This window comes from Engystomops pustulosus, chromosome 1 (assembly GCF_040894005.1).
Source record: "Engystomops pustulosus chromosome 1, aEngPut4.maternal, whole genome shotgun sequence".
Classification (NCBI taxonomy): domain Eukaryota; kingdom Metazoa; phylum Chordata; class Amphibia; order Anura; family Leptodactylidae; genus Engystomops; species Engystomops pustulosus.
The window spans coordinates 81,466,496-81,590,956 of NC_092411.1; the positions used below are offsets into that span (position 1 = coordinate 81,466,496).

General features: G+C 42.2%; 2 protein-coding genes across 7 annotated transcripts; both read left to right on the plus strand.

The window, feature by feature from the left end:
* The first annotated feature begins 12,592 nt into the window (after window positions 1–12,592).
* Window positions 12,593–15,838, plus strand: LOC140126103 (D-dopachrome decarboxylase-B-like). The gene is made up of 3 exons (XM_072145216.1): window positions 12,593–12,798; window positions 13,475–13,650; window positions 15,061–15,838. Exons 1-3 carry the CDS (start codon window positions 12,691–12,693, stop codon window positions 15,131–15,133), a joined length of 357 nt encoding a protein of 118 aa, XP_072001317.1. The 5' UTR covers window positions 12,593–12,690; the 3' UTR covers window positions 15,134–15,838.
* A 2,376-nt stretch (window positions 15,839–18,214) lies between these two features.
* Window positions 18,215–115,155, plus strand: CABIN1 (calcineurin binding protein 1). Of its 6 annotated transcripts, none has more exons than XM_072145256.1 (37): window positions 18,215–18,358; window positions 20,707–20,756; window positions 20,837–20,929; window positions 21,019–21,132; window positions 21,235–21,369; window positions 21,763–21,943; window positions 22,581–22,710; window positions 24,924–25,073; window positions 26,318–26,604; window positions 26,858–27,023; window positions 37,907–38,040; window positions 38,974–39,191; window positions 41,970–42,048; window positions 42,186–42,373; window positions 43,991–44,143; window positions 45,633–45,827; window positions 46,650–46,886; window positions 48,219–48,363; window positions 50,002–50,117; window positions 51,194–51,355; window positions 55,028–55,234; window positions 56,170–56,315; window positions 61,392–61,653; window positions 64,513–64,773; window positions 65,583–65,734; window positions 66,733–66,911; window positions 73,131–73,307; window positions 73,452–73,771; window positions 85,567–85,680; window positions 95,290–95,453; window positions 97,323–97,419; window positions 97,853–98,458; window positions 105,846–105,920; window positions 111,254–111,503; window positions 111,623–111,781; window positions 113,259–113,482; window positions 114,488–115,155. In XM_072145256.1, the coding sequence occupies exons 2-37, from the start codon at window positions 20,754–20,756 to the stop codon at window positions 114,608–114,610; spliced, it is 6,402 nt and encodes a 2,133-aa protein (XP_072001357.1). In that variant the 5' UTR covers window positions 18,215–18,358; window positions 20,707–20,753; the 3' UTR covers window positions 114,611–115,155. The 6 variants fall into 6 exon arrangements, with proteins under 6 accessions (XP_072001357.1, XP_072001350.1, XP_072001342.1 ...); XM_072145249.1 differs by having other exon boundaries at window positions 111,626–111,781; window positions 114,467–115,155; XM_072145241.1 differs by having other exon boundaries at window positions 50,005–50,117; window positions 114,467–115,155.
* Window positions 115,156–124,461: the final 9,306 nt, after the last annotated feature.

Below are 124,461 nucleotides of genomic sequence, written 5' to 3' on the forward strand. Positions count from 1 at the left end.
AAATAAAGAATTATTATTATTATTTATTTACTCCCCTTGGGGATAGGCTATCTAGCCTGAAGATCCACTTTGCTTCTTCCATCTCCCAGGCCACTGGCACACTGTAACAGATCTACTGTAATTAGACAGCCTCAGGTTTTATAAAGACAACCGATCATCGCTCCTTGATGACGTCATCACGGGGAGTGACAATTGGGAACAAGATGACTAGCACCAATCACGGATGTTACCGGTGTTTGTTTACTACAATAGGCAGCAAACACCCAACCTGTATGCAGAGGGCTCAGCCAGTGAGCCATCTCCATTAACTCGCAGCCAGCGTGTGATGCACAGATACATTACATCTCAGTAAGGGGTTAAAAGAAATAAACCACTTTAAAAAAGTGTTTTTCAGCTTAGGTCAGTGGGAATCATGGATCTTATTTTTATTAGTACTGGGAGGGAACGATTCTAGTGATAAATCCAAAGGCTGATAACGCTCCTCATTACATAATAATGCATGCCTCTTGCTGTGCATGCCAGCACTCATATGAGGGAATGGGATGGAAGAGAAGGGAAGAAGCAAGCACAAAGAAGATCTGTGATCAGCTTGTTTAAAACAGCGTTTATCATTGGAAGGGGGCCCTCCCAGGACTAATAATAGATAAGATCTTTGATCCCCACTGATCCTATGATCGGGAAGTAACCTGAGCCAAAAACATATGCGCTCTGTAAATTGCACCAGGTGTCTTGCATTGTTTAACCCCTTAACAACCTGGCCCTTTTTTGTTTTTTCATTTCCATTTTTCACTCCCCACCTTCAAAAATCTGTAACTTTTTTATTTTTACACGTAAAGAGCTCTGTGACTGCTTGTTTTCTGTGTAACAAATTGCACTTCATAGTGATGATATGTAATATTCCATGCAGTGTACCGGGAAGTGGGAAAAAAAATGCAGTGAAAATGGTGAAAAAACTCATTTGCAACGTTTTCTTGTGGGTTTGGAGTTTATGGCTTTCACTGTTCGCCCCATGTCTACTATATTCTTTGGGTCGGTGCGATCACAGGAATAACAAATTTGTATAGGTTTTAATGTTTTCATACATTTACAAAAATTAATACCTTCTGTGCAAAAGTTTTTTTTTAATTTTGCCATCTTCTGGCGCCAATAACTTTTAATACTTCAGTGTACGGAGCTGTGGGTTGTGTCATTTTGAGCGACTTTTGATGATGTTTTCAATGCTACCATTTTTAGATTGTACAACCTTTTGATCACTGAATTTTTTATATTTTTCAAAATGGCAAAAAGGTGCCATTTTCGACTTTGGGCCATATTTTTAGTTAAACACAGTGGTTACGGGGTTAAACGCAGTGAAAAACGATATTATATTTTGATAGATCGGGCATTTTTGGACGCGGCAATACCTAATGTGTTTATGATTTTTACTGTTTATTTATATCTATATCAGTTCTAGGGAAAGAGGGGTGATTTGATATTTTAGGTTTTTTTATTACCGTATATACTCAAGTATAAGCCGACCGAGTATAAGCTGAGGCCCCTAATTTTACCACCAAACACTGGGAAAACCTATTGACTCGAGTATAAGCCGAGGGTGGGAAATGCATTGGTCACAGACCCCCCCCAGTATACAGCCAACCAGCCCCCTATAGTATACAGTCTGCCCCCAGTAGTATACAGCCAGCCCAGCCTGCCCCCAGTAGTATACAGCCAGCCCAGCTTGCCCCCAGTAGTATACAGCCAGCCCCATCTAGTATACAGCTAGCCCTATGTAGTATACAGCTAGCCCCATGTAGTATACAGCTAGCCCCCCAGTAGTATACAGCTTGCCCCCAGTAGTATACAGCTTGCCCCCAGAAGTATACAGCCTGCCCCCAGTAGTATACAGCCTGCCACCAGTAGTATACAGCACCCCAGCCTGCCCCGTGTAGTATACAGCCCAGACCAGCCTGCCCCCAGTAGTATACAGCCTGCCCTGTGTAGTATACAGCCACCCCAGCATAAAAGCCGCCCAGGAGAAAAACAATGGCGGCGCCGAGCAGAAGAAAGAAGACGGGCACAGAAGCCTGAAGACGAGCCTCGAGGACATCTGGGGAGCAGTGCTGCGCATCGGGGCCACCGGAGGGTGAGTATATAATTTTTTTTTTTTTAAAGTAATTTTTACTGACTGACTGCTGTATTGACTCGTGTATAAGCCGCGGGGACGTTTTTCAGCACATTTTTTGTGCTGAAAAACTCGGCTTATACACGAGTATATACGGTATATATTTTTTTGCTACTATTTTATTTTTACTATTTTTCATACCCCCTAGGGTACTTTAACCCTACGTTGTCTGATCGATTCTACCATATACTGTCATACAACACTATGGCAATATATGGGGATTTTCCACCTCATTCGTTAAATGCGTAAACCGCACATTGTAATGAATGGGTTAAAACAAGACAGCCTCGGGTCTTCGGGAGACGTCACGGGGAGTGACGATCATCCCCAAGATGGTGGCGTTGCGAAGCTGCCGGTGGCGATCGACGGGAAAACACCCTGCAATATGCAGCAAAGACTTACCGGCTATGGAGAGGGCTCAGCCCGTTAGCCCTTTCTATGCACCTGCACCCGACGCACACTGTGCTATTACAGCGTGCGTTGGGAGGGGGTTAACCAATGGTTACTGATCAAATGCATTTCTATGGAAACACATATGTGATTGGGCCGAGGCCTGCCCCACTTTGCGCTTTCATTGTGTTTCTAAAAGCATTGCAAGCGTTGTGTGTGACAGCACCATGAAAGGAAGCAATCATTGTAAAATTTTTTATTTGCAAAAAGTGGGTAAGCCTAGAGCGTGTGACCAGAGGCGTCGTTTATTTCCTTCTTTCTTTTCGTGAAAAGTTGGGAGGTATGGTGTGCAACACCCCTGCCAACGTATGGGCAGAGTGTTTGTTGCGAATAGGGCCCTTTCCCTGTCAGGATCCATCTGGTGAGACTGCGCAACTCATCTAGAGGATAATGCCGGGGTTACTTGCAGCTATAGCCTCTGCATGGAAAGGCAATAGTTAAATTGTTGTAAGAAGTTGTCCAATTATGTGGCTGTATTGTAAACTGGAGTGTGATTGGAGAGGTGCTACCACATGACCGGGGGGGGGGGGGGTGTATAAAACCCCTGTGCAGTGGAAACACATGGTCTGTGTTCTTACGCAGGCTTAGGGCTTAGCACATGGTCTGAGTGAAGAGAGAGACAGTGGGCCACATTTACTTACCCGTCCCGTTGCGTCCGCTGACCCGGAATGTCCGACGAGGATTCAGAGCTGCAGCGATTCATCGTGCGCTCCATTTCTTGAGTGTGTCGCATCAGTGCTCAGGTCCGTCGGAGTTAATCATCTTCTCTCTGGTGCATGTGAGTGCTGATCTTGTGACACAATTTGAATTGTAAATTCCACGGTTTGTCTGAATAAGTCGGGTTGTCCGACGGCCACGCCCCCCATTTGTGTCGCATGAAACCCAGCGCCGATGCACCAAAATCAGATCGCGTGCGTTAAAAACCCGTGTGCAATTCAGGGCAAATCAGAAGTATTCGGGAAACCCAACGGAATTGCGTCTGATGGACCCTTAGTAAATGTGCCCCAGTGTGTGCAGCACACCTCAGTGCTGTCAGGAACTGAGTGAGGAGACTCTAACCCAGAGCTGCAGTTTCCGCAGTTTGAACACAGCTTCACCTCAATTCTCCCAGCCTACATCTACTATCAGGCTGGTGCCCTATTCCTGCGGACCACTCTCCATGACCACTCCAGTAACCAGAATCAGAATCTGCTGTTTGAACTTTCTGGCCCGTTGCCTGCTATCTGCTGTTCAATAAAGAATGGTAAGTTGATTGTCTGCAATGGTTTTCTGTGTGGTTATTTATATTTGGACTATGTGGTATTAAAGGGGCCAATCCTGTTCCGGGTTAATAAGTGTTTATTATTTGAGCAGTCTCATTAATGTGTCTGTATATAGAGAATGTGTGAGTAATGTGTGTATGTATGTAGAGTGTGTGTGAGTCATGTGTATGTATGTGAGGGAGCGGGTCAGTTGTCATGGCGATAGTAAACAGCAAGTCTGAAGGGATTTACTGTATGGATGAAGGCTCAGACTGCTCAGGTGTGAATAGGGGAGACAGTGGGTCACCTGAAGCCACATATTATTACAGGGGGTCATGCGGTGACCTTTGGACCCACATATCAGTACAGGGGGATCATACGGTGATCTTTGCACCCACATATCAGTACAGGGGGTTATACGGTGACCTTTGCACCTACATATTAGTACACTGTTTTATTAGTCTAACCATGGGACATGAATAAGCAATCATCCGATTGCATCTTCATTATAATTGCCTGTAGTATTGATGTATTTCAGGGTATTATCACTGTCACCCCATGCATAGGCTGCACAGAGACTGTAAGAACTTTGATCTGACCTCAGGATTGCCATAGCAACAATCGGCAAACCCTCCTTCCCCCCCAAGAGTAACGTGACGGATATATCCTTCTCTGAGCATCAATAGGTTAATAAAGTGTTTTGTTTTCATATTCTAAGTTTGTTGTGGAAACTACTTTTACTGTAATCAATTGGCAACCAATCACAGAGCAGCTTTCATTTTAATAGGGAACTTTCAGGATCTAAAGCTGTGCTGTGATTGGTTGCTATGGGTAATCGGGACATTTATGGCATATGTTATGCCTTGTTACTCTGTAAATGTGTGTACACGTGATAGCAGTGCAGTACGTAAGGGGCAACAACTTGGGCAGATACATCCTTAAGAGCAGTTACTGGACTATGTTCCCTTATGACCCAAAGAGGACCCAATAAATACACAAAACACAAATAATTGGGAACTAAATAGCCAAATATTTATTTATAATCCCAATCCCATGGCAGACCCTCGACTCACGAAGAGTCATCCTTCAGCACTCAGGAGAGGAAAAACCCCCTGTGGAGGAAACCTCTAGGGAACCCATGGCTGAAGGATCGCCCTTCCTCTGGGCTTAGAGGGTTACTGCCAATAAATATCTGTCACCCATGGGTGTCCAGGGATCCCGAGGTCCAGCGGTCCATGCGTCCAGGGCTCCATAGGTCCAGGGTTCCATAAATCCACGGTTCTTCACGTCTCGACGTCTCATCACTCATTGCCTGCCCCTTCTGATTGGTCAGGTTTCAGGGGTCAATTTATCATAAGTGGGAATTATGATATGAGCACATCTGTGAGGTCACTCAGAGGATTCTGAAGGATTAACCCTTGCATAGCTGACAATATTTCTGACTACAAGAGGAATTAAAATGTCCTTTTCTCTTGTACTGGTAGTGAATGCATGAAATGCCCTAATATATACATATTTATAAGTGACGGCTTTACAGCTCTTTAAATTTTGGAACATATAATAATTCAAAGTTTTGGGGGAAACAATATTAAATATGTGAATATTATATAAAGATGCAGATTTATCTGGGACCTTATAGGAGTTTTTTCTTGACATTGTGGGGTTTATTTTGGGGTACATGGTATTAGCACATCGACATGACATGGGGCGTGTGCTAGATGAAGTTTCAGCAGTTATCACAAATCCCAATTTATTTCTATGGATTCCACAGAGCCGACTACCCGAGCAGCAAAAGAGTGAGCTGTCAGCTCCCTGCATCACCACTATGCCTCTGCTGCTGCTGTGTCCAGAGGAGGTTGGCAAGTGCATTGATATGACATCATCCCACTGCCCTACTTCAGAACAATACACAGTAGCAGGGGAGGGTCAGTTTTAGACAAAGTGGGGCCCTGGGCAAAACTAAAAGTGGGGCCCCAAAATAAAAATATTTTATAAACAGTCACAGTCAGTAAGAGACTCCTTTACCCCTGCACAATAATAACACTTTGTAGTTACACACAGTAGTAGGTAAGTATCTGTAATATGGGGCTGTAGGAGAATGTTATAGGAAAAAGATTGATTACATAAGATAAATATAAAAAAGATGATATAGATAACTCTATGGGGCTCATTTACTTACAGGGTGACCGGAGTTCACTGAAGGTGCATTGTCTAACTATAATGCCGCGTGTGGCAATTCACTAAGATTGAGCGCCTGAAATCATGAATGTATCGCTTCCCCGCTCAAGTCCGACAGAGTTTACCATGAATTTTGTGGTGCATTTTAAACATAGGGCATGCGACACAATTTAAAAGTTAAATCCCGTGCTCAGTCCAAATCAATCGGACCATCCAACAGCACGCCCCCTAATTTGTGTCTCATGGAATCCAGCGCAGTCAGCTACGCCACAAAAAGGGTCGCGTGCGCCACAATCCCACTGCACACACGTCTTCAGTACTTGTGCAAGCCGTTTTAGCCCCAAAAAAGGTGCACAGTGCAACTAAAGTGCGCACCGCGACCCTTATATTTCTACAATTGCAGCATATAGAGTTATAATAAAAGAAGTCCTGATGAACAATGTTTCTCAGGAACTTCTTATTAGGACACATCTACCGTCAGTAGACTGATGAAGAAAAGGGAAAAATTCCAGCTTCAAACGGAACCCACGTGGGTGTTAAAAAATACAATTTATTTGAAAACTTCTTAAAATATGAAATCAGCATACAAAACCGCTCAATGGAGGTATGCACAGGGTAGTGGGGAGACCAACAATCGCCTACGCGTTTCAGAGAAACATCTCCTTAATCATGGCTAGTATGGAAATGCACTCGGGAAGATTATATTCCCGTTATCCATGGTCACGTGATAGAAACCCCTATGATGTCACATATCACGTGCGGATTTCCATTTGATTGACAACCCTTTTAAATCCAAACGATACATAAAAGCATATTGCAATATAATTAAAAACAAACAATCAAGGCAAACACTATATATACAATAGGGAACAGATTTCATGATATGATATAATTTGAGAAAGTACACTAATATTGATAGATTACGTCTTGCCTCTTATTCAGACCCCCGGGGACTCGTGTCTGCAATGTAAAAATCCAGAAGGTTTCTCTATTGAGAAGTTTCCTTCTGTGATTGCCACCCCTAAAAGGACGTGTAACCTTCTCTATGGCAATAACGGATAACCCTGTACAGTCACCCTTGTGTATGTTTTGGAAATGCCGGGATACCATTGAAACATTGACAGAATCCTTCTTCCCTGCATCAGAAATGTGGCGACGTATTCTGGTTTTAAGTGAACATGTTGTGCAGCCAACGTATTGGAGATCGCAAATGGTGCAGGTAATAAGATAAACGACAAACCCTACACTAAATCCGTAGCTCTCAATTCCACCTTAAATGCGAAATCGTGCCACCCCAAGCATGTCATTAAAAATATTCCGGTGGGCGAAATGATTCGCACAAAACGGAACTGTACTGACATCAATATCTTAAATAATAAAATTGAAAAAAAGACAGAGGATTTGATACAAAGGGATTACCCCAATTGGATGTTGAAAAGGGCACATAAAATAGTGAAAGACATCCCTAGGGAAAAGCTTTTGTAAGAGAAAAACGAGAGAAGTAGAAATAAAACACAACTCGACAAGGATTGTAGGTCACAAATCATATTTTCTACTACATATAGCCTACAATTTCGTGAAATCACACAAATAATTAACAAGCATCTTCCGATACTTCATTGGATGATTTGGGATTTTTAATTCCCAAGAAAATCAATTGTGTGGCCAGAAGGGCCCCAACTCTTGGCATGCGCTTATCCCCTAGTCTCTTCCTCTCTAAACATGGTTCTCAGGATGGGTGGCTAAGGACTACAGGCTTTTTCAAATGTGGCCATAGAAAATGTATTTGCTGTAACTACTCTGCACCAAAGGAATATTTTAAATCAGTGTACACACAACAAGAGTACAGAATACACAAATATATTAATTGTAATACGACTTTTGTCGTTTATCTTATTACCTGCACCATTTGCGATCTCCAATACGTTGGCTGCACAACATGTTCACTTAAAACCAGAATACGTCGCCACATTTCTGATGCAGGGAAGAAGGATTCTGTCAATGTTTCAATGGTATCCCGGCATTTCCAAAACATACACAAGGGTGACTGTACAGGGTTATCCGTTATTGCCATAGAGAAGGTTACACGTCCTTTTAGGGGTGGCAATCACAGAAGGAAACTTCTCAATAGAGAAACCTTCTGGATTTTTACATTGCAGACACGAGTCCCCGGGGGTCTGAATAAGAGGCAAGACGTAATCTATCAATATTAGTGTACTTTCTCAAATTATATTATATCATGAAATCTGTTCCCTATTGTATATATAGTGTTTGCCTTGATTGTTTGTTTTTAATTATATTGCAATATGCTTTTATGTATCGTTTGGATTTAAAAGGGTTGTCAATCAAATGGAAATCCGCACGTGATATGTGACATCATAGGGGTTTCTATCACGTGACCATGGATAACGGGAATATAATCTTCCCGAGTGCATTTCCATACTAGCCATGATTAAGGAGATGTTTCTCTGAAACGCGTAGGCGATTGTTGGTCTCCCCACTACCCTGTGCATACCTCCATTGAGCGGTTTTGTATGCTGATTTCATATTTTAAGAAGTTTTCAAATAAATTGTATTTTTTAACACCCACGTGGGTTCCGTTTGAAGCTGGAATTTTTCCCTTTTCTTCGTACGTTTTCATACGACTTCAGAGCCATAGTCTCCGTGCTCGCGGATCTGCACGCTGTTACCGCATGTTCCATTGCTTCCAGGTGAGCTGATCATTTTTCTTTGCTATTTTCTTGTCAGTAGACTGATGGTAGATGTCCTTTAAACACTTTCCATATTCTCTGGTAGATTTTTTATGTGACCTCAGATTCAGAGCTTTTGACGTTTTCTTTCAGTTTGCATTCCTTTAGATTTAGTGATTGTTGGTTCAGATGGAAGACCCTAACATAGTAGATCCGTAAATTGGGGAACAGTGTAATAATCCCCCCATGATCTTTTCATCAGGAAAGGGGTTCTGAAAATAATATATCCAGCTGACTGTTGAAGTGCAAAGGAGCAAAAGGCATAAAGTAACCCTTGGGTCTGTCTGTGTTAATGCATGCATGATCTGTAAGATGGAGGTACTAAAAATGTTCTTCTTGTTTGTTTTTTCTGGTTGCGAAAAAGGCCTGAGATCTCTACCAGGATGGCAAAGATCCATGGATCCAGTCTCCATTCTCCTTATTTTGGCTGGACTCTGTTCAGGAAGTCAAATTTCAGATTTATTTCCTCTTTCTACTCGTTTCTACCCACCTGAAAATCTGATCCGCCACCTTTGTCAGATTGATGCTCTTTGTGACCCCTTGTTTGTTCAAATTAGCCACTGAGGTAGCATTGTCTGTCAAAATTTTCACATTATGTCCTATTATGATTTGTGGGAGAAAAAAAAAAGTTCACTGTATGAATATGAGAAAGTAAATAGGAGGGAATTGTTAATTTGTAGATTAAACGATAACTTTTATTAATAAAAAACCTATGTTTTACTGTACAAATCACTCCATACTATTTGCCTGGTTTTATTTATGTGTAGGTTGAAGCCTAGAAGTGACCCTGTTACTTGTATCATACTCCATTTGCAGTCACACTTGCATCCTTTATAGTGGAAAATAAAGAAACAGACTGCCGTGCTATTTTTTCAGCTAATATCGGAACGTGTAACAGAACCTGACAAACACAGGTGTGAATATAGCCACTACATCTACTATGCCTGCTGTAAAAATAATAAAATACAGGCAGTCCCCAGGTTACGTACAGGATAGGTTCTGTAGGTTTGTTCTTAAGTTGAATTTGTATGTAAGTTGGAACTGTATATTTTATTATTGCAACCCCAGACAAATAAGAACAGAAGATTAGCAATGAAGCTTCATTACAGACACCTTTGATAACTGTTACAGCTGATCATTGTAGCCTGTGACTAAAGTATAGTAAATTACCAATTACCAGAGGTCCGTTTGTAACTAGGGGTCATCTGCAAGTCGAGTGTTCTTAAGTAGGGGACCGCCTTTATTTCCCTCACTACAGGGAGTAGCCTATTGGTTATGGCCTGTAGCTATGCAGCTGCCATTCTTGTTGCATACCTCCCAACCGCCCTGATTTTGACGGGACAGTCTCGGTTTTTGGGCTCTGTCCCGTCGCCAGTGACGGCTGGTGGAATGTCACGGCTTCCCCCCTTCTCCCCCGGTTTGTCCCGCCACCTCTTGGTCCCATAGATAAGAGCTGAAGAGCAGCTGAGACATCGGAGCCCCTGCTACCTCCTCACATGATGTCTGCTGCTCGAGTCACGTGAGGAGGTAGCTCCGCCCCGGACGGCCCCACCCTGCTGGAGGACACAGGAAGAGGCTGCTGGAGGACACATGAGGAGGCTGCTGGGGGACAGAAGGAGGCTGCTGGGGGACAGGAGGAGGCGGCTGGGGCACAGGAGGAGGCTGCTTGAGGACAGGAGAAGGCTGCTGGGGCACAGGAGGAGGCTGCTGAAGGACATAGGAGGAGGCTGATGGAGGACACAGGAGGAGGCTGTTGGAGGAACCAGGAGGAGGCTGCTGGGGGACAGGAGAGGCTGCGGCAGGACACAGGAGAGCCTGCGGCAGGACACAGGAGGAGGCTGCTGCGGGACAGGAGGAGGCTGCTGGGGGACAGGAGGAGGCTGCTGGCGGACAGGAGGAGGCGGCTGGGGGACAGGAGGAGGAGGCTGGGGGACAGGAGGAGGCTGCTGGAGGACACAGGAGGAGGCTTCTGGGGGACAGGAGGAGGACGCTGGTGGGGGACAGGAGGAGGAGGCTGCTAGGGGACAAGAGGCGGAGACTGCTGGGGGACAGGAGGAGGCTGCTGGGGGTCAGTAGGAGGAGGCTTCTGGGGGACAGGAGGAGAAGGCTGCTAGGGGACAAGAGGCGGAGACTGTTGGAGGACACAGGAGGTGGCTGCTGGAGGACAGGAGGAGGCTGCTGGGGCACAGGAGGAGGCTGCTGGAGGACACAGGAGGAGGCTGCTGGGAAACACAGGAGGAGGCTGCTGGAGAACACAGGAGGAGGCTGCTGGAGGACACAGGAGGAGGCTGCTGGGGGACATAGGAGGAGGCTGCTGGGAGACTCAGGAGGAGGCTGCTGGAGGAGGCTAGATGACAGGGGGAGCTGGGAACAGGAAGAGGAGGCTGGAGGACACAGGAGGAGGCTGGAGGACAGGAATAGGAGGCTGGAGGACAGGAGGAGTGTAGAGGCTGGAGGACAGGAGGAGTATAAAGGCTGGAGGACAGGAAGAGTGTAGAGGCTGGAGGACAGGAGGAGTGTAGAGGCTGAAGGAATGGAGGAGTATAGAGGCTGGAGGACAGGAGGATCATAGAGGCTGGATGACAGGAGAATCATAGAGGCTGGAGGACAGGAGGAATATAGAGGCTGGAGGACAGGAGGAGGCTGGAGGACAGGGGCCACAGGAGGAGGCTGTTGGAGGACACAGGAGGAGGCTGCTGGGGGACAGGAGAGGCTGCGGCAGGACACAGGAGAGGCTGCGGCAGAACACAAGAGGAGGCTGATGGGGGACAGGAGGAGGCTGCTGGAGGACACAGGAGGAGGCTTCTGGGGGACAGGAGGAGGCTGCTAGGGGACAAGAGGCGGAGACTGCTGGGGGACAGGAGGAGGCTGCTGGGGGACAGTAGGAGGAGGTTGCCGGGGGACAGGATGAGGCTGCTGGGGGATAGGAGGAGGGGCTGCTAGGGGACAAGAGGCGGAGACTGCTGGAGGACACATGAGGAGGCTGCTGGGGGACAGGAGGAGGCTGCTGGGGGACAGGAGAAGGCTGCTGGGGGACAGGAAGAGGCTGCTGGGGCACAGGAGGAGGCTGCTGGGAAACACAGGAGGAGGCTGCTAGAGGACACAGGAGGAGGCTGCTGGAGGACACAGTAGGAGGCTGCTGGAGGACACAGTAGGAGGCTGCTGGGGGACAGGTGGAGGCTGCTGGGGACAGGAGAACAGGGACCACACCATGTGAGTAGTGGTAGCGGAAGGATTAAAGGGAGGATAAAATTAAACAGGGTTTTATATGTTTTATATGTTGCAGAGTTTCATTAGGTGTAGTCATATAGGTTAATGGGGGGAGGTTGGCCAAAGAAAGGGGCATTGGGGACCATCAAGGTCAATATTACACTATGCTTGTGGGTGGGATGATGGGCGTGGTTTAGAAAAGGGGTGGGGCTTTTGTCCCTCTTTCTCTCGGCCAAAAGTTGGGAGGTATGTTGTTGTGTTCCTGAACAATCATTACACAGAAATACAGCTAAGCAAAAGCAGGAGATTTATTTATGATCTCATTATTAAAAAGTCAAAAGATCAGTCTTGTTGTAGTCACACAAGCAAACAACAGTCTACATTCACTACAATTTCTCTCTTGTCTGCTATTCATGGGCAATTTGATTCCCTGGTCTGCGTCTTGAAAGCATTGAATCTTGCGAAAAGCTGGTCATGATAGAACTGGTAAACTTTGATGAATTTTGACTAATTTTGACTACATTAAACTGCTTACTAATGTTCTCCTTTTCATGTGTGTGTATCTCTTTAAGAGGAAGCCTGCAGCAGGCGAGAGGCGTATCAGGAATGGACCAATCCGTAGCTTCCAGTCTTTTGTCTGTCCTTTGCTTCATACAAGATCAGCATTCCTTCATCTTGCTGTGTGCAGCCACATCTCAATATGCCTTTCTTGGATTTTGATACTAACCTTTCCCAGGAAGATATAGCAGAAGACTTTGCTGAAAAGCTGTGTTCAGCTGCTGCGTCAATTCTGGGAAAAGATAAGGAAGTAAGTAAAAGGTTGAGCAATGTGACCTGGTATAAACTCACTGGTGTTGTACTTACAACAAACTACAACTTAGATCCCTATGCTTTTGTATTTGAGATTAAAACACTGATTTAGGCCTTGTTCCTAAAATGACTTCTAATCTTCAAAGAAACACTCCAGCAAAAGCAAGTAAGCAAAATGTGGAGAATGTTTTAATAGCGATGCAGCAGTATCTCCCTGCAGAGCACACCAGATCTGCATGTTACTTTTACTGGAGGACATGGTCAAAAGTTAGCATAGCTGAGTAGTGTCAGGTTTCGTCTATGTGCTATTGCCAACATGAAAAACTTGCTCTAGCTCCCTGCAACTTTTCTGTTGAAATGAATTCTAAGCATATGATTACATTATATATAGCTAGCTAGTGTCTGTCATAAAATATGGCTTTTGACACAATTTACCTAATCAGAATTTAATGTATTAGTGTTTTTCTTTTTCTGCAAATATATTGCAGAGTTGCAGTTTTTCTTAGCCTCATGGACACTGAATGGATCTTTCTTATTGTGATCTGTTCGCATGCTATAGACTGCCATTAAAAGCTCTAATAAATTTGTGCTGACCATTAACCTGTCAATTTGTAACATAAACTGTACTGCACCATCAGTTTTATGATGTGACCTGCTTTTATTCATCTCTTCAGAGAGTCAATGCAACTGTGAGATGTGGATTGTCAATGGTGGTAGGTGGCTCATCAGCCCCTTGCGCTCAACTGATCATCTCTTCCATCGGAGTTGTGGGCACTGCAGAACAGAACAAGGAGCACAGTGCTAAGTTCTTTGAGTTTCTAACAAAAGAACTAAATTTGGGAGAAGACAGGTATGAAAAATACTGGGCAAACATACTGGCTGAATTATGTAGTTCATTTATTCTATAGTTATAAGAAGGTCTATGGAGATTATTCAGTTATACACCACAAAAGGAAGCTTATCACTATTTTGAGTAGCATGAAAGGGAACCTGTCACCACACTATCCCACCTCCCATCCCTAAGCCCACAAATATCCACTCCACGATTTGGTACAAGAAGTGGGACTGCTCAACCAAGCAGTGAGGCAACCTCCCCTCCTGACCACTATTTGCCCACTCCATGCATCTGGCTTCCCAGCCCTGCCTCTTAACTGCAACATCATTTTCCGGATATCCAGAGATTTCACGGATGCGCTTGTGATCTCAGAGCTGGCACTGCACGCACTTTGCTAGCTCCACAGGTGCACCGTGCAGGTGCTGCTTTGCATGACATGCTACAAGTTGCGCAAGAACGCCGGATACATAAAGTGGGCAGAGCAAACAGCAGTAAGGAGGCGGTTGTGTCTGGTCGAGGAGCTCCACCTCCTTGACTTCATCTTACAAAAGAATAAAAGAGTATTTTTTTCATTCATGCTAGAAATATGCTAGGAAGACTTCCAGGGGACATACATTTTACATATTAGGGCACATTTACTTACCAGGTCTCCAGAGTTCACCCAAAGTGCCTTTGTCCAGCGATAATACACTGTGTCGCGATTCACTAAGATCGCAAGCCCAATATCGTGCATGTGTTGCTTCCCCGTTCAGGTCTGAAGGAGTTCACCTTCTTCTTCCTGGTGCATGTAAGTGCATTGTCTTGCGACATAATTTGAAAGCTAAATCCCAGACTCAGTCCGAATTAGTCGGATCGTCTGACGGCACCCCCCCCCCCAATATGTGTAGCATGGAAGCCAGCGCAGTTGCGCAACAAAATCATTGCGCGGGACACAATCCCAGCACAGACACCTGTTAAACACCTGTCAAAGCCGTACAATCTCCGAAAATGGTGCAAATTCCACGGAAGTGTGATTCGCAACCCTTAGTAAATAAGCCCCATTTTTTTGGGGCTTAGGGGGAGGGGTTTGGTTATTGTGGTGACAGGTTCCCTTTAAGTGTCCTATACAGTTTAGAGAGTAATCCACAAGACTGTGGGGTGATTATATCCATTTACCAGTTCCAGTTAGGTGGATGGATAAGTGAGAGAAACCAGATAAAATGTATTAGCTGCCACTCTCTCCGCAACTGCACATGCAGGGGTTTAATAAAATATTTTTTAAAAATATGGGTAGCATGGAGTAGAAAGTCATTAAATCGAACACATTTTAGTGTAACATTTTGGCATTAGGTTATGGAGTTCCATATATAGCAATGAGTGTTATTCTGGGATTGTTACTACTATAATGTTATTTTATGTAAATTCTTAATATTCTTGTTTTTAAAGGGTTCTTCTCCGCTTTCACCCTCTGGAGCCTTGGCAGATCGGAAAAAAACGAACAGTTATGACCTTTTTGTGACATCTCACAGTGGAGTCATTTCTTAGAATACATTCCTGCCTCTTCTTTTAATCCAATACAACATCTATCATAAGGAAAATGTGTCCAGAGGATGAATACAGATGATAATAATATCATGTCAAACGAAGTGATAGAACCATCTGCGCTCCACTTATTTCGTGTGCTACGGTCTAGGGATCCAACCCCTCATCAATGTGCTTCAAAATAAACAGTGCAAAACTCTATAATTTCGTTCGTCCTTCATGAACTCTTTGTGCACCAGTATGAGAAGGCAGGTATGAGGGTATTGCGTGGTATGGTGCTGCTGCACTGGTGTATGGATCCATACACCAGTGCAGCAGCACCATACTGCCTGACATTGTTTCACTTTGAATCAATAAAATTCTTGCAACAAATAATACAGTTGTGTACAGTGTATTTTGATAATCGCAGTCACAGGCAACACTTGAGCTGGCCTTGCAGATAAGATATGCATCAGCCATGTGCCACAATCATCTAATGTGTATAACCTGCTGGTGTAGGTGACTGTCAGAGGCTTCATTTTCTGCCATCATTCAGGACGCATTGACTGCTCACCCGAGCTATGAATACGAGTGTATGGGGGAGTGCGGGAGACAGCTGCCAGCTCTATAATTTAATCACTACTGTTTTAAGAATCTAGATGTTGTATAATGGTCCAATAAAAAAAATATAGTTTTGTCTGGATTTCATTTCATCAAGTATAATAATTTGAGAGGAAATTTATGAGAACCATTGTTAAAGATTTATTAACAATTATTTTAAACATTGAAAATGTATAAATCTTTCCATTATGAGTGCATCTATGTGCCCAGTTAAAAAGCGCTTTAAAGCTGGGTTCACATTCTATTTTTAATACCAATAAAGATATATAGGACCACAGTATACTCTAACCAGTAATACTCATAACCACTTCAAATTTTAATATATAATGCAGACTTTATTAATCAATATGGCCATCCAAAAAACATTAAAAACATAGAATAAAATCCACAGGAACAAGAGCGTGGCGATAGTCAGCAATATCCAAATACATAACGAGCATTTACCAAATGCACATAAATAGGTAAAGATACAGTGTACTCAATTTTGGTTGTAATCCAGCACATTACCCACCCGGGTGTTGCATAGTACCAAAATTGCCAGCCTGTAGGTAATGACCACCGCCACAGCACCCCGACGCACGTTTCGCCGGCGCTTCCTCCAGGGGGTGTCTATTTTTGCCATAGGTGGTAAGGATATGTCGGGAGGATTCATGGGGAGAAGTGAACATCGGCAGCTTCCTTTAACTGGATGCTTATGATGTCCATGTTGTTTTCTAAATGATGGCATATTCAGTCATTTGAAGCCAGGGACACACAGCATAGTGCATAATATTTTAAAAATATTAAGGCCCGGGGACACATGGATTTACAATCTAATGTGTTTACACCAAAATCAGTTTCAACTGCAGGTACAGCACAGTAAAATTAATTATTGAGGAGGAATTGCAACACAAATAGGGGCATAACTACAGGGGTTTAATTCATAGCATCTTCTACAGGGGCCCAGTCACCTAAATTGCCTCACTAAAGAATAGAGGATTTGCATTGTTATATGTATAATATGTTATAACAGTGTACATGTCCCACAGTACACAGCTAAGTAGGCAGCTATGAGGAGACATCATGGACAAATGTCTGGGAGGAGGTAGGACTAGGAATCTATCATCTCTTCTTCCCACCTCTACTATCCCGAAGTGGTTTTCAGCTAATAGGCTACATGAAATTATATCTGTGACCTCTAACACCACCTAGGATAAAAAGACTTCCCGGTCAGAGAATATATACAGGTGTGTATATATGGTGAGTATATGCTGTTATGACCGCAATGCTAGCGGCCAAAGTGTGTGTATATGAATCTTTCTATAGTAGAGTGTATGAATGTGATTGTATTAACGTGTATGTACAAATATGTACAGTATATATTTTAAGGGCATCTCCTAGTTATGCTCCAGAACACAAAGGATATGGTCTACTTCTCTGGCCACAGAGTAATTGTTGCACACAGCTTATTTACTAAGGGTCCCGCGGCCGCATTTTCGTCGGATCGTGCCGAGGATTGTGTCACAAATGCATGCAGAGCATGTTGAGCACACCTACTTCTCCAGCTGGCTTGCAGCTCATGGCACATGTCCTAATTTGGTACAACTTCATTTACTCTGAGAAAGAGACCTAAGGACATAGTAAAGGGGGTTTATATTTGTTTTTTTCTAATAGCTTTGCGTTAAAAAAAATTCAAACAAACTTTATAAGCCCCAGTGCCTGCTCATTGCCTCAAAATAGGCCTTAGTCAGGTTTGTGTGGCATTTGAGGGCACATCGGTCACAGCGGCTCACCTCCAAACTGTACGTCACTGATAGGCTGTGTTCACACGAGGTGTTTACGTTGCGTTTTGCTGAGGAGATGAGCAGGGCCTATTCCTGCTTGTTTTTGCATCCCGGACAGTAATTTTCAGCAAAGCTCACTAAGGGATGTCCCTCAGGGCGCATTCACACGTTCCGCTAGTGTTTTGTTCATTATGAACGCGACGCTAGCGGAACGTGTGAACACGCCCTCAGGATGCAATGGTTACCAGGACCAGTGAGTGTGTCCCGTATACCTGCACACATTCCTCATGTGCTCATGTACAGGTAGCCTGACATAGCAGTTTGACCAGGAGGCAAGCGGTAAAATGCAGTTATTGCTTATGTCTTCGAAAATTATGTTTAACCCTTCGAAAATTATGTTTAACCCATTGCAACATTTTTAGTAACTTTTACTGATGTGTGACACTAGCTGCCAGAAATTGTAAAACATTTCCTAAAACATTTTATTTTATTCAAAGGACAAGAAGACAGTAGAACCCTGTGCTCCCCCCTGGCCGCATACTGGAGCACACAGCTGAGCACTGCAGCGCCACTAACGTCATTTTGCAGCAGACATGCGCTGTTGTCAGCAGCATGCCACTAGAGGGCGCTGTCGCTGTCTACTATGACACACTATAGGCATTTCCGGGTGTTAGCCAGTGACTTCCCGGACGCCTCACAATTTGATTGGTTGGCTGAAAGGAGTGTTTTGATTGGTTATTTTGTGACTGGGTGCGCAGCCTACAGGTCGCTGCGATACTACAGGGTGCAGATGGTCCTGCACGGATGAGTGCGGGAGGCGGTTGCCGTGGTGACCAGAGGTGAGTTTTCCGGTTTTCTACCGGTGATTGTGTCTGCTGTTATTGTGAAAGGATAGCGGGCGGCTGTAAGGAGCACAGGGGGGATTGAGGGCGGGCGCATCCATTCATTCTCTGCGGGGGAGGGAGTCTCACATGTTGAAGAACATAGCTTTATTGCGAGCTGGTAACATGCAGGACAAGCATGGAGCGGATCTATTGTATGTCTGCACTGTGGTGAGGGCTTCATCCCCAGCACTGAATCACGTGACCGGCTCCCTAGAATGGAGGGGACTACAGTAAAGTCTCCAGGATTTGTCATCTCCTCCTGTGCTGCGCTGTCATATAATCCCTCATGAGCTGCGGAGGATCTTGTGCTCATCATTCTTCAGCAGGTGAGCAGCTAATTACAGGAGAGAGATTACCCGCAGTGCCTGGGGGAGGTCAGGACACAGATGTGAGCTGTCACCTCCTGCGCCATCTATTTCTAGATAGCGCTGCTCCCATCATGGCTCTGCACACAGATGACTTGTAGTAGAAGCTGCTGCTTGATCTGTCCCAAAGTACAAAATGCCTCATGTTCTCAAGAAATGTGCACCCCCTGGGCAAGGAAGAGGTAATTTACATATAAGATTCTATAAACACCACATTGATGGTCTACATTTATTAAAGTGGGTTTCCATATGAGGTATACTTTTGTAATACATGTCTGGATTTAAAAGAATACACCATTTACACTCCCCTGACTAGTGAATGTAGAGCACAGGTGGGCTACACATCTAAGCACATGCAAATACCTGGAAATATACATCTAATCCTATGTCTAGGATCTAGGTGGGCTTAAATCAGAGGTCTGGGGACCAATCAAAAGCTAGCATTGTGGTCATGTGATCTGAGTCCATCTAGAAATTTAACAGGAAACTTTTAAAAGAGTTATTTATCATATACAAGTGTAAAAAAATGATATTGAGTCTGATGACAGTTTAGTAGTCAATTTACTAGTAGTCTAGTAGTAGTACAGTTTAGTAGTCTATTTACCATACATTGATGGTTGCATTAATTGTCTATACATTCATCTGTCTGTTATTTAACTCTCGGGTAAAATGAAATGTGACAAAGACACAAATATCTCACACCATGTTCTGATTTTTACTGTACTGAATACAGGCAGTCCCCTACTTAAGAACACCTGACTTACATACGACCCCTAGTTACAAACTGACCTGTGGATGTTGGTAATTTACTGTACTTTAGCCTTAGACTACAATAAACAGCTATAGCAGTTATCACTGGTGTCTACAATGAAGCTTTATTGTTAATCCTGGTTCTAATGACAATCCAACATTTTTAAAATCCAATTGTCACAGAGACCAAAACAAATTTGGCTGGGGGTTACAATGATAAAGTATACAGTTCCGACTTGCATACAAATTCAACTTAAGAACAAACCTACAGACCCTATCTTGTATGTAACCCGGGGACTGCCTGTATTCACATTTTAAAGGGCACCTATCACCACAAATCTACCTATAAAGGTAGATTGGGTGGTAGGTGGATCAATGGGACGTGAGGATAGCCCTTTTAAGGGCTAATCCTCACGTCCCCACACTTTTTTGATAACTTTTTTTTCCCCAAAATTCAAATTTACTTATGCGGCTACTGGGGCGTGGAGTAGCCGCATCTGAGGTTACATGAGGCGGCTACTCCACGCCCCGGTAGCCACTTTACCCCTCCTACTCACCCATCTTCGGCGCGCAGCTCCGCGTAGCTGCGTGCCCTCGTCCGGCGATCCTGCCGTCTGCGCATGCGCAGAAGAGCAGGCCCGCGCCTGTTTCGGAGCAGTGACCGCGCAGGCGCGGGCCTGCTCTTCTGCGCATGCGCAGACAGCAGGATTGCCGGACGAGGGCGCGCAGCTACGTGGAGCTGCGCGCCGAAGATGGGTGAGTAGGAGGGGTAAAGTGGCTACCGGGGCGTGGAGTAGCCGCCTCGTGTAACCTCAGATGCGGCTACTCCACGCCCCAGTAGCCGCATAAGTAAATTTGAATATATGTGTAATAAAAGTTATCAAAAAAGTGTGGGGACATGAGGATTAGCCCTTAAAAGGGCTGTCCTCACGTCCCATTGATCCACCTACCACCCAATCTACCTTTATAGGTAGATTTGTGGTGGTAGGTTTCCTTTAAGCTAGGATGTCAGTCACTTTTACCACTGAAAAAAAAATCTAACAAATCAGTAGAGCACCACCTATTAAAATACGCAAAGAGGAGGTGGAACTGGCGAAAGCCCCAGAATATTATTAGTAAAAATGAAACGTGGATAAAAACTTATTAGAGGAGAAAACAAATTTTTCTAAATCTGTTACTTTCTTTCAGAATGCATCCCTGTCCGTAGCTGGAACAAATCAGACTAATCATTCACAATGGTAATCTATGTTTTTGTCAAGTATTGGGACCAACACTGTTTTTTTTGGCTTGCTGCTTATCTGTGTTACTTTGTTACTAGATTCGTATAGCAGCTCTTAACGCTGCCTCGACTATAGAAGGAGAACATGAAGAAGCCTTTAAAAGTCACAAAACACAGACCAAAGAGGCCCAGGTCTGTGGAGCAATGATATCTGTAACATTATTACTGTGCGTTTAAATTTGGTTTGTACATTTAGTATTGGTTTGTCCCTTTCTTTGTAGGAAGCTCAGGCATTTGCACTTTATCACAAGGCCTTGGACTTACAGAAACTTGACCGCTACGATGAGTCCTCCCAGGCCTATCACCAGCTGCTAGATACCCGCCTTCTGCAGGAAGTGAGTATGAAGCCATCTGTCTCTAGTGATATTGGATTTGTGTTCTATAATTTCAATGTTTCCTCATATGTGAAATATGCATAAAAATCTTTGGTGTTTCAGGCTGTCCCTTTAAGCGATGAAAGAGAAGGCCTAAAGCATCCTGGATTAATGCTGAAGTATTCAACTTATAAAAACTTGGCCCAGCTTGCAGCAAAACGTGATGACTTGGAGACTGCAATGGAGTATAACTTGGAAGTATGTTTCTATTGATAAACCCCCCCATTATCATTTGAAATATTCTTTTAGCATATTCTCTGTACAGTTCCTCTGCTAACATGATAAAATGCAGAAGACTGAAAAACACCCTCATTAAAATGACTGAAGCGATCTATCTAGTGATTGTAATCGTCCCAGTGGTCATGCCTCCACATCAAGTAGTGATGGCATATATGATGGTTTATACACCATGTCTTCCTATTACTGGGTTTTATGATCGGAACACAAACTGTGTTAATATTATTTATAGAAAACCTACAACACCCATGAAAAACTTTGACATTGCATATGCAGCATGCATTAAGCATCATGTTAAATCAGTACATATCCAAATAAGCTTGTACTGTTAATTTTTTTTTTCTTTTATCACAGGCTGTCATGTTAGACTCCACTGATGTCAATCTGTGGTATAAAATTGGTCGTTTGGCTCTCCGCCTAGTGCGTATTCCTCTAGCACGACATGCATTTGAAGAGGGACTTCAGTGTAATCCTGATCATTGGCCATGTCTGGATAACCTGGTTACTGTCCTATATACTATTTACGATTATAGCAGTAAGTACTTATCAAGGGGCACTTAAATCTGCCTTGAGCTGTTGTGTCAGAGGGTTATTGAGGTATTTTGGTAGAGTAAATGAGTAATAAGGGCATGTCTTGGGGTGCTAAGAAAGTAGCATTCATTATTATAAAGATCAAAAAAAAAAGCAGAAGGAACAGAAAAACAAACTGTTCCAACAGAGGTTGGCACTACCTCTACTATCAAATGATCTTTGGCAAGGACATGAATGGAAACACAGACGGATAACGAAGGAAAGAGGTTGTGCTCAGCGGAAAGGAACAGTAGAGATCCAAAATGCAGCAAAAAAGACAAAAAGAAATCTGCGGCACCCACCGATAAAATCTTTAATTTCATGTCAGCCTTAGGACAGGGAGGTGTTCAGCAGGTGCACAATTACAGCGACGGTCTGTTTTTTGCACTCTCCTGAGCTTCGCCTAGCCGTTTGTCTTTTTTGCTGCATTATTGTAAAGATTTATTTATTTCAGAAAAAGGCAGTTGCCTTATTGGGACAAGCAAAAACACTTTTAGAGTATATGGTTGCTATAGAAAGGGTCTTACTATTTAAGTCAAAGTTAGTGATGTCTCTTGCTCTAGAGGACTTCTCACGGTCTTACCTGTTGTATTTGTTTACAGCCTGTTTGTACTTCATCTGCAAGGCGTTAGAGAGAGACTGTCGCTACAGCAAAGGTTTAGTACTCAAAGAGAAAATTTTTGAAGAACAGCCATGCCTAAGGAAGGACTCTTTCCGCATGTTTCTCAAATGGTGAGTAGCTTGGTAAATGCAAGCTCTTTCTACAGTGCCTGGCAATGGGTAAATACATTGCTGCTGTTGTCAGGCTTGAAGACTAGAGTATTTGACTCGATAGATAGAGAGAGTATTACCCCATACAGTGAGGAATATTACCCCCATAGAGTAAATTTTCTGCCATATAGTAACTATTACCCCCATACCGTTCAAATATGGACCAAAAATTGGCAGTATCAGGGGCAATATGAAGGTATACTAAATTGTGTGAACGGAGCTCTATAAGTTCTTAGTCCTTCATCCTTATTTCAGATTCATGTGAGTTCTTATTCCACACATAGGATCCCTTAGTACATTTACAGACCAATCCGACCAAAAAAACTTTGATGAGAATAAGACTCCATTCAGACACGGAACTGCTATAATGTTCTCTTAGTCCTTCAAATTCTCCTGGTGGTAAATTCCTCTATGCAGAGAAAATATACAAGGACATAGTGTAGACAATTCCAAAGAATTAAATGTTTTAATGTCAAATCTACTCACATAAAATAAAGTAAAAATGGGTTTCGCTTTGCAGCTTCTTCTGGGGCATAACCAGGGCAAAACCCATGGTCGGGCAGTGACTTGGCGTCCTCGTGGAAATTATATGCGCATTTTTACTTGATTTTATGTGAGTAGATTTCATATTAACACATTTAATTCTTTAGAACTGTCTATACTATGTCCTTGTATATTTTCTCTGCATAACGGAATGTACCACCAGGAGAATTTGAAGGACTAGGAGAACATTATAGGAGTTCCGTGTCTGAATGGTGTCTTATTCTCATCTGAAGCGTTTTTGGTCAGATTGGTCTGTAAGGGATCCTATGTGTGGAATAACTTGCATTAATCTGAAATAAGGATGAAGGACTGAGAATTTATAGAGCTCCGATCACACAATATAGTATACTTTTAACTCTTCGGATGATACTTGGATCCATCCGGACCGTTGATGTAGCACTTTTTTAGAGATAAGGTGCTGCATTTCAATAATATTTTTTTAGTTTTACGGCAATGTGAAGGATTGGGGAATCCAATTTGGCAGGGTGTGTGTAGGGTAAAGTGTGGGTTGGAGGGTGGGCGCACTGAACAGCAAAGTTACAAGGAACCAGGCAGCTGAATTATGGATCGAAAATATATATATATATATATATATATATTATTACTTCCCTTGGCCTGCATCTCTTGTCACTTTGTGATGCTGCCAGTGATGCCGGGGTGCACTACGCTGCCCTCACTGACAGCATGGCACAAGAGTCGAGAGCTCCGGACCAAGGGAGGTATATATTATAGGGGTGCAATGAAAGCATTACTACAAAGCAGTCCCCTCCACAAAACAGTAGTATATAAAGGCACCATAACACAGTACAGAAATGATATACAAGGATTCCCTGTGCTAAAGGACAAGCTTAAATTCACAAAATCATGTTTGTAGGAGGTCATGAAGTTCATCATGTAAAGAGATGGCAAAACTTTTGTAGAGTTGCACCGATACCAGAATTTTGAGTTGAATATGATAAGCAGAGAAGTATCACAATAACTAATACTGATAAGATATTTTAAAGAAAAAAAAAAGTATTTCCGAATTTAATGTTAAGAGTGCGGTCAGATGGATCGTCCAAGGCCCAATCTCATATGCGCTTTCCAATGAAACGCATGCGATCAGTAACTATTAACCAGGAGAGCTTTAGTTTTTGATTGTATAGTGAAGGTTGTCCTGGTATAAGATATATAATTTATTTTGTGTCTTATACATTTTTGTTAATTCAGTTTAACTGTATTAATTATACGTCACTAGTGTAGCATAGCATGAGCCCATAGAAATACATGGGGACATGAGCTTCAAAATCGGCGGCTATAACACGTGCTAAGATAAGGGAAAAAATAAATGTCTGCTCCCCCTAGGATCTCAAACTGCTTCTCTGTCTGGCGCCCACTCTCTGTTGATACAGATTTGGCATGTAGTAATATATCCTTAGCTTGGTGATGGGAGCCATGATGCTCGTAATGCAGCACATTACCATTGTGGCCGCCAGTTAGCTACATTGGTCACATGCATATTAACAGAAACCAGCAAGACTGGTAGAAGGGAAGTGCTGATCCTGAGTAGAGTTTAAAACAAGAAAATATTATAACCTGGATAAATTTAAGTTATTGTTTGTATCTGATTTTTTTATTTTTTTATTTTACAGTGATCTGTCCATTCATGATGTAGATGTTAGTGAGGAGGAAGCCAAAAGAATTCTGGAGGAGGCATTAGAATTACGGAGAAAGAGACAAGCTTTGAATGTTAAGCCGGAGGAGCCAGATTTGAAGCTTATTCAGCCACTTCCTTTTTTCACGTAAGGATAAGATTAGGGATTGGATGAGCAGCACAAAGTTATGGCATTTTCTGTTCTGAAAGTCATTGGCAAAAATCTTTCTCACAAGGGCAGAGACTAATTTATGTCTATGTCCTTAGGATGATACCAGCTAGCTTGCCCACAGATCCCATGATGCCTTGTGTTCTCTCTCAAAATAATTTAGCATTAAATCCATTTAGTGGTCCCACAAGAAAATCCACTGAACACTGCACAGTGTATATTCAGCATGTATATGGTGACTAGCCTGGCAGCTTCCACCACATGGAGGAGCAGGGAACATATAATAAGTGGTAGAAATCATTAGTATGAAGTCTATGCCTCTGCTTTGTGAGAACTAAGGGTTTATAGCTTATCTGCACAGAACTGATACTGCCAATGACCAGGTTGGGGAGGGAAGCAGCATAAGGAGAGGAGAAAGACAGAGAGAGTTCTGTAGAATCAGACTGGGATGGGGGACTGATAGGGAACAGGGAGATCTTGTTTCTCACTATTCTGTGCAGGAGACATCTGCATTCACGGTCTTGGACACATCCAGCTCTGCTGTCTTGGACACTTCCAGCTCTGCTTCATACACTGTCACATGACCTCCTCCCCTGAGAGCAGTGAGCAGCAGCTCCACCCCTCCCATGAAACCAACTCAGAAACATAGTGTTAAAAAAGTACGGATTCATACAGGGAGATGAAGCAGCTACTGCAGTTCTGAGGAAATCTACTGCATATAGGTAACAAAGATAATAGGCAAAGTTGTTTTACATCCCAAGAGCAGAGGGGAAGTTTTTCTAATTATTCTGTACTGTCACAACACTGTTTATTCCCTCCTGCATTATCCACTGTTACACCTGTGAGTTAAAGCTCAAGCCGAAGTCATAGAGATGTAATGCTTGGCTGATGAGCTCAAGGACATCAGGGTTCTAGCCGACTGGTATCTGTGACTCTCATAATAAGTTTTTATTTAGCTTTTGTTCCAAAATTCATTCATACTTGCATTCTCATTTACATACTTGACTAAGAAGAATAAGTACGGTAATTAGTTTAAATGGTATGGATCATGATGTACATAATGATACCAAATATGTATAGTATTATTATTATTATTTATTTTTAAATCGAGATAAAAATTTTGGGAAAAACCAAACCATCAAGCACTAAATAAGATATTTGATAACTCAGAAAGGAATGACTACAGATATTATTGACTGATCATATGTTATCTGCCCTTACAGCTGGAAGTGTCTAGGGGAGAGTCTGCTGGCTATGTATAATCACCTTACCACATGTGAACCACCTCGTCCTAGCTTGGGGAAAAGGGTGGACCTTACAGACTACAAAGATGTCACGCAATTGGATTGTGTTCCCCAAACTTCCTGCCTGACAGACAAAGTAGCAGACACCCCCACCTCCTCCATTCCGTCCACAGCTGCCATGGCAGTAACAGAGCCCACGCAAACAATTTCTACCACTAATCCAGTTGTGTCGTCTCAAACCAATACGGATCCTTCAGCTGGTCAAGGTAAGAGTCCAGTCACCTATTTAGGCAGGCGTTAAAAAGTCTTAGAAACCAATTTTTAATTCTTCAGCTCAGAACAGGAACATTCAGGCAAGAATAGTTATGCAGAATGTCCCATTAGATTCTTGTTTTTTTTTCTTTTGTAGCTTTGTTATCTTGTCTAGCTTTTTGTGTAGTGCTTTAAATCTCCAGGGAAAAGGACATCTGGAAGCCATTGGTGTAATTCTCTGTATGCTTTTGACTCGTGTTGTTGTAGATCAATCCAGTGGAGATAAGAATAAGAAAGGTGTGAAAAGGAAGAGAATATCAGAGGATGCAGGGGAGACTGCCAAAAGACGCTCTGCCCGTGTGCGAAACACTAAATGCAAGAAGGAGGAAAGAATTGATTTTCAAGAATTACTGATAAAGTTCTTGCCTTCCAGGTAAAATAGACTGTGTTATGGTAAAGGTCTACCTTTTGTGTAGAACAGGACTTTTTGTGCAAATGACTACACGCTGATCAATAAGACTCTAATCTGACCTTCCTTTAGTTTACACTGGGGATTTTCAGCTACAGTGGGTACAGAAAGTATTCAGACCCCTTTACATTTTTCACTCTTTATTTCATTGCAGCAAAGTGGTAAGATCAAAAAAGTTCATTTTTTGCTCATTAATGTACACTCTGCTCCCCATCTTGACAGAAAAACAACAAAATGTAGATATTTTTGCTAATTTATTAAACATAAATAACTGAAATATCACATGGTCATATGCAGTCAGCCCCTTTGCTCAGTATTGAGTAGAAGCACCTTTTGAGCTAGTACAGCCATTAGTCTTTTGGGACTGATGCAAAAAGTTTTTCACAAATGGATTTGGGGATTCTTTGCCATTCTTCCTAGCAGATCCCCTCCAGTTCCCTCAGGTTGGATGGTGAACATTGGTGGAAGCCATTTTCAAGTCTCTCCTGTGATGCTCAATTGGGTTTAGGTCAGGGCTATGGTTGGGCCAGTAAGAAATGGTCACAGAGTTGTTCTGAAGTTTTCTATTTTAGCTGTGTGCTCGGGGTCATTGTCTTGTTGGAAGGTGAACCTTCGGCCCAGTCTGAGGTCTTACTTGGCCACATTCATCTTTCCTTTCAACCATTCGACCTGTTCCTGCAGCTAAAAAAAAGCATGATGCTGCCACCTACATGTTTCACTGTTGTGATTGGGATGATGATCAGTGCCTGGTTCTCTCCACACATACCGCTTAGAATTAACTCCAAAAAGTTCAGTCTTCATCTCATCAGACCAGAGAATCTTATCTCTCATTGTCTGAAATAAAGTCCCGGCTGTTGTAGGGCTGCCAGGATATTTGACTTTGTGGAACTTTCTTCCATCTCTGGAACTTAGTCACAATGATCTTGGGGGTTGTGGTTGTTGTAAACTTCTACCAGTTAAAGAAGACCTGTCACCCTTAAAAACGGCACCAGGAGCTGCTTACTGAAGTAAGCAGCTCCTAGTTCTACAACGGTCCCAGCAGTGTTACACTGCTAGCGTTATTGGAAACCTCCAGACACTGCCGCTCTGTACACTAGAAACTCATGGACCGCCCCCTCCCACTCCATAGGCCAGGGGTGAATGCCATGCGTCATGTGGCAGTCAACGCTTCTTATACCACCTCCTCCGTTTCTAGTGTACAGGGCGGCAGTGTCTGCCAGCGTTATCAGAGGATTGCAATAACGCTAGCAGTGTAACACTGCTAGGACTGTTGTAGCACTAGGAACTGCTGTTTTTAAGGGTGACAGGTCCTCTTTAAGGATTATGGAGGCCACTGTTCTCTTTGGAACCTTGAGTCCTGCAGAATGTCTTTTGTAATCTTGGCCAGATCTCTGCCTTGCCACAATTCTATTTCTGAACTCCTTGGGCAGTTCCTTAGACCTCACGATTTTCATGTGCTCTGACATACACTCACCGGCCACTTTATTAGGTACACCTGTCCAACTGCTCGTTAACACTTAATTTCTAATCAGCCAATCACATGGCGGCAACTCAGTGCATTTAGGCATGTATCTTCTCAGACTGGTTTCTTGAACATGACAATGAGTTCACTGTACTCAAATGGCCTCCACAGTCACCAGATCTCAATCCAATAGAGCATCTTTGGGATGTGGTGGAACAGGAGATTCGCATCATGGATGTGCAGCCGACAAATCTGCGGCAACTGTGTGATGCCATCATATCAATATGGACCAAAATCTCTGAGGAATGCTTCCAGCACCTTGTTGAATCTATGCCACGAAGAATTGAGGCAGTTCTGGAGGCAAAAGGGGGTCCAACCCGTTACTAGTATGGTGTAACTAATAAAGTGGCCGGTGAGTGTACACTGTTAGCTGTGAGGTCTTATGTAGACAGCTGTGTGCGTTTCCTAATAAAGTCCAATCAGCCATCTCAAGTAGAACCATCTCAAGGAGGAGCAGAAGAAAATAGACAACATGTGTGTTAAAAATTAAGTCCTAGCAATAGGTCTGAACACTTGTGATCTGACCATGTAATCTTTCAGTTTTTCATGTTTAATAAAATATATAAGTTTCAGTATTTTTGATTGTGTGCAGAATGAGCAAAAAACTTTTTTGATCTTACCAATTGACTGCAATGAGACAAAAACTTTCTGTACCCATTGTATACTAGGAAAGCACTTGCTATAGTTTTCACTGGTACTGTTTGTCACAGGTGCTCCTGTGACCCATATTCCAGGTTGCAGGCGCACCCATGTGCCTCCCTGTGCCCCCTCACGCCAGCAGCAGCTTCTCTTACCTAGCCGCTCTCCGGCGATGGTCTCCTCACTCCAGTGCGTGTGTCCCCGATTCCTATGGCGTGCGCCCGTCAGCCGTCAGCGCACCGCTAATTGCCACTGCCCACCTGACAACCTATAAGTGACCATTCTCTTCCTGTGACCCCTGCTGGATCTTTGTGCCTCATAGCCTTAGAGAAAGCTTTGTCTGATGCCCTGTGCTTGTATTGACTTCAATCCCGTGCTGCCTGTCCTGATCTCCTGCCTGTCCCCGATTCTGCTATACGACTTTGTACTTGGCCTTGGCCGCCAACGAGGAAGAAGTCGCACCTTTGGAGCAACCTGGTGGTACCACGCTGCAGCAAGTCCAACCCGCTTTGCGACGGGCTCTGGTGAAAACCGTGTGCCCCTAAAGACTCCGTTCTGAGGTGTCGGCCCACATCATCGTCCGTGGTGGTCCAGTGGTTCCACTACCCCTGGTGCCTGACACTGGTTTTCACGTGGGATTTTTATATATACTGAGAAAACCATTGCAACTTAAAGAGGACCTGTCACCCGGAAAATGACCCCCGGAAAATGTGCCCCCCCCCCCCCCCCACCAAAATCCTCACCCCAGCCCCTTTCTCCCCAGCCAGTTTTTAAAAAAAATGTATTTGTAGTAAATTGATTTAAAGCGATCCGACCTCTTACTAAATAAGAGGTTGAATTCTCCTATCTTGTGTCCGGGCAGTCGGCCTTATTCATAAGGGGTCCGGCCGACACACCCCCAGCACGCCCGTCTTAGGAGACGTGTACGAGAAGCCGGCAGCATTGCATGTCTTATGTAATCGCTGCCGGCTCTCCACGATTCGGCGCTGTATGTAGCTGCTGTCAGTGCAGTGCGGCCGCATCTCGGAGAGCCCGCAGCCATTGTGCAATACTTGCAATGCTGCCGGCTTCTCCTACAGGTGCCCGCACACAGGGGCATGCTGGGGGTGTGTCGGACAGTCCTCTTATAAATAAGGCCTACTCCCCGGACACAAGATAGAGGTCGGATTCTCCTTATTTAGTAAGAGGTTGGATTGCTTTAAATCAATTACACACAATTTACCACAAATAGATTTTTTTAAAAACTGGCTGGAGCGAAAGGGGCTGGGGTGAGGATTATGGGGGGGGGGGCACATTTTGTGGGGGTCATTTTTGGGGTGACGGGTCCTCCTTAAAGGGGTTATCCAAGTTCCGGAATAACTTAGGGCTGGGACGTTCTTTTTAAAAATAATAATGAAACGTGTACTTGCCTCCTCGGCGCTGCTGATGTCCCGCGCCGCGGTACGTCTGATCTGTGCGCCGGTTTGTTTACAAGGGTGCATAGAAAGTTTCCGGACGGCCGTAAGCTCCCATCCGACATCATCTCCCAGCACTTACAATGCTGAGGGATAGGGACAGATGCGAGGAGCCAGCCCCTGCGCCGGCCGGAAGCTCCCTGTGCGTGGCTTCTGTGCCCCTGTAAACAAACGGGCACGGGTCATGCGGACCACGGACATCAGCGGCGCCGGAGGAAATAAGTACACGTATATTTTTCAATAGCTCGCACCAGCCCAGCCCTAAGTTATTCCGGAACTCGGATAACCCCTTTAAGAGAGGGAAATTAAAAAAAAATAATAATAATGGTCCCAATTGACTGCCCTTTACTGCATCATGCCACTCTGGTCCTTCTGTTGACACTCCCTTACCTCAGCAATCACATGGCAATGACACTTCAAGCCCAGAAGGTAGTGTCAGCAATGGGCAACTGCAACATGTTTATTTGTTTTCATAATGGATCATCTTTATTGTATTTAAAGTGATATGCGCCCATTGTCTGCATTCCTAGTCAACAATAGGACTGGAAAATATTCTAAAGTAAAAAATGCCCATGACGCCATATTTTAGACACCCATGGTTTATAAAATATGAAAATTTTCCAAGGAGCAGAAATTTCAGCAACCTAAACATCTATTCTGCAAGTCCTGATCCTTGCAAAAGATTTAGTCCAGATAATAAAGCAGACAAACTGAGAGTATTTCATGGATCGAACACAGAATCATTGATCTCCCCGTCCCATAAAAGTGGTATAAAACAGTTGTAATGTTATTTCATTTCTCAACTTTATACCTTTTTACAACATGCTTTACACTTTTTTGAAGACTGAGTGGGGCTTTTTGTGTGTAATATATAGCAGAAACATACACCAGTTCCATCTATCATAGATATTTTTTTTAAAACAAAGGCCTGGAGGTACATCTAATTTATAAAGAGTTATTACGTTTAATGAACTGTGTGTAAATTACAAACACTGCACAAAGCATCAAAACTGGTGCATATATTCTAATCTTTGGGAATTTCCCTCATTATAAAAACTCTTGGATCACCTGTTTCATGTGCCTCTTAAAGCTTTTTTTCCATATCCATATTGCAGCAAAGACCCATTGCTAGCACCCGTGCTTTCACCGATCACAGGTGTTAACTTCTCGTCCGACGCCGGCGGTTGGTTGCCATGACAGCTTCGGGTTTTCTCCAGACCCAAGGCTGCATGGTTTCTGAAAATTTGATACAATGAGCGTGTGTCTAATTATAATGAATCCTATGCAAAAAAGCCATATACTGCAATACAGTGGTATTGCAGTATATGGTAGGAACAAGCAGACCATCTAGGGATAAAGTACTCTAGAGGGTCTAATTAAATATTTTCATTTTTTTTTTTTTTTTTCAAATTTATAACCCCCCTTTCCCTAGAACTGATATAAAACTAAACTAAAAACTAATGTGGGAGAAGAGAGACCTGTCAATAGTGATGGGTCAAGAAGGGGGTGGGGAGGTGGGGTGGGGGGTTGTTGGGGTGGGACTCTGCTGTAGGGAACGCTTTATTGTCTTGTTTGTAATATTCTCTGCTTACTGCTGCCCTTTTATTGAGGAATGGCCACGCAAATTTTTTGTTGGAATGTTAGGGGTCTGAATGACCGCCGAAAGCGGTGCATGGTAAATGATGTGGTGACTCGGCACCTTCCAGGGATTATATGCCTTACAGAGACTCACTTAACCCAGGATACTATCAGTTGGCTAGAAAGACGCTGGGCCTCCAGGGCATTTCATTCATATGGATCTGCATTTTCCAGGGGAGTATCTGTTATTATTCATCAGAAGGTGGACATCAGGGTCCTAACATATAAGATAGACCAGCAGGGTAGGTACATTTTCTTACACTGTGTCTTGAAGCAGGTGCGATGTATTTTGGCATTTGTATATATTCCCCCTCCATTTTCATTTCAGGTTTTGAATGCCCTAGTTAAGTTTTTGATCGATCGGGAGGATAGCCCATTGATGATTATAGGAGACTTCAATACAGTTCTGGAGCCCTCGCAGGATAGACGTAATTTACGCGGGGTCGGTCCCCAGAGCCAACGGGGATCCTCCAGCCTGAGAACTTTCTGTGAGAACCTGGGGTTAAGGGATGCCTGGAGGATTAAATACCTGGACAAACCCGCCTTTTCATGCTTTAGCCGCACCCACTCTACATTGTCCAGGATCGATATGTGTCTGGCCAATGATGCTTTTTTGTGCTTTATAGCTAAGATTAAATATGAAACTATTGTAGTTTCTGATCATGGACCCATCTCTCTCCAGATTAGGACAGAACGGGGCCCATTCCTGGATAAGAAAAGCTTTTTTAGGCTCAATCCTCATTGGCTCTCGGTCCTGGACAATGATGCAAAGGTCACAAAGTTGATTGAGGAATTTTGGGGGAATAATGTTCGTGAGAGGGACCCGGGCTTGGCATGGGATGCGCTTAAGGCCTTCCTCCGAGGCCTGTATTTCTCCGAAATTGAGTGGGCTAAGAAGAGGTATAGACAGAGAGAAAGTATTTTTAAAAAAAATGTAGCTATTGCACAAGAAGTCTGGGTGGCGTCAGCCTCAACGGAAGACAGGGACAGATATATCGAAGCACAGGCCGCATTTAATTCTTTTGCGTCCGAAAGGGCGCAACATAAAATCTTTTTTGCCGGGCAAAAACATTATGTGGAGAGAGGGAGACCGGGTAAAATACTAGCTAATTTCATTAAAAAAAAAAAATGGCATTAACGGGATTCATACGATTATAAACTCTGCAGGAGAGAGGGTACAAGGAGACGGGGCAATTTTAGAGAACTTTCGGCTTTTCTATCAGTCACTATATGGCTCAGAGTTACAGTCCACAGATAGTCAAGTGGAGAAGTATTTGGAATCCGTGTCTTTTCCTTTTTTGACAGAGGAGCAGAGCTCCCCTCTGAATAGCCCCATAAGGACTAAGGAGATAATGGCTGCGATAAATAATTCCTCGGCAGACTCTGCTCCAGGGCTAGACGGCTTGCCACTGGCCTTTTATAAACAATATAGTAAGACTCTTGCTCCAATTCTGGAAAAGGTTTACTTAGCAGCATTGACCGCGGGGACAGTCTATGGCTCTATGACGGAAGCCTCTATAGTCTTGTTCCTTAAAAAGGACAAAAAAGAGACAGAGATGGGTTCCTATAGACCCATCTCACTGTTGAACTCGGATGTTAAGATCCTGGCCAAGATCCTCGCGATGCGGCTTAAGAAGGTAATCTCTCATATTATCCATCCGGATCAAAATGGTTTTATCCCGGCTAGGGGTACTGCCCATAATCTTCATAGATTGTTTTCAGATATGCAGTTAGGGACGGGGGTGGACCGCTCCATCCTGTCTTTGGACGCGACCAAAGCGTTCGACAGGGTGGAGTGGCCCTTCCTATGGAAGGTATTGGAGAATTTCGGGATAGGTAGGGAGTTTATTGATTGGATAAAAATAATGTACCACTCCCCTAGAGCACGAATATGTATTAATGGATTATATTCTGAGCCATTTTGTCTGTATAGAGGAACCAGACAGGGTTGCCCCCTCTCCCCCCTCCTATTCGCGCTCTTTATAGAGCCGTTAGCTATTAAAATTCGGGAATCCCAATGGATTAAGGGATGGGGGTGTGGGGGGGAAAGCAGAAAAAATTTCACTTTATGCGGATGATATCCTGCTGACTATTCAGAACACAGGAAGCTCCATACTTGATGTGATTCATCTGGTGAATGAATTCGGTTCCTTTTCGGGTCTTAGTATTAATTGGGAAAAATCCATCCTTCTCCCCTTGGATAGCGTAGGGCATGAGGGCGTTGACATGGTCAGGGTCCTTAAGAGAGACGAATCATTTAAATATTTGGGGATTTATGTCTCAGCGGATCTGGGACGCTTTGCGGAGTTAAATATCAATCCGCTTATTACTAAAATCAGATATAGCATTAATGGCTGGCTTAAAATGCCCCTTTCTAGAGCGGATAGAGTGGGGATAGTAAAAATGGTCTTGCTCCCGCAGTTCTTATATCCCCTTTCGGTCTCCCCTGTTTGGTTATCTAATAGAGTGTTTAAATTATTGGACGGGTTAATCAGAGATTTAATTTGGGGGAAAAAATGCCCCAGGATCCGGCTGTCTTCCCTGTGTTGTCCGATAGATAAAGGGGGGGCTGGGGGTTCCATATCTCTTTGGGTATTTTATAGCAGCCCAGCTAGCGTTCTTGATCACAAGGAGGGAGTGCAGTGCCTTTGGGAAGTTATTACGCATAAGTCCATTCACAAGGGATTCAATGTTTAGTCTTTTGGATAGTGGGGAATTAGGTCACGATAGATATAGAGGCACTTATATAGGGAAACTGTTGGATAACACTTGGGCCGCGTATAAGAAAAATAGAGGTATTCAAGGTATTTTTTGTTTTACTCCAATATGGGGGAATTATTACTTTAAAGAGTTTAGATCCATTCCGGATGTTAGATATTGGGAGAAAAGGGGAGTAAAATCTCTTACACAACTCACTAACTTAGATCACTCACGGAATTTTGTAGATGTTTTAGCATCAGATAGCGGCATGGAGATATGCTTCTTAAGAGTTTTTCAATTGCAGCACGCACACAATTCGATTGAGGATAAAAATAGGCTTAAATTATGCACGGATGCAGGAGTAGAACTTTTATTGTGTTCCTCCATTCAGAATAAGGTGGTTGCACATATTTATAGATATTTGATTCAAGGACTCTCAAAAGGAATCACTCATCCCTCAAAAAGAAGGTGGCAGGAATATCTGGGTGCTCTCTCTGAGGCGGATTGGGATAAATGCTATGAGGGTATAGGGCTGTCCTCCCTCTCCTGGAATCACAGAATGGTTCAATTTAATTTTGTGCAGCAACTGTACTATTCCCCCTACAGTCTATTCAGGATGAAAGTGAAAGATAATTCTTGCTGTCTGCGCTGTAATTCGGAGCAGGCGGACTTTATACATGTATCCTTCGAATGTCATAAAGTTGTGGATTATTGGGCCAGGGTTTTCCAGTATATGGAAGAAACATTTAAAGTAAAGCTGCCCCGTACGATTCGGGTCGCTCTACTCAGTCTTAATCAATTCAGTACTAGGGACAGGGGTAAAAAGTTGGTAGTCAACAAGGTTCTTCTATTAGCAAGATTGGTTATTGCACGAAAGTGGGGGAGTCCGACCGCCCCGGCCTCGGAAGAATTCTTAGGAGAAGTGGAGAAGTGCAAAAAATATGAAAGATTGATGGCAGTTAAGGGAGGATACCTGGATAAATGGAAAAAGATCTGGTGTATAGGGATCGAGAATTAAAGAAAGAAAGTAAAAGCAGTAAAAGTATCGGGCACGGTAAAAGGTCGGCTTTATTTCACAATAATGGAGATATGTCCCTTTTTGGCGTTTCCCTACGGCAGAGGGTGGGGGGTAGGGAAGGGGGTTGGCGGGGGGAGGGGGCGCGCGGGGGATAATGAAGATGATTATCCTGGTTATTTGCGGGCTTAGAGCATTTAATTCTGTGGTAATATTATGTCAAAAAGTTTTATAATGCCTGTAAGCTCTGCTGTTAATGTAAAATGTAATTTTTTCATAATAAAAATATTTAAAAAAAAAACAAAAAAAAAAACTAAAAACTAACAGTAAATGTCGCAAGTCCTCAAAATGGTATCAATGAAAACGCATTTAGCAAAAAACTGAGCCCACAAGAATGTGTTTTGTTTTGTTTTTTTTCAATTTTTCCACAGTACACGGCATGGAAAAATTAATAACATCATGGAAAAGTAAAATTTGTTACGCACAAAATAAGCCCTCACACAGCTCCGTACACGGAAAAATGAAAAAGTTATGGATTTTTGAAGGTGGAGAGCAAGAAATGAGCAAAACAAAACCCTGCGTCGTTAAGGGGTTAAAGTAACCCACACATACTAAATACATCTTTGAAAACTGCTATTGTACTGCAGTACAACTATTCCTATATTTATCCTTCCTGTGCCTGTAAAGTGCAGCATTCAGTTTATAAAGTTGGCTCACTATCTGTGTATATTAATGCTCTTCCAGCCAAGATTCACCTCCAGCTTCCTGATTGGCGAGGGGGCTTCTTCTCTACAGCTGAACCAACTCTTCTGTTACATTATTCCTCCCTTCGAAATTAAAGAGAGACGCTGGCTATGTAAGTCTAAGAAGAGAATTCCTGACAGAGGGGGAATGAGGGACTGGCTTTCTCTTCAGCGAGGAAGCGTCTCTCAACTCTCACATTCCCCCTCCCTTAGGAATTCTCTTCAACAAGCCAGCATCTATATGAGGAAGGGGGGGGGGCACAGCTGAGCTAGAAGAACTTTAATATAGAGGTAGAAAACTTAGTGATAGCACAGTCACTACTTCATATCAAACATTAGATATCATTTATTCACATACAATATATTGATAGTGGTAAAGTCGCATATGTCCATCAATTGAACAAATGATGCAGCTGGACAATTCATATAAAAAATATTTTCCAAAAATGTATTTAATTTATTTTTATATGAATTGTCTAGTGGTGTCATTTATTCAATTGATGAACTTATGTGACTTTACCACTATCAATATATTTATATGTGAATAAATGATATCTCATGTTTTTTCACTTTTATATGTATTATTGTACCAGATGACACACTGTTGTAGTGGCTAGCGCATCATTATGAAAAAGGAGCAGTTTAAGGGTTTAGTGCTGTCTCAAGTATTTTACATTGAAGAACATGAATATGCTGAACTCCTCTTAAAGGAAAGATGATGATCAGACTCGCATGGGGTCCCTTGTATGGATGGTGAATCCAGTTTACCAACGAATTGTGAAACTTTACAAGAATGGGGAGGAACAACATAGGGATAGTTGTACTGCTGTATAATAGCAGTTTTAAAAGATCAGTTTATTTATTGTTGGTTAGTTTAACTGACAGGCTCTCTATAAAGAGCCACAACAAATATGGCCATCCAGATGCTCTCTCCCCTAGTAAAGTTTCTTCTTTCTTGAATTTTCCTTCACATGTTTGTTAATGTCAAAGTCACTCTCCTTACGCTTTATATATAATGTCAGCAAGCCTTTGATTAAACAATATTTTATCGGCATATGCCTTCTTTGTAAATATTGTTATTTTAAAATGTATCTTATAGCTTTGGTGTTTACTTAGTTGATTTTTATTCTCTTTAGGCTGCGCAAACCTGATTCAGAGGAGGAAGAAGATTCTTTTGGCAACTATGACATGCAGTCAGATTTAAAACAAGAAAATTTCCCATCTGGGGATCAAACAATGTCTTTTGATTCCGCAACTTTCATGGAATCTGGTTAGTACTGAGCATGGTTATATGATGATGTAGTCAATCAGAACAGATAACTATTAAACTTATCCGTAAGTTTATCAAATTATCTGTAACTGTATGCGCAGGGCCAGCTCCAGGTTTCAGTAGGTCCTTGGGCGACCGAGCCTCAGTGGGCCCCTATGCAGTAAACTCTCTTAGCGGCATGGATTAATTATATGCAGCCCCCTCCTCCCCCCGAAATAATTATATACAGCACGGGCTCCCCTCAATGATAATATATTAATTATATGCATCACCCTTAAAGCCCATTAGATGTAGCCCCTCTTCACCCTCCATGGATTATATACAGCCCCTCTTCACCCTCCATGGATTATATACAGCCCCTCTTCACCCTCCATGGATTATATACAGCCCCTCTTCACCCTCCATGGATTATATACAGCCCCTCTTCACCCTCCATGGATTATATACAGCCCCTCTTCACCCTCCATGGATTATATACAGCCCCTCTTCACCCTCCATGGATTATATACAGCCCCTCTTCACCCCCCATGGATTATATACAGCCCCTCCTCACCCCCCATGGATTATATACAGCCCCTCCTCACCCCGCTTGGATTATATGCAGTCCACCGCTCAGTTTCAGGGCTTCTGTTCTGCCGTCTTCCTCCTTCTGCAGGCAGCCGCACAGTGCAGAGACGCAGGCCGGCATCTTACCGTGCATGCAGAGCTGCTTTACAGCGCCGGAAGCCAGGCACTGCCAGGCTGCTGGGAGGTAGATGTGGCCACGAGTACTTCCTTGTGCTGATTCTAGTACTAGAGGTAGCTAGTTGCAATTGAATGGTGAGGGTCCTGAGTAACTGACCCCTTCTCAAATCAAAGGGGTTTTTATACTGATAACCTGTTTATATGATAACATTTCTTCTGGTTTATTGTTTTGTTTTGTTGTCATTATAGAGAAGCAAGATGTGCATCAATTCCTTTTGGATAATCTAGAAAATGGGGGCATTTTAGAGCTGATGATGAGGTATTTGAAAGTGATTGCCCAGAAATTTTTAGTGAAGTGGCCGCCTGCTCTGACAGATGTTGTGCTCAATATATACACTTGCTGGAGAAAACATAGCAGTGGTCTTCCCAATCCTCTGCTAAGGGACTGTAAGAACCAACACATTCGAGTAAGTATTTGTATCCGGAGAGCTTTATTTCACATATGTTATTAATCCTTTGTTAAAGTTTTTATTGAATTATAACCCGACGGTTACTGTCTTTTTAACTGCTAGTGTACATAGTAAGCCTTGTACCAAAGTGACGTCAAATTCTGCTATTTTTAAACCAGATGTTTTTTTCAGAAATTCTGTACAGGCAATAATAGTTTACTTTGTATTATACATTTATTGAAGTAAATAATAATAATCTTTATATCGTGCCATCAAATTCTGTAGGCCTTTACAGATTCTGTGGAACATACAAATAAAATAAGACATCACAGAGTATCAACAGTCATGTGAAACAATAGGAGTGAGGGCCCTGCTCACAAGAGCTTTCAGTCTATGAGGATGAGGGGTAACAAAAGACGTATAAGAGCTTGTATAATGGTCCAGCTATTTTTATAAGGGGATGGAATAAAAAGAATTAAATAAAAAATGCAGCTGCTTGAACCAGCCAGCAGCTGCCATCTTATACATACAGTCCATAGTTGGGGAGACTGCAGAGAAGCATTTTCTGGGTAACAGAGGCGTACCCAGAATTGGTTAATAAAGAGTTAGAGTTGCATGTAGTTAGCAAGTGTGATAAGCCTGTCTAAATAAATGAGTTTTAAGAGAATGTTTGAAGCTTGGGGTGTTGGGTATTAGTCTAATAGAGTTAGGTAGGGCATTCCAAAGAATTGATGCAGCTCTGGAGTCCTGATACTTATTTTTTCTCACTTTCTTTAAGTGTGTTTTAAATTGTAAATTAAATTTACTTACCTTACTCATGCTGACTTCAGATAGATATGGAGAAGTTGTTAAACAAGACTTGTCTGCCTGACCGACAATACCTGCTGATAAAGGGTTACAAGTCCTCCCCAAATGATCTGAAAATAGTTGACAGTGAGCTACTGTACCTTAAGTACAGCTATTTTTCTGATATGCAAAATAGCTTCTATGACTCCTGGCTTTGACTCTTCTCTCTCCCAGGCTGTCAGTGAACCACACCCCATTATTCTGACTGACAGTTATGTGTCTCTTCAAATCACTGCCCTGCCTCCTTGTACTTGGGGACTGTCTGCTAATATCCAACTACAGCTCTATGTACAGATGGGAAATATTGTGTAAATTTCTTACACTATGCCTTGTGTTATATTCATGTCATGTGACCAAAGTAACATTATCAGTCTTTCAGCCTTCTAATAATAGCAAACTGTACACCACGTATGTGGTCACATAAAATCACAGCAGCCTACATGGGGGATGACGAGGAGTAGAAGTCCATGGAGGCTGCTGTGACCTCATATGATCACATACAGTACAGTATGGGTACAGTTTGCTATTGTTAAGAGGCTAAAGGACCTGAGATGATGTTACCTTGGTCACATGACCTGAACTGCTTAATAGTAAGAAGCAATAAGGCATGGATAGGAGTAGATGGGAGAGGCACTCGCCTTCTCTGATGCCAGGTAATATAAGATAAAAGGTGGTTTATGTGGATGTAAGCAAAACAATTTTTAGCTAAAAGAAGGGTGTCAGTCAGTTAATAGAGCTCTAAGTTTCTGGTTGGAACCTGTCACCAGGTTTTGCACCACTATACTACTAGTCCCCTCACTTAGGGGATGACAGGGTATGATCCTTTCTAGAATTTCCTAATTTATGTGAAATCCCATCCGTTTACCTATAAAAAAAAAAAAAACTCCCCCGAAGGCAGGCAAAAATAACTTTTCTCACCTCATTTTCACATGTGATGGGTCAAGTTTAGTGGTTCCAATGGTAGTGTCACTTCAGAGCACACCTGTTCCATAGCGCACCTAGAAACAGAACTAGATTGAGACTGTTAAAGACAATGGGCAGATTTATAAAAAGTTTCCTAAGGTTAGACAGTGCAGAGTTAGACTAGACTGTCTTATTCTGCACCAGATTTATATGAGAGTCTAATGCTGGATGATAAATCTGTCCTAGTATAAGACTGTCTAATCGTACTCTGCACCTCCTATTAGTTGTTGTACTTTACTCCAGAAAATTAGGACACAATTCTGACAGGTTAGCTGTATTTCTGGCGCACGGACCCTTATGGTCACAGGCCACGCCCGTTTGTCTAGCTAGTCGTAGGAGAGTCAGAAAACTGCCTTAAACCCTTTATAAATGTCGTGCAGACAGTTTTTTGTGCAAGCTACAACAGAATTTTGGCATGGACCAAACGTTGTGCTTTTTGTGCGGCATAAATTTTACTTGAACATGTGAATTAATTTGTTAAATGTGATGTAAGTTAAGTACAGTCAAAAATGGAGTGGGTAGGCAAAAGTTGTACAAAATCTGCAGATTCGCTGTTCCAAGAATTGTGCAACCTTTATGTGCTAGAAAACTGACATAACTAACTCGTACAAGGACACATTCTCCCCCATGCCGTACTTGGGTTCCCCGACACTGCCGGCTGGGTAGTGATTTTTTTTTTTTTTTTTGCTTAGCCCCGCGTGATCCGGTGGGTTTTTTCGGGACCGTTACTTGCATTATGCTCTTACAGAGTTCAGTTACCACGGGAAATATGTTTGTAATATGTTTTCATCTGCACTATTGACTTCTGAAATTAAAAAGAAACGGTTAGTTATGTATTATGTTGTGAGATTAACCACATTAAAAAGAATTTCCCCTTGGGGGATTAATAAAGTTTTATCTATGTATGTATTATAGTTGCTGAACTAGAAACTGCTATTTTTGCCATCTTGCTTTTCCTCAGCAATCTTTCTTTTTTTACTTTGCTAGGACATGATGGTTATGAGTGTGACTTGCATGGAGCTGCAGCTAGACCAGTGGCTTATGGCCAAAGTAAAGACTGGTACAGGTAGGGTTGCATCACAGGTATTTTGGTGGGGGTTTTTTTTCCCTTTTTTTATCTTTACTTTTTTTATTTTGTCTTTCTTCTTTCATTAAATGTATATCTAGAGATGATTTCTTTATATTTTTATGTTTCGACTGCAGTGTCTCCAAGCAAGTGTCCTGCTGGTATCCCTGGTGAGAATTCAGGATCAGACTATACTAGCACTCACTGCTTGGAAGATCAAATGATGATGGGATTTGCTGCGTCTCAACGTGACCTGTTTCCAGATGGGTGGCTGAATTATGTTGTGCGAGTTTACTGGCTGAAAGCAAGGTTCTTGGCTTTGCAGGTGAGTTATCTGGTAAAATGTATTTAGTCTATGTGTACGGGGGGATTTATAATCTGAATGAAATAACCTGAAAATCAAAAGAAACAAAGTATAAGGTAATGGTCCAACTATGCTTTTTGTGGAATTGTTTTCCATCTTTCTATTACATTGCACAGTATATTAATTGGGGCCACTATTAAGTACAATTGGTCCCACTGAAAACATGCCCAAGTACTTAAAGGGGTTCGTCCATGAAGGAAAGTTCTCAAATCTTAATCTCCTAGTGATGCTAACATTATTTAACCCCTTACTTTGAAATTTTTAGTTAGTTTTATTTCAGCTTTTTCTCCGATCACTGAGTTAGCTGCTCAGTGTAAGATTCTGTCCTGTGGATTCTTCTGTGCTATGCTCTTGCTGGAGATGCTGTGTGCTGACAATGTGCTTACCATATTTTTCGGATTATAAGATGCACGTTTTAGCAAGAAGAAATCACTGACAGATCCTCCTGACCGGTGTAATGGAGATCGGATGAGGTGCTGACAAAGCACTTCACACGATCTCCCAGAGAGCAGAGCCTGTGCACTGCTATCTCCCAGGTGTACCTGATCACATGCTTCCTACATGACTCAAGGTCCTCACGCTGCCAAGGAAGAGGCAAAGAAAATAAAAATTAAGGACTGTGACAGGTTAAGAAGAAGGGGGAATAGTTTGTGTGTTTCTGTGTATAGCAGTTGCAAGTGTGTGTGTGTATAGTAGAGCTGTGTATGTTTCTGTGTATAGCAGTGCAGAGTGTGTTCCTATTTCTGTTTGTGTGTATATATCTGAGCTGTTTGTCTGATTGAACGTATGCAGCAGAGATCTGCGTGTAAATTTATAGATGTAGTGGAGCTTATCATGTAAATGTATGGATGGAGCAGAGCTGTGTTTGCTGTGCTGTTGTGCGACCAACAGGAATATTTTAAGTGGTGTAAAAATTTTTTCCTTTTTTGGAAGACTAAATCTGGGGTGCGTCTTGTATTAAGTAACTTCTTATAGTCCGTAAAATATGGTAGATCAACAGGGTTTCCCTACACTTCCATTTAGCTGAAGATTCTCCTAATATCTGACACATAGAAAAAGAGAGCTGAGACCTATCCGAATCGTGAAATGGATATAAGACACAGTAACACACTCTGCTCTGATGGCTCACCTAAACTAACACACTCAGCACTACTATGTCCCCCCACTCCCCTGAGATCTAGACTCTTATCATGTCTGTAGAGCTGGCCTCCTATACACACTGCTGGACAGGAAGTGCCTCATCCCACCTTCATGTGAGAATAATCTAAGCAGACGGGAAGACCTGGCTATAGTGCCGTCTATAGTCAGAACTGAGTTTATGGTCGTATCCCATGCCAACCAAAAAATACAAGAGCAGTGCTGATAGACAGGTTAAAATTATATCTGTGAAATGCTTTATTTTTGTTAATAACGCTGATCCAGTGTATATTTAAGAATGTTGTCTTAGTGTTAATACCTCTTTAAAAATGAAAAAAAGATTAAATGCAGTTACTAAAAAATAAGGAAATAAAAAGCAAAGACTTGGCTGTAGGATTAAGAGCAATCCTTTCCTTTTTGTTTTGTTTTTTTACATTGTAGGGGGACATGGAGCAAGCTTTAGAAAACTTTGAGATGTGCACTGACCTTTTACAAAGTGCAGAAGCTAAAGCATACAAAGAGAAAGAAAATGAAGATGTTGTTGTTTTCAAACTTCCCAACCTGCAGTTGGATTCTACAATATCTGTAGAGGAGGTGAGACATGAAATGGTCACCTAGCTTTTTTTAAAATTTTTTTTATTGAAGCAACATATGACATACAATGCATAACAGGCGATAGTCATCATATCCAAAACACAGGGAGAATTGCAGAGGTCCTGAAGAAGAAGGGTCAACACTGCAAATATTGACTTGCTGCATTAACTCATTCTAACTGTCAATAAAAGCTTTTGTTACTCATAATATGATTGCACTTGTATTTCTGTATGTGATAAAAACATCTGACAAACCAGAGGGCAACAGATCATTCTCAAAACTTACGGCCATGACTGTAGGTTTGGCTAGTATATAGGATTGTCAAATTTGCAGATTGGCTGCATGGCCCCCAATCCGGCAGTCTCTCCTGGTGGTGTGGTGCGAACTCGAACCTTGGACCTAAATCTGAAGTTCAGGCCTGCTCATCTCTATTTATAAGACACTAGACTTTGACCATAACCTTGTGGCGCAACTTTTCTCATTGCTATTCTAGTAATTTGCAGGTGTAGTGTTCAGTCTATTTGAGTGCTGCTCTTCCTAATCTCTTGGTTTTGTTCCATATGTGACTTCTGTTAACTGGTTGCCACAAAGCCACCTCACTGATATATTGGAAGTACCTGTTCTAAAGTATTAGAAAATGAGAAATTTTACTTGAACCCCAGTATGGCTGCATTGGATGGGTAGAATGTCACCATTTGTAGGCAGGTTTTTGGTATTTAATTGAGGACTGTCCATTTGTTCAGACATTTGCCTTCCTCCCTCCCTGTTGATGGTTCTTATATACCCAGGGTTGCTATGATTGTAATTCTTGATAAGTTAAAGGAAATTTACCATCAAAATCCATTATGGCACAGTGACTGTGGTGCTCTTCTTATATGTGCTGTCAATGGCTTCCTTCCTTCCTAAAGTAAACTTTTAAAATTATTCTAATGAGCTAGAAGTGCTTGGGAGGGGGTGGCGTTACCTGGTCTTTGTCTTCAGAGGATGTTACACTTTATCAGAGAACGCCCTCTCTCCTCAGAACAGTGTAACAGCCTGTGAAGACAGAGCACGGAGGGGCTCTGGTAACGCCACCAATAGCACTTATTACTCATCAGCATAATTTTGTAGTTTTATTTTTGAAAGAAGGAGGCCATGGATAACAAATCTAAGACGATTACCACAGTTACGGTGCCTGGATCTATGAGTAAGTGTCCCTGGTTCATCAAGCTTGATTTTGATGGTAGATTTCCTTTAATGCTGTACCACACCCTTATCTTTTTGAAGGAATCATTATTTTTGACTAAGAAGACCATAGCGATTCATTTAGCGAATATTTGTCCATTCAGTAAAAGCTTAATTTTCAAATGTGTATGTAAATACAAAGCTTGTCTGATAAAATTAGATAGAGATATATGTAGTTTTCTTTTGAAAAGAAAATATTGTAAATGGTTGGAGGCTAATTTTGTTTTGGATGATTCATGATTATGTTGCCTGAATTCTTTTCTAGATTGAAAACAGTCTTAAGTCCCTGGAGAGATGCCAGTCCCTGGAGGAGATTCAAAGATTGCATGACATGGGGGATTATTCATCCGTGGTTCGCCTTGTGTGCCCTACATTGTGTATGAGTGGTTACAACAGGAATAAGCACCTTGATTTGATGACTTCTCCTCCTGAGAGGCCTGCTCAGCTGCTACTTATGCAGGTGAGGAACAGCAGGGATATTCACCTGAGGATGTAGTATGCCTAAAATCCACATTATCATGCTGCGGTGAAGACGAAACCCGGCTTTGTGTATGCACAGTAATATTAAACTATTAATTGAGATTCTGCACACACAGCATAGATGGCGCCCTCCAGATTGCATAATGTATGAGGTAAACACTTCTCCTCAGGTGACACCCTTCCTATATTAATAGTGCAGCATTTAGCTTATGCATTCTCCACTCTCCTAGGACCAAAAATGCCATGTGTGCCATCACCCTAAGGCTACATTCACACTGCCGTTGCCCGCCCGTACCGTAGCGGACAACGGCAGTGCACGGGGAGAGGAGGAGGAGGTGAGCGCAGCTCACCCCCTCCCCACTCCATAGAGATACATGGCGCACGGCGCCGTATTACGGGAAAAGATAGTACATGTCCTATCTTTTTCCCGGGTACGGAGCGGTGCCGCACGTGTGCTGCACGTACCGCTCCCGTAGGACGCTGTGCGCCCATTGCCGTCTATGGAGGACGTATATCGGCCGTATATACGTCCTCCATACGGTAGTGTGAATGTAGCCTTAGGCCGCGTTATGTGTTGTGTTTTTAGATGCAGTCCAAGGGGTTCCCCGTGATCATGTGTTGAGCTAACCTAGACTTTACATCACGTTTGCTAAACACAATGGAAATGCAATGTTACCTCGACATGGGAAACCCCTGGATTTTTTTTTTTTTAAACACCAACTTGATTATGTAATAATGACATTGTGACATTGTAATAATGTATTGTGACAAGTCGTCATTTATCATGTCTTACTATTTCCAGGATTCCCTGTTGAAGCTCTCAGATTTTAAGCAGTGCTTCCAGTGTTCTGAAGTTGCTTTGAATGAAGCGATCCAGCAAATGATGAATCCATCATCTGGGGCATCCAAGGAGGAATGGGTTGCCACAGCAACACAGCTTCTAACTGGGATAGATGTTTCCCTATCTACTGATAGTTGTGTTTTGCAGGAGCTCAGAGTTGCACCACGGCTTGTACGTCTCTGCAGTAACCTCATACAGGTAACCTCTAACTAAAGGGTATCGATAGTGGATAACAAGAATGGAGATAAAATTCTCTTACATGAAGTCATTATGCTTCCTCCTTTCCCGGGCGCCACTCTTGCATGCAATTCACGTTATGAAAACAATCTAGGAGATTCTTGGCCTCGCTCAGATGAACTGGAGATCCAAACACTCATGTAGCGATTCTTTCTTTATTGTGTGACTATACTATTCGGTTATATATGTCTATTTATCTCTCTATCTATCCATCTATATATCTCTCTCTCTCTATCTATATTATAATATAAAATAATAAAATCTCAAACGCAGCACTGGTATTTTAAAGAGAAATGGCGCCAAAAAGAGAGGGGAGGGAAGGGGAGAGGTAAAAATAAAAGCGTTCTAGTAATATGCAATTAAAACAAGTGTAAAAATGATCACAAAAGTTGTAAAAGTTGTTTCAACTAAAAACTGAAATTTTTTGGATCCAGAAGCTCAACGCACTTAATCTCTATGACCTGAACAAAATCACAGAGACTGTGCTGCAATAACCTTGATCTATGAATTTAATCCATCAACTGTCTACTGTTAGCATCAAGTTACCGGGTACAATACCGATACAATGCACATATTTACTTTTTATATTTATGTTTACTTTTATCTGGGACTAATTATTATTATTGATTGATGATCACGTGTATCACTCTGTACATAAAAGTTCCTTAAAGGGGTTGTCCCCTTAGCAACCCATTAGCAGGTGGGCTTTTGCAAAAAAATAAATAAACCTTTACTCACCTCCTCTGGCACTCCCGGTATCCTGTGCCGTGGCCCGTCCGAGCACCTCTGCTCTGGCAACGATTGGTCACACAAGAAAGTATCACAACATTGGTTTATGGATCTCCAGTTCATCCCAGCATGGTCCAGAATCTCCTAGATGTTTTTCATAAAGTGAATGACACTTCTGATCGGTAAGTGTCCGTGCACATCAATACATTTGTCTTACATGTAGTAAATCTAGCTACATTTTGGTTTATTGTATAGGGATTTACATAATAAGGGATACACCAATATTTGGAATTGATATTAATTTTGATTGAAAATAGTAAGTCCATTCCCAATATAAAATCATATTGAAGCTGTCTGTCCAAGTCTTTCCAGTGACTATATAAAGAAAAGGTGCTGTATAATGAAAAGACTTGCACCTGTTCTGTAAATTTGACCACTCCTGGGTTTGGCTCACAATAACTGCTGCAAATTACTGAAGACCTATTGGAGATATGAACAATTTAAGAATTTTCATTTTTTTTCTTCACACAAGTTGAAATTTAAAACTTTATTAATTTTTTTCAGCTGATAGACTGCAGCATGGCGGTCCAGGAAGAGGGGAAGGAACCTTCCTTGTCTTCTGTATTGCCATGGATAATTTTGCATCGCGTTATCAAGCATGAAGAAGAGACCTTGCACTCCATGTGCCAACACACAGACTTTAAGGAAGGTAAAACAATTCTTCAACAATGAACGTCCCATAGAATTCCCTTTGTGGAAAGGGTTTATTCTGGTACTTCCAAACAAATAATTGAACCTATTTTTAGCTGGGTTAATTCCATTTGATATTCAAAAGAAAAAACGTAAAGCCAATTTAACCCTTATGTGCTAGTAAAAAAATAACTTTTATTTCGGAATTTAAAATGTATAACAGAGAACACTAATACACTTTAGTGGGTTTTTAAAAAGTTGTCATGGAGTGGGGATTAGCCTCTCAGGATTTATCTTTATAATATGCTCTGATTATTACGCAAACGAAGGGTAGAGACGGGGGAGGGAATGGGGATTGGGATTAGGTAGAGAAGTAGGGGCAAGGTGGTCAGCATACCACGGTCAGCAGAGCATTTGCTGGTTGATACACTATCTTTATAGATGTTTTGCTCCCTCAGACTCTGCTCAGTCCTCTAGATTTGCCCCAGTGTGCCTCTTTGCTTAATAGATTTTTATTAACCCCTACTTTCCTATGCCCCTTATTTTTCACGTATCACACCCCATACTCTGTATATCTAGGTAGCAGTTCACTCACTGACTTTCGTCCTATTGATCTACTGCTAGCGGACTCTCCTTTCCCACTCCTTTTCCCTAACCTTCGTTTGCGTAATAATCAGAGCGAAGGGCTGAGAAAAACACAGAACCTATGAGAAGGAAATAGCCACAAATGGGCATATTATAAAGATAACTCCTGAGAGGCTAATCCCCACTCCCTGACAATTTTTTAAAGGTAGATTTGATATGTAGAATGGGGAGATTGTTCTATGTAAGGTTATGGTTTTGTCAAGGTGGAGAAAACTTTAAAATAACCCCAACTTGCAGAACCATGACATGGGGTCTAAAATGGGTTGATCCATAAAAATAATGTCTGTTACCTTATTCATTCATTTGTTACCATATTTGTTTATTTTATCTATATTTTTTTATGATTTATTTAATCCATCTAGAAATGACCTTTTCTGAGATTGGGCAAACACTTTATCTAATGAAGTACAATATACATACAAATGAAAACTCAAATGAAGCCTTTTATATGTGTTTGGGGATATATGGATGTCCTGGTCTGCTTCCAGGTGTTAATTGGATAACATTCAATAACACATATTAACACTGCTACTGACTCTAACATCTAAGGGGATAAGGCAGTATTCACTGCATTTACTTCAATCCCTGTCCAGTCCTAGTGGCGGGACTTTTTGGATGTTAAAACACAATGCAGTGACGGGAAGCATGTGTCCCAATGAAAATATCTATATGATGTTTTGTAGTTCCTTGTATCTCCTCTAGCACCAGGGCCAAGGAGCGATTCCTCGTAATCTCCTTTAGCTTCATTCTCATTCGAGCTGTTGTGCACATTTCACAATGAATAGTTACATTGATATTCCAGAGTGCAGTAATTAGGTTTTTCCCCAATTATAGTTATTCGCAGGCTGTTAGTGATGTGTTTAATTGTCTTATTTTAATGTGATAGTTAAACTATTTTTTTTTTTTTTAATGTTTCTGCAAACAAATTGGAACCTGTAGAAATTTGCCCATGTGTTATAATCTAGCGTGAACTGCTAACCTGAAAAATACTGATCTGTTCTTTTCATTATAGAAGATTCAGGAACTCCACTGCTCCCATCATCTCTTATGCTTCTGAACACAGCCCATGAGTACTTGGGCAGAAGGTCATGGTGTTGCAACTCAGACGGAGCCCTTCTTAAATTTTATGTGAGTGTTTGATGTACTCTAAAAACTACATCTAATAAAACATACACATCCTTGTATATATCACAGCACAAAACTTTGAAAATTGAATTATCACAGGAAAAAAAAAAGAACAAGCCTAAAAAAACCTAACCCAGGGACTGCCTGTACATTCTCATTACATTTTGGGAGACACAAATGAGAACTGGGGGATGGATAGGTCATCATTATAGTTTTGCTGAAAAGCTTAGTTTAAAGAAAACCTACCACTAGCAATCTACCTATTAAGCTAAATCTGATGGTAGGTGGCTAGAAACATGCTAAACCCTAATCTATTTTTACCTAATCCTAAAATACTCCCTAAACTGAAACTACACTTTATGTAGCTAATATGCTAATTATTGGCAGAGACTAATGGGGTGTGGAATAGCCTTTTCTCCCACTGCCCGGAGAGGCTAATCCACGGCCCAGTAGCGCCTGCCGATAATTAGCATATTGGCTACATAATGTGCAGTTTAGTTTTGGAAGTACTTTAAGATTAGGTAAAAATAGATAGGGCTTAGCATGTTACTAGCCACCTACCGTCAGATCTAGCTTAATAGGTAGATTTCTGTTGGTAGGTTTCCTTAAAATGATTGTTTGCTATTTTTTGATCCCTGATTTAAACTGAATTGTATAACTGAGACATTGTATAATTGAATGAATGGGGACTGGTATGCTCTGCTATTAGCCAATTAGCGATGAAATTATTGTGTCAGTAAAGCTTATATGGGTAATCAGAAGATACAGAAGGGACATCAGTGTGTCCATCATGAATATGTCCATGAATATACAATGTGCAGGCAAGGTGCATCTTTACTCAGCCTTTACCCCACTGCGAACACATCCAAACACATATAGCAGTAGCCAGAAGGAATTATATTATGGGCAAATAAGTGTGAAGGATGTAAAGATGTGGGCCCAGTATACCTTACTGCTACCTTCTTGTTTTCCTGGCAGCCGTCTCACATTTGTTTCCAGAATTCTCATTCCATGAGTAACAATAACAACTTGTGCGCATTTAGATAATTGAATCCTGTATTTTTCCTATATGTATACAGGTGCGTGTTCTATTGAAAGAACTGGCGTTATCCACAAAAGAAGACTACCATCCTTTCAAGGAGGAACTAGAGACTGCATTAGAACAGTGTTTTTACTGTCTGTATGGCTACCCCAGCAAGAAGAGCAAGGCTCGATACTTGGAGGAGCATTCTGTACAACCGGTAACTGAATCCAGTTAACAATAACTAGTATACTGTTCAATTACTATACCCTAACCTTTCAACAATCTTTCCATAAATCAGTAATACATTGCGTGTATATGATAATTCATACTATTGCTGGCATTTACACTCACCGGCCACTTTATTAGGTACACCTGTCCAACTGCTCGTTAACACTTAATTTCTAATCAGCCAATCACATGGCGGCAACTCAGTGCATTTAGGCATGTAGACATGGTCAAGACAATCTCCTGCAGTTCAAACTGAGCATCAGTATGGGGAAAAAAGGTGATTTGAGTGCCTTTGAACGTGGCATGGTTGTTGGTGCCAGAAGGGCTGGTCTGAGTATTTCAGAAACTGCTGATCTACTGGGATTTTCACGCACAACCATCTTTAGGGTTTACAGAGAATGGTCCGAAAAAGAAAAAACATCCAGTGATCGGCAGTTCTGTGGGCGTAAATGCCTTGTTGATGCCAGAGGTCAGAGGAGAATGGGCAGACTGGTTCGAGCTGATAGAAAGGCAACAGTGACTCAAATCGCCACCCATTACAACCAAGGTAGGCAGAAGAGCATCTCTGAACGCACAGTACATCGAACTTTGAGGCAGATGGGCTACAGCAGCAGAAGACCACACCGGGTGCCACTCCTTTCAGCTAAGAACAGGAAACTGAGGCTACAATTTGCACAAGCTCATCGAAATTGCACAGTAGAAGATTGGAAAAACGTTGCCTGGTCTGATGAGTCTCGATTTCTGCGACATTCGAATGGTAGGGTCAGAATTTGGCGTCAACAACATGAAAGCATGGATCCATCCTGCCTTGTATCAATGGTTCAGGCTGGTGGTGGTGGTGTCATGGTGTGGGGAATATTTTCTTGCCACTCTTTGGGCCCCTTGGTACCAATTGAGCATCGTTGCAACGCCACAGCCTACCTGAGTATTGTTGCTGACCATGTCCATCCCTTTATGACCACAATGTACCCAACATCTGATGGCTACTTTCAGCAGGATAATGCGCCATGTCATAAAGCTGGAATCATCTCAGACTGGTTTCTTGAACATGACAATGAGGTCACTGTACTCAAATGGCCTCCACAGTCACCAGATCTCAATCCAATAGAGCATCTTTGGGATGTGGTGGAACGGGAGATTCGCATCATGGATGTGCAGCCGACAAATCTGCGGCAACTGTGTGATGCCATCATGTCAATATGGACCAAAATCTCTGAGGAATGCTTCCAGCACCTTGTTGAATCTATGCCACGAAGAATTGAGGCAGCTCTGAACGCAAAAGGGGGACCAACCCGTTACTAGCATGGTGTACCTAATAAAGTGGCCGGTGAGTGTATATGACTTGCATTATACTGAGGACTTTTGAGCAGTTTGCCCTCTATTGTTTATTCTCAGTACTTGCTGAGCACGTATACCCTTTACACAAAAAGTAGAAGAAAATCTGCTCAATAACTCACACAGATTGTTTCATGACTGTTATTACTCTGTAATGTCTTATTTTATGTGTATATGTTCCCCAGAATCTGTAAAGAGCTACAGAATTTGATGATGCTATATAAAAAAAAAAGTATTAGTAATCTAACTCTCCCTCATGCTGAAGCATCAAAAGGATCACAACTTATGAAACCTACCATTTGAAATGGTAAGTATAAGCTGCAAATACCGAACACCGGCTCAGGGTGAGCTGGTGCCGGAGCTTACTTTCGCTATTGTCCTAAACCACTGTATTGCGGTTGAAACACTTTTTAATGTTTATATCTGAAGCAGCTTCGGCGCACCAAGCGCGCGGCCGTCATGCGCTTGGTGCACCGAAGCTGCTTCAGATATAAACATTAAAAAGCGTTTAAACCGCGATACAGCTGTTTAGGACAACAACAAAAGTACGCTCCGGCACCAGCTCACCCTGAGCCGGTGTTCGGTATTTGCAGCTTACACCTACCATTTCAAGTGGTAGGTTTCCTTTAAGGGGAACGACCATTTAAATAAAACCACCCAAAATACATAAAAATGATTAAAAAGCATTGCTGTTATCCCTAAACAGTTTCTTTCCATGGCCGCAATATTAAAAAAAAAAAGTTTGTAAACTATATTCAATGCACTCTGTGTAGGCTGGTAGGGGTATAGATGGCTGGCACAGCGGGCGCTGGGTAAAGACACACGTGCACGGTTTCCTCTTACACTCTGTGGGGAACATTTATTATCGGCATTGTGACGCACTTTTGTCGGACTGTGCACATCCTTCTAGGCTAAAACGGCTTCTTACACAGGAATACACAAGAAGTATCTGCGCCGCTATTGTGTCTCACGTAACCCTTTTCTGGTGCACTAGCCTCCACCCGACACAAATTAGGGGGTGTGCGCTGTCGGTCAGTCCGACTGATTCGGACTGAGTGCCATATTTAACTTGTAAATTGTGTTGCACGCCCTATTTAAAGGTGCACCACAAAAAAGATGGGCCAGTGCGGGGAAGCGACAGATTCATGATTTCTGGCACATGATCTTAATGGATCATCGCACCCAGCAGCACGGTGGGTAGCACTTTTGCCTTGCAGCGCTGGAGTCCTGGGTTCTAAGCCCACCCAGGTCAACATCTGCAAAGAGTTTGTATGTTCTCTCTGTATTTGCGTTATTAAAAAATACAGGTAAATAGCCGTTATAGTGTAGTTTCCGACTTTTTAAGTAAATATGCCCCATTGTCTTTACCCGGCGCCCACAATCTGTGTTTGACAAAGGCCTTTGATTGCCAGAAGCATCACTGAATTTAGATAGTTATCGTGTAAATAAATTACCACTTGGCATCCTATTCAAAGGAGTGCTTGTATTACTCTCTATTCTGGACGTGCTTGGGGTGGGAACCCTAATCCTATTTAGCACCCAGCCTTGGAAGTGCGACCGCACAAATTAGACTATTATATGAAACTCACATCAGGTGAGTCAAATATTATTAACGTCCTGCATATTAAATTTTACTTGCATTGCCCTGCCTCCATGTTCCTGATTGTCAGGTCTCACTGATAGGACATGCTGCTGTATGGAACTAGTATCTAGGGACCGTCTGCCAATATTCAACTACAGACATGTACAGTTCTGTTTTACTTATCATTAGAGTTAGAAAAAAAATACAGTGTCAAATGTTATATACAGTGCCTTGCTGGAACATTGAGAGAGAGAGTGTTGTTACATTATTGAACACCTCATGTCATTTGAGAAGGGTGATGTCATCTTGGGTCCTTTACCTAGTAACATTAGCAACTACCTCTGATCTACCTTTAATCATATGAAATCACAGCATACATCCATGTAGGAGTAGAAGTCTATGAAGGCTTTCTATGATTTCATGTCATCAGATACATACATGAGGTAGATGTTAATGTTACTGGGTAATGGACCTTAGTGGACTCCACTCTGGTCACATGAAATGAAGAAGGGATGATGTGTAATTTGCCTCTAATATGGCTCCCAATTTCTGCATTGTGAAGTTTAAACTCTCACCCGCCAATGACAGATTGGCGGCATACAAGGAATCATTTGGCTGAATGTTGATGAAGATATGGTTATAGAACTAAAAGAAGGCCCTTTCTGCATGATGAAATTTCTCACAAATTAGTGAATTAAAGTAAGAGTAAGTATTTCTCAGCAAGGTTTTTCTATCTCTCTGCAGGTTGAAATGCTCTGGAAAGATGCACTTATTTTATTTGACTATTTCAAGCCGAAGTCTCTTCCTGAGTTTGACAGCTATAAAACAAGCACAGTCTCTGCTGACCTGGCTAACCTCCTGAAAAAAATGTCCACCATAATACCGCCCTCAGATAAGCCTAAGCTGAGCATGGACAGTGTAGCAGCCTACATTGAAGGCACAAGCAGTAAGGTACACATTTACTTCTAAGACTTTTATCCACAGCATCAGAGACTCTCTGGGGGTCCGGGATCACCAGTGATTGCCACAACCAGGAACCAGCTATTGTGGAAGTCCTATAGTTTGTTCTATGCTCCATTGATATCTATACAGCATACCATGACTTTCCTAAAAACATATTGGAAAGTGGGTGTCACCAGCATTTACCCCAACAAACTACTAGCCCCTCCGGAAGGGTATGAGATATTCTATCCAGTATTCTCTCTTTTGTGGTAAATATCACCCATTTACCTATAAAAAAAATCACCTCCAAATGAGCAGAAAATTGTCAAAATTGGTCAGGCTAGAAGGGTGGCATCATTTCAGATACCCGTGTCTTGGGTGATATGATACCTTGAATCATGCTTTTGGTATCATATTAGAGATCACATCAGATGGTTCACATTAGATTAGGTTCTGTGGGCTACAGAAGTTCATATGCAGTCTGATAAAAACATATTCTGAAATGGAATTTGCTACCCAAGTATATATATATCTCCGGTTCTGTAGCTCACAGAACCAAAATCCAATTGCAATTTAAAAGATAAGATTATTTACAATGTGAGCCATATATGTATGATCCTTCTTTCTATGTGCCATAAGCCCAAGATATGGGGGAGACATCTAAAGGGATTCTCCCCTCTGTCCTCTAAGTATGACCCATCTCGAGTAAAAAGTGACCCTGTTAGCTAATTTATTTAAGATTTTGAATGCAATTTTATAGGTAAAACGGTTTTAACATGAATGAGGAAATGCTGGAAAGGATATTTCATACCCTTCCCGAGGTGGCTGCTAGTAAGGAGGTGTAAAAGATGCTGATGGGTTCCATTTACTGTAACGACTGCAAGCAGAGTTCTTGCAATGACTACATGACTTTAACTTCATTATTGAAAATGTTACCATTGCAGGTACCACAACTGCCTGAAGGAGCAGAAGATTCCCCTGAGGTCCTGAATGAAATATTTTACCTACTTGCTGACTACCATTTCAAAAATAAGGAACAGTCCAAGGCTATTAAATTTTACATGCATGATATCTGCAATTGTCCTAATAGGTGAGTCTGCAATGTACAGTAGTTTAAGAATGACACAACCACAATGTGGTCATGATGCGGTGAGCACACAATGTCTTACCACACAGTGACAGAGCTGGGCGGCCACATAACAAAATATAGAGCATTTCCCATCCAAAACCAGCAGGTTACCAAAACGGTTTGGCTTGGGGTCTGACACCCAGTACTGCCACAATCAGGTTTTCACCTGATGACCAGAGAATGGTAAAGGAGGCAGGGTGCTTCTTGTCTGGGATAAAATATTAATGATTGAACTTTCCAAAACGTAATATCAGGTTGGTGGTTGGTCATCCAGCACCTTCAGGCTCACTAACGTGGATGTGAAAAAGTAGTGCACTGAAGGGAAATGGTTAAAGAGAACCTGTCAGGCAAATTAACTACCCAAAACTAAATATATTTTCATAAACTGCCATTAGAAAGCATTGTACCTATCCGGTCATGTCCCTCTACATGCCTGGAAACTTAAACAATCAGGTCCTAAAGCTGTATGCAAATGGCCTGAGAGATGTCCAATGAGTCATTATCATTCTCTAATGTCCAGCTTATTCATGAGTGGGAGGCACAGCCACACCCCCAGTGCTTGACTGACGGCCTGTATAATGATGTGACAATCCTGGTTCTGGCGCCCCCTGCAGCCTGTATGTATACACACGATACTCCTTTACACATGACTGACAGTCTGTATAATGATGTGACACTCCTGGTGCTGGCTCCTCTATGTTCTTCCTGGTGCTGGTGCCCCTTCAGCCTGAGTGTATACACAATACTCCTATACACATGACTGACAGCCTGTATAATGATGTGACCCTCCTGGTGCTGGCTCCACTATGTACTTCCTGGTGCTGGCGGCCCCTGCAGCCTGTGTGTGTACACTCCTATACAGATGACTGACAGCCTGTATAATGATGTTACTCCTATACACTACTTGTGTAGCTGATGTCTGTGTCTCTCACATGCACTAGAAATGCTTTACTATACATTACACTCAGACTGGGGCAGGAGGAGGAGAGGGGAGGGGTTACAGGAGTGACATCACTTTTTCTCTCCATATGGCCAGATTCATTTACATAATAAAGAAAAGATGATTAATATATGAATTGACTAGATAAAGGCTGGGATGGGATCCTTGTGAGCTGCTCTAACAGGTAGTAGTGACAGAAATAGTGACAGAGACCTGATGACAGGTGTCCTTGCAGGTTTTCCCAGATAAAAAAACATTTACAATAAGGCATCCAGCAGCCACTACATAGAATAAAACTGAAAGCAGACCGCTCCTGTGACCAGAGAATGGAGCGATCTGCTTTTACTTCCATTCTGTGTAGTGGCTGGTAAGAACTGCTAATCAGGTGGTGTTGGATGTCACACACCCCCTCCCCCAATCCTGATTTTACCAGGTGATTTTGAAATTGTTTTCTCTTTACACATTGAGGCACATTTACTAAGGGTTGTACACCAGTTGTCTATCGGACTGCGCACATTCTTTTTAGTGCAAACTGCTTGCATGGGTATTTAAGAAGTGTCTGCGCCATATATGTGTCACACATGACCATTTTGTGGTACAGCTGCACTAGGCATCAGCAACACTAATTAGGGGGGCGTTGCAGTGCGCACTGGGACCGTGCGCCAGCTCTAACAAGCAAAGTCTGCCAGAATTGTGTCAAACGCCCCATGCTAAAGGTGCGCCAGGTACAGAGGGCTCTAGATTCATGAAGAACGTGCACCATAAATCCTAAATCTGGCACCCTCTGCACTATACAGAGGCAAACTACATTTAGTGCAGTTTGCACTGTTGTTAGTTAATGTACCCCTTAACTGAACAATATAAGTTTTTTGCGTCTCCTTCTGAAAAAAAATGAAAGTTTGAAAAAAACTCTTATTTAATGTTCTGCTTTCTGGGTATTTAGTTAGACCACCCAAATAGAGTGAGCTCCGATTGCAGGTGTTAACCCTTGCACTGTCCACAGCATTTAAATAGCTGCAGGGATATTTCCATATTTTGTCCCCCACAGTGTTTTTTGGGGGAGAGGGGCCAATTGTTGTTATGGCAACACCGGGGGTCTGAGCGAAGACCCCAGGCTGTCCATAGTAAATGCCTGTAAGGGCCTCTTACATACGCGACCTTACAGGAACAGTGTCGGCCTATGCATCAGCATAGACTGTCAGTGCTAATACACTGATTCAATACATCAGTATTGCAGGGTATTATAATGAACAAGCAATCTAACGATTTCTTGCTCATGCCCCATAGTGGGACAAGTCAAAAGTAAAAAAAAAAAAGTTTTACATAAAAATAAATTAATCAAAAAGCCCCCAAAGCCCTGTTACATATTACACTTACATATACATTAACAAAAGTGAATCACCATAAAAGCCCCACACATGTAGTACCACCACGTCCGTAATGGCCCATACAATAAAACTAAATCATTATTATACAGGCGGTCCCCTACTTAAGGACACCCGACTTACAGACAACCCATAGTTACAGACAGACCCCTCTGACCTCTGGTGAAGCTCTCTGAACGCTTTACTATAGTCGCAGACTGCAATGATCAGCTGTAAGGAGTCTGTAATGAAACTTTATTGATAATCCTTGGTCCCATTACAGCAAAAAATGTTTAAACTCCAATTGTCACTGGGGCCAAAAAATTAAGCCGACCCGAGAATAAGCCGAGACCCCTAATTTTACCACCAAAAACTGGGAAAACCTATTGACTCGAGTATAAGCCGAGGGTGTAGTATACAGCCAGCTAGCCCCCTGTAGTATACAACCAGCTAGCCCCCTGTAGTATACAACCTGCCAGCCCCTGTCGTATACAACCAGCCAGCCCGTGTAGTATACAGCCTGTCCCAAGTAGTATACAATCAGCCTGCCCCCATGAAGTATACAGCCTGCCTCCATGTATTATACAGCCTGCCCCCGTGTATTATACAGCCTGCCCCCGTGTATTATACAGCCTGCCCCCGTGTATTATACAGCCTGCCCCCGTGTATTATACAGCCTGCCCCCATGTATTATACAGCCTGCCCCCGTGTATTATACAGCCTGCCCCCGTGTATTATACAGCCTGCCCCCGTGTATTATACAGCCTGCCCCCGTGTATTATACAGCCTGCCCCCGTGTATTATACAGCCTGCCCCCGTGTATTATACAGCCTGCCCCCATGTATTATACAGCCTGCCCTCATCTATTATACAGCCTGCCCCAAAAAGTATACAGCCTGCCCTCAGTATGCCTAGCGAATAATAAAAAAATAAACTTAATACTCACCCTCCGACGATACTCACCTTTGATGCTTAGTGGCGGCTCCCGGTCCTCGGCGCCGGCGGCTCCTGATCCTCTGCGACGGCTTCTCTCTCCTATCTTCACTTGCCGGCAGTCGCGTCCATGCGACCTGCCGACGGGCGCACAGTGCGATGCGGCAGTGTCGCCGCTGATGACGTCATCAGCGGCGACGCCGCTACATCATATTGTGCGCCCGCCGGCAGATCGCATAGACGCGACTGCCGGCAAGTGAGGATAGAAGAGAGAAGCCGCCGCCAAGGACCGGGAGCCCGCGCTGAGGTTCTGAGTGCCAGAGGGTGAGTGTTAATTTTTTTAAATTATTATTGACTCGTGTATAAGCCGAGATGAGGTTTTTCAGCACATTTTTTGGGCTGAAAAACTCGGCTTATACACGAGTATATACGGTATACAGTTTCGACTTACATACAAATTCAACTTAAGAACAAACATCCGGACCCTATCTTGTACGTAACCCGTGGACTGCCTGTACTCACATGATGAAGTCATTATAAAACCCACCAAAAATTATGATTTTTACCTATATTGTCCCACATATAATGCAATAAAAAGTTATCAAAAACCGTATCAATACACAAATGGTACTGTTGTAAAGCACAGAATTTCCTGCAAAAAACAAGCTCTCATTTAGCCATATTGACCAAAAATTTAAAGGGTTATTTGGAAAATGTGGATTTTTTTTTCCCCCTAATGAGGTTTTAGTGTACAAAATTAGTCAAACAATGTAGACAAAAATATAGAAATTTGACATTACAGTTATCCTACTGACCCATTGAATAATTCTAAATTATTACTTTGGGTATAGGGTGAACACCAAAAAAACTAAAACAAAAATCAGTTAGTGTTTTTTTCACATGTTTTTTCTATTCCCCCCTCCCCTTCTAAATTTCACATCCATTTTGTTTTAATTATTATGAAGATCTCAAAGGGTTAACAATGTTCCTTAAAGCTGTTTTTAGTAGTTTTGGGGCTGCAGATATGAAAATGGAGTGAAACATAATATTTAGTAACTTATTTAGTTTGTAAAACTATCTGAAAACAAAATAATTTTGATAATGGTACATTTTTTTTTTATCAAGGATTGTAAACCAAGAACATTGATATGCAGGTGTGTTCCCCCTCTGACCAGATCTGATCTTCTTTTATCGTCTCATGTCCTTGTTTTTAAGAATAAAAGATTTTACAATTATGCAAATTAGCCTGTGGGACTCCAAACTTTATTAAAGCCTATGGAGCCCAGAACCACTTCATGTAGTGTGACCCGGTTGACATAATCTAAGGTGCCATTACATTAGCACAGTCTACCCCATGTATGTATCTGATCACATGAAATCACAGCAGCCTCTAGGTTCTCTTTAATGGCAGAAATATCTATCTTATTCCCTTTGCTGGTACCTGAAGCGTGATTACAAGGTGCCATCATCCGAGGCAAGGATTAATAAACTTTCTGACAATGTAGAATAGACTGCACCTCATGAGAACGGCAGTGTGTTCTGCAAGCAAACAAGTGATCGCATGTTCAAGTCGCAATATTGGACTAATAGACACTGTGCAACAGTAAAGAGTTAAAAAAGGAAAACAAAAAAAATTATAAAACGTAGAACACTGCCACCACGAAACATACATAAGAAGATAGAAGATGTATTATAACCTTTTTGATAGTATTGTCTCTTGAAAGCATCTATAAATGTTGCAGTATTTTAGCATATACTGCACTCACATCTATCTTTCCATGGATATACTTTGTGTTGCAGGTTTGATTCTTGGGCTGGCATGGCCCTGGCAAGAGCAAGCCGTATCCAGGACAAACTTAACTCCAATGAACTGAAGAATGATGGACCCATATGGAAACATGCTACTCCTGTGCTAAACTGCTTTAAACGGTCACTGGAGATTGATGCAACCAACTTGTCCTTATGGATTGAATATGGCACAATGTCTTACGCACTTCACTCATTTGCTTCTCGACAGCTCAAGCAATGGGCCACCGAACTGTCCCCTGAGGCTGTGGCACATGTAAGTTTTATATGATGTATTAAAATAATAAACCAATGGGGGTTTTCTGGTTTCCAGGCCATTTTTCCTACTTATATCCTCCGTAGACATTTTGGCTATTGTTTTTTTCAGCAGGGCTTGATTTAAAAGATGGAAAAAATTGTTGTTTAAGGGTGATCATAAAGATATAATAGATCTCAAGGAGAGCGCAAATAAATCTTAGTTTACAGCACTGCTGCAAGTAATCACATAATCGTAGGTGGAAGATGGGAATGACGGACAGAATGACTCTCTTGTTCTCCTGACAACCCTAAATACAGATAAAATAGAGTAAAATATCAAGGAGCACCAAGAGATGTGCTTCCGGCAATAGGGGAACTGTATGTGCCAGAAAGACTGTTGCATACAATAGCAATAGTTCATGGAAAGCTTATCATATGTCTACTAACCTCCTATCAAGGGTGATGTTGCACCCTTGTATTTAAGCATATCATGTGTGATTCCTCCCAGTAAACATTAAGGTTATCAAGTGCTATATTACATGCTGAATGTGTGTATCTAAGCATGGCTTGTGTTATGCTATCTACTGAGTCTATGTAGGTCCTAAATATATCATGTGCGACATTGCATGCATATTGTATGTTTTATCTGGGGTGTTTGATGCAGTCTACTGTCTGTGTAAGCATGTGAAGTGTGATACAAAAATAGATACGAAGATTGAGGGAGAGCATCCAGACACTACTGAGATAGTAGAAGGATGACGGTCCTTCTAGTGAGGGACCGTGGAGTGTGAGCTACAATGAAGGGTGCACTGGACTTCATGGCCACGCCCATGGGCCCCCCAAACAATCATTTAAAAATCATTTACAAATACAATTTAAGATTTAGGCCACAGATTTTCACTTGCAATCTTGTGTGTCTGTGTAACCAAGGAGCTGACAAATTGCCTTTAAGGCTGGATTTATTTTTCTGTATGTTAGATCTAGTTTAAATATAGGACAAAAAGCAAACCTCTCACCAGGAATGTCATTTTTAGCTGGTGCCTGGTTCTAATAGCCTACCCTATGTTGACTTTAAAAATACCTTTGTCCACATAGTACATCATTTGAATATTTTTTATATTAATTTAATTGACATTATCTGGGTCCCTTCTGCCAGCATGTGGTGAGTCCCTGGGCAGGGGCAGCCTGTGTGTGCCTGTGTCTCCTCATGCATTCTTCCTCTCCTCCACACCACCCCCTCCCTCCCCTGCTCAGTGCACAAGACAATAAGGGGAGAGGGAGCTGCATGAGTGTGGAGCAAAGGAAACTGACACTGGCACAGACAGGCTGCAGCTGTCCTTCTCGCCCTCCCCTTCCCGGGACTCATCACATGCTGCTGGCAGGGAACCAGGTAATGTGAATTAAACTTGTATAAACCGACAAAGGCATTTTTAAAATGACCATAGCACAGGCTATTGGAACCTGTCACCAGCTAAAATATAACATTTCTGGTGACAGGCTCGCTTTAAACAACCTTCAATGTTACAACCAGTTAGATATTGCTGATTCAGCCTCCTTTCGGGGTAACGCTAAATGCAGAATGAGATTATATATTTAGATCACAGTAAAAACTTTTCTAGTACAGTGTGGAATAGTTAGAACTATATTTAGTTACCATAGAGAGAGCCTATTGTATGTAATTTAATATCTAAATTGTTTAAGGTTTTTCTAAACTGGAGAGCCCTTTACAGGATTTCAGACAGTTTGTTGTTTCTTTTTTTAAGCCAACTCCTTATCTCATATAAAAATAATAATCCTCTTTATATAATCTTTATATAGATAATAATCTTTATATAATAATCTTTATATTCTGTAGCGCTATACTATAATAACCAGCCAATTGGCCACTTCAGGATAGGACACAAACATCTGTACTTGGAACTCTAGATGACATAAGTAACCATAAGAATAGATAAATTGTAACCATTGGGAGAAAAATAACAAAACCTATGATCCAAAAGAGGGAGTGCTAGAAAAAAACATATGTAAAAGGGGGGTGAGGGAAGAATAGGGGGGAAGGGAGGTTGTACACGGTGGCTTTCCTACTCCAGAGGGTTGTATCAGGAAACAATAGAAAGCAAAAGGTCTTAAAGCTCTAACCAAAATCTGTTGACTATTCCCACCAAACACGAAGGAAAGAGTTTGATAGGCGCCATATAGCACATGATCAATACTCTAGAGTAGTCCATATGCCCCCTTCCACACTTGCGTTGCAGTTCACGTCAGAGTTTGATCAGGGTGCGATCAGGGTTTGGTCAGTGTCTCAGTTTTTCATGCGCATTTTCACTGCAACTTCAATGCCTTTTTCACGTAATGCGCATGAAAAGGACTCAGGACTGAGCTCTATCTTTTCTATGGCAATTGATGCGTGAAAAACGCATTGCACTTGCACATGTCTCAGAGTTCAATGCGTTTTTGATGCGTCTCCATAGACTTGTATGGTGGGTTTTTCACGCGCATGACTTGCAAAAGTAGAGCATGTCGAGATTTAAACGCGCATGAAAAAGAATGCAAGTCTGAAAAGACCCATTGATTACAATGGGTCAGAGTGCAATGCAAGCTCTGCGCATCAAAAGCACACGCAGAAAACGTGCGTGAAAAACGCAAGTGTGAAAGGAGCCTATGTCTCCACTGTTTTACCTCCAGATCCATTCCCATATCCGTCACCCATCTAAGCATATAGGAAAGTTTGGCTTTGCTGTAATAAAAATAAAAGAACAATTCTGTTCCCTAGGAACCAGTTCTGCACAGGTTAATGGTGTCCTTTCTGGTAATGCTTATAGTAATAATGTGATAAGGGTTAGATTGTATAGTAAGGCTACTGTTGCTTTATTTACAGTTAAAAGAGCGTCGGAATAGTATGCTGGAGACGGCAAAGCAGTGTTTCACCTCTGCTTCCCTCTGTGAAGGAGATGGGGATGAGGAAGAATGGTTAATTCACTATATGCTAGGCAAAATCTGTGAAAAACAGAAGGTTGCTCCAGAATTATACCTGCAGCACTACAAGCAGGCGGCGCACTACCTGCATGAGGAGGCTGCTCGCTATCCTAAGAAGATCCATTATCATAACCCACCGGAGTTGGCAATGGAGGCTTTAGAGGTAGGTAGAGGTTTTTTTTCTATTTTTATGTTACATAGCTGGCGGTTTGTGACCACAACTGTTAGCTATAATGGTGTTGGTCCAGAGGGAGCCGTATTCACCGTTTCCATTTAGTGAGAAAGCCGGTTTATTATGATGTTTAATTAGAAGTGATGAACCCAATTTTACAAAGAGAAGGATCAGTAAATGTACAAAAAGGTTTTCTAGTTGATTCCATCTGTAACTTTTGTTAAAGAACCTTTTATTCCCATCTTTGAATCATGTAAGCCCCATTCTGAATCATACAGTTGCCCTCTCTGTAAGTCTTAAAGGAATGTAGAAATGTCCTTCTATTTCGCCGTGTTCATTACAAGATAAACCATGTATAAAAGAAAACCTCTACTGAATGGTGCATAAAAGTTAAGGAAATTGTGTGCTGGATGCCTTTTTACATGTAAATAACATTGACGGTATATAGAATTGTTCTCTTAAATCCCTTGCTCATCCAGTCCATTCCCTTCCCTGGTTGAACTTGATGGGCATGTGTCTTTTTTCAACTATATGAACTATGTAACTATGAGTTGTCGACTTTAATGGAAAGTTAAAAGGACATCTACCACCAGGATGAAGGATTGTAAACCAAACACACACATACTGCTGTGTGCCCCCTCTGGCAGGATCTGCTCTTCTTTTAGCTTTCTGTCAGAGGGGACACACACTAGTATGTCTGTGCTTCGCTTACAACCCTTCATCCTGGTGGTATATGTCATCTTAGCTACATTTGTGATAGAAACTGTTAAATTTACACCTTGTATACTATCTATCGGCAGGTTTATTTCCGTCTTCATGCTTCTGTCTTGAAGCTGCTGGAAAAAAATGAGCAGGAACTAGATCCCAAAATGTTATTCACTGTTATGAAGGAAGCCACTGAGGGACCGTTTGCTAAGGGAGAGGAGAAAAATGCACCAAAAGCCACAGAGAAGTATGATTACTTTATATAGATGTGACCATATGTTCTATAGATAGATGGATATGTGGGTGTCCGCGTAGTGTCGCTAGTACTTGGTATAGGTTACACTTTAAATGAGATGATACCAAGTGATATGATGATGAAGAGGTTGGCTGACTGCTTTGCCCCCCATACCTGCCAAGCTTTGAATAAAGCAGTTGAGTTTATACAGATGGGTTGCTGGTAGGGGTATACTTCTCAGCAGCTATGTTGTTTTATGAGAGTACCCCATATTAGCCATAGACCCTTATTATTGTTTTAAATAAAAATAAAGGAAGAAGTTAAGTTTAGTTCTCACGCGGGGCCTCCTCTATAGTCTATAGTGCCGTCAATCCGTAAAAAAAAAAACGTTTTCCCACAACCAGCATCTTTGTGCCTCTTCAGAATGAAGCCGCTCTCTATGTTTGGCACAGAAGGTTTAGAAAGGGAGAGACATTTCCCCTATGTTGGCTGTTGCAGGGGATATGTAATATTACATGGCAGGTTTTCAGGCGAATGGCGAGCGCACCAGAGGGAAAGAAGCGCATAGAAGCAGTAACCCATTATATTTATAGAGGGTGTCCCAAGGAAGCTTCTGCAGGCTGTGAAGTTCATATAACCTAATCCCCATGAGGAATGTTAGATGGCGTTCATTGAAATCAAGGAGTGTTAAAAATACTATGTTTCTTTCCCTACACTATCCTGGCAAGGGAAATTCGGTTTTGCTTGGCATGTCCTCTGGTAGAAATTGAAATTGGATCTACTATGTCATATGAGGGTTGTTCAAATCAAACAACAGGCAGTGAGATGCGGCATATGTGGGCATGGCTGGGCTAAAACCATTCTTTTTACTCCATTTCCGGCTTATTATTTAGTCTGAGAACATTTTAAACGTTTAAAGTATTTGTATTCTTGCTTTTATATCTTTGTGTATACATTAGTTTTTGGTTCTGTTGTCTGATATTCATATTGTGCTTTTGTACATAATTTAGGGAGAAGCACAGCACTCTGGATGAGGATTCTCACTCTTCTGCAGGGACGATGCCAGGGCCCGGAAATTCCATTCCTTCCTCCTCTGGTCCAGGTCTGACATCTCCACCTTACACAGCCACTCCGATTGACCACGATTACATCAAATGTAAACCCCCCCGTCAGCAGGCCACGCCGGACGGTACAGTCCCCCTTCTCAATACGACCAGCGCTGGGCAAAGCTCTGATCGCTGGGGAGATGTGTTCAGGGGAGCATCTCCTGGCCATCACCTACAGCTCTGGCTGGCACATTGGGTGACAGGGAAATGTTGCTGCTCACTAACCTGCTCCTTACCCCTGTCTGCTGGATGCATTTATAATGTGACGTGCAAAGTACCTCATAAAGGCGTCTGCCCTGCATAAGCCAAACCCAAACGGGACTTTATATGTATATTTAAATGTTTTAACAAAAAGAAATTTAGGTAAAATATCATATGATGAAGTTTTAGATGCCACACGTAGTTGTAGGCTATGTATAGATGTGGGTATTCGTGAACACGAACAATAGAAAAACCTGTATGATGGAAGGTAAAAATAATTAGATTTTCCTTAGTATTGTGTTTGGTACAATTTTACAGATGATATATTCTGTGTTTCCCAAGGTGCACTCTGTCCCGTTTGGAGGCGGCTCTGACTGTCCTGAATGCCTCTTTTCCATCTGGCTGGTGGGGGGAGAAATGCATGATGACGGATTGGATTGTCCTCTTGCTTGGCCCAGTACTATTAATGCTCTTCTACAAATGATCACCTCTTACATATTTGCAAACAATCCTAAAGTGCCTGTGCAAGATTTCCAAATCAGATGCATACACTACATGATCCATCATCGTACACTGTGATCTGAAGATCTCCTTTACTAATCCAAATTTCCCAAATGCTCTTTTAATTACAAGTACAAGCCTTAAATGTTTTGGAGCTTGTCATTTGTTCTGAACTCAATGAGCCCGTTACTGGTGTGCTATGCCAGTCGGCCTATCTGGGACATGGAAAAGTACCATTACAATGTGAAATTTGCTGAGCTGGGCAATACAATTCTGTACTGGTGGGAATTGTTACCTGCAGGCTTGGCGTCTGTTATCCCAATATGCCTGAGTGTATTGATGTGTATCTTTCACATAAGCTCCAAGCTTTTCCTTACCTTTTGTTCTTTACCTCCCTGCTTTAACATGCTGCTTCTGGTCTTCTTATACTGAATGATAAACTTTATAACAGTGATGTCATATAGATGTATACGTAGATGGTAATAATGTTTGTGCATGGCCTACAGCAAGATGTAAAGGATTATTTATGTTTTTATAGTTATTTTTCTGATGCAGCCAGATTTGTATATTACATTCTATATATATATTTATATATATGCTGATCAGCCAGAACATTAGCTCCAAGTAGAGTCTGATAATCTAGGAGCTGGGCTCTGAGTAGAAATAGAGTAGAACCCATTGCAATCTAAGTAAATGCCTCAACCCTAGGTATCTCAGCAAAGTCTCACAGTATGTCTGCCTGCTTACTTTCTTCCCACAGTACATGCTGGTTCCATTGCTTCCCCCTGGTAAGGGGCACATTTTGCGCTAAAGTGCATTGTCCGACGATAATGCACTCTGCCACGATTCACTAACATCGTGCGCTCGGTATTGTGCATCTGTCGCTTAAATTCCGTGCTCAGTCCGAATCAGTTGGATCGTCTGATGGCACACCCCCGATTTCTGTCACATGGAAGCCAGCGCAGCTGGGACAAAATTTGATCACGTGCGACATAATCCCTGCGCAAAACCCTGTTAAATACCTGTCAAAGCTGCGCAAATCCCGAAAACGGCAAGCAGACTGATGAAAGTGCAATCCGCGACCCCTAGTAAATAAGCCTTAAAATGTGATTCAACAGACTAGGCCTCTATCTTGGCCCATTTCTAAGGCTCACATGCTTATAGTTTAATTGTACTCAGCAAAAACCGACCCATCAACTTCAAGAACCGACAGCTCACTTTAGACGACTTTATTGCTAACACCATGACATGTGCCATTATAAAGGAAAAACCTGTGCCAGAACCTGACACCTCCGGACACTCTGTAAAATGTAATGTTCTGGCTGGTTAGTATACATACATTTTCAACCTTTTACCTCTGAATAGTAAAACTTCTATATAAACAGAATGCATATTTAATAGATAAATCTTTCTACCTAAGCCATGAGTCTTCTGAGAAAAGAATTTTAGCCTACACCCTTTACCTGGGTAAAGCCTTCGTTCAGTTACAGGTAACATTGAACTGCCTTGTGTACAAGTGTGGTTTTTTTTTTACATTTATTTTCAAAATATGGTCCAGAATAAGTGCGTATTGAGAAATTCTGTATTCAGAGTTTATCTCTACTATTCTATAGTTTATGCCTCAGCCTCACTTAGGCATACTTAGCTGTTTAATAGCCCACCTATGGCATTTGCCTACTCCCACAGGAGTGCCACATCCCTACCTCTTTATTTCCTAAATTCAACTTTCATCTGATAATAATAAAATTCCTCTGATTACTGGTGCAGTAATAAACCGTAGTCACTAAAGTAATAGAGACCGGCTTCTGCTTGCCAAGCAGAAGCCTATATTAGTGTCATTTTTGTGAGAACCCTGATTGAATGCACTACAAATACAAAGTACATGTTGGACATCTAATATTTAACACGTAGGAGATACAGTAGGTCTATTAACAGTCAAATCCCTGGCGCGAACTTTGTACCTTACACTGGAGAATGAAACGCCACTCAGTTTAGATATACAAACAGTCCCCAGGTTAAGTACAAGATGGGTTCTTTAGGTTTGTAATTAAGTTTAATTTCTATGCAAGTCAGAATTGTGTATTTTATAATTGTTGCTGTCATGGGAACAAGGATTATCAATAAAACTTAATTATAGGCACCTTATAGCTGATCTTTGCAGCCTGGGACTAATGTAAAGCATCCAGAGAGCCTCACCAGAGGTCACAGTGGGCAGGGAGGTCCGCCTGTAACTAGGGGTCGCCTGTAAGTCAAGTATCTCATAATATATTCTCTACTGGTCCCCAGTTACAGCTTGAATCAAACGTATGTAAAACGGTCAACAAGCTTCTTAAAAGAGCAGTTCATGATTTTTTTAAATTTGTATCAATGAGAGTGGGGTCTGCATTAATGGAGCACATCCACTGTACAGAGAATGGAGCCGTTTGCTTCGGGGTCCGTGCAATGTGTTGCCCCAGGCAGGCCACAGACCCACACAGTCAATCGGTTCAGCAGGGGTTTGGCTTTTCAAAAACTGCCTAGATTTCCATGCATATTTTACTTGTTTTTTTTGGGTGCCTTTTGCATTCTTGTAGATAAACCTTTGGTGAAAGTTTCTGTAAAAAAACATAAATGGAGCATATCTTGTCATGGAAAACACCAAATTTGCCCCAAGAATAAGCCGGAAAAATGAAACCTTGCTAAGGCGGATTTATTGACATCAGTGATACATGTGGTGCTTTTAAACCACCCTTTAAGAGTCTCTGTGTTATTCAGTAGTCCAGTGTCTGAACATGAGGAGTTATCACTAATGACTCTGAAATGGGCTGAGATCTTTGTTGATGTCTTTTAATCTGAAGTTTTTAGAAGTGAAGAGCTGATTCTCTGATATATATATGGAGTTCCCTTTTCTGCCCTTTACAAGACTTGTATTCTATATTTTCTGTATACAATATTTTTCTGTAATTTGCTGTTGTCTTGGACCAATGTCGCCCCTGTATAGAGCTTCTATGAAATCTGCCATGGAATTCAACAATGTGAAGGCAGATAAGGAGAGTAAGAGTCATTGTGGAGAAGGAAGAACCATGCCCTCATTAGTTGCACCTCAGGATGTACCATGTGCTGGAATGGAAAGTAACATTGGTCAGAGACTGGCATAGTTATCAGTATACCTTGCTCCAGTTTAACACTAATTAACCCCAACTTAGTTTGCCTTGATGCCCACCATGTTTTATGCCATGTTTTTGGCAAACTAGGTGCAAAGATTGAGAATTTAGGCATGCCTTTATTATGATAACTAACATATGTTTGCAGACTTTGTATAAGTTAAAGGGAACCTGTCACCAGGAGACCCATTTTTAGCACTCCCCCAGTCCCCACAGAGCATAGTACATACACTGCCAAAGTGTTTTTGTATGAAAAATAGGTTTTCCAGAAAAAGTTATATTGTACCTTTCATTAGCATCTGCTGTGTGACTAGGCAGTTGCCTTTTGGGAGGGGCTGGAAAGGAGCAGTTCTCCCCCCCCCCCACCCTTGGGAAACAGCTTCTCCATGTGACCTTTTCAAATATATGAGAACACCCATCACTGGGCTTAGCGACGCCCCCTGCTCCTCTACAGCCAATACCGAGTGTGGGGAGTTATTCATATATTTGAAAAGGTCACATGTTTCCCAAGGGTGGGGGGGAAACTGCTCCTTTCCAGCCCCTCCCATTAGGCAACTGCCAAGTCACACAGCAGATGCTAATGAAAGGTACAATATAACATATCTTTTTTTCTGTAAAACCTATTTTTTTATACAAAAACACTTTGGCAGTGTATGTACTATGCTCTGTGGGGACTGGGTGAGTGCTAAAAATGGGTATCCTTGTGACAGGTTCCCTTTAAAAAGACTGAAAACTAAAAATGTAAAAGTATAATAATAGATGGTATTAACCGATATTATATTTTATTATGTAAAAGCTGGATGATCCAAAATTACAATTCTCGGAGCAAGCTCTCTGAAAGAGCTGGACAAGCAAAAAATGCTCGGCCCAGAAGCCTTCAGAATTTAGACTCCAGCTATGGACTATAGTATAGCCTGTAAATTAATGTACATCAATTTAGTATGTGGTTTGTAAAATGCTTTTAGGTGAACACGAAGCTATGATCATCCAAATTATCAGCTAGTTTGTTAATGGATTACAACGTTTATTAGGTGGATATGTTGCCAACCATATGCAAACTGTATGAAAACTAAAATATTAAAGAACACCTACCATGAGGAACCTATAATCAGAAGAAGATCTGATTCCTCCTGCCTGTCTTTGCCCTCATCTCTAATTTGATAATCCTGGCCCTGGGAGCTAAGGCTAGTACACGCCCCAGTAGCCTCTGCAGTTACGGTAATTTGCAAAATAATAAAATCTTTTTTTTTTAACAAATTGGGTTAGGTTCCAGGATTATTAAATTACAGATTAGGGCAGAGGCAGGCAGGAGAAATCTATCATCACATCTACTTCTGATTTGTAGATTGCTCATTTCCTTTAGGCTGCATTCACATCACGTTTTGCATCATATGTTGTAGGGACCCACAGGAGGATTACGATATGTCCTTAAAATTTATGGCACAGACATATCCTACTGTACTCCCCCTGCGATTGGCTGCTGTCGATGAATGGGGCGTTGCCCCAGTGATATCACTGTCCTAATATGGACAGCGATATCTCTGTGTCCTCCCTCCTGCTGAGCGATGTATGCATTCGGCTGGGCTGTGGGGAGAGATGAAATGCGCTGCAAACGCTCCCCATAGCCGTCCATTACCTCCACTAAGCACATATATCGCTCAGGCCGAGTCTACAGGATTGAAAGACATAACTTGCTTTTATTAGCGGACAGGATGTGTAGTGGCCAGACGGAGGCAACAACTATGCCTCCATCTGCCACTATTTGGCAATGTATACATTGGGTGCTTTCCTGATATATACACTTAGTGTATATACAAAAAATGTGATGTGAACCCAGCTTTAATGATTCTTTAGGCCTATACAAAGCCGTCCATTACAGTCCATGGATTGGCGCTCATTCTGGGCAGAAATTGGCATTTGTTACAAGACCCTTAAATGGCAAAACAATGTGTACCCATGTTGCTCACGTGTTTCTAAGAATTATTATCTGGTCAGGGATACAGGATTTTAAACAAGATGGCTATATTTGCATCCGCTTGTGTAGATTTACTTGTGAATCTTTTTGAAAATAAAATAAATCCTGTGATGTATTACAGGATCTGTTGAATCTAATAGAATGACTGTAGCTTAGAGTAAGTAATAATACTATAGTGGTGATAATATCAGCTCTGTCTATATAACTTGCTGTATTTCCTTGTCACCGACTACGATACTAAATATTCTATCCTTTCATCTAACAATCTGTCTATCTAGGTCTTAAAATTTTGGATCTAATAATGCTCTTTACCTAATGTAAGTGACCATGCTTTTTGCCTATGGAGGATGTCAGGTGATGTTTGTTGAATGGTCCTTTCCCGTCCCTTGTCCTTGGCTCTTGCTGCTTATTGTTATTGCTTGTTGGTGGAGGGCTGTCTGGAAATTGGTGACTTGACTCACGACTTGTCTTTCTTCTCTTAGACCGCAGCCAGGACAGCATAGCAGTTGTGCTTTCAGACTGTAGCTCCACACAGGACACATTCACTGAACCAGCCAGTTCACAGGACAGCTCTAAGGGAATCTACTCCGAAAAGAAGTCCAGTTTTTCCCACAACACATCACATTACAGGGATGTCCAGCTAACGACAGATGAGAAAGGTAATTCCATCCTACACCATGTGAATGGGTCAGTCACTCGCCATGTTGTTTGTCTCTATTATGGTCAACTTTATATAAATTATGAGTAAACTAGTGTAAATTTCATAATAATAATTCTACCATGTAACATTCTAAAATTTACAGGAAGGACGGAAGAACAAGCAGAACAACCAGACACCCCAAACATGGCAGTTTCTCTGGAAGTGCAAACTTCCCCGACCTGCAGCACACCAATAAGATCTCTTCCACCCCCGTTACCATCAGGAGAAACTAAAAAGAAACCAGAATTGACTGGAGATGTATCCGAGTACCCCCAGAGTTTACCTGAGGGTGCTGAAGAACAGCGAAAAGTGTTAATTGAACAATGCATCACTGCCTTCAAGTTATGTCTAGGCCGCTTTCCCCAGCACTACAAAAGCCTGTACAGGTTGGCTTACCTGTATACTAGCAGCAATACTCACCTGGTAAGAAATGTGAAACATTGTATGTATAAGGCTTGCTAAAGTGTTGCGATCCTCGATTCTGAAATCTGTGCAGATACCAGAGGTTTTAAAGCTCATTATTTGACATTTCAGCAAAAAAGGGCAATGTAAGAAAGGTGGTTACTTGATGCTGCACTTGGACCAGATTAGGGTAAAAAACACCTGAGGGGTCCTTTTTAGGAGTAATGAAATTTTTACAAGCTCTACCAATGTGCATCCTTTGATATATGGCACTCCACTTTTTCCAGCACAGTTTGTTTTCCTGGCCTTTAAAACCTTGGAGCAATCTAAGCCTATACCTTAACATTGTTAGTACAAATGGACATGCATAATCCTGCACGATGACCTTAGAAGCCTTTCTCAAATAGCCGTGGTCAGTTGTTACACTTGTACCAGCCATTTAACCCTTTAGATGCCACTGTCAATAAGGACAAGCAGTGTCTAAATGTTAGATGGTAAGGCTCCTCCCTTAGCATTAGCACCCTTGCACTGCATGGTGGTCATAGCAGTAAGGGGGCCATGAATAGCCTACTTGTCAGGTTTTTTTTTTTTTTTTGTAAAAAAAAAATATTGTACATTACCTAATCATAATGACACCACAAATGAAACTCAAACTGTATGAAGAACAATGGAAAAAGAAATAAGAAATTTACAACTGGTCCTGTTAATAAAAAAATAGTACTGATGGCAACAATGTAAAGTTCTAGGTTGTCTGCTCCAACTAGTAACTGTTCAGCTGCCAGTGGAGAGCCCAATGTGTAAAGACTGACTGGTCTATGATCCTCAATCTCCCATCTGACCACAGGACAAAATACTATGAAGTAGTTACCTTAAAGTACATCTACCACCAGGATGAAGGATTGTAAACCAAGCACTCTTGCATGCTGGTGTGTCCCATATGGCAGGATCTGCTCTTGTTTTAGCTTCTTTTGCCCTGGTTTTTACTAAAAAAAAACTATTATGCAAATGCTTTGGGCTCCCTAGGTTTTAATTGAGCCCAACGCCCCTCAGGCTCATTTGCATTATTTTCAAAGCTTTTTTTCTTAAAAACAAAGGCATAAGAAGCTGAAATAAAAGTGTGTCCATGCAAAGGCGGCACACCCCAGCATGACACTGTGCTTGGTTTACAGTCCTTATTCCTGGTGGTAGATCTCCTTTAAGGCTGAAAGTGCATGATCATGTGCAGCCCATGGAAACGGACCTGTATGATGGCCTGATCCCATGCACTGCACACATTGTAGAGAAGGGGAGTCCTTGCATTAAACCAAACTACACTCACCGGCCACTTTATTAGGTACACCTGTCCAACTGCTCATTAACACTTAATTTCTAATCAGCCAATCACATGGCGGCAACTCAGTGCATTTAGGCATGTAGACATGGTCAAGACAATCTCCTGCAGTTCAAACCGAGCATCAGTATGGGGAAGATAGGTGATTTGAGTGCCTTTGAACGTGGCATGGTTGTTGGTGCCAGAAGGGCTGGTCTGAGTATTTCAGAAACTGCTGATCTACTGGGATTTTCTCTGAACGCACAGTACGTCGAACTTTGAGGCAGATGGGCTACAGCAGCAGAAGACCACACCGGGTGCCACTCCTTTCAGCTAAGAACAGGAAACTGAGGCTACAATTTGCACAAGCTCATCGAAATTGGACAGTAGAAGATTGGAAAAACGTTGCCTGGTCTGATGAGTCTCGATTTCTGCTGCGACATACGGATGGTAGGGTCAGAATTTGGCGTCAACAACATGAAAGCATGGATCCATCCTGCCTTGTATCAACGGTTCAGGCTAGTGGTGGTGGTGTCATGGTGTGGGGAATATTTTCCTGGCACTCTTTGGGCCCCTTGGTACCAATTGAGCATCGTTGCAACGCCACAGCCTACCTGAGTATTGTTGCTGACCATGTCCATCCCTTTATGACCACAATGTACCCAACATCTGATGGCTACTTTCAGCAGGATAATGCGCCATGTCATAAAGCTGGAATCATCTCAGACTGGTTTCTTGAACATGACAATGAGTTCACTGTACTCAAATGGCCTCCACAGTCACCAGATCTCAATCCAATAGAGCATCTTTGGGATGTGGTGGAACGGGAGATTCGCATCATGGATGTGCAGCCGACAAATCTGCGGCAACTCTGTGATGCCACACAGGAATGCTTCCAACACCTTGTTGAATCTATGCCACGAAGAATTGAGGCAGTTCTGAAGGCAAAAGGGGGTCCAACCCGTTGCTAGCATGGTGTACCTAATAAAGTGGCCGGTGAGTGTATATGATGTAGGGACTTCAGTGCAGGCACTGTAACAGCTGCGCTCAACAATTTCCGTTAGCTCCATTGAGATGTATGTAGCAGAACGATCATGTGTGGCTGTCTGCTCCATTACTCTCTGGGAGCAACGAGGGGTCCAACTGAGGTAACTGGGTCCCCATCAGACCCCTCTTTTTCATGATCTGTGGGGGTCTCATCACTGAGACCTTCACTGATCAGCAAGTTAGAATAAGAGTTAGAATAACATGAATAAGAGTGTCTGCGGACACTAGAAACGCGTAGGCGAAGCCAGGTTACCACCATCTGTCATAGCTCGCTGATGACTCGCTGATACAGGCGGTTCGTGCATTTTAAGCTGTATTACCACAAGCATTATTTCAATAAAAGAAGAAGTTTTACTACTTACCTGGGTCAAGCGCTGGATTCATTTCCTGTTTTACAAGTCAGCAAGTTAGACCCTATCCTGTGGATAGGGCCTAACTTTGATTCATGGGAAAACCTCTGTAAAGAGGATCGGTCACCAGATTATGACCACACTGTTCAACCATGCCTGCTGATAAAGGGTTACAAGTCCTCCCCATATCGCCGACAATTAGCTGCCAATGAAGCACTGTACCTTAATTAGACGGTTTTCTGATATGCAAATTAGCTTTTGTGACTCATGTCTGATATCTGTGACTCCTCTCTCTCTCTCAGGCTGGCAGTGAGTCACGCCCACTTATTCTGACTGACAGCTCTGTGTCTCTTCAAATCACTGCTCTGCCTCCTTGTACTCAGGGACCGTCTGCTAATATTCAACTACAGAAATATAAAGCTCTATTTACAGATGGGAAATATTGTGTACATTTTTTTAGACGGTGCCTTGTGTTACATTCATGGCATGTGACCAGAGACATCATCGCAGATCTCTCAGCCTTCTAAGACTAGCAAACTGTACACCATGTATGTGATTACATGAAATCACAGCAGCCTCCATGGACTTCTACTCTTCCCCATCCTCCATGGAGGCTGCTGTGATTTCATGTAATAACATACATGTATGGGGTACAGTTTGCTATTATTAAGAGGCTAAAAGACCTGAGATGATGTCACTCTGGTCACATGACATGAACTATGACCAATAAGGAGGCATATCAAGGGTAGTATTAGATGGGAGGAGCCAGCCAAGCAGGAATACGCCCCATCTGATGCCAGGTAATTTAAAGAGAAGCCGTCATGCAAAATAACCCCCTAAACTAAATATATTTTCATAAACTGCCATTAGAGAGCATTGCCTCTATCCCTTCATTGTCCCTCTACATGCCTGTAAACCTAAGCAATGAGGTCCTAAAGCTGTATGCAAATGACCTGTGAAATGTCCAATGAACCATTAGCATATTCAAGCTGTCCACTCTATTCATGAGTGGGAGGCACAGCCACACCCCCAGTGCATGACTGACAGCCTGTATAATGATGTGAGGCTGTATATTGATGTGCTTCCTGGTGCTGGTGGCCACGCCCCCTGCAGCCTGTGTGTACATGTGTGTGTGTGTGTGTGTGTATAGGAGAGATACAGCAGCTCCAGGATGCAGCCATGTTACAGCAGAACATGTCAGATTCATGTGTAGCTGATGTCTGTGTCTCTCACCTGTATATTAGGAGGATGCAGCATGTCAGCAGATGCAGCGCACACACTAGCCATGCTTTACTATACATTACACACAGACATGAGCAGGGGGAGGAGAGGGGAGGGGGAACAGGGGTGACATCACTGCCTCTGACCATGTGACCAGCCTCATTTACATGATAAAAAATAGATGATTTTACAATGAATAATGTATGAAATAACTAGATAAAGGCTGGGATGGGATCCTTGTGAGCTGCTCCACAGACCTGATGACAGGTGTCCTTTAAGATAAAAGGTGATTTATGTGGATGTAAGCCAAACAATTTTTAGCTAAAATAAGGGTGTCAGTCAGTTAATAGACCTCTATAGCAGTGATTTTCAACCTGTGTGCCGCGGCACACTAGTGTGCCGCGACACAAGGTTGAGTGTGCCGCGGGGGAAAGATCCCCGGTGTCGAGCTGCCGCCGCGCCCCCGTTTTCTGCGCCCATACTTACCTCCATGCCCCGCGCCGGCGATCCGCCCGTCTTCTGTAGCTCCTGTACCGCGCGGCCCATGTCACGTGACTGACGCGACCTGACGTCAGGTCGCGTAAGTCACGTGACCAGAGGCGCGCGGTGCAGGAGCTACAGAAGGTGAGCGGATCGCCATTAGGAGTGAAGGTACGTGGAAGAAGACATCAAGGGTAAGTATATAGGGTTATTATTTGTATAGGGAAGGTAGCTAGGGTTTTTTTTTATTAGTAAAGGTAGGCTGGGGCTTTTTATTTGTTAAGGGAGGCCTTTAGGGCCTTTTAATTAGTAAAGGGGGGCCTCTAGGGCCTTTTAATTAGTAAAGGGGGGTCTCTAGGGCCTTTTAATTAGTAAAGGGGGGTCTCTAGGGCCTTTTAATTAGTAAAGGGGGGTCTCTAGGGCCTTTTAATTAGTAAAGGGGGGCTTCTAGGGCCTTTTAATTAGTAAAGGGAGGCCTCTAGGGCCTTTTAATTAGTAAAGGGGGGCCTCTAGGGCCTTTTAATTAGTAAAGGGGGGCCTCTAGGGCCTTTTAATTAGTAAAGGGGGGCTTCTAGGGCCTTTTAATTAGTAAAGGGGGGTCTCTAGGGCCTTTTAATTAGTAAAGGGAGGCCGCTAGGGGCTTTTAATTAGTAAAGGGGGGCCTCTAGGGCCTTTTAATTAGTAAAGGGAGGCCTCTAGGGCCTTTTAATTAGTAAAGGGGGGCCTCTAGGGCCTTTTAATTAGTAAAGGGGGGCCTCTAGGGCCTTTTAATTAGTAAAGGGAGGCTTCTAGGGCCTTTTAATTAGTAAAGGGGGGTCTCTAGGGCCTTTTAATTAGTAAAGGGGGGGCTCTAGGGCCTTTTAACTAGTAAAGAGAGGCCGCTACGGGCTCTTAATTTGTAAAGGAAGGCCGCTACGGGCTCTTAATTTGTAAAGGGAGGCCGCTAGGGGCTCTTAATTTGTAAAGGGAGACCGCTAGGGTCTTTTAATTAGTAAATGGAGGCCGCTAGAGGTTTTTATTAGTAAAGGGAGGCCGCCAGGGCCTTTTTATTAGTAAAGGGAGGCCGCCAGGGGCTTTTTATTAGTCAAGGGAGGCAGCTAGGGGCTTTTTATTAGTAAAGGGAGGCAGCTAGGGGCTTTTTATTAGTAAAGGGAGGCCGCTAGGGGCTCTTAATTAGAAAAGGGAGGCCGCAAGGGGTTTTTTATTAGTAAAGGGGGCCTTTTATGACTGTTTTAGTGTCATTTTGTGCTATTTTAGTTGGTGGTGTGCCCCAGGATTTTCTAAGTATAAAAAGTGTGCCGCGGCTCAAAAAAGGTTGAAAATCACTGCTCTATAGGAACCTGTCACTGGCTGTATATATGCAAATGTGGTGACATGGTTCCCTTTAATACTGATCGTGTGCTTTCGTCCTAACACTGCACTGTACTTGATCGATTGATGTGCTGTGCTTATAATATCCTGGATTGTACATTTGTCAATATGTTTTTCTTCTTTTTTTATGTGATTTTTTTTTTTTTTTTTTTTTTAATAATTTGTTGGAATACTTTAAAGTTATTGAAATTGCACAAAAGGAACACACATGTAAATTATACATTACATAGATAAAGTGCAGCTTTACGGATTTAGATAGAAATGGCTGTGTTTATTTGCTGCTCTTAGATTTTATGTCTGCCGTTTACGCTGAGAAGACGCCTTCTGTTATTGATTTACCAAAGTTTCTCTGTCAATCTCTGATTAGAAGTTCCATCAGCAGCCAACGCATGACGGAAATTGACAGATTTTTTTGACTAGTGTTCCTACGGCTTGAATTCTCTTGCATAGCAGCGGTATGTTTGTAGTGATTCATCTTGTATATGGGATGGCAGACCCCTGGGAGCACAGCTATCCTCCTACAGTCTGTCAAGCCATGACACTGGAGTTAATACAGTCGCTGCCTACACATTATATGAACTACCGTAGTAGTTCCAGTGAGGGGATGGGGGGATCGAACAAATTAACCTCTCTACATACTGCATTCTACATGACTCACTGTATCCTTTTCTTTGTTTTAGAAAAACCTTGGAATAGTGAGTATGATACATCTGATTTATGTTGCCTAAGGGTAATTCCGAAGACATGTCAGTTTACCATCACTTTGTAATCAGTGGGACTGACCTTTGGGACCCTCACAGGTCTGAGATTAAAAGGGCCGCATCGTTGGCAGATTTGTTTCTCAGCAGTGCTGCTTTATCACCCAGCAGCTATCCTAGTTCACTGTAATGAAGCTGCATTGTAGTTCCCCCATAGTTGTTGGCCAGGCACGGCTATACAGTGAAGAACTGCGAGGCTTCCATAGCTGATGCATCTTCATACTGTGGACTAGTGAGGGTTCCAATAAAACTTTATTGAAACTTTGCACGGTTATCATTGACACTTGCATAAGTGTTATGCTTTCAAAGAATGGCTCAAAGGAACTTGTATGGGTACAATGATTTCAGAAATGGGGGTCTTTATATGGCCCGTGTTTGGGGCCATAATCTGGCCTTATAAATTTTGGGCAGATCACGGTCCCCACAGAGGTCTATGATACCCAGGCACGGTGTGTGTGACTGGGTTGGGTGGTCATACTTCAAAATATGGAGCAGGCCTTATTTTTTGCCTGAATCATAGTTTTAAAAACCACATTTTCGGGTGTCTGTGGACATCCATATGCTTCATCAGTGACCTCAACACATCACAAGATTCATCTACTGTTTGTGCTGGGTCTCTGCTGAGGCCTGTTATTGGCTGCACAGTGACCTTCCACAAATGGGACATTACTGCTGACGTCGCCCGGGGAAGTGGAGTAGAAGGAGGATTTGATCACTTATCAAAATTTGATCACTTGATCAAAATATGCTGCAATACTACTGAATATACATTGCAGCCCTATTCCGCCCTACATCAGCAGTGTGTAACAGGAGATATACAATGACAGGATCTGGGCCGTCATCCCTTGTGATTATGGCTCTGGATTAATGGTGGTAGTTTTCTGAAATAAAAGGAAAGCTTAGCTTCTTAGCCATTACAAATCTTCCAAAACGCACTTACCCGGTCCATTCGCGATCCAGCCGCGCATTCCCTGTGGAGGATTCGGGTCTTCTGGCGATTCACTAAGGTAGTGCGCCCGATGTCCACCAGGTGTCGCTGCTGCGCTGAAGTCCGTCGGAGTTCACCAAGCTACGCTGGGTGCAGGTATGTGCGTGTTAAGCGACACTTTTTTTGTTGTTGTTTTTTTTAAATACGGGGGTTTTTCCGAATCCGTCGGGGTCTCTTACGGCCACGCCACCGGTTGGTTTCCGTCTTGTGCATGCCGCCGCCGATGCACAACAATCCGATCACGTGCGCCGAAAACCCGGGGCAATTCAAGGAAAATCGGCACAAAAAGGAAAAAATTTGGGTAACGTGCCGGAAAAAAACGATTCGGGCCCTTAGTAAATGACCCCCAATGTATCTGCCCCTTTTCCTACGAGTCATCTGCAAAAATGTCAGTGCAAATATTATTTCCAAGGCAATTGAGAGAAAAGAGACAGATAAGGGGAGAAAGAAGAATTTTCCTCTGATTAGATACATTATTCAGCTTCTTCTATCAATTTATACAAAGTTTGTTGAAAATCCAGTGATTGTTCTGAGCCTAATTTCAGAAGCTGCTGAAAATTATGGTGCACAGTAACATCTGCTCAAGGCAGCAGTGGAGTTCATTTTCTAACTTTATTAGAGTCCAGAATTCATTAGATTGAATGCATAAAGGCTATGTACTCTATCCTAGTCCTTCCTGATCATACTGACATTTCCCTAGTGATCACAAGTTGTAGTATATGCCTTGACTTCTAGAGAATGTAGTCAGATGTTGATTTGGGAATAAGGGGAGTGATGAGATGAGAAGAGACAGGAGCCCTGATGGAGGGCAGGCTTCAGCAGTGTTGCTGGCAGCTTGCATGTGTGCATCAGGTTAATGCGTGCAGAACTATTTCTGTGTGTGGGCTCTGTGCAGTTTGTCTGGATGTTTGCTGTACAAATGCTTTGGCCGAAGTACTGTACACAGTTTATTATTTGACACGGTTTTGTTTTGGTAACACAGATACATTGCCAAGCCAGCAGTAAGTGTGTTCAGCTCTTCTTCCTAAGACACTGGAAGATGGTAGGAATGCTTAGTTCTGCTCAAAGATAGAACTGGAATCATCATAATAAAGAAGAGGCCAGAGATTAAAAGAAAACCTACAACAAGCATGATAAACCAGGGGCACTTAGTCATAGATTCGGGCACATGTGGTAGTTTTCTTAGATTTGTCATGCATGGCCTCCTTTCTTCTAAGATCAACTTTTAAAATTATGCTTATGAGCCAGAAGTGCTCCTGGGAATGTTACCAGAGCCCCTCCATTCTGCAGCTTCACAGATTGTTAAAGTGTGCAGGAGCACTAACTACTTCCTCCTTCTATGTGCTTAAACTCCCTGCTGATGTGAGATTACATTAAAGGAAATCTACCACTAAACTTAGGGTAAATTAAACTACAGGTATTCGCCTATAGTCCCCTTCTCCAGGAATTTAATCTTGACACGCCTGGATCGATGTAAAAAAAAAAAAGTTATAAAAAGCACACTGGAGCTCCGGGACGTTAATTATTTTTGCCTCTCGGGTGACGTCACCTCCCTCACCCATGCAGGGAGAGGAAGGTATCTATCGTGCAGGAGATGTGAATAATTAATAGCACAGAATGACGGTCCTAGCATAGCCTCGCTCCAGGCTGCTTTTTATATATCTGCAGAATGAAGCACTACAGAAGAGGACTTTAGGTGAGTATATGTAGTTTAATTTTCCTTAAGTTTAGCAGTAGATTTCCTTTAAGTAGAAGGAGATGTTATGTGCTGAGGGAGAAAGAGGGGACGAGTGAGACAATGTAACAGCTTGTGAAGCTGCAGCATGGAGAGGCTCTGTTAATGTCTTCGAGAGCCCTTCTGGCTCATTAGCATAATAAAAGTTGATTTTAGAAGAAAGGAGGCCATGAATAACAAATATGGATCTAGGCACTGTGACTGTGGTAATCCTCTTATGAGTGAGGGTGCGGTCAGATGCAGTTTTTGAAACCAAAAGCCAGTGTGGATCATAATCTGTTGAGACAAATAATTAAAGGTGCTGCTCCTCCTCCTACTTTTACTCCATTCCATGTTTGGGCATCAACAACTGCATCTGAAAAACTGAACCTGTGACCGCACCCGCAGTGTCCCTGGTTTATTATGCCTGAATTAAGTAGATTTCCTTTAACTTGATGTGGATTGTAGATGGATTTCAGGGTCTTGATATTTGGGTAATTTTCACATTATTTTTACTGGTTGGAATCAGGATGGGCATTTCATGTCAGTTATGTCTTCTATCTATTTTGTACTTGGAAGCTGTATTCTGAATGTGCTCTACATTGAGAGGCCAATAACATGAAAGTATGAAGAAAGCCTGTGTCTAATCATGGCTCATCATTTTACGAACACTTCTACATTGTAGCAAACTTTCAGAAAGCAAGAGAGATTTGGGCTGCTCCTGTGTATATTTAGTGAGGTAATGGTTCCTCAAACGTTTTCAGCCTGTAGATATTGGAACATTTATCAAAACTGTCTGAGAGCAAAATTGTTTTAGTTGAGCTTCACTTTCATTTTGCCACATCAGTTTATAGAATGAAAACCGAGCTCTGATTGGTGGCCGTGAGAGACTAGAAAAGTTTTACCTCAGAAATCTCCCCCCAATGTTTCCAATTCACTGAATACTTATAAATTGTGACAGGAAGTTTGGTAACTTTTCTTTAACTTCTAATGATTATGTCTTAGGCCACGTTCACACCACCTTTTTGTGACGTCCCTCGCCAAGTTAACAGTAGATTTATCAGGACCAGTATGGCAGTTTTTTTGTGGCGTACAAGCCCTGAAATAGCAGTTATTTTTATTATTTTCTACTTCCCGCCACCTCCAGGTTAAGTAGGAGGTTGTGGGGAGTGCGCAGAGTGGCTTGGCGCAGGGTGTACCTGCGAATGTTCGCCAGATTTTACACAAATCTACGCCGGGCAGGGCCAGAAATAGAATTGTCCAGGGATGCACCTTCCCCTCAGAAAAATCAGGAGGTCTAAGCCCCCTAATGTTTACTGCCATCATACGCCGGTGCGCAGTGTATGATAAATTCTCCCAACATTAGACCATTTCTCAATAGACCAGTATAACGGGCGGTACTAGCAGTGTGGTGAACTTATCCCAAGTAACCATTTTCATTTCACCGTCAGACTCTATAATGACTTTTGTCCATGCATTGGGCTTGTTGCTTGGCAGTAAGCGCTGCAGCCCGCAGGTACGGAGAAGAGCAAAGCCACCATATATGCTGCAGACATTTCTTGTTACATAGATGACTAACACAAGGGGGTTTTCTGTAATCTTATTCTATATGCATCTGCTTGTGCCATAGTCACCACAGCGGTTTTCTTCATGACATTTGTAATATGAATGGCCACAATGGAATATATTTATGTATGTTATTGGTTGCAGAGCATGTGTCAGCTAGACATGGATGTACATGTATGTATGTTGGTTGCAGAGCATGTGTCAGCTAGACATGGATGTATATGTATGTATGTTGGTTGCAGAGCATGTGTCAGCTAGACATGGATGTGTAAGTATGTATGTTGGTTGCAGAGGATGTGTCAGCTAGACATGGATGTATATGTATGTATGTTATTGGTTGCAGAGCATGTGTCAGCTAGACATGGATGTATATGTATGTATGTTATTGGTTGCAGAGCATGTGTCAGCTAGACATGGATGTATATGTATGTATGTTATTGGTTGCAGAGCATGTGTCAGCTAGACATGGATGTATATGTATGTATGTTATTGGTTGCAGAGCATGTGTCAGCTAGACATGGATGTACATGTATGTATGTTGGTTGCAGAGCATGTGTCAGCTAGACATGGATGTACATGTATGTATGTTGGTTGCAGAGCATGTGTCAGCTAGACATGGATGTGTATGTATGTATGTTGGTTGCAGAGGATGTGTCAGCTAGACATGGATGTATATGTATGTATGTTGGTTGCAGAGCATGTGTCAGCTAGACATGGATGTGTATGTATGTATGTTGGTTGCAGAGGATGTGTCAGCTAGACATGGATGTATATGTATGTATGTTATTGGTTGCAGAGCATGTGTCAGCTAGACATGGATGTATATGTATGTATGTTGGTTGCAGAGCATGTGTCAGCTAGACATGGATGTATATGTATGTATGTTGGTTGCAGAGGATGTGTCAGCTAGACATGGATGTATATGTATGTATGTTGGCGTTGTGTCAGCTAGACATGGATGTATATGTATGCACAGCATATCCCGGCTTCATCTTGCCTCTTGTCTCCACAGAACTTGCAGTGGGCCAGAGACGTGTTGCTAGGCAGCAGTATCCCGTGGCAGCAGCTGAAGCACATGCCAGCACAGGGGCTCTTCTACGAGAGGAACAAGACCAATTTCTTCAATGTAAGTTCTTCTTATTGTAACGGGTGGACGGGAAGCAAACCTGTAGATGAGTTGGGATGGCGCCTGTTTCTGCATATGGTGGATACTGAATATGTGAAATTTTTCCACATTTTCATATTATTTAGTAAATATTGTATTCTTATGGTTTTAAAGATTTAGAGATTGTAGGTGACCGCTCCTATATGACTAATAGTATACCATATGGTCTATGATCAGCTTCAACAACTGGCTGGCCGGGGGCAGGATGCAGACCTTACACCAGAAGTGTTATAACATGTAACATAAGACTGTACATGAGAAGCCACAATACCAGAAGATGTATTCTACAGGTTTATCTTGGCTCTGTGGGATTTCTCTGTATATAATTTGCTTCAATAGTCTAAGAGCCGTGGAGTGTGACCATGGTCCGATTTCTGTCTATTGGAAGTAACCATAGAAGCTTCCTATAGAATGAAAACAACAAGAGATCTAGAAAACCGTGATGAATTGATACAGAAAGTATAAAGGAAAAACCCATAATTTTTCATTCTACAAATTATAACATTAATTTGCCAAAGTGCGAATACTCCTTTAAGCATGATAAACCAGGGATACTTACTCATAGATCCAGGCACCATTACTGTGGCAATCTTATATTAGTTATACATGGCCTCCTTGCCTCCTTCCTTCTAAAGCTATGCTAATAAGCCAGAAGAGCTCTGGGGATGTTAATGTGCTGTAGCTTCACAGGCTGTTAAACTGTCTCCCTCCCCTTCCTCTGTCTGATGTAATCTTAGGGAGGCAAGATGACGTTTTACCACACAGTCAGAGGGGTGAATTCTTCCAGCACAGTGTAACAGCCTGTGAAGCTGCAGCACTTGGGGCCTCTGGTAACCCCTCCCCCCAGAACCCCTCAGGCTTATTAGCATAATTTTAAAAGTAGATTTTTAGAAGGAAGGGTGCCATGGATAATAAATATAAGAAGATAACCATGTCATGCTGCCTGGATCTATGAAAGTGCCCCTGGTTAATAATGATGGATATTTAGGGTAGATTTCTTATAAAGTATCTTGCTCATATCTAGGGCTGGATATTAAAAGTTCTGCTTAATTCAGAAGCTTAGCTGTATTGTAAAATAGGGCTCTAAATTATAGTTTGGACTAGCTCATTATTTGATCATTTCTGCTTGGGATAGGGACTGATTATTTTGTGCACAGGATTCTCCTCAGTAAAAAGAGTGTTTTGTTACTATCTGCTCTATAGTTTCCAGGAGCCACAACGCTTTGTGTCAAATCCTCTTACAGTCAAATTCTAGCCTTCATTTCAGTGGCTGGATAAATATTCTATCATGCCTTGAGATTTGTTCAGACACAGTGCAGATGTGAACAAAGCCTTACTTGGTGAGGCTGTCCTTTTACAGAAAGCCTGCCTCGTGTCTTTGGCATGAAGTTTTGAGTTCCTGAGAAATTGTGCTCACTCAGCCACACAGTCTATGTGTTTCATCAGCCCTGGAAATGCTTCGAAGATGTTGGCTTTAGTATTAGCCTTCTGTTGTAGATTTTATTGAGAGTAAATTTATTTTTGTCTGGGTTTTTGGAGCATATGTCTACATTGGGATTCTCCGTATTTCAGTTGAAGTATTTCTGTGTAAAGCTGGTAATAAGTCCTATATGTATTCTACTTATCTGCATTATTTCATTATGGCATCTCATCAGTAAAATGGAGCAAGACTTTGTCGGTCAGGGGCCAACTTCTGCTGACAAAGAATATGAAGTCTGCTCCTTTCTTAATATGTGTAACACAACAGTATGGAAATACACATAGATACAGTATACTGGGATAATGCAAGAATTAGTGATTGTAACAGCGACTAAGCCACCTCCATGCAATGTTGGTGTGGGGAAGTCATACAGGGGCGCCCAGCCCAGTGGGATCATCTTGGAAAATGTGAAAACTTTTGTTTGCAGGTTTTTATGCAAAACTACACCAGGTCAGACCGGGTATAAGTTTTACCTGACAAACACATGGAGGGGGGAGCGGCTGGACTGCTATCATGCATCAACGCACAATAAATGGTGGGATCTGCCCCACTTGGGAGTTTAGTTAGCCATAATCGAATCCTTTGGCAATACTTGCGGTCAAACATGTTGCCATATGAACTGAAACAGAGGATTACTAGAGAGAAGATGGAAATAATTGTTTATTTTACTTCGGATAATTGCAAGTTTGGGCCTTATGCACATTAAATGTGCATTTTGCAGGCCTCAAACAACAGCCGTGTGCCATTAGTGAGTGACAGCTACTCATCCCAACAATGTCCATTAGAAGTGACTGCCAACAACTCAGACACAGGCAGGTATAGGACCTGTCCTATCTTCTAGTGACGCACGGTGTGGCGCATACGCTAGAGGTACTGTACATTACTGTGCCACGAATGTGCTGTCTGCCCGCACAACAAAATTATAGGCCAGTGTGCCAATAGAAGGCATTGGGGGAGTGAGCCACATATTGTGTGGCTGAGCTCATGTTTAAAGAACATTGTCATGTGCATGAGGCCTTAATGTGGACCGTGGTAGTACTTGCTCTTCTCTCACTGCATAAATATTTCCAGTCAACCATCCAATCACAAAAATAATGTGTTTCATGAAACACATACATACACACACTAAGGTGGACAGACACCCCGGGATTATTGCTGCTTGTCTGATGACAAAATCAATTCTTCCATACATACCAGTACACACACACATACATATACTTACATGCACTCTGACGTGCTGCTACTAGAATTTGTTTCCCTTTGTAAAGGGTTATTAGGCTCTAATATTATATTGGCATGTGGGAGTGACATACAGTATGCCAAAGCCGTGCTTAGTAACCAGGTGTGATACTGAGAACTAACAAAGACACCAGTGAAACAATGGTCCCTTTATAATATGCTTACATTGTTTATACACAAGTGGCGGAGGTTTATCCCACATAATAAGGCTGAGAGAGAGAACCAAAGACTGACAAGCAACCTGTGTCCCTATCCACTAATGTAAGCTTGTGTTGAGAAGAAAATGCAGTTTACAAAGCCATCTGTCTCAATGAAGCAGATGTATCTGTGCCATGGGCTAGTTCACAGAGCCATCCCTAATCATGTTCAAGCATCTTGCGTACTCAACAACGCTTTTCAGATCTTAGATGTAACTCATCTCCGGACATGTGCATGGAGCAGTGGAGTCCACATCTTGGCTTTTCTAGCTCCATGGGCAGAGCATGGGCATCTCCCTGGCGATGATGTGAGAAGAGAAAGGTGCGATGTGAGCACTCTGGACGGTCCCGCAAACTGAACCCATGACTCTGCTGCATCTGTGGAAGTGAGCCAAGTAAATTTGTTAAATTCATTTTCTTCTCAACCACATTAGAGATGTTTTGGGGAAAATATGTTTGCTGTGCGGTGGTTATAAGCTACAGGAACCTGTCGCCAGCTTTTACTCCACTACTCCAACTACTAGCATCCTTGAGTAGGGTATTAAATCTCCTTTCTAGAATTCCTTCTTTTATGTGAACTCACACCAGTTTATTAATTCAAAAAAACACCTCAAAAGTCATGTGAAAAAGAGCAGAGAAGAGTCACCTGAAATAAGCTACTTTTAGAGGCTGAAGGAGGAGTGTCACTTCAGATGCTCATATTTTGGATTCTATACAGTACCTACAACCATATAGTGGTAATTAAACTTTTGGGTAATATTGCAAAGATAAGAATTTCATCTTGCAAATCTTATCACGATTGTGGGTCTGGGAGCTTCCGACAGTTGAGAGATTTTTATCAGCATGTTTTTAATGCATGTATCTCCAGTTCTGTAGTTCATACCGTCTAAAAAGATGAGAAGCCTATCTTTGATATGATACTATAGAACCCATCACAGGGACATCTGAAGTAAGGCTTTCATCCAGCCTCAAAAAGTGACTTGTCCCAGGCGCTCCAACAATTTCCAATTTATTTTCATATCTTTTTGGAGGAGATTTTTTTTTTTAATAGGTAAAAAGGCCAGATTTAACATAAAAGAGGGAATTATAGAAACGCCATTTCTTACCCTACGCAAGGGGGCAGCTGGTATGGTGGGGTAATGTCCAGAGCTGGGATTTGGCGAGTGACAGACTGCACAGGGACATAACGCTGGATTGTGGGTGGCACAAGACTGCTGATGTCCCTTGAATATCTGCCATTGCTGGAGGACGCAAGCTGTAGTCCAAGTATAATGGCCTCCTGGAAGTATACATGTATAAGGTGTATACTGCAATCTGTGCCGTTATATAATACATACCTGATGGATAATTGGTGATCATACTGGCCCATTGATGATTATGGAGAGTGTTTATTCAGGTTCCTGCATTATCTCTTGCATTTTTAATAGAAATCTCTTGAATGTACTTCCTGTTTGCGTTCCATAGAATCTCTTCCAGGGCTCACAGGACAAGCTAATAATGCTGTAAGGTACTACCTATCATGGAGGGGGTGTCCTAGCAGCCAGACAGACCCTCTTTCCTTCCTTCCTCCCTCCCTCCCTCCCTCCCTCCCTCCCGATCCATAAATGTCTATTATGGGATAACCCACATACTTCTATTGTAAACCGCTTACATCATCCTTGTACATGGCATTGTACTGCAGATTTACCAAACTACTGTAATAAATCTGGTGCGTTTTCAGATTGTCTAGCCTACAAATTAGCTGGGCCCATAGGAAATAAAATGTGTGGGTCTTCTCTAGATGAAGTATAATAGACCACACTGTGTGAGCATTAGAGGAAGCGATAAGAATATGGGTGTAATGGATGTATCTCAATGATATAAATGTAATGGGTATAATGAGCTGGCAGATGATGCCATACATTATTATCTGTATTGCTCCATAGTTTACACATCGTATTCACTGCATAATATACCTAGCAAGCTGTGCACATCCATAATAGATAGGCAGCGTGTGACACAGAACATGCAGCATATACAGGGGCTTGTTTGTATACACAGTATGTATGTACACAGCTTGCGAGGTGCATTAGCTCTGTGGCTGGGTGCGTGGGTGTTGATGTGGGAGGATACACTGGCTGTGTGTTATTGGTTGCTCCAGGCTATGGGTGGTGCTAAGGAAGCTCACATACACACAGATCCACACACACTAACAAGCTGGACTAGTGCAGGGTCAGGAGGGAAGAGGGGAGTGCGTGGGTGTGAAGCGGAAGGCAGCCTGTCACTGCTGCTCCTCTCAGCCCCTGCTGCTGCTGCTGCTTCCTAGGCTGTGCCAGGCCTGAGCTGCACACCTCCCCTCCCACACCCTGCCAGCTGCACCCCACTCCGGAGTGGCCCCAAGTCATTGTGAGGGATGTGCGACTGGAGGGGCCTTTCTGTACTGTGATGGTGAGTTACTGCTTGTTCCTTCATTCTGCGCTGTCACATAGCGACGCTGGTTGTTATTGCCTGTGCATATTCCACAAAGAAAAGGACCCACACTGTAGGTATATCAGTAACTGGGTCAGCCCGTGCATATGGTTACGGCTTTTACATGTGAACATGCATATCGCCTCAGTAGAAGAAGATATTAATGGTGCGGTATTTCTGGATTCCTTACTATACACTTATGAACACCCTGCCATGGCGCGCACCTCTCAAAGTTCACAAGCGCAATGGGGCACATGTGTATATACTAATTATGTATGTCTGACTATGGCGCTGGATGAAGTGGCACTCATTGCTGCTTCCATGTGTATGGATGTCTGGATGTGTGTGTAGGAGGGGAGACCTCTCCTCTTTTGGCTGAATGACTTTTCTCCTGCTCTATAAATAGCACTTCTGAGACTTTGCAAAGTTGTGTAATGACGGGCGCATCCTTCACCCTTCTTACTGCAGGAAGTGGAGATTGGGGGGGTCTTAAGTGCGGTAGGGATCAGCTTTTCCTTATGTGGCCGCACACAGTGGTATTTTCCTGTGTTTTTGTTATTTTTGCCTCATCTCAGACTCTCTTTCCCCTAGTTTTACGTCTTGCTGTAATCTCTCCTTCTTCCCCTCCTTTAGTAGTAGGGCTGGCTTTGTTCCTGTGTTTGCTGTTTGGTTTTCTCTGCGGGTGCAGACACAGGGAAATAATGAATTATTCAGCAGCATTGGACTCTCTTAGCTCCCTAAAGTCTAGAACTGATGCCTTTCAAGTCTGAGAGCAGCCAAAAGCCAAACCTATTCCAAAACCTGTCCACTTCTTCATCCCAACACTTGTGCAGTCAGCCCTTTGCCAATTGTTGTGCAGGTAGCTGAGTACAGCACCGCTGCCAGTGCATCACAGCAGACTGATGTATATCCCTCAGCTCTTACATGGTCATCTATACTGTATGTACAATGGATATCACCTTGAATACAGAACTTTGTGGCAGGCACCAGATTGAAGTCCGTCTATACCATGGTCACCCTGCAGGCTATGGATGGTATGCAAGATACTCGGATGACATTCTGAGAACACAGCTGCACCCTGCAGCAGAACAGTGTAAGTTCCCCTGTTCTGGTTAAACAAGTGCATGAGGAATGTGTTCATTCTTGTCACGGTGTCTGCTACCAGCGTAATGAAAGAATAGAGGAAACCATGCAGAACCTGACATCATGGCCTCATCCCTGCATTACACCTGCTGGCCATGAACCTGCAGGTAACTCAGCGTTGTGATGGAAAGCAATAAGCTGGATTTATACGCACTGTTTTCTGAGCAATGAGAAAACCCTGCAGAAGATGAAAGTGGCCGTATACACCCACATACTGTATATTTTCTTTATTTAGAAGCAATTTTCATCATCTGTCTTGACCTTTGTGTTCTCAGTGGAGGAGTTGTCTTTCAGAAATCCTTCTGATAATGTTTGTATACTACATTGTTATTGTGATACCAATTTTATCATTCACCAGCTTAGACTTCTGGTGGTTATCTATCCGGATTCCAGGTGTAAGTAAAGCATCTGGTGGAGAAGATGAGCGCTCCTCCTCACGGTACAGTAAGTTACAATGGGCCACATTTAGTAAATCCCCTGCACCAGTTTTCTGTCTGACTTTGCACGTACTTTTATGTGCAAACTACTTGCACATGTATTTGTGTCAGCTCCACATAAAGGGGCGTTCCGGTGCACAGTCGGACTGTGCGCCACATTTAACATGCAGAGTCCAACAGAAGTGTGTTGCATGCCCCATGTTAATGGTGCACCAAAAACAAAGAGTTGCACTCCATCAGAGCAGTGCAGGGAGCTCCAGATTCATGCAGAATGGACGCCACAATTCCTGCATCTGGTGCACCCTGCACACCTCACAGGCAAACTGCAAATAGTGCAGTTTGCACTATTTTTAATAAATGTGCCCCAATGTGCTCACCGCACCGTCACCTGGTGTAATAGACCTCTATGGGGGCCGTGTTCTAGCTAAAATTTGTGTGGCCAGATGACAGCCCCCAATACGGTCAGTCAGTGCATGGGGTGAAGACTGATACTGGTCAGAAGCATAATGCATGTGACCACAAGATTCTTGATTCCTCCTAGCTTAAATAGCACCTTCCATTACCATCATCAGCACCAACTCTTTACATCCCATAATAGGAGTAACTTCACTGATTCTGGAGTATTTGGAATTTTCTCTCTAGCCCTCAATGTTGCCATTTGTCATTATTTTTACATATTTGGACAAACAGGTGGAGCCTGTTCTCTATCCAAGAACTTTCGTCTGACAGTAAAGGAGCAACATTTTCACACTGAATGCTGAAACTAAGCTAATCAGTCACTCTGCTGTCAGGTAAAAAAAAGATTTTAGAAGTGTCTGAAAGCAAAACTTTTCTAGTTGCCCATGGCAACCAACCAGAGCTTAGCTTTAATTTTTTCCACATAAATATAATAAAGGAAAGCTCTGATATTGGTTGCCATGAGCAAATAGAACAGTTTTGCTCTCAGACACTTGTAATAACTCTCCTACCCCCCCCCCCCCCCCCCCCCCCCAACTGTAACGAGTAATACACTGTTAGCACCAATGTTCCTAGTTTGGGCCCTTGGGATTCTACAAACCCTCATTCTTCAGTATTGGCCAATGTAAACAGGGCAGTGAATAGCTGACAAATGACTGATGGTTTGTTGGTTGCAGATTTTAAAATCATCGTTGCAAGCAACATTATTTAACTTGGGGATGTTCTATTGGCAATATGGCTTTAAAGGGTTGTAAAGCTTTTTTTATGGCCTGTAATTTGGTTCCATTCACACACACTGAATTGGACCACGTGTTATCTGTTGTTTCAACAACAGTCCCATTTACTTTAAATGGCTCACGCTCAGATCATGGTTTTACAGGCCCATTTGTAAACCAATTGCCGGACTGAAAATTTTACAGACGGTCCTTTTCCTTCATGTGTTTGCAATTTGGTTGTTTTCAACCCAGGAATGCCCACAGGTTTAAGTGGAATGGGAGGTGAGCTTCAATAATGCTACATAGCCTCTATACAGGCATTCTCCTTCCCACTCGGTACACAACAGACTGCAGACCCAAACAGCTGATGAGTGTCGGTCTCCAACAATTTGGTATCCTAAGGACAAGCCATCAAATAATTCTTGGACAATCCACCTTAAAAGGTTTTAAAGCCAAATGATTTTGAGGGCCTTTCAGTCTGAGCTGGCATAGGACAACTCAAGGCCACTTCATGGACAATGGAGATGTTCTTCCATGACCAGGTTCAGCAGATTGATTGGTGTCCCAAAAGGGGGTCTGCAGCTAGTGACAACCCTTTAATGATCATGAATGTACATTCATATGTTGTTTGTATTGGTCACTGTAAAATGCCCTTTAAATAAGTGCAGATTACATGTGGTGATCATGCACATCCTGTGCAGAAATCGGTACACCCATACCTCAGGTCATTGTGGACACCATAGACAATTCAGACATCTCCAGCTTCAGACATCTCACTTATGGCCACTTTGTGCCTTTAGGACATGCATTTTGCTATACTTTCCCAGACTTTGTCACTCTAGGCCTGTGTTTTCTTGTTTAGACGTGGTACCCTTGCATCTGGTGCTGCATAAATATAGAGTGAGAATTATAAGTAAACGCTAGTCTTTTATCCCCCATTGTCTCCCTCTCCCTCCTCCCACACCCCTTCCTCCCACGCCAGCTCGATCAAGATGTTTGGGTGGCTTACTAATTAGGCACAATCTAACTAACCCGCAAACGATCAGGAGAGCCAGCTAGATAATGCGTAGACAGTGGAGAGATAAGGGATATAGTGAAGAAGGATGAATTGAAGAGATCTGGGGATGCAGAATGATCATGAATACTCTGGCACCGAAAGGGTTTGCTTGTGTACATACGCAATCTATACAGATCTGTCTTTCTTACTATAAAATATTGTTGCTTCTTCTTCTATTTTCTCCTGTTCTTTGGGGATTCTGCAGATGCCAGGTTGTCTCATGGGATTTGCCAAGTCCTGGCTCTTAGCATCAAGGCTCAGAATTATTTTACCTTTACTGTAAAGACCTGTTGCCTTTAGTAATATTTTACCTGTTGCAGGAAACTGTAGAAAGGAGAGAAATAGTGCACACATGTAGAAGATGGCATTTTAACTGTTTACCATCTCTGATTTTTAGGGAATCTGGCGGATACCGGTGGATGAGATAGATCGCCCTGGCAGCTTTGCTTCTCATATGAACCGTTCCATTGTTCTCCTTTTGAACGTTTTGGCTCAACTCAAAGACTCCAACACGCTGTTGAAGATCTCGTGTATGCTACAGAGGACCCCTGATCAGGGGAAGTAAGTATTATTCTCTCTATTTATCCATGAAACATGAATTTACCCCACTGTTTCACTTTCACACTTGCACAGTCATCAGTTTTAATACAGATACTTGAAATGCCTGCGCCACAGTAAATAAGAGTAGACTGGCAAGGTGCTGGTGAAGTGTGAACACTGCTCTGTACAATTGTACTAGGATTTTTATAAAATATTGAGCTTATGAGAATGTATCTTGGTTTAATAACTTCCCTCTTTTCAATCTGATGATTATGGCTGGGAAACGTTCCCAGATGCAATCAACTGCATCTTACTATTAACCCAGTGTTTTCTCAAAAGTACATTTACTGCCTAGGCTTCCAGCTGAACCATGCCTCTTCTTTCCTAAACTGGTTATTGAGTGCCTCTTGATCAGTTGGGATGTATAAATCTTCTCCTTTTTAAATCCTTCACCTAGATTATGGAAATCGGAAAACTTGCAGCTTTAGTATCGATGTTGCGGGTGTATTTTGCAAGCAGTGCATTCAAAATCCTAATCTATAATAGTTTTAAAGTAGGGACTTAAACATTTTGCACAATTTAGTACACTTTTGGAAAGTGAATTTAGCAAAGTCACACAAATTGACCCAATCCTGCTCTAGTAAGGGGATGATGTATAAGTGGAGTAACAGCAACAGATTTATGGAGCATCATTCAGAATTCAAGAAGTTTGGTGCAAAATCCAACAAAAGAAGACTCCAGCAAAAAATGTTCCCACAGTGTTTGTTCAATTGCAAACATAGACATTGACTATTGTCTTACAGCAAGTGAGCCGTAGTAAGGTAGAGCTTGAAGGGTTACTTTAAACCTGAAAATCCAAGTTGTTACAAGGAAAATTGGAGCATGATGTGTATAACACTGTTGATACATGTAGTATATAAGTCACAGAATCATTATACTGGTATAAGCCGAGTTTTTCAGCACAAAAAATGAAATGAAAAAAACAAACAGACAATACTCGCCTTCCAACGCCCCCCGTCAGGTCCTCCTCATTGGCTCCGTGTCCCCGCGTGGTCCGTCGCAAGCACCATTACATCAGCCACACAGTAGAATGTCAGCTTGCGGCTGACGTCATAGTACCTGCGACTGACCGTGCGGGGACACGGAGCAAATGCTAGAGCATCAAGCTATAGAAGAGGACCTGCCGGGGGGACGTTAGAAGGTGAGTACACTGTTTTTGTTTGTTTGTTTTTTTTTTGCTGGCTATATACTGGGGGGTAAGGGCTGCAGACTATATACTGGGGGAGGGGGGCAGGGGCTGCAGACTATATACTGGGGGAGGGGGGCTGCAGACTATATACTGGGGGGCAGGGGGCTGCAGACTATATACTGGGGGGCGGGGGGCTGGCAGGCTATATGCTACGGGGGGCTGGCAGGCTATATGCTACGGGGGGCTGGCAGGCTATATGCTACGGGGGCTGGCAGGCTATATGCTACGTGGGGCTGGCTGGCTATATACTATGGGGAGCTTTGACCCTTATACTCGACCCTTATACTCGAGTCAATAGGTTTTCCCAGTTTTTTGCGTTAAAATTAGGGGTCTCGGCTTATACTTGATTATATACAGTAATAGTGTTATTCTGCATGTACAAAGCAACAGCTTAAACCAAATATCCAAAGCCGAACCAGAACTGTTCTAGAAGACCATTTTTAATTCCATGCTTTCTGTCTTTATGAATCTCTACAGATAAAACATTTCCACCATTTGTTTGTACTGCTGGTATTTAATATCACTTTATCAGTAATGATGGAACAGAGGCGGCGGTGTGTCACATGTCATGTATTCATTTTACAGAAATCAATGTGGTTTATCCATGCTGGCTCACAGCTCACCTTCTCCTTTGCTTGCAGGAAGTATTTGCGGGATGTGGATCGGCAGGTTCTGGCACAGCGAGCTTTCGTTCTTACCGTAAAAGTATTGGAGGACATGCTGAGTGACTTGTCTGGGGTAAGGGAAGAGGAAGGGATTATTTTATTTATTTATTTTTTTTACTTCCTCATCTCTGGTTCTGAATCTTCATTCTGAAGCTCTGCTAATAACTCTTTAAAGTGGTTGAAAAATATGGCTGCTTTGTGTTCATGCAGGCATTGCCATACCATACCCTAGGTCAGTAGTGAAGCTCTTTTTGTTAGAATGCAGCCATGTTTTTCTACTAGCAGACAACTGCTTTAAAGTCAAATTGTAAGGCAGCAGACCAGTGCTTCAGAAGACGGGCATGGCACTTTCTTAATCTGCTGCAACTTCAGTCTAATGGTTGGTTTAACCTTGAATATTCAATAGTTTGATGCTGCAATTACAATTTTTTTTCTGTTTTTCTGTATTTAATCTGTTTATAAAATGTTTTTAACACTTTACTCAATGTGATGAGTTCTTTCATCAGGATCCTAAAAGTCCAGACCCGAACCCGTTGTTTGCGACTTCCATGACAACAGACGCCACAGGCCGGCCTACATCAGAAGAAAGGAAGGATGTAGCACCCAGAAAGAACTTGGTTTCAGGGGAAATGGTGGTTTCAGAGCATTCTGACAATGGGGGCAAAGAGACAATACAGGATTCTGCTTCTCATGCAATGGAAACTGGAGAAGTAAGGATTATGAAAGAGATTGCGAAGTCTCAAACATCAGAACCTATGGACCATGACGGACATTCTTGTAACCCTGAAAGACGTCTGGACCAGCATCGCAAGGATTCAGCTAGGATCCTTAAAGGACTTGAAGGTCCAGAATTGTCACTCGAGGAACTGAGTATTAGTTCAAAACACCATCTGCCTATAGGTAGCAGAGGACCTGGACAGCACCCACCACAACAAATGGAGGATGCTCCACATCGAGTCAGCCGCAAGCGAAAGCTGTTAGATGACACCGAGAGCAGCAAAAACCTACTCCTTGAGGCATATCGTGTATGGCAGCAGGGCCAGAAAGTCACCACCTATGATTTGGCCAGTATTGAAGCGATTATGTGTAAAACATACATGCTGATCAAACAGGTGAGTAGTGTTTTCTTGTTACAGTGTTAGAGATATTAATCCAAGGTAACCGTAACATGAAGTATTTGTGCTTTTAAAGAAGAAATCTGATTTCAACACTTGCTCAAATGCATAGTGCAATTCCTGAGAACTGGTTTTGACTTGTATTTGTGGCTTGGCATGTGCCAGAACTCAAACCAAGATGCCAACCTGTTGTCTCATATGTGACATTGTAGGGAACCACATGAGGAGGAATATTTTCTGATCATGAACTGATGTTCTGCTGCTGTATTATTCAGGGTGGCCGTGCTATGCCCTAGAAGTAAGTCATAGCATGAGATGGGGGATGAGTGATGTCAGCCCCCCTTGTGGTTAGATCTTTTCCCGCGGCAGCAGTAAGTAAACATGTCTCTTGGGTTAGGTTATAAGCAGGTTATGTCCGTATCCAGACAGTAAGTAATCTCAGGGGACCTGGTTTATGGCTCCTGGAAGCTAGGTAACCCGTGATACTTACCCACAAGCTTTCTCTTGTTTTCTAATCGTAACTACAGAAGACATTTCTTTTCTCTTTACTTATTTTCCACCGCAGGATTCGGGAGCCTTTCAGAATGAACCTTGTTATAATAATTGTCGTTATTTGTTGATAATTTTATGGAATGAAATCTGAGCATTGATTGTTTTCATAATTGAGGCCTTTACCCTCATGTTGCTATATATGACATACACAATGCACACACTGAGAAGAACATTGCCTTTACAATGTCCATAGTACATTACAGGTAGTCCCCTATTTAAGAACACCCAACTTATAGACGACCCCTAGTTACAAACGAACCTCTGGATATTGGTAATTTACTGTACTTTAGCCCCAGGCTACAATCCTCAGCTTGATATCAAAGCTGTCTGCAATTTAAGCTTTATTATTAATCCTGGTTCTTATGAGAACTCTATGAGAGCATTTTTTTAAATCCAAATGTCGCAGAGACCAAAATCTGGCTGGGGTTACAATTATAAAATATACAGTTCCGACTTAAAGGGCACCTACCACCCTGATTCTACCTATAAAGGTAGAAGGGGTGGTAGGTAGGATGGGACGTGAGGATAGCCCTTTTTTGGGCTATTCCTCACGTCCCAGGTGTCTTTTAGAAAACTTTATTGTAGCTATATGCTAATTTTGTTATGCGGCTACTGGGGCGTGGAGTAGCCGGACATGAGGCTACTAGTCGCGGCTACTCCACGCCCCAGTAGCCACGTTACTCCGCCTACCAGATAATCTTCGCACGCAGCTCCTGGTAGCTGCGCGCCCTCGTCCGGAACTACTGCGCATGCACAGTAGACGGGGGACTCGGACGAGGGCGCGCAGCTACCAGGAGCTGCGCGCCGAAGATTATCTGGTAGGCGGAGTAACGTGGCTACTGGGGCGTGGAGTAGCCGCGACTAGTAGCCTCATGTCCGGCTACTCCACGCCCCAGTAGCCGCATAAAAAAAATTAGCATATAGCTACAATAAAGTTTTCTAAAAGACACCCGGGACGTGAGGATTAGGGCCTATCCTCGCGTCCCATCCATCCACCTACCACCCCTTCTACCTTTATAGGTAGAATCGGGGTTGTAGGTTCCCTTTAAATACAAACTCAACTTTAGAACAAACCTACAGACCCTATCTTGTATGTAACTGCCTGTATAAACTCCACCCCCTTACTCATGTATTTGTAAGTATCATTTATCACTATGGGGGTCAACAGTTGTCACTTCCTCTCTGGACTGACAAATGAAGAAATGTTGTTATAGCAAGGTATCCGTTTTACCCAGATATATTGTATATGTATAGCATTAGATCACTAGGTGAACATTTGATGAATCTGTGAGAGTATATAAGGAAATTACCCAAACTTACATTAGCCTGATATGCGTGCAGGGGGATACTTGGGTAATAAATCTAAAAGACATAAATCTGGGAGGAATGTCCCATTTCATTCTGCCAATCTTATAATGATAGAATATTAGTGAATTGTCTTTTAGGTTGCTGTCACGCAGTGCGTTCTTGCACAGTTCTTGAACCATTCTTGGTGCATTTTTAAACACACTGAAATACGTTATTATACTCACAGCTGCTTACACTTCCAGAAATGAAGAAATAGAATCAAACCAGCCAAATGCAAACACACAAATCGCATGCTTTTTCAGTGCGTTTAAAAACGCATCAAGAACTGTCCAAGGAGGCACCGTGTGACCCCATCCTTAGGCACTTACATTCTCTTCCCATGAATTGTGTAAATACAAACTGCAGAATTCCTCCCATATCGTTGGTATTGTAAGCCGATGGCTCATTCATCCTTAGTTATGCAACTTCTCCCACTCATATTTATGTATTTTTAGTGATCCTGCAGAGGTAATTGTGGCTCCATGGTAAAACTCTGTGTATTATACTTGTCATTTGTTGTTCTGTTTACACTCGTTGGAGCCGCAGAAATTGAACTGTAGAAAATAACTTTTTTTTGTTTTCCTTCTACTGGAAAATACTGTTCTTGGTGATAACAGCTGAACTCTAAGCTGAACGCTATAAGATGCACTAAATATAATATATAGATGGTAGGTTGCGGTAGTGAATGTAAGGACATTTAGGATTGTGCTACAAGAACAGTAAGATGATCAGTAAAAACACTAGAAAAAAGAAAATTTGTCCAGCTCCTAAACGTGTATAAAAAGAATCCACTTTATTAGATAAAATTAATAGGATAAAAACATTAGTAGACATCCATGAGAGGAAACTTAGTCGTAGCCTGACGTAGCCTTGGCTACAACTAAGAACCTCTTGGTTCGGAACGCGTCAGTTTCCTCTCATGGACGTCTATTAATGTTTTTATCTTATTAATTTTTTCTAATAAAGTGGATTCTTTTTATACATGTTTAGGAGCTGGACAAACGTTCTTTTTTCTACAGTTGTTTCCGGTTACTGGTGCCCCAGCCCTGGTGTCCGTGCATCTACGCCTATACAACGATTATGGAGGTGAGCTCAACCGTAAAAAAAGCTTTTTTTCTTAAGATGATCAGTAAGTTTACTTCCAGGGGATAGAAATCTGTCCATGTCTTGTGATGGACATGCAGGTTCATGAGCCGTCATATCACAGAGAGTAATCAGAGACGTGTGATAGTAATGGCTCATGTACCTGTGTGACATCACATGACCATGGACACATTTCTGTCCGTTGGCCTTAAACATAGAAGCTTTCTAAAGAATAACAGCAAGCAGAGATCTAGAAAACTGTGAGGAATTGATACAGAAAGTATATTGGCAAATTGTATAACTTTTCATTTGCTGAAAGTGGTGGACATCCCCTTTAACCCCTCCAGTTCCACACCACGTAAATATACTGCAGCTTTTACTGTGACCGACTGCAGAAAGTACATAAATTTGTGGTATCAAATTAAACAGGATAGTGTGTATGGCAGTGGTGGCGAACCTATGGAACAGGTGCCAGAGGTGGCACTTGGAGCACTCTCTGTGGGCACCCAGGACATCACTCTATCACAGAGTTTCCAGACAGGACTCAAAACCTCCTCCTGCAGCCCCTGGCCTCCCAGGACATGCTGTGATCAGGGCTATCCCAGGCAGCTACACATCCTTAGCTGCCTGGGGCTACAGGAGGACCTCGGAGGTGCAGACAAGGCTGCGTTATTATTGTTGCTCCTGCTCTGGGCCCCGCAATTCTTCCTGTTCACGGGACCCTGGAAGGAAGCTACAATCATAATTTGAATTTCTCATTTTTTCGCAACAGTTTTGGTGTCCTCAGGACACTGATACAATTAAAAGCCTTGACAAAACACGTAGCAACATGTTACCACTTCAATTGCTATGTTGGCACTTTTCATTTAAATAAGTAGGTTTGGTTCTAGTTTTGGCACCCTATGTACAGGTTTTTATTGCCATGGTGTACTGCACCGTAATACAGGGAAAGATAGGACATGTCCCATCTTTTTCCTGTGTACAGAGCGGTATCTCTCCTTGCACCCATTGCCGTCTATGGGGGGGGAGGGGGGCGTACATATGGCCTCAAGCAGCCGAAGAGTGGATATCTCCAGTTCTTTTGAGCATCCATACACAGTCCATATATCATATGGAACGCTCCTGTTTAATATGACACCAGAATTCTGTTTCTAGGTGCAAGGGTTGAGGAGATCTAGGCATTTGAAGTGTGTGTCCCTTCAGACGGTCAGCAGAGGACAGAATATAGAAGCTGCAGGAAACACTTTTACTTTTCATTATTGCAGAAGTACATACACCCCCTGCATCTGTAGCTGAACCTGGGATAGAGTGATGGAATAATGCTGTACATATTTATAACATAGTTTGGTAAAAGTTACTACTCTTTAAAAACACTTTAATTGGAAAAATGACAAAAAAAATCTTACTTTTTTCACATTTGTAGTCAATTATTGGCAAGATTTAAATATGTAATTATTAAAACTATGGTAACAAGATAAAGTCTCACATGTCTTGAAAAAACCAAAGTTAAATTGGTTATGATATTTAAAGCATTTCCAGAGATATCGTCATTTATAGAAGTGCATAGCAGAACGTCAAAAATGGACCTGGTCTTTCTGGCACCAATGACCATCGGCACTGTGGGGGTTAAACGTGCCACTTGAATGTGCTGGGTGGTCAGGTGCTATCGGAGGTTGAGATGTGCTTCCCAACCATCAAATCCCACTACATAGTGTGTTCTTAGTGGCTTTTTTGGACCACTCGCTGCATCTTATGCATTTGTAAAGGTGTGAAAAGAGGGAATGTGATCTAGTACCTCATAATCCACACGGGCTGTGAGGTATCTGAGCCTGGACATTTCACTGGGCTGCACAGGTAGGGTTTATGGCAGCTCCATGGAGTCTGCATTAATCTAGGAGAGGCACATGCTGGGATAACATTGTTGAGTTTCAAGGTTTCTATTTTTCACTGTATCCTCCTTGCCTTATGATCTCCATTGAGGAATCTTCTTCCCCTAGGATCACTTAGTGCTATATGACATCTAGGCAGAGAACTAATGTAAAAAAACGTTATTGATGTTTTTCTCAAATGTTTCATGAACACTTCATGTATAACCCACCCCAGAAGTTCACTTCCTCTTCTCTAATTGCACAGATAATCTATGTAGATTTTTTTTTTAGGGTCTGTTGTTGGGGTCTGCTGTATATGAGGAGATGGCGCGCCTCTGTGTGGTTACTGTAGTTTGTTGGACATAATAGACGCTCATATTTTACATTGTTGCAACTTTTATGAGAATACAAAGATGTAGTCAGGACCTTCAAACCTGCAGAAAGGTTGGAATAATTAGCTGGTTCTTCAATATTGGATTGTGGTGGTCAGGACCCCCAGCAATTGGCACAGGAATAACAACGAAGAACAAAGCCGGAAGTCTAGCTATATGTATAGGGCCCTGCTCCAGGAGCAAACGCTGAGCTCCCGTCCATCCTCTGCACTGGGGTTTCTTGCACCTTCCCTTAAACTCTTCACAGCTTGCACCTCCAGCCCAGTCCGTGCTCTGAATGATAACTTGTAAACTTGTAAATGTATTATTTTAGAGGTGGAATGGAAGGATTGAACAAACACAAAAATGTATGGAGTCTCTAGAATTGTTATTTCTTGAAACATGCAAGTATTAAAGATAGTCAACTGGTTCTGTTTATTGTTTCACGTGTTTCGGGGGTCCAAGAAGCTGAGACATGTTTGGCAGGATGCTCCCCATGGAGAGCTAGACAACATAAGAACATGCTCTTTGCCTATGTGCTGAAAATAAATGGCAGTAAAATTCTAAAGGGAAACCCCAATCTCTCATTACTGACATCACCGGTGGCGTTTGTATAGGACGATCTGGTCTCAAGCTGGTATGAGCCAGGGTCTCTCTTCTACCGAAAGCATAGTACTTCATTATAAGTCATATGGTATCTATCCTTACAAGGCGGATCTGATGAAGCCAATGGGGGACATTTATGGGGTCTATTAGGCTGCATGCACATGACCTTATGCAAAAACAGTTTGCGGCGGGGTGGAGATCTAGGGAGAAGAGCGCTTCTTACCCCTCCCATCTCCAAAGAAAGAGCGGCAGCACAGCACAAACCGTCAGGAATAGGGCTATCTCTCTTGGGGCACAACCGCACAGCGACCAATAGACCTCAGTAGTGGCCGTGAGCTAGCTGCCATTTTTGTGGCTAGCTCATGGCCGCCATTTATGGTCGTGTGGCCTAAGGCTGATCTATTTGGGATCCATATATGAGATGAGATTGGGCTTCTCATAAAGCAAGTCATAGTCTCACATGCTTCTGTTTTATAACATTATTAATAGAGTTGTTTATTATTGGCGAAAGTCCTATTTATGTGTAGCCCCATGTATAGAAGCTGTATGTCTGCTGGTAAATATTGATTGTGTAGGTGACAGCAGTCATAGTAATGTCTGCAGCTGGTTATTTGGTTATTGATCATATATTAACTCTTCACAATCTTGTGCACTGATAACTGTGTACAGAAGACCGGAAGAAAAGTGAGTTATCTGAATATAGAGCGGCATATGTGAGAGAGAAAAAAAAATACATGCATGAAAAATATATCCATGCCAATTTTAAAACAAACTTACTGGACGGCCCCCGATTTCTGTTGCATGAAACCCAAAATCCGATTGTATGCGACACGATCCCCTTCTAAATACCTGTCCAAGCCGTGTAAAACCAAAAACGGAATATCCGATGAAAGTGCGGTCCACGGACCCTTAGTAAATAAGCCCCATGGCCTTTTCTGGTGAAGCCACACCCTCTTTTATAGAGGACACACCCATTTTCTGTAGACATGGAAAACTTTCCTATTATCTATCTATATATCTGGCTAACCATTTATCTATTTAGTTTTTTGTCTATTTATCTATATATCTTCTACCTACCTCCTATCTATTATCTATCCATCTATCAATTGATATTCTATAGGGCAGCACGGTGGCTGAGTGGGTAGCACTTCTGCCTTGCAGTGCTGGAGTCAACATCTGCAAAGAGTTTGTATGTTCTCTCAATGTTTGCGTGGGTTTCCTCCGGGTACTCTGGTTTCCTACAACACTCCAAAATCATACTGGTAGGTTGTTTAGGATTGTGACCCCCATGGGGGCCCCGCTTGGTTTTAGGAAACGTAAATGCCCGACCCTGGTTTTAGAAAACGTAAATGTTAACAGCAATGAAATTGGGCAAATCTCTTTGAAACGCTTTATGCGTTGTATTGCGTTTCAAAATGCAATGTAAACGCCACGTGTGACCGCAGCCTCAGTAGATCTGATGCTGCTAATATGAAGGAGTAACCAGCTCATAACGGGAGGCTAAAAGAGAAAATAACAACATCGTGGACAAAAATGAATCATTCTTTTATCTTTCAGGTGGATGAAGGCGCTGCTCTAGAACAAGCTATTAAATTCTGCCAACTTCACATGGGAGCTTCTGCCCAGAAGCAGGTGAGTGAGTCAGACTGGGATTGGCATGCCGGTAGGTGTACGTGTAAAAATTCAGTTGCACCTGTGTGCATGAAACTGCAGGATTTGGTGCCTCTACCTGCTGTAGAGTCAGGGGCGTATATATGCTGTACGTATATGCAGTATTGGTCAGTGGTGTAGCCCTGAAATAATTGCTAATTTTAGCTTTATACTACATGGCACTGATTGTACCACCGCTAAAGATGCTATCTTGCACATTTTGTAGAACTTTTTTCACTAGTGTCACATATTTTTAATAATTTAATCAAGCTCTTAAACCACTACCTTCAAGGTCATAGATGACAGGTTCCCTTTAAGAAATGACAAAATACTGCTTTTACACTAAACTACCAGCACCCTCAGGTCGGTTATGCAATATAATTTGTATAATTTCATTTATTTATGTTAAAAATCTCAGTTTTCTGAAAAGCTGAAAAGAGTCACTTTTGCCTGAGAGGAGTCAATTTTTAAAGGCTGGAGGTGGAGCATCATTTCAAACATCCGTATTGGGCACTGTAGCATCTAGAACCATGCTTATATGTGTCATATACAAATAATCATGATAGTGGTTCTGTGATTAGGGGCAGTTGAAGGTATCGTTTGTAATGGGAGCTGTAGATGAAGATCCAAATTTTAAAGTGTTTGTGAGCAAAACCATTCTAGTTGCCCATGGCAACCAATCAGAGCTCAGCTTTCATTTTCCCACGGCTATTTATAAAATAAAAGCTGAGCTCTGAGTTTCCATGGGCAATTATAGGGCAGATTTATCAAGTGTCTGAAAGTCAAAATATTTTTTAGTTGCCCATGTCAACCAATCACAGCTCAGCTTTCATTTTAGCTATTTTAGCAGTGCTCATGAATATTTTAAAGGAGAGCTGTGATTGGTTGCCATGGGCAACTAGAAATATTCTGACTTTCAGACCGCTTGATAAATCTGCCCCTACGTGTTGAATTACTTTATATCTGTTTCAAGATATGGACATCTGAATAATGCTCCCCTCCAGCCACTAAAAATTACTCATCTCTGGCAAAAAGTGACTCTTTTCATGTCATTTGAATATGATTTTTAAGGCAGTTTTTTATAGGTAAATGGGGGAGTTTTCACATAAATAGGGAATGCTAGAAAAGACACCTGATGGTGCTGGTTGTCCAGTTGCATCCCTTTAATCTGCCTAAAAAGGTGCTGGAAGTGGTTAATCTCTGCTTGCTGGTTCATTTTAATTTTACATTAACAAACATTATTATTGTTAGACTCCCAAAACATAAATGAACCAAAGCATGTAATTTAAGATCTCGTCCTTAGCAATAAAAATTACCCCCCCCCCCACACACACACACGTCTGTACCACCATGTCCTGGCATGGGCAGAGCAGAAGATCCACTCCTGTTGTTGTAGATGCATCAATAGGCAGGTCTGCAGGGTAAAAACAGATGTTGTTACTGATCCAATACAGGTGGTGCCCTACTTACGAACACCCTACTTACAGACGACCCCAAGTTACAAACGGACCTCTGGATATTAGTAATTTACTGTACTTTAGCCCTAGGCTACAATAAACAGCTGTAACAGTTATCACAGGTGTCTGTAATGAAGCTTTATTGTTGATCCTGGTTCTTATGACAATCCAACATTTTTAAAATCCAATTGTCACAGAGACCCAAAATTTTGGCTGGGGTTAGAACTAAAAAATATACAGTTCCGACTTACATACAAACTCAACTTAAAAAAAAAAACCTACAGAATCTTGTACGTAACCCGGGGACTGCCTGTACTGTAAAGTAATCCAATAATTCGAAATAGAGATTTCTCACCATAAATCTGATGAAGTCTCTTTGCCATTGAGTGGTTGATCTTCTGACAAAACGCACATGAATTATCACCAAAGAAATACTGGACAGAATCCATATATTTTCCAGTTTCTGGTAAAAAATCTAAATACATGAATGCAGATTGTGTTGTTTAGTAAACAACACAAGGAGTAACAGAAAATATGATACAAAACGCAGGGATTTACAAAGAGCAGGGTATATTTTTGCATGCAATTTTTCTACTGTACAATTTTCAAATTGTACACATCAGATCCCTTGAGGAGATAGTAGGACTATTTAAGGGACCTGGTAATAGAATCTTTAATAACAAATTAATATGACAAAATTTAAAGGGAGTTCATGAATTCACAAGTAAAACCAGCGTATATTTCTGAACCAGGGCATGGCTATCCAGGACAGCTACAGTATGCCTCATTACCATAAAACTAAAGCGGGTTACTTAATATGCGCTGACGCTAGATGTACCAGCGTATGAGGTAATCCCTGCCCCCCCCCCCTGATGTGCCACATTTATCAAGAGGCTTCGACCAGCAACTGTGTCAGGGGAGCAGCTCTATGCCAGGCTTTTGCGCCATTGCCTCCACCGCTAGGCACCACCCCTTCATACCTATGTGCACCTATTGCAGAGCTTGTACATCAGTGTAGGGGTACCTCAGATATTCAGAGCTAAGATATAGTTTATTTCCATAATGAATTCATTTTGAGTTGGAAAGATAAGACAGTCTTCCAGATCAGATACCTTCCAGCTAGCACTGCACAGATACAAGCTTATAGAAAAGATCCCTATGTGATTCTGCCAGCAGTGTCAGTGTTTCTCGGGATAACTATCATGGGAATTGCATTTTTCTGACCCATGTGTACTGAAGAATAAGCACACATCTCTCTTTAGTGATTCTTCCAGATATGATTGTGGAGGTTAGAAGCCACGTCTTGGAGTCCTAGGTGGTAGACACCAATGACAATGGCTTGTGACAGGGATGCAGGAGAGGATGCCCTGTGCTAAGCAGAAGAGCCTCCTGTCACTGTAGGGAGAAACCTCCTCCTCATACAGGAAATGCTCTAGTGAGCGGCTGGATGTGGCTTGTGGGTAGATATGAGAGCACCATTTGTGTAGCTTCTTATAGATTTACCATTTCCTGTCCTGAGATGGCAGCAGAACTACCCGATAACTAAGCAGATCCTGCCAACCTGCTCCCCCGATGCTACTCGGCATGTAGTATGTCATCTAACATGGTTGAGCGTTCACATTTGCATTATCTTTGTAAAGTATAGCTTGCCAAGTAGCGAATGAGCACACCCATGCCAGCATTGTGCACTGGCTTTATAAAAGACTTACGGCTTAGGAACTTGGCAGGGCTTTTGCACTGTCAGAGATATTCTCCTTTTAAAGCCAAGCTACTGTATGCCTCTATGTAGTGGTAAACAAATACAGCCGGCTGCACGTTTACCTTCTAATACCATAGAAAATGTATGTATGAAAGATTGAGGGGCCGTATGTACAGCATGTATAAGCATGCATTACACTAGAGTCTTTATTTTAGCTGCTTCACTGTTTATGTGTCGTATACGGCATCACTTTATGTTAAACATCAGTATGTGGATGCTTTAAGGGGATATTTTTGTGTTAAGCAGACTCCCAATAGGTCAGAGACTTAAAAGAAACCATATTCACTCCAGATCCCCTGCTGCTCCTTTGCCAATGTTTGTCAGGTTCTGATGGCATCTGCTTCATGCTCGTGGCCAGCTCCATAGCCAGTTATGTGCCACAGCAGTGACCCACTTTAGCCAATTGATGACTGAGCGTCAAGATTGGCCCTAAAAGGGGAGACCATTAGAGCCAGCCAGTCTGTTTCTTGGAGAGCTGGTTTAGACCAGCAGAGACAATTTTTCATTTTTTTGGGCTGCCTAGTTACACAGCAGTGTGATTTTAGAGGATGTATCACTACAGAACTGGAACCTATAGGAACATGACAAAGCTACGTGACAACTGCTTTTATATGCCATTTTTATAGTGTCACACCCCTCCTCCCACTGGCGCTCCGCTACCTATATCCATTAAGAGGCTTCGGCCCCTTAGTAAATACAGGCGCAAACTTCATCAGTTCGGACCTGCAGACCAGATATCTACTGGGTTTTTTGCTGTAGTCTTCCCTGGAAAACCTATAGCAAATCTGCTGGACCGGGCGTTCATGCCCCTGCCTGCCTGTACCACTCCCTGACACGCCCAAAGTGGCGTGCAGGTCAGGGTAACAGCAAAACTGTCTGGGAGGGGGAGAATAGTGTACCTCCTCCACCAGAAGACTGGTATAGAAGGCACAATGAATCTTCCCCATGGTTCTTTTGGTGTCTTAGTAAAAATGAGAATTGCTGCTTTAAGATTGCAACAGACATGTGGTCCTAAGAGCTACAAAACACGAGATACAGGGAGAAAAAGGCCAGAATTGGATTTCCACCTATGTCTTTAGCTGCCTGCATCTCTGGTTCTGTAGTATTAGAACTGAAAATTGGGTCATCTGAAGTGACACTTCCCCAGCAGTCTCTAAACTTGACTCCTCTCTGCTCCTTTTCTTGTGACTTTGGAGGAGATTTGACTTTTTATAGATAAATGGAGGAGATTTCACTTAAAAGAGGGAATTTTAGAAAGGACATTTCTTACCCTTCATAGTGCTGCTAGTTTAAGATCAGGTAAATTCTGCTGACAGTTTTCCTTTAAGTGATACTTTGCATGTATAATATATAGTGCACTCCATCCCTATAGTGTTCAGGTTGGCGTCTCAGTCATGGCCTCTGGGGACACTTCTTTTCTCCTCCACCTGCTTTCTTTGTTAGGCTCCAGTACATTGTATTATGTGAATGCAGCCATGGATGAGATGTGCCAAGGAAGTTGCTGCTTACACACTTCCATTTCTCGGAGAACTGTTATCCCTGTTGCCATGGCGTCCTCGGTCTACGACTGAAACACTCTCTCCTTACCCCAGTGTTGGGAACCTGCCTTGACACCACTCAGGGATATAACGAAGAGGGAAAAGCTTTTCTCTATTTTTTTTCTCCTTTTTTTCTCCTTCCAATGATGCCCAGATAGCTGACATTGTGCCATCTGGGAACAGCCAGTGCTCTGGAGACAGTGGGAGAGTGAGTCACATCAGAAGTGGGGCAGATGTGAGCCGTCAGCCTGCTATCTATATACAGGAATGCATGTGAAAGGCCCAGATAGAGGCAGGTTTGTGGATACACGTTCTTGTTATCTTGTGATGCCCAGGTAATAGTGTATCATCATGAGATCCATAATGTGCTGTGTGGCACCATAATAAGGAAACCTTTATATTGTCATAATGCGAGTCAGGAATTGAATGCAACCCTTTTCTGTGTATTTAACACTTTTTAACTGTTTTCAGGATGAACGTAACAAATTTTTTGTCTCTTTTTGGCAAGTCCCCATTTGCCACAAGTTGTAATATATTATTGTATTTATTTCTGCTACATAGCAACCTTCGGACACTCCCAGCACCCCAAAGTGTATAAAGGACCCTCGTGAGATTGCTTTCCCTTTGCCCGCAGTCTCGGTGCAGCTCACCCCTCTCAATCTGGCCACATTTGGCCCAGAGCAAGTGTTGAGGTTATCTGACCTCAAAGTCAAGCCAGCGCCAACCACTTCATCGTCATCATCATCGCCACCAGAGACCGGTCGGGGGTCTGGATCTAGGGTGTGCTCCACCATGTCACAAGTCGGTCGTGGTGAGTTTCTATCTCTGTTTTTGGCCAATGTAAATGCTTAAATGTTTCTGTTGTATTGTGGCTTACATTTTTTTAAGCCTAATTCTATCTCATCTTATCCATCTTGTGTATGTTTCCAGCAGAAGAACAGCAGCACGTAGACGTCCCATCATTTCCTGATCAGGCAACACGTTTGTGCCAACCAGCTAAAGCTTCATCAGTTGTCACCACATCAGACTCCTCACAATGGCAGACCGAAGCGGTGACTAGCTTTGCCAGTTCTAGTCACTTTGAGACAGGTAATCTGAATAGAACTTTAACAGGGTTTCCAGGATTAGATTAACAAGGCTTCTTTTTTCCCCAAAATTGCACAACACCTGTCCACATGTTGTGTATGACATTGTAGCTCAGTTCAATTCACTTCAGTACCACACAAAACCCAGGGACACGTCAGTTCTCAGTGTCACTTTTGCCAGTGATATATGATATGAAGTGCTTTGCAGTGGCCTCATATAGATGCTATAGACATTAATGGTCCGGATCTGACTCGTATAGAGTTTATAGAGCGTTTTCTAGATGTGCTCAGTGCAGGGAACTCGCCACACGCTGCTGGCAGAGAGCCAGGTAATGTTAACCCCTTCCTGATGCACGCTGTAATATTACAGCACGCGTCGGGTGCATGGAGAGGGCTCACAGGCTCCATGGCCGCTTAGTCTTTGCCGCATATAAATATAAATAAACAGTAAAAATCAAAAACAAATTAGATATTGCCGCGTCCGAAAATGCCGAATCTATCAAAATATAATAACGATTTTTCACTGCCTTTAACCCTGTAACTGAAAATAGTGCCCTAAGTCGAAAATAGCACTTTTTTGCCATTTTAAAAATTCTATAAAAAGTGATCAAAAGGTCAGACAATTCTAAAATGGTAGCATTGAAAACTTCATCAAAAGTCTCAAAAAATGACACCACCCACAGCTCTGTATACCAATGTATGAAAAAGTTATTAGCGCCAGCAGTACAAAATAAAAAAAAAATTTGTACAGGAGGTTTTAATTTTTGTAAATGTATGAAAACCTTATAAAACCTATATAAATGTGTTATCCCTGTGATCGCACCGACCCAAAGAATAAAGTAGACTTGTAATTTGGGGCGCACAGTGAAAGCTGTAAAATCCAAGCCCACAAGAATACTGTGCAGGTGCATTTTTTCACCATTTTCACTGCATTTGTAAATTTTCCCCGCTTCCCAGTACACGGCATGGAATATTAAATACCGTCACTATGAAGTGCAATTTGTTACGTGGAAAACAAGCCGTCATAGAGCTCTGTACATGTAAAAATAAAAAGAAGTTTTGAAGGAGTGAAAAATGGAAATTAAAAAACAAAAATGGGCCAGGTCGTTAAGGGGTTAAAGAAACAATCAAAAAGCAGAGGAGTCATTCAGATGCACCACAAAGGCATTTATGAAATCGACATGCCAGAGGCTACTGGAACCTGTCATAATGTGAAAACTACCTACCTGATGACAGATTCCCTCTTAAGCCTTGTGAACAATTGCAGGATTTTTTTTCTTTTAAAATTTTGTCCTTTATTATGTATTGTAAGTAGCAGCTCCCAGGTAGTACTGTAAGCTGATAATGTTAGAATCACAGATAGATATAAAGTAACAGAACACACAAGACTGTCTTACTTGCTGGTTGTTTTGTTGCCATCCTGAGTTTCGCTGCTCTTTTCACCTTTCTTCTTTAGTCATCTTCACTTGTCTTTGTTTTAGCTTGCAGCTCTAGACCTCCTCCTCCTCCTCCAGAGCCAAGTGTCCAGCCCAGCAAAATAGATGGCGCAAGAAACAAGTCGAGGGTCCCCCCACATGTGCCAAAACTCTTTATTCCCTCTTCAAGTGTTTCCAAATTCCCTCCAGAGATCACCGTAACACCTCCAACTCCAACCCTTCTTTCTCCTAAAGGCAGCATCTCAGAAGAAACCAAACAGAAATTGAAGGTAAGGAAAAGTAAGGGCATCACTCATTGTGAGCCAAAACTACACAGAGATACTGGAAAGATTTGCACCCTGCATGGCATTTGGCTCAGTAGTTGATGCTGGAAAATCTGAAGTAATAACAGATGTTTTTCAGACACTGCGCTTATTTGCTGGATATACTACCTGGACATCAGTAGTAACTAGATCAGGACATAGGCTTATCCACATCCTCCACTTTCTATCTCCACTCTAGCTGCTGCCTCGACATTGCATTGTAAACCAACTTCATTGCAGCCATGAAAATTGCCCATTTATTGCTGAGCTGCTGGGGAGATCTGTCCAGGCAGCAGCAATAGAGCAGATGTGTCACATGTCCAGTGCTACATGAAATAGAAGTTATCCACTGTAAGGCTACATTCACACTACATCAGCGCACTGCAGAGGAAGAGGGGGTAAACGCTGCTCGCCCCCGCCCCTCTCCATAGAGATTCATGGCGTATGGCACTGTAATACGGGGAAAGATAGGACATGTATGAGCAAGTACATGTGCTGCTCCGTGCGCCCATTGCCAGCCTATGGGGGACGTATATACTGCAAACATATATATATGTCCACAAACGGTCGTGCAAAGGTCGTGTGAATGTAGCCTAACTCAGAATTAAATGTTACTGATGTATCAGGACGCTGACATGTTATAAAGCAGAGGAGCTATGAATGTGCTCAGTAAGAACAGCTCAATGCTCTAACTTCACGTTCTAATCTTCTCTCTCCACATGGCTACTGAGAGAAAGGGGAAAGAGTATCTGTAGAATTCAGGTGGGTAGGCTCCAACTCTCTCCTGTGGCCACAAGACGGCCATGAAAATACCATAACAAATGTATTTAATGATTATATAATTATGGATAATGGTTACATAAAGGTATCCAGATTTCTGAGATTAGGTTCAGCATAAAGGCAGCAAGCAATGCACCTAGTTTCTTCAGCTCGTTTCTCTTCTTCCTACAGTCTGTCATCCTGTCTTCTCAGTCTGCTGCCAATGTCAAGAAGGAGACTCTGTGCCAGCCAGCCCTTGAGATCTTAGACATCTCCAGCCAAGAGTCATCCCTGGAAAGTGACACGGATGAGGATGATGATTACATGGACATATGAAGATTCTGCAGCGGTTCCTTCTCACCATCTGCCAACTAAAAAGTCTGCATCTGATTCCCACCGGATTGTGCTTGCATGTTACAGCTCCCGGCATGCGGATCGCTTATGCTGCCAATAGCCAAACCATTGTATTACATATGCCAGTTTAATACACACACCCATGTGACTGTGGGATGGGGAGCGGAGCGAGAAAACTTTACATAAAACCCAATAGGTCATGTAGCAGATACAGTTCAGCACTCTGAGGTCTCCAGCTGTTTGTGGATTCATATCTGTATCTGAGTGTTTTGCAGCTCTGCCTTTGGTGCTGAAAATGGGACTTTTGTATTGGTGGGGTTGCTGGAGCTCACAGGCTTTGCCTTCTTTCAAGGTCCATCTTTTTTTTTTTTTTTTTTTTTGATACAGAATGTGATGTTTGTAAAATAAAAGTGTATATGAAGAGAAATTTGAGATAAATGACAGGATTGCAAATGAGAACATAAATGTTGCACATTTTTTTGTAAAAAAAGAGAGAAAATAAAATGAAAACAATTCTATAATTTTCATGGACATCTCATGGCTTCATGTCACTCAAATCTTTATTTTTCATATAAGTCCTTTACTGTCGTTTTAAATATTTTATAATATAAATTCAAACATGGATCAAAGTTCATCTGTTTTATCATATTTTATCATAGTTAATCACAACCATCCAGCCCTTTCTTTCTAAGGAAAATATGTGAACACTTATATGTAACAGATACAACTTCAGTTTCAGATTTTTACATGGCCTCTGGTTCAAAAGAAACTTGTGGTAGATGCCCCACCTTCATATAAGGATCATTGATATCTGTATGGGAGCATATACTTTCTACCACATGTATAATCCTTAATGTAAGATGTCTTTTTTCTTATGAACCAATATGCCAGAGCCCGGATTGGGATGAAAAATCTGCTGTTAAAAAAAAAATGTGCTGCATCATTGGCTTATATATGGTCTGTTTACTGGTCAAACTTTGCCAACATGTTATGCTGTTGGTAGGAAAAAAAACGTGGTACAGATCATGGTAGACGAAAATATGGCCTATTTGTCTTGGAACATTTCTACTGGTATGTTCTGTTTGAAGGACTTTCACAGATGGGGAATTTGGCACTGCCCAAATGAAGTGCAGATTTAGCAGCGTCTTAGAGTCTGGTGCTATTACACAGAACATAAGAACTTTCCATGTGCCCCACTTAAATTAACAGTGGAAAGTGAAAATATAATTATCCAATCACTGCCCTTATACATCAGAACAAACCAGTCTCTGGGGTTTTTTTTTGGCTTTTTTTCTTTTTTAATTAGAGCCATAAAGGATTTTCCAATCTGGGCATTCACATTTAATTTAATTCATCTGCCATATACATTTCTTCAGTAGGATGTTATTAAAAATAATGTACCCGTCTGAAGATAATTTGCCATAAATGTAGCCATGTTGTCCCTTAGAAACGAGATGGCTGTCCTTTTGATACGATCACCTCTCTGGCAGCGGTGACCACGCATGCATTATTGAGTCCTGTCTGACCACTGATTCAGTGTTCATTAGCACAGGACGGCTGTAGGACATGCAATAACTTTTTCATGGGCAAAAACTGTTAGTTTCTTTGTGCAATCAGTCTGGCAGCAGTGGTCGTATCCAAGGACGGCAATCTTGTTTCTATGGGACAACATGGCTAAATTTATGGGAAATTATCCTCAAACAGGTACATTTTTTTAATAACATCCAACTGAAGAAATGTATGAATATATGAGCTGAGATGAAATAAATTAAATGACAATGCCCAGGTGAGAATAGCCCTTTAAGTAGCAAGTTGCATATAAACAATACCAGTTAAAAAACTAATAGTAAATAATATTAGAAAAACAGATTTAAGAGATGGAAGAATTTACTATCACCCGGCTGGGGCTCATTGCTGATTTTTGTTGATTTATGATAATTGCCTTTTAATCCATTGACAATACAGTTATTAGATGAAGTCTATATTTCTTCACCAGAGCAAAATAACTGCCCTCCTCCTGTTATATCCTTAGGTGAAAATGCTCTTGTTCATGCTGCCCCATGTTTATTATAGGAGTCTCTAAGAATGGAAATAATTTGGCTCCTTTCTCCTGTACATAACGCCACACCTGTCCATGCATTGTGTGTGTATTGTTACTTTTTTATAATTTCCTTTATTGATGACAAACAACAGGTCAGATTACTGGAATGAGAATTTCACAAAATGTCAACAGAACAAGTACAGAAGAATCAACAACCCAACATATAACATCTTCAAGAGAATCAATGGGAAAGGGAGTCACAGAATTTAATCTTGTCTTCTCTTAAATCAAACAGGTAAATTCAACATTCCCATCCAGTCCGCTCGTCCGTCCATCTAGGGTTTTTAACCAAAGAATAGAAGCAGCGAGCCCAGTTAGCCTCAAAGGAGCCTCTAAAGGGCACCAAATAGATTGTAAAAGAGAGGAAAGGGTTTGGAATAGAAATTGGGGGGGGGGGGGCATGTCTCTACCAGGAGAGAGGAGAGTCGCTAGGGGTTCTATAGAAGCTCACGATATTCGGAAGACCGTTTGAATTGGATCCAGGGTTGCCATGCTTTTTGGAATCTATCATGAGTTCCATGAACAGAGGAAGTGAGGTCTTCCATGTGCAGCAGGTCATTTACGATCACTGCCCACATTCCCATTGTTGGTGGCACCGTTTGCTTCCACTGCAGCAGGTTGTAGGCCCTTGCAGCGATGATGAGGAAGCACACAAGATTTATTGTACCGCTGAGCAGACATGGTGGAGGAGGTAGAGGGAGGGCTCCAAACTGATCGACTCTCCCCAGGTCACGTCAGAATGGGCACAAAATGTTACAAGAAAAGAGCCCTCCTCCCCACATCTCCAGCATGTGTCGGAGGTTTGTGGGAAGATCGTATGTAACCTAGCAGGTACCCTGTACCATCTAGCGAGAGCTCATGGTTGCGTAATTGAAAAGTTCAAAAATGCTGTCTTTTTGCTCCTCGGTCACGGAATTGTTCAGGTCTTCCTCCCATTACGTCGGATAGAGTCTCATTTGGTATTGACCGTAAACATGAGTAGGTTAAGGACAACCTGTGTGGATGGGCAGAAACGTTCCTTGTCTGAAGTATACAGAGAGCCGCTACAGGGCTCAAACACCACTTTGGAAATCAGATTTTTTTAACTTTTTTTAAAATAATGTGTGGGTTTTATGTTAATAAAATAAATTATTCCTTGCAAAATGTACGGTAATTGATAAAACTCTTCACATAGAAAATGGCTTCTTAAAGGAAACCTACCACTTGTAGTGGCAGGTTTCCGATGGAAATACCGGGCACCAGCTCAGGGTGAGCTGGTGCCGGAGCTTATTTTAGTTAGTGTTTTAAACCGCGGTATCGCGGTTTAAAACACTTTTTAAACGTTATAGCCGGCGCAGGCAGGTACGCGCTCGGCGCTTACCGTGCACGCGGCTACATAGGAAGTGAATGAGAGCCGCGTGCACGGTAAGCGCCGAGCGCGTACCTGCCTGCGCCGGCTATACGCGCCGAGCGCGTACCGGCCTGCGCCGCGATACCGCGGTTTAAAACACTAACTAAAATAAGCTCCGGCACCAGCTCAGCCTGAGCTGGTGCCCGGTATTTCCATCAGAAACCTGCCACTACAAGTGGTAGGTTTCCTTTAAACTCTTCCACCGGTTTGTATTCGTGAGTGTCAACGTTCTTATTACAAAGGGATTCTGGGTCAATTCTGTTGCTTTTTTATTACAGAGTCTTGAAGGTTCTGTTGTTTTTTGCTTCTTAATATAACTTGTAACACCGCTGCACATTGACCACTGGGTGGCATGAGTTGGTTATATTCCATAGACTGGCACATGCAGTCTAGAAGTAGGAGGAAAGTAGAATCACCCTTCAAATTTATTACCAAAAATTGAAATCTGGTTATTTATATTTATAAGGAGCTAATACTCCCAGATGATAACAGAATTGTGTATACAGTAATATCATTTACCCGCAGAAATAGCAATGTCATTAGAGCTATCATATCTGCAGTGGGATGTGATAGTGGTGTGAAATAATATTTGCCCCCTTTTTATTTCTTCACCCCTTATTCCCTTATCGCACCTGTTTTCGACATTAATGTCCACTCAATTTTTTCGTGTTTTTTTACGTCAATGCATTCTACAAGCTTTAACTTTTTTACAAGTTTTCACTCTAGCTATATGAGGTCTTGTTTTTTTTTTCAAGGTGAAACATGGTTTTCAATAGCACAAGTTTGGGTTTCAAATATCCCAGTGGTGAACCTTTTATTAAACCTTTCTATGCAGTATATTAAAAAATAATGCAAATCTGATGTTTTTTCTGATAAAAAAAAAATTTAAAACCTAAATAACATTATAGCTTGGATACGCATATAGCGATGCCAAATGTATAGGGTTTTTTTTAAATAATGACATTCCTTTGTATAATTAAATACTTTTTGGGGCGAAAAAACTTTTGAAATTTTTTGTCGATGGTGTGTGAGGGCATAGTTTTTTACAAAAAGATGTGTAGTTCAATCTTTTTTAATCATAACACAAAAAATTAATCATAAAAAAATGTGGGCATATATATACGTATATATTTATTTAAACATTTTTTCCATTGCTTTGTTCCACAAGGGGACATTCACATGATCATTTGAACTCTAATATAATGCACTACTTATGCTGCATGAACTTAACCCTTTACTTGGCCTGGTAGATAATGCAAATATCTAAATATAGGCAGTTAATGCAGGCAGCCTTTGGGTCAGAACCAGGGCTTCTGTGTGACACCATGGGCATCCTGCAATCGCTGCTGCAGGATGCCAACTGGTGACCGAGGGAGCTCACAAGGTCCATGTTTGATTTAAGGGGTTAAACACCAGGGATCTGAGCTTTTCCAATCCTGAGGGCGCGGTCCCACGTTGCGTTTGCAGACGCAGACCAAACCGCGCCCACCGGGCGGTCCGCGGTCCAATCGCATCGGCGTTTTCAATAGAAACATAGAGAAACGCCGATGCGATTGGACCGCGGACCGCCCGGTGGGCGCGGTTTGGTCTGCGTCTGCGTTTGCAAACGCAACGTGGGACCGCGCCCTGAAAGTTGGTGCCGAAGCGAGATAACAGCCCAGGTTGTCGTGTGTACCGCTGTCCAATCATAGCCATGGCTAGTATTTAGGGGCATCACTTTTCCAGATTGGCTACCTAGCCGGCAATATGTCTGGGTCATGCAGCCAAACAGCTGAACACAAAGCTCAGGTCCCTCATCTCTACTCCTCATTAAAGGCACATTCACACGATGCGTTGCATTTTTTGATGCGTTTTTTGACGCATTTCAAAGGCTTCAGCCTTGATCACATGTTGAAGTAACATTGCGTTTTAGCAAATGCAATGGAAACGCAATGTTATTTCAACATGTGATCAAGGTTGAAGCCTTTGGAAAGCATCAAAAATGTGACGCAACGCACAATGTGAATGCGCCCTAAGAATGCCTTTTTCTCTGGAATGGCCTTGTGTCAAGGGACATCCCTAACCGTGTCTCCTAAAGTCTGGAGAATGACGTTAATCACAGCAGAGGGGATGCTCTGACATGGGGAGAGCTTGACTTTAGTGCTAAACTCTCCACCTGCTTGAGGGTGGGTTCACACGTTGCGCTTCGGTTGCGTTTTCATTGCGTTTAAAACGCATATACAACAGAGGTAATTTGCCTAATAACATGACCGTTTACATTTGTTAATGCAATGTTAACGCATGCGTTAACAAAATGCATACATTAACACATTGTTAACACATGTGTTAACATCTCGTTAATGATGCGTTTTGTAAATGGAAATGTTAACAGTGATGTAACAGTGATTACCAGTGACTTTATAGAACCAATTTACACTCAATCTCAATTCAAAGTTGATGATCTAGATCAGTGATGGCAAACCTTTTAGATACAGAGTGCCCAAACTATAACCGAAACCCACTTTAATGTTGCAAAGTGCCAACATGACAATGTGAGCAGTAACCTCTGATCTCGTCTGTATCACAAGTTTACTGAGGACACCAACACAATAGAAAGCAGGAGACATTTAGATTGTAACGTCCCTCCAGGTTCCCCTGAAAAGGAAGAATCAGTGTACCCAAAGCAGGAGCTCCAACGATAATCCATCTCTGTCCACACCTTCTGGCTACTCCTGTAGGTGTCACTTTAAAATCGCACTGAGCGTGGCGCAGCTTGGGTGGAAGGAGGAAGCCTTGAGTCCTATCTGGTAAGTTCTGTGCTGGGTGCCCACAGAAAGGGCTCCGAGTGCCACCTCTGGCACCCGTGCCATAGGTTCGCCACCACTGATCTAGATGATGCTACCTCACTGGGCCATGGAAAAAAACTTGATATGGAAGGTGGCTATCTGCTTCACAACATATTTGTAGCGGTTTATTAAGTTCATTTCTGCTGACAGGTTCTCTTTAAGTTACCAGAGGGGTAAAAAGCAAAAACCGCTTTGCCTTGCCTGTAAAAGTAAAGGACATAGGATTCCATGGTTGTCTCTGATTTTTGTTAGTATTGTATTTTTTTAACATATTTTTATAAAATTTTTCATTATATCAAAACATACCATATTTATAACATTTGTGTATCACATGAAGAAATGATAGTGTTATAGTTCTCATATGCATATTTATACAGTCAGGTTATAAAGAATTATAGAAGTAGAAACATTGGTACATATAAAAATAACAAAATACCAAAATATCACCCTCCCCTTCCTCTCACAGGTGTGCCGTTTATCTGTTCCTATCTCTGAGGGCGCGTTCACACCTTGCGTTTTGACCTGTGTTTTCATTGCGTATGAAACGCATATACAACAGCTGTTAACATGTGTTAACATCTCGTTAATGATGCGTTTTGTAAATGGAAATGTTAACAGTGATGTAACAGTGATTACCAGTGACTTTATAGAACCAATTTACACTCAATCTCAATTCAAAGTTGATGATCTAGATCAGTGATGGCAAACCTTTTAGATACAGAGTGCCCAAACTATAACCGAAACCCACTTTAATGTTGCAAAGTGCCAACATGACAATGTGAGCAGTAACCTCTGATCTCGTCTGTATCACAAGTTTACTGAGGACACCAACACAATAGAAAGCAGGAGACATTTAGATTGTAACGTCCCTCCAGGTTCCCCTGAAAAGGAAGAATCAGTGTACCCAAAGCAGGAGCTCCAACGATAATCCATCTCTGTCCACACCTTCTGGCTACTCCTGTAGGTGTCACTTTAAAATCGCACTGAGCGTGGCGCAGCTTGGGTGGAAGGAGGAAGCCTTGAGTCCTATCTGGTAAGTTCTGTGCTGGGTGCCCACAGAAAGGGCTCCGAGTGCCACCTCTGGCACCCGTGCCATAGGTTCGCCACCACTGATCTAGATGATGCTACCTCACTGGGCCATGGAAAAAAACTTGATATGGAAGGTGGCTATCTGCTTCACAACATATTTGTAGCGGTTTATTAAGTTCATTTCTGCTGACAGGTTCTCTTTAAGTTACCAGAGGGGTAAAAAGCAAAAACCGCTTTGCCTTGCCTGTAAAAGTAAAGGACATAGGATTCCATGGTTGTCTCTGATTTTTGTTAGTATTGTATTTTTTTAACATATTTTTATAAAATTTTTCATTATATCAAAACATACCATATTTATAACATTTGTGTATCACATGAAGAAATGATAGTGTTATAGTTCTCATATGCATATTTATACAGTCAGGTTATAAAGAATTATAGAAGTAGAAACATTGGTACATATAAAAATAACAAAATACCAAAATATCACCCTCCCCTTCCTCTCACAGGTGTGCCGTTTATCTGTTCCTATCTCTGAGGGCGCGTTCACACCTTGCGTTTTGACCTGTGTTTTCATTGCGTATGAAACGCATATACAACAGCTGTTAACATGTGTTAACATCTCGTTAATGATGCGTTTTGTAAATGGAAATGTTAACAGTGATGTAACAGTGATTACCAGTGACTTTATAGAACCAATTTACACTCAATCTCAATTCAAAGTTGATGATCTAGATCAGTGATGGCAAACCTTTTAGATACAGAGTGCCCAAACTATAACCGAAACCCACTTTAATGTTGCAAAGTGCCAACATGACAATGTGAGCAGTAACCTCTGATCTCGTCTGTATCACAAGTTTACTGAGGACACCAACACAATAGAAAGCAGGAGACATTTAGATTGTAACGTCCCTCCAGGTTCCCCTGAAAAGGAAGAATCAGTGTACCCAAAGCAGGAGCTCCAACGATAATCCATCTCTGTCCACACCTTCTGGCTACTCCTGTAGGTGTCACTTTAAAATCGCACTGAGCGTGGCGCAGCTTGGGTGGAAGGAGGAAGCCTTGAGTCCTATCTGGTAAGTTCTGTGCTGGGTGCCCACAGAAAGGGCTCCGAGTGCCACCTCTGGCACCCGTGCCATAGGTTCGCCACCACTGATCTAGATGATGCTACCTCACTGGGCCATGGAAAAAAACTTGATATGGAAGGTGGCTATCTGCTTCACAACATATTTGTAGCGGTTTATTAAGTTCATTTCTGCTGACAGGTTCTCTTTAAGTTACCAGAGGGGTAAAAAGCAAAAACCGCTTTGCCTTGCCTGTAAAAGTAAAGGACATAGGATTCCATGGTTGTCTCTGATTTTTGTTAGTATTGTATTTTTTTAACATATTTTTATAAAATTTTTCATTATATCAAAACATACCATATTTATAACATTTGTGTATCACATGAAGAAATGATAGTGTTATAGTTCTCATATGCATATTTATACAGTCAGGTTATAAAGAATTATAGAAGTAGAAACATTGGTACATATAAAAATAACAAAATACCAAAATATCACCCTCCCCTTCCTCTCACAGGTGTGCCGTTTATCTGTTCCTATCTCTGAGGGCGCGTTCACACCTTGCGTTTTGACCTGTGTTTTCATTGCGTATGAAACGCATATACAACAGCTGAGGAGAGGTGATTTGCCTAATTACATGACTGTTAACATTTCCATTTACAAAACGCATTGTAAATGCGATGTTAACACATATGTCAACAACGTGTTAACACATGCGTTTTTTAAAGCGTGTTAACATTGTGTTTACAAACGTAAACGGTAATGTAATTGGGCAAATCACCGCTCATCAGCTGTTGTATATGCGTTTCAAACGCGAAAACGTGACCAAAACGAAACGTGTGAACGAGCCCTCAGGGCGCGTTCACACGTTTCGTTTTGGTTACGCTTTAGTTGCGTTTTCATTGCATTTTAAAACGCATTAAAACAGCTGAGGAGAGGTTGATTTGCCTAATTACATTACTATTTACATTTGTTAACCCGATGTTAACGCAGGCGTTAACAAAACACATGCATTAACTTATTGTTAACGCATGCGTTAACATCGCATTTACAATGCATTTTGTAAACAGAAACGTTAACAGTAATGTAATAATCACCTCATATCAGCTGTTGTAATGCGTTTTAAAACGCAACGAAAACGCAAACCAAAGCGAAACGTGTGAATGCGCCCTCAGGCTCAAACCTTTAGAATGTGTCAAAAATGCATAAAAATCACGCCTCAGGGCGCCTTCCCACGTGGCATTTTCATCGCGTTTTTAAATGCATCCAAAACACAAGTGGGAGGAGCGTTCCCACTTTCCTTTTGGATGTGTTTAAAAACACAACGAAACCGCCACCTGGGTAGGCGCCCTGAGGGCGCGTTCACACGTTGCGTTTTGGTCACGTTTTCATTGCGTTTGAAACGCATATACAACAGCTGATAA

Coding starts and splice junctions, on each gene's coding strand:
- LOC140126103 (XM_072145216.1), top strand. CDS start 12,691: ATGCCTTTCTTGGATTTTGATACTAACCTTTCCCAGGAAGATATAGCA. Junction 12,799..13,474: donor TTCTGGGAAAAGATAAGGAA/GTAAGTAAAAGG, acceptor TCATCTCTTCAG/AGAGTCAATGCAACTGTGAG. Junction 13,651..15,060: donor CTAAATTTGGGAGAAGACAG/GTATGAAAAATA, acceptor TTGTTTTTAAAG/GGTTCTTCTCCGCTTTCACC.
- CABIN1 (XM_072145226.1), top strand. Junction 42,049..42,185: donor CAAAGTAAAGACTGGTACAG/GTAGGGTTGCAT, acceptor TTTCGACTGCAG/TGTCTCCAAGCAAGTGTCCT. Junction 61,654..64,512: donor CCCCTGAGGCTGTGGCACAT/GTAAGTTTTATA, acceptor CTTTATTTACAG/TTAAAAGAGCGTCGGAATAG.